We start from the raw sequence: 121,896 nt of genomic DNA, 5'->3' as shown, positions 1-121,896 counted from the left end.
CTAATCTACAATCTCTTTTTTCTTTCAGTCTTCTCATCCGTCTTTTTTCATTGGTTCTTCGCCTCTTCATCCCTGCAGACACCCACAGTCATGAGGATTTATGGCTCTCTTGGCGTCCTATAGATAGAGCTGACCCAGTGGCCAGAGAGGTCCTGAGACATGAAAGCCTGACCTTACTGTGCCCAGCAGGCCTCTGCACACCTGTGGGTCGGCCAGGAGGACACCGGGAATCAATTTCTCTCTCTCTCTGTCCTTCCACTCATTCAATGCCTTCTTCATCTGTAACTTTAATACTCACCTTTGTAGCATCTCCCTAGGTCTACTTGAGGGATTGTCAATTACACGGTGCGTCACACTGTTTTTGTTTTGGACTCTAGGTAACTCCATAAATTGTGCTATCGTCCTTGGCCAATATGAGATTAAATGGAAGATTCATTTAATTTTATTTCACATTTTAGTGCAATTAATTTTTTTATTATTGATATTTTATTTATATAAAATATTATATCTAAATAATACATTTAAAAAATAAACATTTTTATGTCCAAAATATTTTTTATTATATACAACAAATATATGTATAAATTCTTCTACATGTATGCAATTCTCTTTATAGCCTCTTGAGTGTTTGTTTTTTTCCCTTTTTTCTCTCCATGATGGCCCCATGCCTGACCTTTGACCTAGTTTTTCTGCTTGTCTGGTCTGTGTATGTGAATGGGGCTTGCTGAATTATAGTGTGTCATGAGTGACAGCTGGCAAGAACCAATAAACTCCATCCCTGCATTCCTGCAGAAGACCATTAAAGGCCTGTCACATCGCCTTCTCCGTTCAAACAGGGCAGTTGCTGTGTTTTACACTGCTGTTCTAACGCAGCTCTTTGAGAAGGCATGTGACCAGCTCAGAGGTCTGGCTGTTTTATTTGTAAGATCTAAAAACCCTGGTGCTACATGTTCTCTGTGGAATAAGTCCACATTTTTGGCCCCAAATTCTGCTGCTGCTTTTCAAAAGTCACATTTGGGAGGTCTCACGTACTTCCACAATAATTGGAAATGATTTTTTAAAGTAGCCTACCTAATTTTGTCCCGAGAGATTACGTATGCAAAACTGAAGGAAGGTTTTGTCACAACTGGTCAGGCAAGAAAAGAAGAGATGGATCTTGATGCAGCAGTAATACTTTTTTGGTCAAACAAACGAACACACGTTAATGTAAAACCACAGGAGAAAAAGAAACGGCAACAGCTAGTCACAAGCAAAGGCAATACAGGACCGAGGATGGAACAAAACTGAAGGCTTAAATACACAGGCTAAATGATGAACCAAGCAAGACGCAGGTGAACATAATCAATTAATAAATCAGAAACAAAGGACATAATCAGAAACCAAGGAAACCAAGCAAACAGGAAATAAGCACAGGGAGGAGTCTGTATTTTGGCCATTAGTTTTTTGTAATGCAGTGATTAACTTGCTGCAGGACTTTTTAATGTCATGATGCTGCTCATGTGACTTTAAAGCGCATAATAACTGCGCAAGACCTCAAAACATAACAATATAAAACAAAGTCAGTCACCAAGGATAATGTTGCATATTGTTTATATGAAAATGTTGCAACAAACGTTTAACCACTGAAGAAACATTTGAAATTCAGAATAAATAATAATACAAAAAAAAAAAAAAAAACAGACAAACCTCTTTACAAAGAACCAAATGTCTTTAACTACTCGGTTTGTGCCTAAAAACAGTATATGGAATTATCTTCATTTTCTTAGTTGCTGCTCTCTCTTTCTTACTTTTTTTTCACTCTCTCTCCCCATCCATCTTCTTGCCGTAACTGTGAGCCAACCTGTTGTAGCTCTTCCACACCCCCTTAACTTTCCCCTTTAGAGGTATTTGCTTCATTCATTCAGTCTCTCTTTCCCTCACACACCCTTTTGCTCTCTTGGATTCTCACACCCCTCGTCCTGGGACAGTGTATTACAGCGTGTGGAGTCCCATAACCTGTGCTTGGATTGTATTATTACCTGACGGATCTCCAGCGGACTGGGTCTGTTTCCCGTGGACAGCAGTTTTGCATTCGAGAGGAGGATCATGGTGCGGGGGACAGTGGGACAGTGGGAAAGGTGAGAGAGGGTCTCTGTATGAACTTTGCAGCCCAATGCCTCACAATGCAGAAAGCTGTATATCTATCTAGCTCACTGCCAAGTTTCTTTCTCTCGTTTTCTTTTTCTTGCACACTCTGGATGTGGGTCATTCTCTCAGAGTTTCTAAGCCAGTAGTTCTCAACTAGTTTTGCTTCAGGATTTAGACTTTCTTGGACATCAAGTGGCAATCCATCTCAGTAGAATTAATTTTTAATCTAGTTTGATTTGTATCTTCTTTTACCCTGTGTAGTTTGGTGCATGGTTTTTGAGGATGAAGCAATCCCATGCAACCTATGTTGGCATGCGTCTAATTTACCTTCAACAGAATGACTCTAATATGAATTGACTCTAAAATATTGTAGAGTTCGATTGGGTGCATAATGTTTTCTCATCCTTTAAAAGATGAGATCTTTCCCACTCACCACGACCCAATAAAAACAGACCTGCGGCCCATTTTAGGGTCATGACCCTTAAGTTGAGAACCACTGTTCTAAGCTACTGCAATTTTGCATTTTAAAGTTCATTTTCTCAAACATCTACTGATTAGAACTGGTATAATTTGACCCAAGTTCATATTTGTTTAATGCATTTTTTGATTAGGTAATTGTGGAACAAAATCCGAGACTCAATCCACCATGTGCCGTTCCACTCCATTTACCACTGCGTCTGACGGCTTCAATAGCCCTGCTAATGCAACTAAAAAGCCTTGAACAAAATAATAGAGTGTGTCTGTGATGCCTCCAGTCTGATAGCTTATTCCTTCACGCACAGGCTTTTACACGCCCCTCGAAGTTGAACGGCACTCCGGCTTTAGTCGTACGTACTGCCATGAGCCGCATAAACTCACTTCATCACTGCACGTTGGCGGCTTGCCTCTTTCTGACGCTGATAAGCCTCCACAAACAGCGTCCTTTCTGGCTTTTATTGTGAGCAAGCGATTACTGAGAGTATGCGTATGGACATTTGCACTACAACAGATGTTTTGTGAGGACTTTTCTCCCGGTATCTTAAAAACATTCATCGCTGAAGCGTCATTTAAGGATGTTTGGCTCATCTCATGAATGGCCGCTATTGAACTTTGTGCATTCACCATTGGGCTCCATGCAACAATTGCATGGACTGTTTGGATTGGCGTCTCTCCATGTGTGCGCTAGTGCATTTTTGGGCGCTTTTAAGAAATGTAGTTTAAATGTGCGTTTAACTCTTAATTTAGAGCTACACAGATAATCTCCTGTGAAGCGACCGTATGCAGAAACTGCTAACAAACAGCAGGGCTTGTGGAGAGAGCAAGAAGGAGAAATGGGTCGGCTCCTGTACCTTTACAATCCTTTAAAGCGCACAATCCAGCTGCACACTCACCTCTCCGGTCGGCCTGCGCTTGTGAGATTACATTCTCTGACTGTATGCTGTATGCAAGTTGCTGTGCGGCAGACATCCAAAAAAATATAGCTTGAGTCACAGCGGTCGCACCTTCATGTCTGTACGTGGCTCGAATAATCGCTCGTTCAATCAGATTCATTCATAAATCGCACAATCAGACGGCAGTGTCCAAAGTGCAGCAATTCAAAAAGTCTTATCTGCCCCGTCCAGAGAACCAGAGTCCATGTAAAGTCATGTAAACTAACTGTGGTACAGAAGTGCTTGAGGTTACATGCTCGAACAGGACTGAGTTTGAGTGGTGTGTGCAGAGTTCATGGCCACAAAGTTTTTTGATGAAAAATCTGACAGCGTTCCACTGCGTCTGATAGGAAAACTGATTTCTGTGCTAACTTTGTATGCTAAAGGCTGCTTAGAAGTGTCTTTCGTGATAATATAAAGTTTTAGCACTTCTGTATGTAAAAATGCTTTATAGACTCTTGTGCATCCCAGAGAAGTTTGTTAAAGTCAGCGAACCCTTGCAACTGCATTAATTTTGTGGACTGTCAGACTCGTTCCCTGCACATTACAGATGGCAGTTGTGCAGTAAACCATTGCATTTGAATGGCTGTGGTTTCTGCACATCTTGACAGTGCTGTCTGTTGGTTGAACAGAGACTCGGTAGTCGTAAATATTTCCTACTGATGTAACCTGACAAAGCCATAGCGGTTCTGTGCGAGATCATTGATTCCATATGGTATGTAGTTAGTTAGCACAGTATTTGGAATGGCAGTATTTATTTGGAGAGGAAGCTGTTCACCTGTCTGATGCCTCTGGATTTTGTATGCTTTTACAGTTTGGGATTAGACCTGATTTCAAAGGATTTTGCCACAGTTAAAGCTTCTCAGGTATAAGGAGAAATTAGCAATTGCAGAGTGTTGCTCGTCAATTTACTGGTATTTGCGCCATTATTTACCACCCAAAAAAAGAATGTCTTAAACCAGAAGCAAATCTTCTCTGCTCTTGGTCATTATGGAAATGATCCGGCTGCGTCTGGGTTCTTTAATTTACACGCCATCAGTAGATCAAGCGCAGAACTTTCCACTCTCATCTGCGCTTTTTTGAAATTGCTCTCTCATGCTAATTTGCCCTGTTTAGTAAATCTGGCCCTATGTCACTATATCATAAATTTCACAATCACAAAAAATAAAGTTGCAATCGAAGTGACGTGAAGGCCAAGTAGGGTAACCCATACTCGGAATTTGTCCTCTGCATTTAACTCATCCAAGTTAGTGCACACACATTAGGAGTAGTGAAAACACACACACTGTAAACCGTGGACACACACAAACCCAGAGCAGTGGGCAGCCATTTTTGCTGTGGCGCCCAGGGAGCGATTGGGGGTTAGATGCCTTGCTCATGGGCATCTCAGTCGTTTTCTGCCAGTACTGAGAATCAAACTCGCGAGCTTCGGGTTACAAGTCCAACTCTCTAACCATTAGTCCACAACTGCCCCAAATTGTGACATAGTCACATTGTACGATATTAAGTCACAGTCACAAGAAATTAAGTCACAATTGTGATATTTACAGTAAATTCACAATCACAAGAAATAGTTGCAATTATGACATATAAAGTCACATTGTGAGATATTAAGTCACCTTTATGACAGTGACACTGTGAGATATTAAATAACAATTATGACATTGACCTGCATGGTTTAAGATATGTCAGTGCAAGTTGCTTTCAGTTAAAACAGCTCAAACATGCATTTTAGTCTGGGACTATAGGCTTAAGCCTTGTCTGTGAAACCGGGGATTAAGATACATAGGTAAAAACCTAATTTTACTTTCAGATAAGTGAGGATTTTAGTGATAATGGAGAAGTTACATCAATGAATTGGTGTCCTTGAGGGGAAACTCATCCACCTTCTTAAAAAATCTCGAACCTTCTGTCCTAAAGGCAGATTGTACTGTATTTTCACTGCAGTTCTCACCTTACTCTCTAGACCACACACAGACATAAGAAATAATGAGCAGTCTTGGTGTCTTTCACAAAGGTCAAGTTTGTTGTGACACTTTGACCTCAATGTCAACTGCCATGTGTGACGTAACTGTGTCAATTCACTGTCTTTGTACTCTTGGGAACAATGATGTGTTAAGATGCATGAAGATGCATGAATATATAAAAAATAACAAGTTTGATTAATGCTGTTGCCTATATACTTAAGGTTATTCATATCACAGTCCACAGTTCACAGAGATAACACATAGAAGGTCTTGTCATAATCTACACATGTAGACATGTGTTTTTTGATGAGAAACCTGCTAAAAAGTCCAACTAATCAAATTTACCAGGAAAACTTAGCTGGTAAAGCTGGCCGAACAAGGAAGTCTTGCTAGTTAAGCTAGTTCACTAGCATCCCATGTTGAAGACCAGAATCCAAAACACTATAAATGATGATGGGCAGCTGGTGTTTGTCATTATTTGCTTGTTCCAAACCAGTTTGACTTTCTTTCTTGAATATAGAACACAAAAAATATGTTTTCTTTTCCATACATCGTTCGTTGAATAATGACTATGGAAGTGGCCTAAAATGACAAAAAAGCACTATAAAAGCATGATGGTTCCTACGACATACATATGCATGTGTTATAATATAGTTTTCTGAAGACATACAACAGCTTTTTTTTAAGGAACAGAGTGCAATACTGTTTAAAAGTTTGGGGTCAATGTTTTTGCACAACGTCTCACTGCATTTATCAGAAATACAGTAAATATTGTAAAATATTATTGCAATTTAAAACAACTATTGTCTATTTTAAAATATTTTAAAATGCAATCTATTCCTGTGATGATAAAGCTGAATGTTCAGAATCTTCAGGGTCACATGATCCTTCAGAAATGTGCCTAATATGCTGATTTGCTGCTCAAGAAACATTTCTTATTATTATTATCAATGTTAAAAACAGTTGTGCTGCTTAATATTTTTGTGTAAACTTTTCAGGATTCTCTGATAGAAAGTTCAAAAGAACACCTCTTTTTGCGATAGAAATATTTTGTAACATTATAATTTACCGTCACTTTTGATCAATTGTGTCATGTTGCATGTTTTTGGGACCTTCCATTATATGGAAGAACAACATGTACATTTTGATACAATTATCATTCTTTTACTGTACAGATTATTGTATTACTATTTTATTATTGTCCTCTGTTGAATTTAATCCTGAGACGAATAAGCTTAAAAGAATAGCATTGTGCAGTATACCTCAGTTCTTTAACCTTAAACAATTCTCTTTTATTTGAATAATACCTGTCTCCATCTGAGAGCTATTCATTTCTTAACCGGCGCTCAGCGGGCCTGCACAGCCATATCTGACAGGATAAATGTGCCGGATTATACAGGCGATTTTCAGCGAAGATTCAGCGATTACATTGACTCTGCTAACAGAATAGATCAAAATGATTATTCTGAATGTGTGTATATGCATATGTATGACGATACCGATCTCTCTCTTCCTCTGTCTTACAGATAAAAGGGAGAGAGCATAGCAGCTAAATAAATTGGAGAACAACCCCGTCTCAGGACATCAGTCCAAGGAAGAGGATCTGTCGGCAGAGAGATAAGAGGGGGAGGACAGGGAACGAAAGAGAAAGTCAGAGGACGAGAGAGAGAGAGAATGGGATATTGCGGCATATGGATCTTCCTCTTGTCCCTGTCTCTCTCCCATCAAAACGCCACTGCAGAGGCTGAAGGTAGACTGCTGACTCATACTTTATCCAGTCCCCAGTGAACTGCCAATATCACGCCCTTCAATCAATCACACTCTGAAAAAGGTTGCAGGCAAGGTACAAAATGAACATTTGCCAAGCATTAAATCAGGGTTCCTCAAACTCGGTCCTGGAGGGCCATTGTCCTGCAGAGTTTAGCTCCAACCCTGATCAAACACACCTACCTGTGAGTTTCTAGTGATCCTGAAGACCTTGATTAGCTTGCTCAGGTGTTTTTTGATCAGGGTTGGAGCTAAACTCTGCAGGGCAGTGGCCCTCCAGGACCGAGTTTGAGGAACCCTGCATTAAATGCTAAAAAAAAAAAAAAAAAAAAAAAATTTAGGTGAGTAACTAAAATTGAGTGCCTTTCAGAATACGCAAGAATGACATCCAACCCTTTGCGTTTGGATGTGAACGATTCGAATTAAGTCAGGGGTGTCCGTTCCTGCTCCTGGAGGGCCACTGTCCTGCAAAGATTAGCCCCAACCCAAATTAAACATCTGAACCAGCTAATCAAGGTCTTACTAGGCATACTAGAAACTTCCAGGCAGATGTGTTGAGGCAAGTTGAAGCTAAACTCTGTAGGACAAAAAGAAAGAAAACTTCCAAAAGAATGAAAGAAACATTAGACTTCCAATGTTTTTAATTCACTTCATGATTTGACTAGCATCAAAACAAAAGTTTTGTGCATACATTGCGATTTCTTTTACTTTCGCACTCTACAATTTCATATCAAATATTTTTAAAACAATATATAAGTTGATATGTATAGATGCTAGTTAATAAGTTGCAAATGCATAACTATCTGTTACGTTATAAAAGCGAGACAGTAGAAAGTAAAAAAAGTTAACACAATTAATTTAATCTAATTAATTAATTAATACTTTTACATTTTTTATTTATAAGTTGAACAATTAATCAGTTAGTCTACTTAAATGTTGGTGCTTTTTGCCTAATCATTTTTTTATTTATTTTTTATTTTATCAGTCGAAAAATGAATCAGTTACTTCAATGTTGGTGCTTTTTGCCTATTTTTTATTTATTTATTTGTATTAGTTGAATAATTAATCAGTTACTTCAATGTTGGTGTTTTTTGGCCTAATTTATTTATTTATTTAATTATATGTGATTTAATTTTCACTCTTTTTTCAATTTACTTATCTTATTGTTTTCTATAAGACAAAATAATCGAGATATTAAAGAAACACGCATCTATCTTGCTGGTTAGATAGGTACAAATTTCCTGTTGTATGAGATTCTTTTGCAATAGTGTTTCAGGGAAGTTTACTTTGAATCATTACCATGTGTATCAGTTCACCTGAAGAGGCTGTACAGGTGGAGTTTTTTCCACACGTGTCCTGCTGAGTCAGCCGGTTCTGCTGCAGCACATATGCAGACCTCCTGCAGCTTGATACCTCTGGTTTGAGCCTTTTAAGATAAATCATTGTACCCCTCTCTGATTTCCATCAGCTCAGAACTGTCTACAAAAATCAGTGTGTGTGTGTGTTTCTGTTTCACCTTGAGCTGTGTGTGTGAGAGAGCGGGAAAGAGCAAGAATGTGAAACATATTGAATTCACGCAGGATGGTTTTAGAGGAGTCTGTCAGGACCAATTACTGACTGAGGCACTAATGCCCTGAAACACTGTAATTTTCCACACCTCTTCAAAATGGCTGTTTGCAGTGACAGACACTTGACTATGAAATGGAAAGAATGTGCTTTCTGAGGTCACGTCCTTGTACTTTTTCACCATCTCTTCCTGCTTTATGTCGAAACCCTGTTAAATGTAAAAGAAAATGCAACTTACCCAGTAATCAACCCTTATATCTGTAAATACAAAGGTAGTCACTTCTCACTGCCTTCAGGTCCTTGTTGTCATGTTAATAGCCTGTCAGTCTGTTACAGTTGCTTTGAAAGTAAGCAAATGTTTGCTTAATAACCTTATTTTTTTACTGACTTTACTGACACAGCACTGAATGCAGCTCTTTTATGTTGTATCGTGTTAAACTACATCATCTTCACAGGCTGATGATTTTAATCTAGCAGCAGATGATTTTAGTGTAATCCTCTTTGCACACAACTGCACAGTCTGCAAGCTGCAGCTGAGATGTATCTGGAGATCTAGAAAGTAAGACTGGAGAGATCTGTTTAAGCGCTGTATGCGATGAAGAGTCTCTCCTGACACGTGGCAGTGCTGTATTGTGGCTCTTTTGAGGGTTGCAGGTATTACTGTGAATGCTATGCTAAATAATGATGGAGTGAACTCTGAATCAATCACTGAATTAATCAGTGAACAAACAAATTAATTGTATTATATAAAACGTTAAATGGCGTATTCATGGCAGAACGTGATTTCACCAAGTGCAACATGTTTCTGGATTAACATCTACGTTGATCCTGGAACAACATTTCAATCAACCAATCAGATTTGAGGGACGAGTTTACAGTTTATGTCAAGTTTTGGCTTACAACAAGGGTTAGGTTCTTCTACATCAGTGTTATTCACCTATCATTTCCCTCTGATTTTAGGAATAAATTATGGGTAGGGTTAGGTTTAGGGGTGGGGATAGGCTAAGACAACATTTTCAGACAGGAATGTGGTTCCAGGGTCAACAAAATATGTTGGCCCAGAAACGCGTCTAACTTGGCAAAATCATGTGCCGTATACTGAAAGTTTTCACCTGGATCAAGATAGAACATCTGCCAAATTCACATTTTTGTTACTGTCCTCGTCTCTTCCTCTGGTTGAATGCCTCTGGACCATGAGCACTGACTGGACCGCTAAAGTTAACTTTTGATAAACTTCCCTATTGCACGAAAGCATTTTTCTCGCTTAGAATGCTGTATGTGAGTGATAAATCAGTACAGCCTGCAGTGTTTGTTCCCTTTTGATATGGGTGGCACAGATTTTCCCAACTCTGTGCAGCAACTTTTCTGGAAATGAGACTTTTTATGTAGTTCCTGCCAGATGGTCAATAACGCCATGGCGTTTAATGCATATACTATTGTTTCCAGAGCTCTATTGTGTTTTGATTTTATAATAGCGTCTGTCATCTTGTGGTTGTTTTGGGCGGAGAACATTTTGAGGGCATTCTTATGTGAGCTAGTTAGAGCCTTTGCAAAGCCTGGGATGTACTTGTCTCCTTCGGTTTTTGTTGTATTTCAGGTGTTGGTGTGTAAACCTATCTTCTCTGATCTCTGAGATCTGGATGTACATTGTCCGCTACTATTAAGTCTAATCTAGTACTAATTAGCCTCGTCTTTAGAGAGTTGTCAGACTTGACATCTGCAGTCCACTTAGGGCCAGCCGTGACAAGTGTCACAATGATTGTGCAATCACCTCACAAGCAAGGCCACATTTTGCACCGATCAAAGACAGAAATAAATCATTATTTGGATCTATTTTCAGAATGCACACTACTGGAAAAGAAGCTCAGAACACATCCTGAAAATGTAGGTCATAAACCATAACACAAGCATTGGATGACTGGACTTTAGGCTACTTATATTCTGATCAGGTCTAATTCTGTGTCTGTAGTAGCTGTTCCTGTTTAATGTGGTTTCTAAAGTGCAAATCACTAGGCATAAATTAAATGGCTCTGAAAATCTGTTGGGTTTTTTTCCTGGGACTACACTGCCATCTCATGGTGAATGCGCACTTTGTGGCTGGGTGTGAACAAGAAAGCCTTGACAAGAGTGAGGTTGGACCCTTCAATTATTATGGTTCAAAACTGAACTGATGTTAAGCCAGTTATACATGTGATACAAAACTGCAATATAGTAAAACTGCAGTTCAATTCAGAGAAATTATAATGTTGATAGAATCAAATACTGTTTGCTTTAAATATTATTTAATTATACTTATCAATTTAACTTTCATTTGGAGGAGGAACACTTCATTTTCCAGATTGCTCCAATTTACCTTAAATTCCAAACAAAGCCAAAGAACATTCGACTTGCAAAACGACAAAGCTTTTTGTTGGACTTTACCTTTGTTGTGTTTGTGATCTTCTATGAATTGAAATCTTGCTGTCGGTTCGATCCAATTCCTCTAAATTGTGCCCAACTTTTTTAATATGAACTCTTAGCCATCTTTTAGAACATTTTCACTTATAAAAACAGTCTCGGCCATGGTAAAAGAGGAACATTTGTCAAAAATCAATCTCCCTTGTTCCTTTTCAGTATGCCGTACAGCCATGCCTGCAGATATTGTGTTCCTGGTGGATGATTCCTGGTCAGTGGGTCCGACCAGCTTCCAGCAGATCAAAGAGTTCATAGCGGACATCATCCGAGCCTTCCAGGGAAGTGTGGTTGGACAGGAAGGCGTTCGCTTTGGAGTGACTGTCTATTCAGACTTGCCTAGGTCCGTATGCATATTGTGTGCTGCATGTGTGAATGCTCGACCTTGTATCTTAGTAAGCACGAATAAACACTTGAATGTGTCCTTGTTCAGGATGCGTATAGCTGTGACGGATTATTCGACTCTGGAGGAAGTGCTCAGAGCCGTGGAGGAGTTGTCGTATGAGGGAGGCAGCAGCCGCACCGGCCTGGCATTGGAATTCCTCGTAGAGTCAGTGTTCAGTCCTTCTATCATCAGAGACAACTCCCCGAAGGTGAGATAACCCATCTGTGAGATAAAAAAAGACCAACTTTACACTGCAAAGGTGGCACAGAAGCTGCATCTAAAGCGCTACATATATATACAAAAGACAAGTTCACACACAACCAAAGCCACGTTGGAGCCACAATGGAGATTTTAAAATGGCTTTTATGCTGTATTGTATTGCTGTATTCACAATTGAAGATTCAAAACTGCTGCATGGTATGATACAATCACAGCCAATCAAAATATTTGATGTTTATTGTACAGTTAGGAGGATCAGGATTATGGACCAATGACATTTCAAAGTGGGTGGGGCTACACTCTTAAAAGTAAAGGATCCAAAAAAAATATTATTATGTTTTTGCAGTGATGATGCCATAGAAGAACCATTTTTTGGTTCCCCAAAAAACGTTCACTGAACAGTTAGTTAAAGAACCATTTTTTCATTTTAAAAATCTAAAGAACCTTTTGTGCAATGGAATGGTTTCATGGATGGTAAAGTCACCATGAAATCAAAATGGACTATTCTTCTTTATTATGGTATATTGCAGTATTTATTATAAATGATTTATCCTTGCACATCCTGATTTTTCGGTGTATGACATCAAAGTACCGCGAAAGCAATTCAAAAGCACACTGAGCTGCCTGGACAAAGTCAAGCTCTACATTTTTTCTTGTTTGAAAAGCCGTTTCACTCAGATATAAGCTACACCAAAATAGGAAAGAAAAGACAATCGCAACTTCCATTTAATCCCGACTTTAACGTTTCTTCATGGATCTATAGATTCCAATAAAGCACATTTATTTTTAAGAGTATGGCTACCCAGCATAAAGGCACATAAATGGAAACCAATCAAACGACAATGTCACGTTCGTACTCACAGCTTGCATTGTTTGGCATTTTATGGCACCTCATTTGGTTAGGACACAGTCTAAATACAGAATACTGAACCGTAATCATATCTGAAATGTAAAATTTCCAAATGAAACATCCTGTCACATACACACAGAACAACCTTATAATTATATCTCAAAGAGCTGCACCTGCAGTCACTTCATTGATTCTGTCAGGACATCACGTCCTGCGCTGCAGTGCACACACTCTGCTCCGCAGTGTCCCACCCATCCTAATTTAGGGCTTGATTAGGATTCCAAACTGCACATAGATGCTGGTCTTGCTGTGGAGCACCTGGTGTGAGGAAACGAGCAGGCATTTAAAATGAACTGCAGAGATTTACCCCTTTTTAAAGCTCTCTTTAACATACTGTAATGGCATACTGTAAGGTGCATAAAGATGAACCCAGACTCAGCTCGGCCAATGCGGTGAACTTTAGGTGACCCAGGAGATGCTTCTTTTTCAGAATACTCATTTGTGAGTCAGTGTAAGCGACTTTGCAAGTTTGGATCTGCTGCGGTTGGGGAATTATGTATGCAATGAGATGATAATTCATGCTGTGTGCTTTCAAGGGCATCAGTATCAGCGTGATACTCTTAATGGCAGATTGAGTCCTTTAATACAAATTCACACTTTTGGGTGGATTTCATGAAAGCTGTTAAGACAGTTCTCATTTTTGTTTCTTATCACTGTAATGTGAAAGATAAATATATATTTCAGTTGTAAAGTACATAACCTTTATGAGGATTTAAATAAAAAACGGATTATATAACATTGTTTTTCTGTAATGTGGTATTACGGTAATGAGAATTCTTGTTGAAATAATGGGAATAGTAAAAGTACATGATGACTCAATACAGTAATGAAAATTGGAGTGTTAACAATGCTTATTTGTCCTAAAAAATGTCACAATGCAAAATAATAATAATAATTAAAATAGTCCTAAATGTAGGCTGCATTTTCTTTCCTGGTAGCACTTTATTTTACAGTCCTGTTTTACATCTAAGTCCTATATTTACTATAATAACTAGTTACTAACACTAAACCTAACCTCAACCCATATAATTACCTAAGTCCATATAATTACCTATATTACTCATTACTTTCTCATGTAAGTACACTGTAAATGCACATACTGTAAAATAAAGTGCTATCTTTTTTCTTCGTGGTTGAATATAAGTAGGACCTTTCTCGATAGTCTTTGTGAGATTTACTCTTTAATATATTTTTGTACATCTTTGAAATTTAATGCCTGTGGCATGTCTAAGGGGGATCTACAAGTATGACCCAGTTTTATTACTTTGTGTGGTGACTGGCTTTATATTTCTGATGTTAGAAGAAGTCTCACAATAGACATGTATTTCACTCTAAAAATGACATGGAAGAAAGGAAAACTGTTTTTCCATAAATGTTTGCATTGTGGCATCATTTTAATTACAATTAAGCACATTTTTGAGGTTCTTCAGGTTTTGTGAAATTCACCCTTTTGCATGTTGGGATATAAAGCATCACATTATGTTTCTTTCTGGCATCAGATTGCTGTTCTGATCACTAATGGCCAATCGGATGATCCAGTGGACGGTCCAGCTAGAGCTGTTACAGACAGTGGAATTTCACTGTTTGCTGTGGGTGAGTTTTCAGACTTGTTGTCAAAAGTGTTTGTGTGTGCTTGCTTGTGTGTGTGGTTGTGCGTGCTTGTGTGTGTGTGCACACTCCTTTATGTTTTGACGTGTGACTCAGAGTAACTGTAGTGGAGTGATTTACACTGAATGGTAGTATTGGTGAACGTGCCAAGACATAAAACGTGTATGTTTGTGTGTGTCAGCCTTGTTTCCTTGACTTTCTGACGCTCTTTCTGTTTTGATGCCCAGAGTGCTGAAATAATTATGGCTCATTACCCGGTGGCCAGCTAATTGCTGTAATTTTTCATCAAGCTCATTCCTCCTTGCTCCCCTTCCACACACACACACACACACACACACACGCACACCGTGTCCTGCCTTTCTAATCAGTTTTCCCAGAGAGATCAGGCCGTTTGACACATGTACAGCAATGCGACATGGCGTGACGTTCTCCCATCATCACTCTACAGCTGATAACACTGCAGACAGGTCTGAGACATGAGGGTCACTCATGTACACACACACACACACACACACACACACACACACACACACACACACACACACACACACACACACACACACACACACACACACACACACACACACACACACACACACACACACACACACCTGTTAAGAATTGGCTGCACCCTACAGGCCTCCATGATATAATTTTTTTTTTAAATAAAGTCACTGGAGCTGTGGTATAGTGACAAGTGAATAGCCTTGGTGATCATATAGGTGATTAAGGTTCGAGTTTGGACTGCAACGTGCCCTGTTCCCATAATCTGTAAGAAATGAAGTAGATCTGTGTTGAAGCTAATCTGTGCCTGGGCGATGTGTGTTGTGTGTTCTTCAGGAGTGAGGAACGCCGATCAGTCTGAGCTGAAGAAGGTCGTTACAGAACCCCATGAGGAACATCTAATGCTCAGCCCAGATTTCTCCTTCCTCGAGCACCTGCTGCCCAAACTCTCCCGCCGCATCTGCTTCACTGCTTCAGAACCTCCCCGACCTGTTAAACAAAAGCCACCTGGTAAAATGACCATGAGTTTTGCTAATGGAACTTGAGGCTTATCTTTTTTGTATTTATTGCATTTCAAGCTTGTCTAGTTGGCCCGCTTGTTAAACTCTGCCCTCCTTGATTACTGTTGCTTGTGTAGACAAGGTTTATATATTATACATTTAGATATAATACATGGGAGATTTAAATGAACACTTTCATTTAAAAACTCATTAATTATGTAGGTTTTGATTTGGTTTTTAATTTTACTTGGCCTGTGATATATTTATTTAAAAAAGAAAACCGTTAAATTACACACAAAATGGCCAAATTACAATTAATTTCACAAATGACAATTATGGAGTTAAGTTCAGTTTTCAAGTCAGTTCAATGTTGATTCAATTCAGTTCATTAAAAGTGTCTGCAATGTTATCTCAGTTCATTAAAAGTGTCTGCAATGTTAGTATCTCAGTTCATTAAAAGTGTCTGCAATGTTAGTATCATTATCCAGCTCAATTCCTTTCAAATTTTGTTCTCATCCAATAGTGTCAGTGCAGTTAAATCGATAATATAACTATATATTAATTGTCTTATTAACCCCTTTCTTTTAATAGTGATTAAACGTGACAACATTAATGTAACAGTTGAACACTTTCATTATGATACTGTGATATAGTTTAGCTGCCATTGCTCTTATTTATGACCTAAATGTAAATATAAATAAACATTAATTTTAGTGACAACATTCTATATTATATTACTAATGTCCTAGCACTAACACAGGACTTCTTATTGATTTCATATGTGTTTGTTTGGGAATGCTAGCTTGATCGATAGATTGAACCTCTCAAGATTTATCATAAAGATATCTACCTCAAAATAAAGATCTTAAAAAGAAAAAAAACACACCCGGTCCTCTCTCTTGTGTCATTTACGAATACTTTCCATATCTACACAAACAGACAGATCTTTCGTATTAGTAAAGAGCAAAAGTTCAGTTGCTATGTAGAACTGGTCAGCAACATTAGGAAGGCTAGGCTCAGCGAAGAGCTAATTCATGTTTATCCTGTGTGCTGTTCTGTCTGCTGTAGTGGTGGAGAGGATAGTAGGACCTAAAGATCTGCAAGTGAGTGAGCTGAGTTACAGCTCTCTGCAGCTGACCTGGAGTCAGGCCACAGGAGACGTTACCGGCTACAGGCTGCTCATCACCCCTGTGTCTCCAAAGGGCCATCTGCTCCCAGCACAGCAGAGACAGGTGAGACACGCTCACCTGTCCATATGCACACCCCATGCAGCACAGCAGATGGAAGGCTGCGTGCACATGGACAACTTTTGTTTAAGTGGCAATGTTGATTATGTATTTGTGTGTGTATGGTTTGTTCAGAATATATTATTTTCTTTTTCTCCGTCACAGATTGATCTGAAGGGAGATATTAGTAGCACTCCAGTAACCGGGTTGAGTCCTAAGACTGAGTACTCTCTCACTGTATACGCCATCTACCCCGGACGCATTGGAGAATCTGCCACTATTATCACAGAAACCAGTGCGTGTCAAACTGTATACACTCTTAGAAGAAAAGGTTCTATATATAACCTTAAATGATTCTGGGTCATTGTGATTTTGCAAAGTATCAGAGGGAAATGATAGGTGAATAGCACTGATGTAGAAGCACCTAACCCTGGTTGTAAACCTAAACTGTAAACTTGTTCCTCAAATCTGATTGGTTGATTGGAATGTTGTTCCAGGATCAACAAAGATGTTAATCCAGAAACATGTTGCACTTGGTGAAATCACGTTCACCAAGGGTTCTTTCAAGTGCTTCATACATTGAACCTTTTTAGGCATTTTTCATGAATTTAGGTCATTAATCACTAGAAAAAAATGAATAACCCATTAGACATGAGAGTATTTTGCAGTTATTTTACAATTTAAAACATTTCTCCTAGAACCTCAGTGTACACCAAAAATGTCTCTAAACATGATAAATCTAGGCTACTTTAAAAGGGCATGCATATATATTTAGAGGAATGATCTTTCTTATTTTTTTGTACGCAAACTTTCCCATCGTCTGAATGCAATATCCCAGCAAGCATACGTACGCTTTCTTTTCAGCTGTTGTGCCACCGGTTGCGAACTTCCGTGTGATTGAAGAAGGACTTTTCTTTTTACGCCTGGGATGGACGCCTCCGCTTGGAAAAGTGGATGGATATAAAATCTATGTTCCAAGAAGTGGGTAACCAGCAGACTTTCACAGACCGAATATGAGAAACTTACTGATGTTGTTTTAAAATATTCCCACATTTATTCTCATATATCTTTTCCTCCTCAGCGGACAGACCCGGGCTTATTTATGAGCAGATGCTGACGGGCGACGCCTCCTCTCACGTGATTGACACCTTAGAAGAGGATAAAGATTACAAGGTCAACATCTATGCCATCTACCCAGAGGGCACCAGTGAGCCTGTATCTATCACCGGGAAAACTTGTTAGTCTATTTCCTCTTTCTTTCTTCCCTTCATATTTTCACCTCACCTCACGCATAAGTCTGCTCTTCCAAAATGATAAGTCTGTCGTCATGATGGTATCAGAATCCATGATACATTCACAGTGTTGCTTTTAAAGTGGTGCATGCAAACAAACATTTCCTCTATTTCAGTCCTCCTGTGTATAGGCTATACATAGGGAGGACTCTGTAAAATATAGTGTAGCTATATATATACTTTATTATTATAGAACTATGAATAATAATTAAAGTGACCATTTTATATGAAATTGTTTGGCTTGGAATTGTTGTGTGTTGCTGGTTTAACCACTAGATGGCAGTTTAACACATTTCTTCATGAAAAATCCTGCAGTAAATACTTTATGATTCTTGTCATGCATTATCATCCCACTCAAAACGCCGTGCACTTCTCATTCTCTGGATGTTGCAGTGAAACTGGTCCCAGTTGATCAACTGCTGGTGCAGAACGCCACTACAGACACAGTTCAGGCCCGCTGGTCGTCTGTCAGAGGTGCCACAGGGTACAGACTCACCTGGTCATCATCAGGTAACAAGTACTGAGCTGCTTTGATAATAAATGCAGCCTGTTTTAAAACATAAATATAAATGCAAATCTCTGCTTGCCTATTTCCGTAGAGGGACACATAGAAAATGTGAACCTAGGAGACAACTTTAATTTCTACATGGTGCAGGGCCTGCATGCTGGCACGGAGTACACCATCACTATCAACCCTATCTTTGTGGACATTGAAGGGCCTGTTACCTCTGCCAAAGCCAAGACATGTGAGTGCTGCACGTGCACTTTAAGGGGCCGTTCACACAGGACGCATGCATGCTTTGAAAGACAGATAGACGGAGCCAACATTAAGATGTTATTAAACTTGACACAGTGTCTTAAAAATAGAAAGAAAAGAACATACAATGCTGATAATAAATCATCCCAAATAGCAAACATATTTTTAGTTTTGCTAACGTTCCCATTAAGTAAATGTTTTTTATAAATGTTCTCTAAACATTTAAACATATGTATTTTTAAAGTCCTCCTGTAGTCAATAATTATATCCCCTAAAACTCATCTTTGATCACTAAAATGGCATGTTTAAAAGTTTTTTTGTTTTTTTTTGTGGACAGCTTTGAATGTAGGCTAACTACATGCTTGCTGCTTTTAGTATAAGCGTAACCATGAATATGCAAATGAGCCCCTCCTCCACTCACTAATACAGGTTCATCTATCCATGTATCAGAATGATAATCCATTTTATGTATCACTCTCTACAATGTCGGACACATAACGGTAATTAATATGATTAACCTTTTGCTTGACTAAGTTATCAAACAGCTAATAATGTGTTGCTAATGTTACAAAAACCATGTTCCCGTTCACAATTTCAGAGTCAGACAGCTGCCTCCTGAAAATCAGTATCCTTAGAAAAGCTTAGAATGTCAGTGGAGAAAAGCATATAGTTCATCATAACATCATAATAGGCCTATGCATCATATCCATAATTCACCTGCTATATTGCTAAACGTACCCGATTTTTCATATCAACAGAAAAATGTACCAAGATAACCAGGCTTCTCTTGAGACTCCCCTGCTTCGCTTTTGATATGACTTATGAATTTGCACATGGTTTGTCTTAAAGTATATTAAAAACACCACATAGAGATATAAAACATTAAAAGCTTGATTTTGGTCATGTGAACATTAAGGAAACATTCCAATTTTTCAATTTGCAATCATTTGGGGAATGTTACTTTTGAATGGATTAAAAACAGTTAGAAAAACCGTCCAACTAAAATGTTTCAAAAATAAAATGTCCCTCGAGTAGTAAACGAGTAGTTTGCACATCAATAAAGACCAGAGAACATTACTGGAAGAATGTTTGGGCATAATTTTGAGAGAACCTTGTTAAAATGTTAGCCAAAGTTCCAAGAATGTTCCCTGTTAGCTGGGATACAATGTAGGAAGATTATGATGCTCTCTCGCTCTCTCTCTCTCTCTCTCGCTCTCTCTCTCTCTCTCTCTCTCTCACTCTCTCTCTCTCTCTCACTCTCACTCTCTCTCTCTCTCTCTCTCTCTCTCTCTCTCTCTCTCTCTCTCTCTCTCTCTCTCTCTCTCTCTCTCTCTCTCTCTCTCTCTCTCTCTCTCTCTCTCTCTCTCTCTCTCTCTCTCTCTCTCTCAGTGGAAAGCAGTGCAGTACAGACCCTGAGAGCATCTGCGGTGAGCACTAGCAGCGCAGTTACCTTGTGGAATGCTGTACCTGGTGCCACAGGCTACAGACTGGCCTGGGGTCCTACTGCAGGTACCTCAAAAAGTGCCTGTGCTGTTGTCCTAGGATCTCATTGTCCTGAACTTGGCCATTCTCCACTTTCCAATTTCACTTTGTAGTCTGTTTCTCTTTTTTGTCACTACTTTTCTTTTCTTTCATTTCCTCTCCCTTCTCTCTCTCTCTCTCTGTCTCTCTCTGATTTATAGTCTCTTTTTCATGGAAGCGACAGGTTGGTGACAACATGAGGTGTCGCTGTGCCGCCTCATGACTCATGCCGTCAACTTTATCTGTGTGTTTAGGAGAATTTGTGTGTGTATGTGTGTGTTCGGGGCTCTGTGTGGAAAAAATGAATTGATGTCACCTCTGAGCACCTCCAAAAGAAGAGTCTTTGAAAGTGACACCTTTCTGTCACTGTGATGGGCTGCAGGCCCCTGCTTTAAAAGAGCGACCTGGAAGAACATTCTGAGGAAGAAGTGCTCTGTGACTCATACCACACGCTCTGACACATACATATAGATGAGTCTGAGGATGAGTTTATGGAGAAAAGGGAGAGAAACGAAGGGCGAGAGAGGCTAAATTAGGTGTTCGATGTTTAGTATTTAAAAAAAAGAACATTAGTGCTGTCAAATCGATTAATTGCGACCAATCGCTTCTAACATCAAATTTTGTTTACATAATATATGTGTGTGTATATATATATTATATTTATATATATTGTGTGTGTGTGTGTGTGTGTATATAAGGTATGTGTGTATATGTGCGTGTGATTAATCGTTTTGACAGCACTAATATATATATATATATATATATATACTCATCCATTTATATGAATGCATTATTTTATGCGTGTTGTAAGAATTTTTATTCCTGTATCATCAGAAAATGTATATACTGTATAATATGCAAGTACATATACATATTTTACATGTATATTCATATATATGTACATACCTCTTTTATCCGTTTATATATGTATTTATGTGTGTTTATGTGAAGAGTTCACAGGGAGAGATCGGCCCAGACAGCTGGCTCTGAATGGCAGCACTACTGAGTATGTTTTGAAGAATCTGGTCCATGACACCGAGTATGTGCTCTCTCTTTACGTGCTCTTTGGTTCTCTGGTTGGCCCGGGCATCACCGCTACATTCAGAACCTGTGAGTGACCTGAAACTTTCTCCTGTTTTCTTGATAAACACATTCTGACAGTTAGCAGTGACTTCAGCTGCTTATTGGTCGAGTTATGTCATGCTTTCTGCTCCCCAGCACCCCTCGGATACGTGTCAAATTTTAAAGTAACGTCATACACCAGCTCGTCCATCGATGTGGAATGGAGTCCTATTGTAGGGGCCACAGAGTACAAACTCACCTGGAGTTCGGGTAAAAACTGTTCATCTACAAAATCAAAATCACTGGCAAATGTGTCCACTCTGTTTCAATGAGGCCCATACAATTATAATTCCTTATTTTGATTTGTGTTGTGCATGTGTGTGTGCTTTTGCTCCCAGAATTTGTGCGTTCTCAGAGTCGTTTTCTTGACCGCAGCGTTTTACAGCACAGCATCACTGGTCTTCAGCCACACACGCTTTATTCTGTCAGCATTCACGCTCTCTACAGCAACACAGAAGGGCCAGAAATCACCCTCTCGCAGCAAACAGGTACTTTTTACAACAATAAACTCATTTTATAAAAGTTAAGTTTGTGATTACCACAAAAATTAGTAGCAATTTGTCAAATTTTAAAAAAGCAAACATTTAGCTCACAGTGAAGCATTTACAATGGGGTAAAATTTTAAAATACTGTTTCAATAATATAGACATTAGACTAAACAATATGTGTGAACAGTCAATTACTAACCTTTTATGTATAAAGTGATATCTGATTTTACATCTTTGTTGCCATTACAATGTAACTCCATAAACCCTAAATCGTAAATTAAATCTAGATTTAAAATGAAAACCTTCACATTTCTGCTTTTAAATCCTCCAAAAATTGGCCCCATTCACTGCCATTGTAAGTGCCTCACTGTAACTTTGATTTTTGCTTCTCTCTCTCTTTTTTTTAATAATATTTCTAAAAAATGTATTTTAAGAAAACAGAACGGTTTTATGTGGTAATTGGTAGGAAATTAGCTTACTTACCTACTTACTTTCCTACTTAAACTGTAGGAAAGCTGTACCAACAGTTCTTGATCTATTTGGTTTGGTTTGACTGCTCAGTTTGGCTCTGTGTCTCTTTAAATGACAACTGGTTGACAGTCATTTATCAGAGCCATGAGAAGAAAACTCTGCTCTGTTAATTAAACACTTCAGACAGTCAGGGTTCGGGGATATGGAGATGTTCCGCCCATTGTTCCAGTGGGATTGTGGGATATCAGGAGATTGATTGACAGCTCCTGTGTTTGAGCCCCCATCTTTAGGACAACAGCTATATATAGAGCAGTATTTTGTACTTCAGTACTGAAGCTCTCTGTGTGTGTGTGCGCGTGTGTGTTTGAGTATGTGTGTGCGCGTGTGTGCGTGTTTGCATGTGTGTGTGTGTGTGTGTGTGCGTGCTTCCGTGTGTGCGTGCGTGTGTATGTGTGTGCGTGTGTATGTGTGTTTCACTGCTGTCAGCCTCACTGTTATCAGCACATCTTCACAGTTCACAGTAAAACGGCTACAGTACACTTAAAACAACGCAAAAACAAATATAAAAATGTATAAGTATTTATTTCACCTGTTTTTACTTAAATGTGTCTTACATGTTGGACTATAATCCTTCAAGGGGCTTCTAGATTTAATATCTTAAAAATATTAAATAGAAAATTAATATATTTGAATGAATTTCACATGTGAATGAATTATAATTGAATAATTTTTAAATAATACATATATTTCATTGACTTTTATCAAACCTGGTCTCACTAATAGTTGTGCCATATTGTTTTGCAGCTTCTTTAACTGACTCTGAGCTGATTGAGACAGTTCGGGAGGTAAAAGTTGTGGACATTGGCGCCAGCTCTTTTAAACTGGCCTGGAAGAAAACGCCAGGGGTCACTGGGTACAAGATCACCTGGAGCCCCTTTCATGGTGGGCACCGGCAGTCGTCATTACACTCTATTATCATTGCATTTCATTATAATCCATCCATCATCTTCACTGTTCTGTGTATTTTCTCTTAGGTGGAGAGAAGAAGAGTGAGGTTGTATCTTCTTCTGCCACGTCCTTCACCATCACTGATCTGCCTGCAAGTTCTGCCTACAAAATCCAGGTTTCTGCAGTGGTCAAAAGCAAAGAGGGAAGCCCAGTAATGGTGACCGCCCGCACCTGTGAGTCTGCTTGTGTTCATGTAAATGTAAAACAGTAAGCATGCAAATGTAAGTATTTTGAAGAAGAATTGCTGTTGTGTTACAGTGGATCTGCCCAAAGTGACTGGATTTAGTGCTCTGAACACCACCGACAACAGCACTGTACTGAACTGGACCAGAGTGACCGGAGCGTCAGGATACCTGCTGTCCTGGAGACACATATCAGGTCAGAAACAGAAGCATCCAGACTGCATCCACATTTACTCAAAAATCCCAAATGTGCACACAGAAATATTTCTGTAGAAATGAAGGATATCTATGAACATGCAAACACATGACGTCACGGGAGAGTGAAATATTTGTATAGATAGTATATATGGAATAGGCCTACTGTATATTGGTATTTAAATTAAATTTGTTAAAATCCATGTTAAAAATTGTGCACATTGGCTGATAATCGGATGACAATTATAGATTATTTAAATATCATATATTTTATTATATAATATATATAGAGGTGATTAACCTAGCTGAAACCTGGCTCTAGGTTCTACCACTGCTCAGATGTTTTAGAACAAGGAGAATGACCGTTTATTTGTTAATGAGTGTTGCTAAATGGCAGGGCAAAACTAATTTCAGATAAGCTCTTGTAATAAGAGTTCCTCCCACAAAAGCCATTTTGTCTCATATGAGACATAAAAAAGAAGAGAATAGACAGCGTAGATAATGTCATGATGAGATCTGTGATTCATTCCTGTTATGGCGATGACGTCAACGAAGCCTTCTAATGAGGGTGTCCTCTACTTGAACATGAAGGTTATGAGGGGTTTAAAGGTGGCTTTTATTCTTAAGCTTTTGACTCTTACAAGACTGTCATCTTCTTTGAGAATGCTTACATTTTTATGTTTTCTTGAACATTCTTGAAGTGTTTAAACTGGTATAAAAGATTTATGACGTATCTCAAGTATTTTGAGTCATTTATTTGATCATTTTGCAGACAATAGCCTCTCCCAGATGTTCCAGTTTTTAGTGTCCTACTCCTGTTTAGTCACATTGATGGTGACATTATTCTGTCCTAATGCAAATGCCTCTCTTTATGTTCTGTGTAGAGGTGGACTTCTCCTCTGATCTGCTGAGCTCTGGCTTCACCTCCTATAAGATCCGAGATCTCCAATACGGCAGAACCTACATCTTTTCCATCAGACCACTTTATGGGGAAGTGGAGGGTCCAGTCACAACCATCACTAAAAGGATCTGTAAGGCCTTATCTCTGCAAATATCATCAGCATTTTACATTTTTAAATGCTAATCACTTATATCGTAAGGAATGATCGATGTGTTAGACACATCTGGCGTACATTATGTTCTCTGTTCATGTCATTATGTAGTATCACAACTCATTATTTAGGAAAGTGTATGTATTTTTAAAACACACTACCGTTCGAAAGTTTGAGGTCAGTACGTTTTTTAAAATTAGTAATTTAATGTGTTTATCAAATGTGACAGTAAAGACATTTATAATACAGCAAATGATTTCAATGTCAAATAAATGCTGTTCTTCTGAACTTTCTATTCATCAAAGAATCCTGAAAAAAAAAATCACGATTTCCACAAAAATATTAATCAGCACAACTGTTTTCAACATTGATAATAATAAGAAATGTTTCTTGAGCACCAAATCAGCATATTAGAATGATTTCTGAAGGATAATGCAACACGGAAGTAATGACTGCTGAAAATTCAGCTTTGCCATCACAGAAATAAATTACGTTTTAAATGATGTAAAATAGAAAACAGTTTAAATGGTAATAATATTAATGTTTTACTGTACTTTTGATCAAATAATTGCAGCCTCTATGAGACTTCTTTTACAAACATTTAAAAATCTGGTAACTCTTTACTACCACATGTCAACTGATTTTAACCCTACCGGTCTACGTACGAGTCCCAACGGCCCAAGGACGGAATGGACCTTTTATTTTTTGATGGACTAGCTAGAGTTAGTTAGTTGACATGTACTGTAGGTGCAACATTACTTCAACAGAATGTGTTAAATGGACCATCAAAATAAAGTGAAACCAAAAATCTTACCGACTGCAAACTTTTGAATGGTCGTGTATACTAAAAGTAAACACTGGTTTATTTGAGCTCAGGACTTTGTTTATGCTCATCTTACAGTGGGAGCTCCTTATCTCATTCCTGTCCAGAGCTCCACGCCGGCCTCTGTCTCCGCTAACACCAAGAACAACGACATGCACCTCCACACCACAACCAGAAACACTCGCACCCCAGTGGTCAAAGCCCCCAGCACACCCACTACCACTCAGAGACTCGCTGTGAGGCCTCAGATCACAATCGGTCAAACGGCCTCAGCACTGACCAGAATTACTACAGTAAATGACCAAACCACCCTGTCTGTCGAGACGCCCCCACCTGGACCAGGTCATTCAAATTAAATGTTGTTTCAATCAGGTTTAAATCAATATTTTGCACTTAAAATGTATAAAATTCTGCTGAAGGTATGTTTTAAAGGGGGATTTAAGGGATTAGATTTTTTTTTATGCACCCAAAACAATCATTGTTTAGTTACTCGTGACCTTTTACCACCCTCTCAGTGACCCTTAGAATAAAACAGGCTTTTTTTGCTTTTCCTTTTTATACTTGTAAATGTCCCTTTTGCATGTGAAATTTTAAACAAGAACCCTTTCTAACAGGCAGCTTTAAATATACTGCTCAGTTTGCTGAAATATACCACAAAAATAGACTATTAATCGTTGTTTTCCCATGTTTTGAAGCTTATAAGAAGTGCAAGATGTGCACAAATAAGCGACAGGTGCTATAAGATTTTTTCTTCTTCCTGTTCCTTTTTTTTTCATTCATGCACGTTATGAATGAATGAATGAATAAACATTTATGTATGACTTATGACTTATACATACTTATGACTTATAGTACCTGCCCCCCCCCCCCAATCATTTATTGTGATTGTGTTTCACTTATTGTGATTACCCAAAAAAAAAAACTTATTATTTGATGTTTCAGTCATTAAAAAATTAAAGGGCCGGTTCACACAAAAATACAAATTCTGTCATCCTTTACTCATCCTCATGTTGTACCTGTAAGACTAAAGATATTTTGAAAAATGTTTGAAGAATGATCGTTTCGGCCATTGACTTCCATTGTATGGACAAAAACACAGAAGAAAGAAAGTCATACAGGTTGGGAACATGAGAGTGAGGAAATTATGACAGAATTGTTTTTGGGTGAACAATCCTTATAACTGAATCTCCAAAAGCAGAAATTTTACTACACTGTCTAATACACTGTAAACAATGCGTGAATGTGTTAATGCCTTTTGTGCATCTGTCTGTTAGTGTGTGGCAGGGTGAAAGCAGATATTGTGTTTCTGGTCGATGAATCCTGGAGCATTGGTACTAATAACTTTGGCAAACTGAAGGATTTCCTGTTCAGAACCGTCACCTACTTCCCCACTATAGGACCTAAAGGAACACAGGTAGGACATGCTAATGCTCTAGCATTTATTAAATTAAGAACTTTACACCTCATTCGGTATCATTCTGTTTCTTAGTCACTGAATCAATAGTCTCAATCATTTGCTCTGATCAAACATCTAATGCTTTATGTGTGGAGTGAACCATCTCATTAACTTGCCTTAGATAGCAGTAGTTCACTACAGTGATCAGCCCAGGATCGAGTTCAACTTTAACTCTCACAAAGACCGCAGCTCCGTTTTGAGAGCACTCCGAGAAGTCCACTATGGAGGAGGGAACACAAAAACAGGTTTATATGCACATTTAAAGTTCAAAAATTGTTGATGACATAGGGTGCAATCTGATCTGAAATTTGACGATTGTGAATGTGTGTGTGTAGGTCGTGGGATCAGCTATGTCCTTAGGGAGATGTTTCAGGAGTCTCTTGGTATGAGACAGGAAGTCCCTCACCTTTTAGTGTTGCTGACAGATGGAAGAGCTCAGGATGATGTAGAGCCACCGTCCAGAATAGCGCGTGCTCTGGGTGAGTAATATAAACTGCAATACAGGAATAGCCAAACATCAATTTATGACTAAATATACAGTGGTGTGAATAATTTATTACCCCCATGCTAAAGTTGCCTAAAAAGAGGAATAAAAAATCATCTTTTGGAAATTGATCTTAATGCCTTAATTAGAAAAATGAGGAAAAATCCAACCTTTAAGGACACCAATTTTCTTTGTGTATGAATAATGTATCATAAATAAATAAATGTTCTTCCTTAAAATACAGGGTGCATAAGTCAGGCCCCCCCTATGTTAAATTCCCATAGAGTCAGGCATATTTTTATTTTTAAAGGCCAGTTATTTCATGGATCCAGGATAATATGCATCCTGATAAAGTTCCCTTGGCCTTTGGAATTAAAATAGACCCACATAATCACATTCCCTTCACCATACCTTATTCATACACAAAGAAAATTGGTGTCCTTAAAGGTTGGATTTTTCCTCATTTTTCTAATTAAGGCATTAAGATCAATTTCCAAAAGATGATTTTTTATTCCTCTTTTTAGGCAACTTTAGCATGGGGGTAATAACTTATTCACACCACTGTACACTATCGTTCAAAATTTTGGGGTCAGTAATTAAAAAAAAAATGTTTTTGAAAGAATTCTCTTTTGCTAACCAAGGCTGCATGTATTTGATAAGAAATACAATGAACAGTAATATTGTGAAATATTATTACCATTTAAAAATAACTGTTTTCTATTTAAATCTATTTTTTTATGTAATTTATTTCTGTGATGACAAAGCTGTATTTTTAGCATCATTACCCCAGTCTTCAGTGTCACGTAATCATTTAGAAATCATTCTAATATGATGATTTGGTGTTCAAGAAACATTTCTTGCTACTCTTATTGTTGAAAACAGTTGTGCTGCTTAATATTTCTGTGAAAACCATGATACTTTTTTTCAGGATTCTTTGATGAGTAGAAATTTCAAAAGAGCGTTTATTTGAAGTAGATATTTTGTTGTATTTTTGTATAGATTTTTTCTTAATGATTTTTATTGTCAATTTTGATCAATGTAATGTGTCCCTGTAAAAAACAAATCGCACTGATCCTAAACTTTTGAATGGTAGCATAAGTATTATTTACTACTTAATACTTTATGACACTTTAGTATTCTTTAGTAGTAGTAAGGCCGAACTTTTTCTCAGTTTTTGGTATATTTGTGTTTTAGGTGTCAGTGTTTTGGCCATCGGCATCGCTCACGCAGATATTGAGGAGCTGAGGAAAATCGCCTCCCCCACCACTTACAAGAACATCTTCTTCGCCAGTGATTTTGACGATCTTCCCTCCATCGAGAGAGAGTTTATCAGCAGCATCTGTAGCGAGGCCTTACTATCAGAGTTCAAACAACAGGACGAGGTGGGTCGTGCAGATCAGTGTGGAGTAATGGGTAATAATTTCACTATACATACTGCAAAAGTCAAAATTGTATATGTCTTTGTCGTAGTCTGCTCAACTGGACACACCTACAGATGACCCAGAAGCTCTCGCTAAACCAGAAGGGCCCAGCAGCTGTCCGCTTAGCTGCAAGGTAAACGCTTCCTCTACATCCTCATTACAGCTGTCACACCATGTCTTATATGAAACCTCATTCCCAGTTTGTTGTTGTTCACAGGGTCAGAAAGGAGAGAAGGTAAGCGGCTACTGTGTTACTGTGTGCGTTTCGAACATAGAATTATAACTGATGACATGATAATATCTAATTTCTCCGCTACAGGGCGATGGATTTGGTCATGGCGGCTTGGTATGTTCGACAGTTTCAGCTCTTTCCTTCTTTCTTTCTCTCTAATCTCAATGGCTCACTTCATAATTCTGTTTGAACTCTGACAGACAGTCTTTCTCACTTTGTTAGAGGCCTTTACTAATGTAACATCAGTATTGTTATTGCTCATACTTAGAAATAGGGGTTTGAACAAACCCTCAACCCTAAAGGCCTGTTCAAACCAAGAATGATAACTATTAACTAAGTATTTAACTTATTTAGCTTATTGAGGTGTGCTATAACTTTTCTTAGCAATAAGACTAGTGATATTTGGCTGACATATGATCAATTGGACTAAAACTTCCCATAGACTTACATTGAAAGAGTCATTTTTAGGGACCAAAGTATCACAGAGACTTACAGTGGGCCCTTTTGACTTATATTAGGCTTAAAAGTTTAGAGCTTAAACTTAGTTTTTCATCTAATATTTATATTTTGTTTTATTTCAGCTATTTTAATTAACAAGAATAGTCTTAGTTTTAGTTAACGATAACAACACTGTTTTTGCACACACAATTTCTTCAGAAAATATAAAAATTGAGTGTCTTGCAGTGTATTTTTTTTTTTTTTTAAGTGTGTTTCTGGTAACACTTTAGTTTAGGGTCCAACTCTCACTATTAACTAGTCGCTTATTAGCATGCATATTGCTAGGATATTAGCTGTTTATTAGTACTTATAAAGCACATATTAATGACTTATTCAATTTCTGCGTGACCATATTCCACATCCCTTAATCCTACCCAATACCTAAACTTAACAACTACCTTATTAACTATTAATAAGCAGTAATTAGGAGTTTATTGAGGCAAAGTTGTAGCTAATAGTGAGAATTGGACCCTAATCTGTGACCGTGTTTCTTTTTCAAATATTTTTCTGTGGACATAGCGACTCAAGCAAGGCCCGGATCATTATGACTCATTCTCTCTAAAGGTCAAAGGGGAGAAGGGTGAGCGGGTGAGTACATCCAACATCCGAAGAATGCCGTTCCACAGCACAAACTTAAATAAACCTAAATAAAACACCCCAGTCCTCTTTGTAATTACACACTTATGTTTATGTTAATTACTGGAGCATTTATTATTTAAACCGAGCCGTTCTGGTAATGATGAGATTGTTTTTGTGGCTCGGTTGTTGTTTTAGTAGATTAAAGGATTAAATCTAATTAATAATATCACAGATCTTTCTCAATGCGGGGTGCTATTCATACTTTCATTTTTTTCTCTTTCTGTTATCTCTTTGAGAAGGCGACACATGAAAGTGCTTGTCATATCAAAGCGACTCTTTGGAATAACAAATGAAATGTGACAGGTCTTGCTAACAAGATCAGCATTGTTGTAGATATTTCCTTATTTATTTTTGTGATATGTATCCATGTGAATGCGTGGATTTTATATTGCTCTATATTTGATTTCAAAGCAATAAATGCACTGAAGATGTTCTGATGTTCTATTTGAGCAGCATCAAACAATTTCTGTATTTGTGTATGTTTTGTTTTGTTTGTTTGTTATTTTTATCTGTATTATTCCCAATCCACACCCATTTATCAGGGTCTTCCCGGAACGGATGGCATCCCAGGGTTACCAGGACGACCAGGTAGAACCGGACCCCCTGGTTCTCCTGGACAAAGGGTAATGGATGAATTAAAATGCAAGCATCAGTCTAGTACTGCAAAATATGTAATGAATGTATCTTATTGAGAAGATTTTGTTAATTAAATGTGTAAATGTGCCTAAACAATCTCATAATCTGATTAAGGGATCACCTGGAGTTCCTGGTGACATGGTGAGTGTCTCATTAAATCTCACAATATAAAAACAGTGTAGGTTCTGGTGGTATTTAAATCGGTATATTCTGGAAATTGTAGTTAGTTCGCTCATTTAAAGCATGTACGCAATGTCCTACATATGTATATCTTAGTAGGAGCATTGGGAAAGGTGCAATTATGTTAGAGTGATTCACAGAGGGAGAAATGAGGAATGATTATGACTAGTCAGTATAGAGTATTTTCCCCTATTTTCTTTAAAGTTTCACCCTTTTTTATTACATGCCTCATGTTTTAGACAAGTTGATTATTCTCTGTGTGTTTGTGACAGCGATTGTGTCTGTGCGATCACTCTTTTTTCCACAATCTTAGGGGCCTCTTGGTAATACTGGACCTAAAGGGCAGAGAGGAGAGAGAGTAAGTTTAGACATTGATAATAATTTCATAATGTTGGTTTTAACAAATAAATTAATCCTATTTAAATCAAGTTTACTTATATTAACTTTATCTTTTCACGTAGGGTGAGCCAGGCTATGTGATGGGAGGTATGGAGGTTATTCCAGGGCGTAAAGGAGAACCTGGATCTTCGGTAAGTGATAGTATCATACTAAATAGCTGTGTTTAACTAGTTTGCATAAAATGAAATAGATTTTTTCAAGGTTTTCATCTTTTCTTTCTCTTGATTAAAAGGGCCCCCCAGGTGCTCCAGGGGTCCCAGGGGTATCAGGTCCTCCAGGACTCCCTGCTCAGCCTGGGCCTCCGGGGTCTCCTGGACTCTCTGTTAAGGTTAGTATGAAATATTTTGAGGATGCACACATGAAGTAGTCTATATTATAATCGGTAACACTTTATTTCGATAGTCCACTTTAGACATTCTGCTAACTTTGCACTACATGTCAGCTAACTCTCATTATGAATAGACTGTCCAATATCTGCTAACATTTTATTTTGATGCTTCGCCAACAGACATTCCACTGAATAAGTAACTTTGCAACAACATGTCAATTGTCAACGTATTCTACTTACCCAAACCCTAACACCTAACCCTGATCTGAATACAGTATATATAATAATATCATAGTCTATATTATAATCTCAAGTTAGTTGTGTTTAGTGTGGCTTTTTAAGTTACAACTTAAGGCTATACACAAGGTTACATGCAATATGAGTGGTAATGACCTTATTAAGCATATAAAATGGCTCGAAAGGAGTTTCAGTGTTTGTTTGTTTGTTTTTTACTTCCTCTTAGGGCGAGACTGGAGAATCTGGTCCTAAAGTAAGACATCCACTGCACAGGCAACATTTTACCATAAAATATACATGCAAAATACAATGTGTGATTATAACGCTTCTCACACTCTCTAGGGTCCACGTGGAAAACCAGGTGCCAAAGGAGAAAAAGGGGAACATGGGAATAATGTTAGTGCATGCTCTCTTAAAGCTACACTGTGTATTATTATTATTATTATTATCAGATTTTAAAATACTTTCTCCTATATTAATATGCAAGAACTAGGTCTATAAGTAAACGATTTAATAGGTTGATTGAAATAATGAAACAAGTCATTTAATTTGATCTTGTGGATGTGTCTGTCTAGGGTCTAGCGGGTTTACCAGGGCCAGTAGGAGTGGATGGACTTCCAGGAATTCCTGGTCAGAAAGGGGAGAAGGTGGGTGAGAATAAGGGGTAAAAATATCTCAAACAGCTTCACGTGTCATTTTGTCTTTTCAGCAGTGATGTAAAAGCTATTTTAAGCAATGGCTTCCTACAGCTTGCACAGGATAGTTGAAATGCATAAATTAAATCTCTCTGCTCATCTGCCTACTATCGTTTTGGAAGTCTCATTGTTCGGAGTGCTGTAAAAAATTGCCCTTCCTCTCTGTCAGAACTGCGCAAAGCTAAAATTAGTGCAGCTGGTTGTTTGATTGAATTTCTTTTGTGTTAATCATAAAGGGAGAGGAAGGTATCGGAATTCAAGGTGTCCAAGGTCCTACTGGGCCAGCTGGAGAGAAGGTACATGTTTCTGATATACACAAACCACATTTATTATTTTTTTAACTTATGTATGTTCTGCTGTCAACAAATCTTAAGAGTAATTAATGGTAATCATTTTTCAGGGTAATACAGGACTACAAGGCCCAAAGGTAAGCATGTTGGATGTAAAATCAATGGAGAGTGACAGATGATTGTCTCTTGCAGTGTGTAATTTGTAGTTTCCATATTCATCCAAAGGGCGAAGTAGGAATCCAAGGAGTCCAGGGAATCGCAGGCCCTCGGGTTTGTCAGACTATACACAACCATTTCACCATCAAAGTGTTTTATCTGTCAATTCATGCTGTTAAATCACATCTGTCTTCCACAGTGAATCAGCATGAATCTTTTAACCTTAGATGCAATCTTGTTTAATACATGTTAAGTGCTTCATAATGACGGAGGTGTTTCACTGTTGTTGTGTTTTTAGGGGAAAAAGGGTCTTAAAGGAGATCAAGGAGACAAGGTATTAATTTTCTCAGGCACATAACCGATTAGCTTTTCCACCATGATTAAATCTATCACGTCAAGTCAGTGCTTTTGTCTAGTGCCGCTGCTGCTCTGTATTTCATTTAATCATACATTTTCAACATGTTCAAAATAAGGGAATGTGAACTTTTAAAAAAAATCAAATGCACAAAACATCATAATGAGAACATATATTGTTCATGAAAAGATGCAGAATTCTCTGGATTATGATTGGCTAATTCTGTCATTCTTTGGTCAAATACTTTTGTATTATGATGCTTCAGTGTATATTTTACTGTTTGGCAACCTTGACAATCTACTACACTATGATAGTTTACAATCTCTTGTATCACTCCTCTGGCTCTTTCCTCTCACATAATAGAATATTTTCATCTCAAATCAATGTCATTCCAATAGATTTGTTTATTTGGTAAACAATCATGTTATAAGTTGCATAATGTATAGTCAGCTGGTCATAAAACCTGACCACCCTCTCATATGTATTTTGCAATAACCATCTGATTTTAGATTCATTTTTTGACACCTGACATTTGTTTTCAACTACATAAACTACAAATGTTAAATCCTTCAATGTAATCAACAACTGCATTTATTTGACAGGGCGAACGTGGGGAAATCGGGCCAATCGGGCCTCCAGGAATTGCAGTAAGTTCATCAATTTTACCTCTTCACATCCCTGAAAAATATAAATGGCAACTTCAGGAAAAGGTCAGATGTGTGATGAACCAGTTAATGGATTTAAATCACTTCCCTGCACTTGAACGTTTTAAAAAAGATTTGTTAAAAAGTTAAATCCTTATTTGTTTGTTCGCTCTTCAAACTTTTCCACTCTGTATGGTACTGTTGAAGTTCTATTAAAAGCAAGAATGAGCTGTAGATCTCTGGGGAAATTAAAGGAGTCGATTAAGAAATAGGAAAACCGCCTCCTAGCCAGTGATGGACTCCAAAATCCACGTCAAAGCTCCAGATCCACATTATCGACCTGATTAAAAAAGGAAACACCTGGATGGAATCTCCACCTAATAATGAGATAATTACATGTGCGAAACATTAAGAACTACTATATTATTATATTCTTCACATGCAACCTTGTCACTGTGTTCATCTCTGGCAATTCAGACTTTCAGTTACTTTCAAATTAAACTTAGGCAGTCATTATAAAACCTAAGCCCTCAGAGAGGAGATCAAGGAAACATTTCTAACAATTCGACTCCTCATTATCGCTCGGTTCTCTCAGAAACAGTCCGGCATGATAAAACGTTTGGTTTGGAGCTCTACCGCAGCTCACAGAGAACCAATACTCCTCTCAAAGCACCTGAGGTCATTCATATTTGCTGAATACTAATTTCATAATTCTTGCAATGATTAGAGGGAAAGCTTACTTTTTCTTTTTTAAACTTTAGGGCTTCCCTGGAGCTGCTGGACGAAAGGGTGATGAGGTGAATCTAAACTCTTTTCTTCATTTAATCAAATTTAATACTTCTACATTACACTGCCCAAACTATGTGGACATCCCCTTCTAAATAGCAGTTTTACAAACACCCTACATGATAATCAAATATACAGCAATGTAGTCAATGGCTTTCAATTTTTCACAATCTTCATAGGATGCCATCATTTAATTGTCCCTGTAATCTGTGTAAGATTGTGTCCACAAGTGAAAGTGGCTTCTTCTCACATTAAGTGTCTGTAGTGAATTAATACATGTAAATCTATGACATCAGCACTTATAGAAGTGTAGAGTTAAACTGTGTGTGATTTATATTTCTGTGCTTGATTTACAGGGGCAGCGCGGTGCTCCCGGTGACCCAGCTAAAGGGGTACAAATGATGCCTTGGCTTAGTGTCTCATCCAACGCATTGTGTTTTTACTTAAAAATACACTATTGCTAATATTTCCCCTCACATTTCACAGATACTTGGTCCTCCAGGGAAAAAGGGTGCCAGGGTAAGATAATCAAAAATCAGTTTCAAATATATATATATAAAAATGTGAACAATTGTCTACTCCAAACCTGGTCATCTTTGGGTCCCACAAACAGATGCTGTTTTGTTGTTGTCGTTTTATTGTTTTGTTTTTTGAGCTCATGACTCAAGTCAGAGATTTATTTCCCTTTGGGTTCCCTTCATCTCCATTGATGAAAACAAGCAGTGCATCCAGCTTAAACACGGTTAATTAGTGCCGTGAGCATCGATATGAATCCAAGAGCTCCTCCAGGTCTGCGTGTCAATGAACAAACAAAGCAAAAAAGGACAGTATTACAAACTAATAATGTTTTGATGCAAGCCCCCAAACACTCCAGGGGTCAAATCTGTGATTTGCGCATTTCATTAAAGGTTTTTAGGTGACAACCCAGATTGGCCAGTCGGTGATGTTTGTTGGTTGGTTACATGTTGTTTGAAATGGTCAATAGTAGAGAGATTTAAGCTATGTTATTTTTTTCTCCCTGAACTGGATATAAAGGGGGATGTCGGACAAGTTGGACCACTAGGACCACAAGGAATGAAAGGAGATCAGGGTGATAAAGGTGAAAAGGTAGGTGTTGGTTTGTTGTTTTGGATGTGAAAGAACAATTTATTGCATTTATTGATTAGCTGCCAATCTGAATGTACTGATTTATTGTCTTCTGGGTTTTTAAAGGGCAATCCTGGATTTGGAATCCCCGGTCAGCCTGGTCCCAAGGGAGATAGTGGAGAAAGAGTGAGTGTTTATGAGACTTAGAGTAAAAAAAAAACAAATCAGTAAAAATAGTAATATTGTGAAATATTATTACAATTCAAAACAGCTGTATTCTATTTTAATGTATTTCAAATGTAATTTATTCCTGTGATGTCAAAGCCTAATTTTCAGCATCATTACTTCGGTCTTCAGTGTCACATGATCCTTCAGAAATCATTCTAATATGCTGATTTGTTGCACAAGAAACATTTATTTTATTATATTATTATTTTTCTTTATTATTTAAAAAATTGTGCTGCTTAATATTTTTTTCAGGATTCTTTGATGAATATTAAGTTCAAAAGAATAGCATTTTCTGAAATTGACCTCTTCTGTAATATTTATGTCTTTACTGTAATTTCTGATCAATTTAATGCATCCTTGCTTAATAAAAGTATTAATAAATAATCTTTCAGAAAGAACAATCTTACTGACACCAAACTTTTGAACGGTAGTATAGATAATGACATCATCAGCCCACAGGAAGTCACATGATTTATTAACATCCACTATAAGGAAACTTTATTTTCCAATTCTCAGTGTTTTGTATGAAAATAACATTTAATCTTTGTCAAGATGGCTTGTTTTTCCCCCCACATCAATCACATCTTTTGTGTCTTCTAAAACGTATATATATATATATATATATATATATATATATATATATATATATATATATATATATTGACAGATATGTTTTAGAAGACACAAAAGATAAAAAATAAAATAAAAAAACATCAAACAATATTTAGACTGTTCTGTCTCACTTCTTTTTTTATGCACAGGGTAATGTTGGATTATCAGGGAAACCAGGGCCAAAAGTAAGTTTGTTATGCTCTTGATTTTAATACCTGTGAAATTCTGTCAGACTACAAAAGTGATTGTGAATCATTGGCAAAGTGAAGGCATAAAATATTACATGAAACAGATCAATCACATGAACACTTCCTTTGGTTGTGTCCAGGGCAATGATGGGTTCAAAGGAGAGAAAGGGGAGGTGGGTGCAGGCAACCCTGGTTCTCCAGGACTAAGAGGTAAAGATGTAAGTAAATCGAGAGCCCAGAGTGACTAATACAAGAAGTATGTGAGTGTGTATTTGCGAGCACGTGTGTACGTGCGCTTTGCATCATTGCGTTAAGGATATTAGAGATTTTGAAGGGGTCATTTTGTCATAAAATCCCCATTGTTCGCTTTTTAATTAATGCTTCGTTCATTCATATTTAATTAAATGTTCTGCTTTCATGGATTTCAGGGTGTGCCAGGACCGAAAGGGGAGGTGGGATCAAGGGTGAGACTACACAACAAGCAGCACAGAAACCCACACCTTCACACACTATCATGTTTTTCTAGTATGGTGGAGACTTTCCACTCACTTCTATTGTTTTTATTCTGAGCTAATGATATTTTATGTCCCCTAAATCACACATTAGCCTTTTTGCATGTTTATTAAGCTGTTTGTGTCTTTACAGTGTAGATGTTTATTTATTGTTTATTGTTATGTTAATTAACTTTTTTTTGTCACAGGGAGAGTCTGGTTCACCAGGAGAGCCCGGAGAGAGAGGTGTCAAGGTATTGTCTCTTCTAAACCCCTAAATCAAAAAGATTTCTCATACATTCTTGTTCTAATGTCTCTCTTTGTTCAAATCAGATATTCTGTATTGGCCCGTTTGTAATAATTTCACCCTCCCCATATAAAATGTACACCTCTCTATGGATAACACTAGTTGCTTTTGTTGCTCAAAACATTAAGCCTGCCACTCAAACTTCTCCTCATCTCCAATGTCAGGGCCCTCTCGGTCTTCCAGGACGACCCGGTGACCCTGGGGGAAAAGGCGAGCCTGGAAAATTAGGGTTACCAGTAAGCAGCTTCCTTTATTTTACAATTTGTATTCAATCATTGAACAAATGCTCTTGTGAAGCACTTTCAGAGTGCCACTGAATTATGAACCATACTAGCACAGAATAGTCAATACTATGAATGTCCATATTTTTCAGGGTCCAGAAGGACACAAAGGAGAGAGAGGCGAGCCGGTACGTGCTATTAAAAAGCACAAGAATAATTTTATTTTGTATACGTGTTGTATACGCATTGGCTGGTCATGCTCTGTGCTCGCATAACAGAATCTCAGTTTTTCTTGTCATGCTGGGGCTCTCCAGTGATAAATTAAAGAGCAGGAGTCTCCATATTAATATTGTATTCTCTGCAGGGGCTGCCGGGACCACCGGGACATACTCAAGTGAGTTTTACTGTCCTTACTGGGTATTACAATCAAGCTATTTAACATAAATACATATTAATGTGATCATGTTGTTTTCGGTTGGTTGATTTAAAATACATGGTTGTTACACATTTCAAAAGCTGTCAAGATAGTATTGTTTTTTTTGTTGTGTCCTTAGAAGCACCGCTTGAGGTGTTAGGTCACTTTTTTGTCATTTATTTGATTGCCCATTATTCATTGTTATCTTTGTTAATACAAATTGTCAGTGACTTCAGTTTCTCATAATTCTTCTTCCCTAGTTTACCACATCAGACAACACCATTCTCACCAGGGCCATTAAGGTAAAGTAAGACATTTAGAAATTCATACAAATTTACATATACACAACAACAATCTAGGAACCTTCAGTCAATTGTGAGTGTTTGTATTTGGTGTCTTTAAAGGGTGAACCCGGTGAGCCGGGACTCCCAGGACTTCAAGGGGAGATAGGACGTCCTGGACCACCTGTAAGTGACGTTTTCACATCCTATATTATTAAAATCAAAATGATATAGGTTACATTTTTCTTTTATTCTGTTTTAGGGTCCTGAAGGTAAACCAGGACCTCCAGGGAATTCATTGGTTAGTCACTACAGTCATAAATAAACTTCATTTCTGCATACTTTTTGCATTTTGTCAGTTTTTCAGATGGCATGTCTTTTAATTATTGGAGGATGAAAGACTTAAAAACGCATCATTTAATGAAGCTCAATTTTCTTTCTCTTCTAGTTTGGATCTAGTACAGGAAGGGATGGCCTGGATGGTCTATCAGGAAAGCCTGGATCTAAGGTTCGACTACTTCCTGTTTCAATATTTCTGAAATATAGTGACGGCTAATCATTCTCTTTCGTATGTACTGTTGTAATTATTTTCAGTTATAAGTAACCATGTGGTTGTGTATGCGCAGGGTGAACCAGGACAAAAAGGGGACCCAGGACCAGTGAGTAGGCCTAATAACAATTAGTTTGTGATCATGTATCATGTGATTCATATTTTACATTTCAGTGTCATTAACTGAATTGCAGGGTGTGCGACAGGTGTACAGTATTAAAGTGCGTCAAAATACACAATGTCTGCTAATGAGTCTGTATAGGACCCTTTTAATGTGTCATTTTGCTGAATGAAAATGGAGAATTTAGCTTAAATAGTCCAATCTGTCACATATATGCACTTTGGAGAACAGATTATTATAATAATTATAGTTAGTGCTGTTCTGTGTGTGCGTGTGTGTGCGTGTGTGTGTGCGTGTGTGTGCGTGCGTGTGTGTGTGTGTGTGTGCATGTGTGTGATCCAAATCACCCCAAAAGGATTCAGTAAAAAAAAATATATATATTTATTAAACAGAAAGGAGAGAAAGGAGATGGGCGTGCTGGGATTACTGGTATGCCTGGTTTACCTGGAACTCCTGTGAGTATATAGTAGTAACATTTACAGCAGATATAAGCCATAATATCTCTATAATAAAGCTATTAATTTCCTTTCTTTTCTTATGTTCTGTACTTTCCTCTTTCAGGGCAAACCTGGTGTTGATGGGAAACGTGGAGTAGCCGGAAAAGATGTACGTTTTATATATTGTTGTAGCTCTTAATGCTTTTGGTAAAAACCTTTATTTTTATAAAACTAAACCATTTGTTTTTTCCAGGGAGAACAAGGTTCAAAGGGTGATGAAGGAACAAAGGTGGGGAAACAGACTGATATGAACTTTTCCATGGTTCCATTATCCCATTAAACCCTATTTAAGTTTACATTTATTTGGCTAACATCATTTTTTATTTGAATGCATAGGGTGAAAAAGGTGAACCTGGTGCAAATGTAAGATATCCAAAATCAACCGTTTTAAGCAAACTGTGGTATAATTAAATGGTTTGTTTAAATCTATTATATGTTAGGTATTTTTGACATTTTAACTGCTTTAGGGAAATGAAGGCCAAAAAGGAGAGCAAGGATCTCCAGGCTTGCCAGGTCCTCCCATTGTTCTCCAAGAGGTAAAAGTTTGTTTTGTTTAAGCTTAGACAACATTGTATTTGCAGCCATTTCTGTTGCTAAATTATATTAATTTTTTTTTCACAGGGTATGTCTATTGAGGACATAAAAAAAGCATTTCCCATACCAATGGGTCCCCCTGGTGCGGCGGTGAGTGTCTCACATTGATAGCCTTGTGAATACCTCTGCTTTACCAAATAATCAACACATATATCAAAACATGTGACTGCAGACCATTGAGACATTTGGATGCAAAGACTATTAGGCTTTTATGTTTTTGAAAATCATGAGTTTGAGGTACTTTTTTAGCCCTTATGTGTGTTTCTGTGTGTAGGGTCCTCCTGGGATGAAGGTAAAGTATAAATTGACAAAAATCCTTGAAGAAATGAAAATATTCTGAGGCGATATCTAATTTTTCTCTTTTGGTTGGCAGGGAGAGAAAGGAGAGATGGGTTTGAAAGGAGAGCAGGTACCAAACCTTCTACATCTCATTGATTGCATTGAAGTTATCCTTTAATGTCTATGTTGCAGAAGGTATGATAGTGGGCACTGTATTATTTAACAGGGTGATGCTGGCCCACCTGGGAGAGCTGTTGAAATGAAGGTCTTCTCAATGCCTATACATAATTAACCTCATTACAAAAACTGATCTTACGTGGTGTAAACATATTGTTTTGTTCTATTTCAGGACATTGAAGGATTGTTTGATTCATATGGTATTAAAGTAAGTGTGCTGTATTTAAACAGTTTGATTTTAACCCTGCAGGAATGTTGAAAGCACAGTGTTTGATTTTCTTACATAAATGGACTTCATTACTAATTTAAAAACATATTTAAAAATGAGGGTTCTTTTTAGGCATGATGCCTGGAAATATTTAAATATTTGTAGCTAGATTGAGTGACTGTCTATTTTTACTGATATCAAAATACTAAATGTTAAAAATTTAAATGACACTACATTTGTGCAATAGGCGTTTTACTAACTAATAACAAAATCTAATATAATTAGCCCTTAGATTAACCTTTACTTCAGTTTTGATCAAATATTAAGCTTTAATATTAAAATTAATATGTAAGATTTACTATTTCATATTGATATTAAGCTTTTGCTTTAATATTTAATATTACTACTGAAAACATGCTTTATAAACAAAATATAAATAATTGTAAAACATTATGAATATGATAACTGCAATATTCTCAATGGAAGCTGCATTCATTACATCCATAACATATAAATAATTTAAATAATTTTTTTGTTTTGAAAATCAAGTTACTCATTAACAAATGTGAATAGGCCAGAAAGGATTTTAAGCTTTTAACTGGTTTATAAAAGTCACTCCTACATTATTAACCATTATATTGTCATCTTATGCATTATGTATTTATATGAATTCTGACTATTTTGACTTGCATAACACTACAATACCACAGTACCACATTTGCAATAAATAAAAACACACTTCCCAGCTGTCGCTGCTGAAGGCCTTGATTGACAGGCTGCTTCAGGATGGAATGGAGGAGCTTCTTCATGAGATCAGCACCAGCAGAAGAGTGAAAGGAGACAGACAGGAGCCTGACTCCAACGTCATCACCGAATACACCGTGAGTAGCCTCCTAAACATACAAAACATCTCAGGAAAACAAATTACTACTGTATAACAATGATAAACACTGTGAATTCTAGTCAGATTTACCATGCATACCTACCATCAGCAATAGTGTTATGGCTATATTAAGCTTATTGAATAATGAGAGCGCACTCTAATCCACAGAGCTCAGTAAAGTACAGTCACCCACAAGAGATATTACCTGATACGGATTTGATTGAGGAAGAGTCTGACCTTGAAGAGGGGCAGATACCTGAACCCAGTCCTGTAAGCAAACATTTGTTCCTCTGTCAGTATTTACAGCACTGTTATTCATAATCCATTTCTAACCTAACATCAACACTTTGTTTTTGTTTTCTTCAGATTTAGGCCTATACTTGATTGATTTGCTCTGATGTAATGTTGCTTTTTCAAGGAGTAATATGATATTGTCCCCCTCATATGCTGATTTAGTTCAAGATAATTGAATCATTTAAACATTTAATGAAAGCAGTACTTTTGTTGTTGTTGTTGTTGTTTTTAATGTGGCTTGTGTTGTCTTTTAAGGAGCCTGCGGCTGAAACAGAGGTTGGCCCTACCCTTTGGACCATCTCTACTATTCACAAAAAGACTGACCTCAGTAAAATAAAGGACAAGTTTGTAGATGTCGAAGAAAAGAAACTCTTGAAAACCAACTTCAGTGATGTAACACCTTTAAAATTTCTCCAAACCAACACTTCCTCTGAGAGGGTATGTTCAGCAGTGATATTAAATGTAGTTTATTATACTGAAGCTGAGTGTGTTGTTATTTTTAGACAAGATGCACTCCATCTAAAGGATAATGTCAAACACACACCTCAGAACTTAAGCATTTATACATTTTAAATCAATCAGAGCTCATCAATTAAATTTAAATTTGCTGTATTTAGAATGTTAAAATGATTGGATTTTGATTTGTAATGTCTTTTTTTCTGATTTACTTTAACATAATACCATTGAATGGCTACTTTTAAAACAAGTTTCGATCATTAAATCGATCCTTTTTTTTTTTTTGACAGCTGAGTTCTGGGAAGGTAGAGGTAAGTATGGAGACAGTTTTCCACAGCCATGAGGACACAGGGAAAAAATCATCTGGAGAAAAGAAGAAAGGCAGAGAGAGGGGGAAGGTAAAGTGAGCTCAATGTGTTATAAATGAGTTTCAGTAACAGTTCTGTGTTGTACTTATTGTAAATTGGCAGGACATCACTTAATAAAAGTCAAATTAGCCATAAACATGTTTTGGCTATTAACCCTGTAATGCCTGACATGTGAAATAATTAGGCAAAATCTAATAATAATAATAATTAATTAATTAGAAATAATTAGAGAAAATCTAAACAAAAAGTCTTTTGTGTCAAAGTGTTTTTGGTTGAGTATCATATTTGATGCATCAGGCTTTCATGGCTCATATTTGTGTATCAACTATGATACACAGGAGGCTTTATAGGGTTAAACAGACAAATATCTTTATACTGGAAAATTTGAATCTGTGCAGTAATAGTAAAAGCCTAACCAGACATAACTAGAACTAAACATTACAATTAAATATAATAAAAAATCATGGCTGCTAACCTCCTAAGTGTCTCTAAATATTTCTGATGATTGTTATTTAAAGCCTTCTTATGAATTATGATGCTTCTCAACTGCTAAACTCTCAACCAGGGCAAAGGAAATAAAGGACGGCAAAAACGGCAAAGGAAACGTTTGGTAAATGTTTCATCATCGCATCTAACCTGACATGCACACATCATTCACATCTAAAGAAGCTTAACAGTGCTAAATAATGTCTTTTTTTCTATTACGTTGAACTTTATTTTTGTGATTACTTAAAATGTTCTGATATGCTAGAGATATTATAGACTTGTCTAAATATGACTAAATATTTCATTAAACAAGCATAAACCCTAAATAAATTTTAAACATACTCTTAAATCGAACATTAAATGCACCTGTGGTTTGGCCATAATCGTAATGCATTAATAATTTAACAAATATGCTACAAATTTCACTAATCACAGTATTACTATTTTAACTAAAAGAATAATTCACCCAAAAACGAAAATATGGCTTTAATGGAATTAAATTTCTCCATAAAGCATGATTACCAATATTGATATTTAGTTTAGTCTGTAATGTGTAAAACTAGCCTCCTAATATGTAAATGTGTTACTAATCTATTCTCTCTCAGTTTTGTTTGTTAGTTTGTTTGTTCATTAGCATCAAAACAAACCTATTTAGCTGATCATGTTCTATATTCATCATTAGAAGGCAGAAATCATTTCTCTATGTATGTTCAATTACAGGAAGACCAAGACAACATGGAAGAGGAGGTTGAGGAAGCATCATATGATGATGAGGAATACAGTCTTGAATACGAGGTAATTCTAGTCTATACAGTCACTATAGTATAGTGAATACGAGGGAAGTCTATAAAGTAGGCTTTATAGGGTTAAACAGACAAATGTATGATCACATGATTATACAGTATGATGTGAAATCTAATGTAAGACAGGCAAATACACTGATGTGATTCAAATCACATCAGATTTGATCTATAATTTGTCTGTTAGTATTCACACATGCATAATTAGCTGAATGGAACCTGACATATCAGCCTACACTAATACGTTTACCTCATATCTCCCTCACCCACACCCACACTGGAGAGTCCAATCACAACGTTCACATCGCAATTTAAAAGACTTTAATATATTACTCCCACTCCCCAACCTAAATAAGAAACCGTAATCACAACATTTCTAATTAATGTTGATTAATTATTCTCATAATCTCTCAGCTTTCAGTTTATGTCTTGAAACAAATGGTTTACACACTGTAGGCGTTTTTCATGAACTTTTCACATTGATTTGTAAATGTTTTGTGTGTATCATGATAGGACGAGCTGCCCACAAAAGAGCCTTTTCCCTCTCGAGAGGAGGAGGAGGTAAGCGTTATCAAAACCAAATCAAATAAAATATAACACAATATACTCATAAATTTACAACTGAAAGCACTATTGCAGACACAGTCACAATTTAGATACATGCATGTTACAGTGCCATCCTTTTTCCTCAATACTATACGGTTGTATGATATGCATCGAGCTAAAGTTTTTTCAGCTGGAACCTGTTTTTTCCTCAGCTAAAATTCTCAGCAACAACATCTTTATACACACAAGAAAATGAGGTAAGAGTAACTGCTTAACCTTTCTTTTTAATACTATTAATCATTTAAAATGTTAATGGTTGCATAGGAGCAGGGCATTTTATGATGTTCCAAAAAAAATTACAAATGCACACAGGGTGAGACAGAAACATCTTCTCGGATTACACAGTCTCCAAAGGAGATCAGACTGGTAAGAATATACACTACCTTTCAAAAGATGTATTATGTTTCTGAAAGAAGTCTCTAATGCTCGCCATGGCTGCATTTATTTGATGCAAATAAAATACAGAAAATTGCAATATTGTGAAATATTATTACCATTTAAAATAACTGATGCAATTTAATATATTTTAAATATAATTTATTCGACAGCAAAGCTGAATTTTCAGCATCATTACTCCAGTCTTCAGTGTCACATGATCCTTCAGAAATCATTCTAATATGCTGATTTGCTGCTCAAGAAACATTTCTTATTATTATCAATGTTGAAAACAGTTGTGCTGATTAATATTTGTGGAAACTGGAAAACATTTTGAACAGTTCTGAATGCATATTTTAAATAGACACCTTTTTAGGATCATTTTAATCTACTGTAATTTAATTTATATAATTCCCTTATGACAAACATGCACCATCATTTGTCCCCTTTGCACAGTATGGCTTGCGACAAGTATGGTTGATAGAAAAATGTCCTCTCAATTTGTTTCAGACGGCTCACACAACTCCAGCGAGTCCCCTGCTTTCATCAAGAGTAACAGAGCAGGTACTTGTTCGCATTTCAGCAGCTTAATGTATATGATATACACATTAACTTATTTTTTTGTGTTTCACAGAAGCCACCTGAAACCACATTATTATCAGTGATAAATACAACACAAACTGCAGAGGAGGTAAACGTTTGTCTGTGATTTTGCTCTGTTTTATTCCACAGCTCAGTCTTGCATGTGGCTTTTGTTTGAAGCATGAACTAACTACAGCTTTGGGAATCTTTCCTCTAGAATGTTTGTTGGACACTTTAGCTTGCAACTGATGAATACATTTGAGTTTAGCATGCGCTTTTAATTAGCATGCATATTGTAAAATGCCTCTTTATGTTTTGCATGACAAAATCAATGAATTTCACCAGTGCAAACAATATTTTGCGTAAGTTCATATGCATTTTAAACAGGCAACTTTAATGTATAAGTATAAAGTGTGAGTTTCAAGAACATAAAAATGTATATATAACGAAATATCATGAAGTAACACACTGACATCCAAGCATGATTCCTCTGGTTTGTGTACTTGCAGAATGAAACATTAAACACGCTTCATAGTCGCTTTTACAGATTAGCTACAGGTTTTCTTTAATATATTTATTTTCTTAACACAGGAGCTCCCCTAAAATCTGTAAGAGAGACATTCAAGTGTGTAGAAACTGTGAAGGGTAAAAGAGGGGGAGGATCTCACTGGCCGGCATTACTTTGGGAGAGCCTCCTGTCCCGTCGCACAATGATGATGTCATTCATCCATGCCGCCTCCACCGCGTCTAGCGTTCAGTACGCTGCAGTGCCTTTGATAGATTGAGAAGAACCACCAGCACTCTCTGAAGAGATACCAGTCCAGTATAAACAACTTTACTGAACAAACACAAGCTAAATCATTCATATAATTCATATAAATATGAACACACAAAACGCTGTCTTAAAGTTGTTTTAATAACTTGCTTAGAGTTTCAAATCATTTGTCCTGTCAGCTCATGCAACATCGATTTGTTCATCAGTTCCTTATTTATTGATAAGACTGAAAAAGGATTGTATTTTGTTTGTTTGCATATTTACTTTTTTCATTTGCGGTAACATGATGTGCTACCTATTTTCACTGGTGAAATTCAAAGACATATTGCTTTTCTTTTTGTATTTAATCTGTTTGTGCATGTCTGTCAGTAAATGTGTTCTTCCTAAACCAGTCTTAACCTGTTTCTGAGTCTTTATTGTGTGTTATGTGTGTCTTTAATTCTTTTCACAATCATGAAAAATGTTTGCTTCATAACATTTTTAAATAAAGAGGTCCACTATATTGGTACCACATCAGTTATTGGCATTGTTTATATTCTACATGTCATTGTGCATGCTAATTTCCCCTATTTTTAATTTTAGATTTCCTTTGCCGTCATCTAAGTTAATCTTTTAAAACTCTATTAATTTAATAACACTGTTAAATGTCATTTCCAAGAGCATATACGTTTTTTCATACACTCAGAAAAAAGGTACAAAAGCTGTCAGTGGGTTGACACCCTTTCGAAAGCTACACCTTTGTACCTTTTTTACACCTAAAGGGTACATATTAGTACTTTAAAGGTACATATTAGTACCTAAAGTGTACTTATTAATGCACAAATTGTATATATTTTTTCTGAAAGTGTACAATACATTATAATGTTATGGTGCCTAAATACACATGTAGCGTTTAAAACAATTGATTTAGTAAGTAAATATGGTAAAATAGTGGAGTAAATGTACATGAGTAAGAGAAAGATGTTTATAAGACTGTTTGGGTGTAAACAGGGGTACTTGTCCCACAATAGTGGCCTGGAAGGGGCAAGATCTAAAGTGAAGAGGAGCGCCCCCTCGCCTGAGTACATGGTAAAACAACTTGTTCATAACAGTCCGGCTAATGTTTTGTTATAGAATTTCAATTTGTACATAGAATAAGCATCCTAATGAAGCACAAATCAAGTGTGTCATCTGTAGGCATACATGCCTGGAACGCCAGGAGGACAAAACCGTTACAGACAAGGACATAAGGTGATGTGCTTCTGATTTGATAAGCTCAGTATGGAGAGCTGCAGATGTGATTGCATGATGTAATGGAGGGAAATGGAGGGAAGAAAGTAAAATTGTGTTATCTCATCTTCTTTTAGCGTTCCACCTCAGGAGCAGGAGGCAAAAAGAAGCTAAATGTGATTGTGTTTAATCTACCTAAAAGAAATGTGGGAATTCATAGAAGATAGAAAAGACCGTAGTATTACAAAAAACTCAGAAATGCCATGCAAGTAGTTTTTCTTAGATTTGTAATCAAACTTTAAGAAGATTCTTAACCCTTTAAGTGTCACCCCCCTTTTTTTGAATATACATGAAAATGCACATTTCAAACTTAAATGGTTGTAATTTAAAAATGCTTTGGAATATAGACGTAAGATTAGTCTTGTTTTAAAGAATGTAACACGGTTTTTACAATGTAAAAAATTTAATTATTCATATTTTATAGAAAATATATATTTTCAAAACCTTGGCGACTCTAAAACTGCAAAAAAAATCAAAGCCAAAAATCTGAACAAGTTGTGTTTGAAAATTTAGGTTGATATCTCAAAAAATGAGCTTTTAGTAAGATTTTGTTTGGGCGCAGTACCAAACTTTTTCACTAGATGACAACCAGACTCCATTACTGCCCATATAAGGGCGCCTCCATTTCCATATGTGTTTTGAGTGATTTGAACCATTATTTCCACAATTTTCATACAATTTATGAAGTAGACATCCTATTCAGAAGTAATATGAGAAGTTTGGCAGATTTTGATATGAATTCAACCTCTAAGAAACACATAAAAAGAACACGCATGTACGTTTTAGCTTCCTGCCACAAATGGTGAATCTATCATTTTTTTCTTTATATTTAAAAACAAATTCAGACCTTTTTTTCTAAAATAATTGAATTGATGCTATCTTTTGAACTCTTGGCATGAAAACAAACTGAGGTTTCTACCCTTCTTTCATGATTTTTCATGTTCATCACTATTTCAAAATAAAGGTCTAAACACGCCTTAGGAGTATGAAAATATTTTTGTTGCAAATTGATAAATTACGGCTCCTCTGTAATTTATTTTGAAAATCAATCACCAAATATGGAAACTAGAGATTGTAAGCTTTCAAATGATATATAGTTTGTCAAGATTAGTTTAGGTTTAGTATAGGATATTACTGTTTTAAAAATGTAATGGATTTGGGCCCACCGGTGGGCCGGTGACACTTAAGGGGTTAAATTAAAAAATAATTTAAATAGAGGCACAAACTCATCTCGGCATCACAAGACTACAAGTCAAAATTATTACCACATTAATTATTGTAGTTATTTGAACTGTTAGACACATAAAAGACTGTTAGTATTTTAATAGAAAACTGTGTTGAGATGCATTATATGTTCCTGAAAGTTGTTAAAATTTTGGAATAAGTAAATCAAAAAATACTGTGATCAAATCAATGTTTGATTATTTACTTATAATTTTATAGTGCAAAAAAAAAGGGAATCTAATAGCATGATATAAAGCTCTCACATTTTATTTCTCTGTCACTTTTGTAGAAAAGGAAGCAAGAAAACAAAGACACTGAGCCTGTTGCAGAGATGTACAAGGAAAGAGGGAGGGAAGAAGAGGGCGAGAGAGAAGACGAAGTCTATCTTAAGAACAAGGAAAGAATGATTGAAGAGGAAACTGAGTCACAGTGGGACATGGAGGAAGAGGATGGTGCGACTGAGACCAAAGAATACAGTTCAGGTGATGGTGATAAGGAGACAGGCAGCGAGGAGATAGAGGAAGAATTTGAGCTAGAGAGGGAGAGAGAAAGACAGGAGATGGAAAAAGAAAGGATGGAGCTGGAACGAGAAAGGGCAGAAGAACTTGAAAGGGAGAGAGAGCTAGAGAGGGAGACAGAGCTAGAGAGGGAGACAGAGATGGAGCAAGAGGAAAATGAGGAGAGAGAGAGACAGTTACAGAGACAAAGAATGGAATGGGAGAGACAAAGAGAAAAGATGGAGAGAGAGAGGATGGGAGAGACAAACGGAGAGGAAGACATGGGGCCCCGTATTTCCCACTGTGATTATCTGAAGGTAAGAATGTGCTTTAAAATTAGTTTTCAACAAAAATACAAATATTCCACATATCCACAACATATATGTAATAAAGAATAAAATATATATTACCTTTGAGCCCATGGAAAACATTATGTAATTATAAAATATATGTTTGTTTAAATTTAGATAATAAGGACAGACATTTGGACCCTAATTTATTTACTGTAATATGGTGTATGTGCGTTTTTCCTCGAATGAACAGGGACCTCCAGGTGAAAATGGGAAACCAGGCCCTAAGGTCAGGCAAGCTTTTTCACTCTAAGTCAGAACGATCTGTTCTTAGTAATAAGCATGACAGTCCCGTCCTGATAAATAGTGTAATTTGAGCAATGTTCTCGTTGGCTCTTATTACTGAATAAGCTCTGTGTGTTCCCAAACCAAAGTCTGTTAGATAATCATCCCTGCTTCCTGATTGGTCTGCACCCCACCCACACATATGACATCCCCGCCCCCTCATTCACAATGTTGAAATGATTACTGTCAATCAAACCTGGTGGGTGGAATTTCAGTAGTCCCCTTCCGCTTGCTTTGATGCCCCCAGAGCTTTATTCTTACTCCTGCGAGCCTGAAATGGATTTAATTAGTCTTTGTTAATATTGTAGAGCTGGTGGAGAACTTTCGAGCTCTTTGTTGTTTGCCCTGTAAAAATTGTGGTTGTGAGTGGCTGATCATTTGTGAATTTGCGCAGGGGGAGATTGGAGAAAAAGGCCAGAAGGTACACTCATTTTCAGCTTGTTGTCAATAACTGTTTATCCCATAATTCTTTAGCCTCCTACTATTTGTTTATGTGTTCTGTTTCAGGGAGAACCTGGAACTGGTCACCGTGGGCCAATTGGTCAGGCCGGTCCACCAGGACAAAAGGTGTGTCCTTTATCAATACTGTGAAATTAACTGCCATTCCCAGTTGGGCTGTTTAATGGTTGACATACAGGAGAGAATACCAACATAAACCCAAACGCAGCTAAAAATGGACGTCTTGTTGCTGATGTTGTGTTATGTGCTTAGGGTGAGCCTGGCGAACCAGGACCGACTGGAGCACAGGGCATTCAGGGTATCCGTGGCAATCCTGGCATCCCTGGGTCACCAGGTCAAAGAGGTCAGCCAGGTGACCCTGGAGAGCCAGGTAAAAAGGTAATGATCAACCCATTCTATATGTTAAATAATGTTGATTTAATAACATTTTGCTATTTGAAAGCGAAAAATTAACTAATGAATGAAGTTTTTTTTATATTTTTTTTATTTATGTTTTTACAGGGTGATAGAGGGAGACGAGGAAAGAATGGGTCATCTGGCACTCCAGGTGCAATTGGTCCTCTTGGACAGCAGGTACCACTGCTGCATTTACTCTGTATTTCAATACATTTACTCTGGATTTTAATTTATAGAGTGAAAAGTGAAGGGCTAGAATGAACTGAGAACTTGCTGGTCTTTCTACAGGGTCCTCCTGGCCTCTCTGGGGTTAAAGGTGAAAAGGTAAGTCATTGCATGTTATGTTGATGCTCAACATGAACAGGTTAGGTTGAAATACCCCACAAACAGACATAAACATATACATTTATGAATAGTTTTATCTGCTATCACCAGGGAGACACTATCCCAGGGGAACCAGGTGACAGGGGAATTTCCGGGCTCCCAGGTCGCCGGGTAATATTATAATAAATGTTCCTTCAGATAGATGTAATGTTGTAATGTAATGTAGGTGTAATGTTTATTCTGTAATAGAATATTAGTTTATCGTCATTATGGAAGTAAACAAATGATAAATTATAAAATCTAGTGGTGAAAACAGTTGCATGTTTGTTTTTTCTCTGCGTACTCTAAATGTTTATTAATAACTTCTTATTATTACAAGGGAGCCAAAGGCACTATCGGTGTTAGAGGGCCTCCAGGTCTCATGGTGAGTCGTGTGTCATTCTGTAGAATATTTTTTAAGCAGATTAAATGCAGACCCATTTCAAGTGTATGGGCAGACCCGTTTGTTCGTTCGTTCGTTCATTCATTCATTCATTCATTCATTCATTCATTCATTCATTCATTCATTCATTCATCCATCCATGTACATCAGAGATAGTTGGCAGCCTATCACAAGGAACTTCCTCTGCTTTATATTTATTGATTTGTTGACTGATCTGTATTGGAATTTGTGAATAACATGTTCCATATTTTAGTGATAAAGAATCTCTCCTTATCAACCTCACATGTTTGTAGGGCATGACAACAACAGCCCCGAGTGTCATGTTTATCAAAGCTAAACCAAAATCACACTCTCACATCTCTGTTTCTTTGCATCTTCTCTCACTGTCATGGGAAAAATAACACTTCTCACCAATATCTCGTTGTAGTCCTGTCCTCTCTTCAACTGTACTATCTGAAAAAATGCCCCAAAATAAATATTTTGATACACAATACATGGCAAAGCTTGAAATGATCGAAGTGCCGCAGCTGTCTGTACAATGTGTTAAGTTCTTGTGACCTTTCTCTTTAATTAAGGGTCCCAAAGGCCTGACTGGTGTGAAAGGAGAAAAGGTGAGTTTCCATTTTTAACCCATCTTGGTTTAAATTCTAAGTTTACAACATTGAATCAAGGCTGTTACCATGTCTTGAACATTGGGGGTGACCAAAGTTTTTTGTTTGGGGGGGTGAACGCAAAACGTTTCTTGTCTCGTCACATTCATTTATGAATTACACGATTCATGTAAACTATAACATATTTTTATTCAGCGAGCACACAGTCTGCTCCGGTCCAAAAGACACGATAGCACTGAGCAGATCACATGTAGGCTACGAATCGGCGTATACCAGAAAACATATTGGACCCGTTTGAATTTTACACAGAATGCTATATTTTAAAGCGATATTGAGTAGATTAGGAGGAAACTGCGGCTTTGCCGAACTCAACGGCTCTGGCCGAGCTGTGATATAAACTAAACTCTATTGGCTGTTTTTAAAAAAGGGACGGAGCTGTTTGATATGTCCCGCCCTGTCTTCCTGTTTCAGTGGAAATTACGTCAGCACATTGAATAATGCTGTGCGTTTCAAGGCACTTCAGTGGGCCTTTAAAACTAAAGTGTTGCGTTGGAATTCGCACTTGTTTTCTGTGAACAGCAAGGCCCGCCTCCTTTGATTTGAATGGCCAACTCAGTCATTTTGACATTGACGATCACCGTTCAAACAAAGTACAATATAATGGACTGCAGCAGAGCAGCATCAAGAATATTCTATTCCAATTCTAACTATTGGGGAGGACTTGTCCCCCTCAATGTCTATGGTGGTTATGGCCAAGCATTGAAGGGCTTTAAATGTTAATAGCCAAGCCAACTCTGCCAGGGTCATTCTCTGTAGCTCAAAGATTTATAGGCAGCTTTGACAGCACTACTGTGCTCACAGAGCCTCTCTTCTCTCTGTATTGACTTGCCAGTGCCTTCTCTTCAACTCTTTCTCTGCTCAAGCCAATCTTTGTATGTTTGAAACTGCTGTGAACAGCACTTTCTTCTCACAGACATACACACTCACTCCAACGTCACAATCTGCGTCAGTTGTGAATAAAACCGGATTTATTTACTTCAGCGTATGACAGGTTCAAATTTACAACAGTGTTTGTAGAAACCTTTAACAGTCCATATGACGTACCATTTTAAACTCAATTGTTTAGAATATAAACCAGACAAAATTAACAAAGACAAAACTTTTTGACTGACAGGGTGACAAAGGTGTGACTGGTCACAGAGGAGACAAGGTAAGGACAGCATATAAGCATACCTGGATGGCGTTTATTTAGATTTATTTACCAACTACCTTATTGTTTTCCTGTTTTTGTAGGGTAGCCCTCTCTCCACGCCAGGACCCAGAGGATATAAGGGTCTAAAAGGAGAGACGGTAAGATTTCTGTATTTATGTATAAGTTCACTAATGTTTCCTACAAAGGATACTTGAATCATAATTGACTGTGCAAACACTTCACAACACTTGTGAGCCATTTGATTTTTTTTTTCTTCAATAAGAAACATGAACTAACAATGAATAATACTTTACTACAGAATTTATTTATCTTAGCTTATGTTTAACTCAACATTTAAGACATTTTTTAAAGTCAATATATGTATCTGTTAATACTATGCACAGTGAACTAACATGAACATTAACATTTTATTAATTAACAAAGGTTAATCAAATCTGTACAAATGTATTGTTCATTGTTAGTTTATGTTCATTAGCTAATGTTAAAAAATTAGACTTTAATGTAAACTGTTACCTTTTTGAAGTAGAAAGGACAAATACAGGTCAATGTATATGTACGTAATATGTACGTCAACGTCAGTATGTCTGAATTTTACATGGCAGGGTGAACGTGGGCTTCCAGGATTTGACGGAGATAAAGGAGAGAAGGGTGAAGATGGTCCACCTGGTGCGAAGGTATTTTACACACCGTACTGAGTGAAATATACATTACTTTTCAATGATTTCTGAAGGATCATGTGACTGGAGTAATAGCTGCTGAAAAATTCAGCTTTGCCATCAGAGGAATAAATTACATTTTAAAATATATTAAAATAGGAAACGGTTATTTTTAAATTGTAATATTTCACAGTATTACTGTTTTACTGTATTAAAATAAGTGAATCCTTGGGGAGCATAAGACTTCTTTTAAAAACATTACAAATCATAGAAATCCTAAACTTCTGAACAGTAATGGATGATACCTGTAGAGATTCATGTGGACCATATAAAGTGAATTTCCAATGCTTGTTTGATATAATTTCAGGGACTGAAGGGTGAGGCTGGTACCAAAGGAGGCATGGGGACTTTTGGCGCACGTGGTCCAGTAGGACAAAAGGTCAGAATATAGTGAAAGTTTTTGCACTATATTGCTATATAAAACTGCATTTTTAGTATGGGTTATATTGTTTTGTTAAATGTTTCTGTGGAAAGTAAACATTTTTCCTTAGGGAGATCCAGGGGAGTCCGGCGCCAATGGAGAAAAGGTAGTACGAGTGGTTGTGGTTGTGGTTGTTTCATAAACCAAGTTTGAGATGTTTGCTTTTAAGGATTATACTTCTATAAAACATACTGATTGGCTGAGATTTGTTACAGGGCCGAAATGGAGAACATGGATTGGATGGTGAAAAAGGTGATAAGGGAGACATGGGCCTGCAGGGCAAAAAGGGGGATCAGGTGAGAATATGAACCATCTGAATAAAATATTAATTATGAAGAAAATCCTCAGAGTAACAGAGAGGGAGAACACTGTGCCTTAACCTTTCTTACTAACTACATTATTTAGAGAGGGATGATTCAATATTTAAGTAGGTAGTCCTTTTAGTTTGTTGTTTAAAAGATCACACACTTTATTAAGGGATATAGACTGCAAGCACAATGCTTTTTGTGTTCAGGGTGAGACAGGTGAGCCTGGTTTACCTGGAGATACAGGAATTAAAGGAGAGAAGGTAAGAAGTGTCAATCTGAACTTATTGATTTAGTTTTTGTGTTCTCACCTGTCTGTAACCGTTGTTCTCCTGCAGGGCTTCAGAGGTTTCCCTGGTCGAATAGGGAACCCAGGACTGGATGGAGAACAGGTGTTTTTGTCTACATTTCATCTTAAATAAAAAACTGGATTAAATAAACCACTAATAACATTTCTTTTGACTGTAAAACACAGGGTGATTCTGGGGACCCTGGCAGGCATGGCATTCCAGGTCTAAACGGTATCCCGGGACGAAAGGTGAGTTACTACACAAACAGATATCATCATCATGTAAAGTTAAGTATAAGATTTATTGTTTTTGTTAATGCTTAGGGTGAAAAGGGTGATAGTGGATTGAATGGTCTTGATGGAGCTCCTGGACAGAAAGGAGAGAAGGTATACAGACACTGTAAAAATTACAGCACCACTGTTAATTGAAATAATAATAATTATAATTATAATAATTTTATCTTTTTATTAAAGGAATAGTACACCCACCCCCCCAAAAAAAAAAATTCTGTCGCCATTTACTCATCTTCACATCTTTCTAAAACTGTTTGACTGGAACACAAATAGAGATGTTTTAAATATTTTTTCATATAATGAAAGCATATTGCAATCAAGAGCTGTCAAGCTTCAAAACAGACTAAAAAGCACCATAAATGTATCTTACAATTAGACCATATGACTCATGCGCTATATTCAAAGCCTTCTGAGGTGATATGATAAATTTGTGTGAGGAACGAAATGTATGTTATTATTTAACTAAACTAAAAAAAGCTCATTCAAAATGTTAATTAGAAATAATAGTCTATAAATAGTACTAAAATAACACTGCTATCATGTCACGATCAGTTACTAGACATACAAAAACCATCATTGTGTCAAATTTTAATATGAGCAATCTTTTTCTCTGTCCTTTTAGCCAAAGCCAATATGTTCATTTTCAAATTTTCATTTATTTACCCCATTCTCCTGCAGGGAACAACTGGTTTCCCAGGTTTCTCAGGTTTTAAGGGATCTGCTGGTACACCAGGAACTAATGGGGCTTCAGGTCGGCCTGGTCCAGTTGGACCCAAAGGGGAAGTGGGGCCGAAGGTACGACCAAAAACAATAATATAGCTGAATTCATTATGTGTGTGATTCATCAGACCTTACAGACAGATGGATAAATAGTCAAACCATTGTAATTATGGTCATCTTCATACCTCACTCAATCTCATGTGGAGGAACCGTGTAGGAGGACAAGTCCCTAATTAACTCACAAGAAGGAGAGGATGAGAGAGATAGATGGGGGGGGGGGGGGGGGGGGGGGCGTAGGAGCTATTTCTGCTGGGATGAAGATTTGAGCTATCAAACCAAACACTGCACTAAGGCCGCCTTTAGCCACAATTAAGCATCTCTTGATGTTGATAGGAATGGAGAGGGTTCGGCAAGCTGCTCTCACGGACAGAGTCTCTTTGGTAAAGGTGAAATGTACTTCAGCAGACTTGGTTAAAACATGAGGATGCTGTGAGTTAGATAAAGGTTGCTGAATCGGTCAAGGTTTCTCAATAGTTTTATATTTGACAAGTTTCAACAGTAATAGGGAAACCCTACCGTTATGAGGACAAAATGTCCCCACAAAGATGGAAATATCCGAAATCCTTAATTGTCCTACCTTGTGTTGGTAGTTGCAGTGTGTTGTTGTTGTTGTTGTTAATATGAATAATAATCATATGGCTATTAATAATAATTATAAAATACTATTACCGTTTTATCCCTAAACTCTAACTGTATAAATAAATTAATGTTCATTCATAATACATTAACTAATGTAAATTTGTAAATGTAACAAAATATTTATATTATTTATAAGAACAAGAACAACAAAAATAATAATTATTATGTTATTATTATTATTATGATTATATAAATATATATTTTATAACACTTTTCGCTCAAAGCAACATAAGTACATCAAACAGGATCAAAGCAATAAAACAGTACAATATGACATACACATCGAAAACCCATATAATTTCCAAAACAGTTTAGTCGAGCACATAGTTCATAATAAAAATATGCATCTGCATGTGTCTGACCCAACATCACTGTAAAAAGTGATCAGTTAACTTAACTTAAAAAAGTGAGGAAACCTGTTGCCTTAAAATTAAGTAAAATTAAGTAATGTGAATTCCACATAACTTGTTTTTTTATTTTTTTTTATTTAAAAAGACTTTAATGTTCACCAAAATTAACAAATACTGTGGATGTACCTGTGACAGTCCTGTAGTAATGTTTATGAATTACACATTATTGTAAAGTGCTACTCCTGGTGTTTTTCCGTTTTTTTTACTCATAGACTAATGTCAGTTGAAAATAAAGTAGGAAATCCATTGGTTTGGTTATGTGTAGCATTAAGCTCAAAGATTGGTCCAGGGTTAGTGGCTGTTTTGTGCTGACGTGAGGCTTTTATGTATTTATGTTTTACTGTATTACTGTATCGTTTCAGGGAGAGAAGGGGAGGAGAGGCAGAGGAAAAGCCTGTCAACGGGGACCCCCTGGAATTCCTGGCCTCACAGGCCTGGATGTAATGAGGAATCTGCACACAAATAACTGTATCCTCCACTCTATTAGGACTTTGTCCATTCACAAACATGTTCAGTCTAAAGTTATGTATATCTTCTATGCAGGGGGAGGTGGGAAGCTTGGGCATGAAAGGAGAAAAAGGGGAGCCAGGACTCAGTGTATGTTGACAACGCCTTTGATATATTTATCATTATGGATTACAGATACTTTTTCTGTATGATAAGAAACTTATTAAAATTGTCCTTTTGTTCAGGTGGAGGAAGTGAAGGATCTAGTGTCAAAGGAGGTGGTTGAGAAGTGTGGTGAGTATGTGTGTATGCTCATTTGTATTCTTAAACACACAGTGGATCTTAGTGGGGACTTCATGTTAAACTGTGAGGATATAGACATGAAAATGGTTTTCTTGGTATTTTTGTCTTGTTTTCCATTACAGATATCTAACAACTTTTAAATCAAGATACATTTAGGCTATTCGAGAAGGAAAATTACTTAAGATTTTAAGTTAATGCTTGTAAAAGATCTGTCAGTGACCAACCAAAAAAACAAAAGCATAAAGCATAAACTCACTTAATATCATTTTTCAGAAAACAGGACTTAAATATCTTAAGTCATTTTGCTTCTCAAGTAAATGCATCTCAGTTTAAGAATGTTAAGATGTTTGTCCAGGAAACAAGACAAAAATACTGAGTAAGAAAATCATTTATGCATTTAAGCAAATCATTAGTGCATACAATATTAATGTATCAGATCACCTCTAATGTATACATCAACGTGTTTCTAGATGTTTTTGTCCACTGGAAATGTTTTGAAATTATGTTTTTTAAGTATTTTATCGGCTATACAATTACCGCCACGATATAGAACAGTACAACCCGCTGAGTAGACTTGTCTATTCATGTTTAATTAAATATGCCGTCTACCCACATTAAAATCTATTCAGTTGTGCAATGTCCATTCAAGTGAAATTGATCTGAATAACAGAGCTTCGTTAACACATTTATTTGTTGGTGCTTAGGAGTGTGTGATTTTGTGTATTTGTGTGAGTTTGTGTCTCTCAGTATATGTGTTTGGAAGCCCCTGTTGTGGAGACCTCTGGACCCCATGGGTTCCACCATCTGTTGTGTTCTAGTGGGCTCTCGTACTGAAGAAAAACTATGAAGAACTCCATGTTCAGAAGTCATTCATTAATGTGAAAACCAAATTAACAAAAAACTGGAACTGTTTCAGAATTTTATTGAAGTAATGACTTCTCTGGTTTAAAAAAAAAAGATTGAATTACTTTCCATTTGTGTGAAATTAAATTAATTAATGATGTTGATGCCTAATGAAAGTTGCACAAAGCATGGTCACTTTCTTAACCAAAGGAAAGGAAATACTCCTGATGGTGAACACCAATGATCCAGATGATGGGAGTATCCTAAGAGAAGACAGAAGAGCGGATTCTGCCTCTCGGTTCTTGCTCACCCACCCCAAAGTGTGGGATGAAGAGGTGGAGGACGAGACCACTACAGTTCGTCCTGCTGTTTCAGAGTCTGAGCCAACATTAGCATATGGCAACATTACAAGTAGGTATATTCCTGCTTTGAACCAATATGTTAGAACATGGCTTCTCTCTTATGATATCATGCCTATATTTTGTCCTTGGGCCTGGAAGCGTTTGGATGGGGGAACTAATTACTCATATTCAGAATATATAATTCATATTATATAATCAGTTTTATATTTGAGTGTTGATTAACTGTAAATTTTGGTCTTCTGCAGTGTCTTATGAACATTAGTCCAGGAAGCCAATCCTAATGAGCTGGTGTTGAGATCGGGCATCTTTGTAGATGTGTTCATTCATCCATAAACACCATTTAGTTCTTCTTTACCAGAAGGAAAACAGGAAATGGTTACAGGGTATAGATATATGGAAGTCATACACAAAAGTTCTGCATGGTCTACTTCTTTGTTTATTTTAAGCAACTAAGTCACACAGTACAAAATCTGCATTGGACCAACCATATATTAATTGCTTGAGGTGACCTTCAATGATCAAAATAAGAACTAATATACAGACTTCTTTATTGTTTTATCAGTGTTTGCGCATTCCAGACTGTCAATCTGTCCATTAGTGGTAGAGATTTTTAGTGGCTCTTTCTTCAAAAGTGTCTATTTCTATGAGTGAGTCATTGAATCATTAATTCAACTGATTCGTTCAAAAACAATGTTTCATTCATGACCTACATTTATTTATAGTAAATACTAAATAGTCATGTAATATCGGAAAAATGAGGGTGATTTATTTTACAATGTTATCCTAATGATTTACAGATGTTGTCCCATAATACACAAATCTATGTGATTATATTTGTGTAATGACTCTGCATACATGGTGTTAACTGAAAAATGTGGATATAATAAAAGCTTTTCTGTTGCACTCAGGAGCCAGTACTGAGAGAGATGGAGAGCAGAGAGAAAAGAGACGTGCACTCAAACTCCACTCAGGTGTGTGTAGAGTAAAAGAGGAGAACATCGTCCTCTGCTGACTGCTGCTCCAAGTGCTTTCAACCAATTAATACATCTAAAAAAACAGCTTACATAAGCAATATAGTCTGATTTCCTGCACAAATTAAACCTGGTCCTCGAATTAAAAGGATTTGCAGTGGTAATGTTGGGTTTATATCCAGGATAGTAGTCCGAAGAAGTACACATTAATGGTCCTGGCACCAAAAGTGCAAGGCATTGCACATAGCCAAGATTATTTTATCCGTCTTTTTTCTATCACATCCACAGTGCAATATGAGACACAGGGAGCAGAAACAGACATATAAGACAATAATTAATCCAATGATAAAAGTAACACTCAAATCATCTCTCCACAAGTGTATATTTGCGTGTTTACAATTGCATATATGTGAGAGAGAAGATAGAACATTTGACAGAGAAATACAAGATGACACATTTATAAAAAGTGGAACTATTTTTAGATTAACCATTTATTGCTTCGTGTATCCTTGCAGTGATATATAGACAGCTTAGATCCATGATTTCGTATTATATTAAAATATATAAAAATAAATAAAAAAATAGCATAAATAAAATTGTTGTTTCATGATATTCATAGTTTAATACATTTCATTTCAAACATTTATTTATTTTTATTTTTTTCATAATTTTAATTTTCAAATATTTTCATTAAAACAGTGTGAATGCATTATTTATTTAATTGAAACTGATTATGTAATGCTACCTCCACTGAATGCAGACCCGGACGCTGATATGTGCCTTGAACCCATGTCTGAGGGCCACTGCACTGAATACGTCCTGCTCTGGTACTACTACGCCATCTCAGGGAAATGCCGTCCTTTTGTGTACGGTGGCTGCGGAGGAAATAGAAACCGCTTCAGCTCCAAACAGGATTGTCAGAGTAAATGCATTCTGGGAAGGAAAGGTAAAGAGGCAATCGGGACTCAAACCTCAGGTTCCAATGATTATAGATGATTATTTGAAAGACGTGCGATTTTTGTCAGAAGTAATTTAGCATAATTTTTAGTGAACTTTTCTTGTCCCCTTTTCCTGTTTTACAGATTCTGGATCCTGAGGAAGAACATTTAGCTATTTTTATCTCACAAAAAAATACTAGTTTTGTACATTTTTGTCATCCCATATGTATATTAGTTTATCACAGCTGTATATGTTAGAGAAAAAAAAGTGTTCATAACTTGTTTAATCTACATCATGTTTGCGTTTCTATAGCCTCACACATTGTTGCACTGTTATAGTGATACATGCTTACCTACGAATGTCTTACCAATATACCACGTTCTTATTTAAAACCTAGTTTGATGTTTATTAACGGAGGTCATGATTCTAAGAGTAAATGCACTATTAATATAATCAACTGTGTTTATGACCTGTTTACCATAAGGTTCTCCATTTTGCACTAATGGTTCTGTTTGTAAAATGTTCTTACTCTGACTGCTTTTAAAATGTTATGCGAGACAATAAAACAATGAACTGTATATATTTTTGAATGAGCTATATAGTCGTAGGGGTTCACTGTAGGTGGGTGGGTGTGTGCGTGAGAACATTTTTACATCGTGACCTCTGATTTTGGACAGTGTTCTCTGAGCTTGGCCCTGTGTTGTGTATAAATGCTGCCATATTGGCTTTTCTTCAGCAATGTTTGTCGAGTCGTGTCTGGACGGTGTCTCCTGGGGGCAGGCAGAGAAAGTGTGTGCGCATTTGAAGCAAATGGACTAGCTGCATTTGTGGGTGGCTTACACGGTATTTGTACATTTGTGCATGTATTTGTATGTTTCCTTCCTCATTATTTTTACCCCTCCATATCTTTTTCACGTCTTTAAAGCTTTACCTTCCGCTGACATTGACTCTGTTCTGTCTTGTATAATCTCCCAACTAAGCTGCTCCCTGTTCCATCCCTAGGTTTCTAGCTTTTTACATATGTCCCAGTAGCAGGGGGGCGTGTAGCAGGCTGTAGTCCAATTTAGAGCACATTGAGAAGACTGTGGTACAAGTCAGAAGACAGGACGCCCTTTACAGTGTGTCTAAGGGGATCCCTGAGTGAACTTCATTGAGCACGCTAGCACAGATGCCCTTTACACCTGCTTTAAAATGTAGTTTTTAAGGTTTAATGAGCTTCCTTTAACTTCATGTGGAATAAAAGTATTATCATCCAGTCCAATGCACAATGTTTACAGCGTTTAAATGTAATCATTAATGAAGCTTCCAAACTTTAGAGCCCTTGATAGCAAAGCAATCAATCTTTAAAGGGAGGTGGGAAGAAAACGAATTAAACTAATGAGCATGAACTGCACAGCAATTAACTCACAGGGACGTCTAAAAAGGAACACAAACATGTTATAGTTATTGACCCTGACAACTAAGGAAACAATAAAACAGACCCAGAAATTCCTGTTTTATAAATGGCTCAATACACATGCAGAGTAAGTAAATTACTGCGCTATCCATGGTGCTGAATGCCTTTAGATGAGTTGGTGTGCCATCTTAATTATAAGCCTTATAACCACTTTATTCCAAAGTTTTAAGGATAATTATGTCCAGCCAGTCATGACATTGAGTGGTAGGTTATTTTATTTTGCATAATGACAAATGAATTGTAAATTAAAAAATTTAAAAAACTGTTGCACATCGCAATGAACTGAAAGAAAAAAATAAATAAAAAACTTTGTAGCTAAATATATTAGTTAACCACAGTTAAGTAAAAAAAGCTTAGTGCTAACCCTTTTTCCTAAAAATCGTATGTTTTCGCACAAATCGCATCGTACGCATTCATGGCAAAAATCGCCACTTCGTAAAACATTTTTCTCATGACATCGTTAATCTAATAAACTAAAATAGTCAATCAAATAAAGTTCTTAAAGTAAAAGTAAAGTAAATAATTCACCTGTAAATAAATGAAAAATTATGTTATTAATTATAAATTATAATGTATAAATTCGTCGAATCATTTATGTTTATGCTTAAATATAATTAAATATTAGTTTGTTTAAAAATAAAAATAAACTATTGCATGTCACGTGTTGAGTTGGCTCACATAATTTATGTTTCGCGCTTCAGAACTTTCGTCAAGTTCTGAATTCTTCCAAATTCTTCCATAGTTCAAATGATTAAAAATGCTGCTTTCAAAGGATGCATTCCAAGGTAGGAAGGCATGAAGGCATGTCCGAATCCAAAGTTAGCTTCACTTCTTGTATCCTGAAATACCTTCATCGCTGCGTCCAAAATCGAATACGTCCCTACTAGGCTATATAGTATGTGAAAAACAGTACGCCAATAGAGTAGTAGGTATGTCCAAATACTAGTATTCGAAAAACAGTAGGCAAAAAGTCCCTGGATGACCTACTACTTCCGGCGGGATTCTGAAGTGCGCATTCGATGGACACATTACTATCCCATGAGGCCATGGGAGAGGATTTATGAATGGAGGTGAAGCAACACAGCTAGGTCACATACAACATGGCGGATGTAGTACGTCCAGATTACATTCATACAACACACATTCATACTATAAAGAAATAACTTTTTTAAACGGTGGCGAAGTAAGTTCAAATTTAAATATAGTACCAACTGAGACAGTACGCGATTTCAGACACACTGCATCTGACGATTTTTGAAGGCAACATATATGTATCCAATCCGCCGCTGCCTTTGATATCCCACAATCCTGTGGTTTCCATTCTGTGACAGTTGAGGTAAAAATAAAGATGGCATCAGAAAGCCTACAAAGTCATTACCTGATAAAGCAGAGAGGCAACAAATCAGCTGCCTAAGTTTTCGGATGCAGCCATTGTGAGCACCAATGCACCCTGGTTTTCACGTTGCATTATGGGACTTTAGGGAGCGAACGTTTCAGTGCACTAGTATGACTTTGCGATTGAGACAGCCCTTCAAATGGCCGACTCCCTGATCAGTGTCCTGACTACTGAAGTAGAGAGCAGATTGAGACGCACCCATAATCTGATTTTTTTGTTGTTGTTGCTATAATTAGCCTACAGGATGTCTGTACATATCTCGTCGCGTTTATCAAATATTAAGCACACACGGTCGGTTATCTGTTTTATATGGTGACGGTAAAAGCGCCTTTGGTGCACAACCGCCTCATTTTACTGGGAGGGTCCCAATAAATGACGTTATTGCTGGCGTACGACTGCAGCGTAAATGGGCTAAATGAATGCACATCCAATGGGCAAACAGTCCAAACGGATATTATCAGCAGCCAGGGAGATATCAAACCCACAAAATCACTCTTATTTAAGTTGACGTTGAGTTGTTGACTTGCTTACCTTTTTAATAACACTTTGGATTTACGATCCAAAAGTTCTGCTTGACAAACAGTGCTTCACTTCAGAAGACTCTTCTCATCCAAACAGTGCAGGTAAGTACTTTTGCAGTCCTGTGTGAGATTCAAGGGAATCGTTCATTTAAAAGGGACAAAATTCTTCCATAATTTACCCAAAGGTTGTTCCAAACCTGTATGACTTTCTGGAACACAAAATATTAAAGGGTGACAGCTTCAGTCTTCAGTGCATCTTTTTATTCAATGACAATTAATGGTGACGAGCTGTCATTCTGTCCAGCGACAGCTTTTGTTCCACAGAAGAAAGAAGTTCATACCGGTTTGGAACAAGATGAGGGTGAGTAAATAATGACAGTTTTTTGTTGAACTGTTCCTATAGGCGCAATGCCATGTGACACTTTTTATGCAAAGTTTCTTTCTGGAAGTTTTAAATAATCAGTACGCAAGAAATGTAAATCCAAATGCAATCTGATAGTGCCTCATATTCTCACGCACCTCCGTTCAACAGGGCAAAACGATGTGGTTCGCGCGGACCCTCCTCGCTCTAGCACTTCTTTGCGCACCGGTTTCCAGCCTCTGCTTACCAACGTACAACCCAGAGTCCAACTTTCTTTGCAACAACGAGATGTTCTCCGACGCGAATGATAACGGGAAACCGTCGAATTCCCTGCTCGACAGTGTAAACCTCCTATACAAACCAGCGCACGCGCTTTCCTCTGAGGAGCCGCGCGAGAGGAGGACTGTGCCCGCGTCCAAATACAGATACTTGAGCCAGACGCAGCTCAGGAGTAAACTGTACCGCAACAGTGCGAAGAGCGACCGACGCAACCAGGTCACTCTTTCCCTCGACGTGCCCACCAACATTATGAACATCCTCTTCAACATTGCCAAAGCCAAAAACCTGCGCGCAAAGGCGGATGACAACGCGCGCCTGCTGGCGCAGATTGGAAAGAGGAAATGAACTCTTATTCCTGACTTTAACATTTGTTTTTGTAACCAACTGAGGCATGTTATATCTAATTTAATATTGTAATAAAAGTTTTTTTCTTTCAGTTGCATAAAAAATAGCAATACTGAAAATTAATGGAATTTATTAGCAGGTGATATAAATGTCTTTTAAAGGGTTTTGAATTATTAGCCTACCCACTACACTTGTTAGACTGGTCACTCTTCTTATGTACAGTAAGTGTTTAAAATTGGCTTACTATAGCAGTGAGACTCGTATGACATTTGTAATCAAAACAACTGTTTGGTAGGTCAAATTATGCTCAAGCTTAAAAGAGACATGTTTGGAGTATCATATTCCGTCTCAGAGGGAAGTACGACATATTTTGCCAATCCTCTTTCACACAATTTATCTGTACAAATCAATGAAAGGTGAACTGATTGTTATTGAAAATAGCGCTCTATAGGAAGATAGGCTACATATAAAGTGGGTTGATAAAACCGACAGTGGAATATTTTTGTACTGAAAATAATAATTATTTTTTTCGTTAAATAAAAAAATAAATGCAAATGAAAACAAAGCGTCCACTGGAAGCGTATTATTTCGATGGGGATTTTCTCTGTTACGCATCTTTCATTAGTCTGTTTTCACAGGTTTAATTCAGGCCCAAAGTTATTGATCCAGGGACACGCAGAAAACATATAGATAATCAATAAAGTCAGTTTATGATAGGCTAATATAAGGCTAATACCGATGGCCAGGTTATTTGTTGTTTTTACAAAAAACAAAACAAAAAACAAACAAAAAAAACTATACATAAAGCAAAGTCAATGTAGATGTTTTTAAGTCAAGGTCAATGAAAATAAAATAATAATAGAAACTTGATACACTTAGCTACTGTAGCACATTTATTTTTAAATCATCGCACCACATTCACAACTTTTTTTAACATCATTCCAAACTCAACACAATAAGCTGTTACAGGCCAACAGTTTTGAATTAAAAATATCAATTTGATCACTTTTGTAAGATTTAAGTCTACATTTAGGTGAAGACAAAATTTTGAGATTCATTTTCCAAAGTCTGGTCTCAGAACAAATGATAAAGGTTAATATTATATTAAAAAAATATAAATATTTAAAATATGACAATATATTACAAATACACATTATAATTCACAAACACAGTCTTTTAATGGTGTGTAAATTACATATAAATGATAAATGATATGTGTGTGTGTGTGTGTGTGTGTGTGTGTGTGTGTGTGTATACACTCACACATATATATCATTTATCATTTATATTTATAAGCTATATATATATATATGCACACACACACACACACACACACACACACACACACACACACACACACACACACACACACACACACACACACACACACACACACACACACACACACACACACACACACACACACACACACACACACACACACACACACACACACACACACACACACACACACACACACACACACACACACACACACACACACACACACACACACACACACACACACACACACACACACACACACACACACACATATATCAGTTATCATTTATATTTATATTTATATTTAATTTAGGCTATACACACCATTAAAAGACTATGTGTTTGTGAATTATAATATGTATTTGTAACATATTGTCATATTTTAAATGTATATATATAAATGTACATATTTATATTTATTTTATATGTATTTTATATATATATATTTATCTGGAACGTACGAAGAAAACCAACCTCTTCATCGTCATCTCGACTTTTAAGCATAGACCTTTATTTTGAAGTGTGAACTCAGTGGGCTCCATCTCCGCCAGCTCACAATACACGTCACTCTGGTTGACGTGGAGGAAAAGAGCGTGAATGACTGTCTGATCATCTCGTTTACTGCTCTTAAACATTCAGCAAAATGATCAAGAAATTCGACAAGAAGGACGAGGAGTCTGGTAAGAGCATTATTAATTTAATGCTGACACATGATAAAATCTTTATCATATGAGAAACAGCTTATTTCAGTGGCCGAAATTATGTCGGTTGTTTTGCTAAGGAAGAGCGTCTCTGCAGGCCACAGCACATCTGCAGCTGAAAAAAAAAAAATTACACTTGTTTATCACTAACGATTTATGTACATGTTTCAGTTGTATGCTTAATTTGAGTGGTCGATTAACTAGTATCAGCAGCTAAGTTATTTTTGCTGTATCCTACAGTATGAGTTGAATTAATCTTTATTGAGTAAGCTAATGTGCTAGCACAGTAGCCTTTATTTAAATTATATATTCATTTTGCAAGCTTGTAAACGAAAGAGATCTAACATTTGCTTCGTGGTTTTTCACCATAAGCTTTGTATTCCGTATGTTAAAAGGGAATTTCTGATTGAAGTTGATTAAAGGGCTGCAAAGGGGCTACAAATAGATGCTATTCTCTCTTGTCTTTTATTTATAGGGCACTATCATCTTTTGACAGTTCAGATTCAGAAGATCCAAATCTTTGGTTTTGGTTTACTAAATGGTTAATAATTGTTTTAATAAATATAACTAATATTGCTGTTTTGCAGTGGCCAAGAGCCACATATACAGTAGATGCTATTCGTTCTCTCATCACTTATTCTATGAGCACTTTTCTTGAAGAAATGGCATTATATGATTCATAACTTAAAGGTTATTACCTTAACTTAAACTATTACCTAATATTGTATCTGAATGAAGGCACAGACCTTTAGTTGATTGACAGATGTTCTTATGCATTTAGGAAGTGGCTCAAACCCCTTTCAGCATCTGGAGAAAAGCGCTGTACTACAGGAGGTGAGTTTGATGCATTTGAATCTTAAAATGATCTGAACTTCTCTTTAGCACTGTACATGTGTGTGTGTGTGTGTGTGTGTGTGTGTTTATACACTCACACATATATATCATTATACATTGCATGTTTGTTTCAAAGGCTCGGATATTCAACGAGACACCCATCAATCCGAGAAGATGTCTGCACATCCTGACGAAGATCATCTACCTGCTCAACCAGGTATGTGATTATATCTTACTTTTTCAGTAGTTTTACACTACTGCAACTCTCTTTCTCTATGGACTGATTCATCTCTACTCCTTCATTTTTCAGGGTGAGCACTTTGGAACCACAGAAGCCACTGAAGCTTTCTTTGCCATGACTAGGCTGTTCCAGTCTAATGATGTAAGACACTTTATTTACAGCCCTTTTTATTGGTTTTAACTAGTGTGTTACTAGACAGCCATCATTTTTTTAAAGGCTAAACATATAATGGAAGCCAGTACATACATGTTGCATTATGTAATCATATAATAAATGTCAGTAAATATAATTTTAATATCATTAATGACAGCAATAACATTATAATTTATTTTATTTTATTATTATTTTTTTACACAAAATGAACAAAATGTTATTATGTTTTTGAACTTGACAAAAGGGGGTGCTTAACACTTTTGTTAATCAGCCAAGCAGACAGACAAATCTGTGCATCACTACCATGTTATTGTTAAATAAAACTATTTAAAAACATTTTGTTAATTGAAATAAAGTAATAAAACAAAATTAAATATTAGATGAAAACTTAAACAAAATGTCAATTAGAATTAGCCTTGTCAACTAATTGAAATAACTTTGTTGAAGTAAATAAAAACTAAAAATTAACTTCAACTAAAACTTTCAATAAAAGATTAACCCTAAATAGGAATGGTAAAGAAGAATGGTAAATTCCGGTATAATTGAGTATGTTTTAGTAACTTACAATAGAAATATACTCAAGTATAGTTTTTATACATTTAATAGTATAAATATACCCTAAACATACTAATGTCTGCTGGCCTGATATACGATGGTAATAATCTGTACAATATTGTGAGCAAAGAAGCAAAGAACAAAATGACTAAAAACTAAAGTTAAAATCAAAACTGGAAAAATAACACAAAATAAATAAATCAAAAATATGAATAAAAACTATAATAGTAATAATATAAATTTTCTCTGATAAATACTTATTTTAGTTATTGAGTTGCAGCAATTAATAATTTATTGCAAATAATGTGCTGTGGAAATTTATTTTGCTTTTGCCTCATGTTTTAGCAAACCCTGAGAAGAATGTGTTACCTGACCATTAAGGAGATGGCCAACATCTCAGAGGATGTGATCATAGTTACAAGCAGGTGAGCAGTTCATTTTGCCATAGCAGTGTATTTCTACATCAGCGAAACCTCTTCCTCAACTTACGGGTTATAAGTTTTAAATAGTGTTTCTTGAGTAAAAAAAACGCTGTACTTATTTAAAGAAACCTATATACTTTTTATAATATGTGTAGTAGTGTGTAAACATTGTTATTTAATGAGGAATGGAAATCTTTGCACATGTCGCCGATATTACCTGAAAAACGCTGATTAATGTTTTTTGTGTGTCTCAGCTTGACAAAGGACATGACTGGTAAAGAGGATGTTTACAGAGGCCCGGCAATCAGAGCTCTCTGCAGGATCACTGATGTGAGTCTCAACTGTTTGAAAACTCATTTGCCTCTGTGTAACAGACTTTATTTTCTATCAGTGAGAAATAAACTACAATGGCACTGATGTAAATGATCCTTTCAATTGTGCTTCTTCCATCTTGTCCACTAGACCACCATGCTGCAGGCTATTGAACGATACATGAAACAGGCCATCGTGGACAAAGTGCCCAGCGTGTCCAGCTCTGCTCTCGTCTCCTCACTGGTAAGATCACAACCTAGAGCCCAGTGTTATTTTAGTATTATTTATGCACAATTATAGTATTTGTTAATATTTTAAAATGGCGCTAAACTGAATAGTATTAGCCAATCACTAGTCTGTTTTCACCTTACTGTTTATTACACTTAGTCCTGGATAATGTAGCTATCCTGTTTGTTTCTGTATTTGTTTTACAGCACATGGTGAAGATGAGTTTTGATGTGGTAAAACGCTGGGTCAATGAAGCTCAGGAGGCGGCTTCAAGTGATAACATCATGGTGCAGGTTAGTGAGATGTTTGCATCCATTGTCTAATGAGTTGGGGGCCTGTCTCTCTTTAATAAATTGGGATCTCTCTGCACAGTACCATGCTCTGGGTCTTCTGTACCACTTGAGGAAGAATGACCGTCTGGCTGTGACCAAGATGCTCAACAAATTCACCAAATCTGGCCTCAAGTCTCCATTTGCTTACTGCATGATGATTCGCATTGCTAGTAAGCTGCTGGAGGAGACGGATGGAGGGTATGTGTGTTGCACATTAGCTTTTTTTTAAAGGCTCTTTTAGGCGTTATTAACATCATGCAGTTGCTAATAATGTAACCTTAATAGGTTCATATTTGCTAACAGCTTGCGCCAGAGCAAACCCTCTTTTGGTATAATAAAATGACTGTCAGGATTGACTAAAGACACGCATTGAAAAATTAGTTCTGAAAAGGCGTGGACAGGGTTATTATTGCGTCTGACCTTATATTGCATATGCTTTTGTAGGAGTTTCCCTTTCAGACGCAAAATTTATAGGAGGAGAGTATTTAAATAAATCATGCAAGGGGATTTATTAAGGTTTGCGCTTGTCAATTTACCGGTATTTGCGCCATTATTTACCGCCCAAAAAAAGCACGTCTTAAACCAGACGCCAATTTGCGCTGCTCTTGGTAGATTCCGTTGATCATTATGGAAATGATCCGGCTCTGACCGATCTCACGTAGAACTTTCCACTCCCATCGGTGCTTTTTTGGAATTGTGTTCTCACGCTAATTTGCCTTGTTTAGTAAACCCGGCCCTTAGTCTGTCTACATATGTTGTTTTAACAGGCACGATAGTCCTCTGTTTGACTTCATTGAGAGCTGCTTGAGGAATAAACATGAGATGGTGGTTTATGAAGCGGCCTCCGCCATCGTCCACATGCCCAACTGTACCGCTCGTGAGCTGGCTCCTGCTGTGTCCGGTTAGTCTTGTGCATTTTACATCTTGCTGCTACCTTTTTGCTTTCTAACCAGCGCACAAGACAGATGACACTAGATGTTCAAATCATTTTGTTTCTCTCTCTCTCTCTTTCTTTCCATAGTTCTCCAGCTGTTTTGCAGCTCTCCCAAAGCAGCCCTGCGATATGCAGCTGTACGGACCCTTAATAAGGTTAGTTTTTCCTGTCTGTTTGAATAGGATTTCATCTGTAAACCATTGCATTATCAACAACTACCACATGGAGACACCAAATTACACATTTTAATGTTCAAAGACAGTTTGATATCACCCTTTTATCACAGAAATTGTGCACAAATTTGCTCTTTTTGACACTAGTGTTATTTTAGTATCAATGAAATACCAATATATTTCATTAAAGATTTGAATTAGATTTTTATTTTATATTTACATGTCTTACATGTTTTATTTTAGTTTGTTAAACTAAACTAAAATTAGGACATGTAGCCATGCCAAGTTTTTTTATATCTTATTTTATTTCAAATAACAAATGTTTTTGAACAACAAATGTTCTAACAGGTGGCAATGAAGCATCCGTCAGCAGTGACCGCATGCAACCTGGACCTGGAGAACCTGATCACCGACTCCAACCGCAGCATCGCCACCCTGGCCATCACCACCCTGCTGAAGACTGGCAGCGAGAGCAGCGTGGACCGTCTCATGAAACAGATCTCCTCCTTCGTCTCCGAGATCTCGGATGAGTTCAAGGTGACTTCATCACAGAGACAGCGAAATAGAGAGCAAACATATGTTTTAGATGCATATTTGGGAGTTTAATATTTTAATAACTTGCACACATTGTACCTTTTAAATAATTGGTCTATGTAATAATGTTCCAGTAAACAATGTGTTTTCATAACTAAATGGTGTGTTTGTTTTCCAGGTGGTTGTGGTCCAGGCCATCAGTGCTCTGTGCCAGAAGTATCCCAGAAAACACAGCGTGATGATGAACTTCCTTTCAAACATGCTTAGAGATGATGTAAGTTCATTCAAGAACATTTGTTCTTCTGTTGTTAAGATGGAGTCTTGTAATCTCTCTTAGTCTTTGTTTTTCTTGTGCCAAACCACACGACCAGATTTATACTGATATTCTTAATATCTGTTTTACTTTGTATCTGTATTTTCCTTAATCAGCACCAACAGTTTTGAACATAGATCTTGCTGTAAAAAAATATTTTTATATTAGAAGCTTCAGATTTAATTTCTTTTCTTTTGCAGGGTGGCTTTGATTACAAGAGAGCCATCGTGGACTGTATCATCAGCATCATAGAGGAAAACCCAGAGAGTAAGGAGACAGGTCTGGCTCACCTGTGTGAGTTTATCGAGGACTGTGAGCACACCGTCCTGGCCACTAAGATCCTCCACCTGCTGGGGAAAGAGGGGCCACGTACCCCCACCCCCTCCAAATACATCCGTTTCATCTTCAACCGTGTGGTGCTAGAGAGTGAGGCGGTGCGGGCAGGTGAGTAATCTCGTATGACCTTTGACCTGTGCGTTAACCTCCTTGCAATGAGCTTATAAAACCTGCTCGTGCCACCTTGAGATCTCAGGATGTGTGTGTTTGCGATGCAGTAGTACAGGTTTTTTTGTTTGAGCGACACACGTGTCCAAATAATTAACTGCTGTCCGACTGCAAGTTGGAGTAAGTTTAAGCATGCCGGATAATCTGTAATTAATCAGCTTTAGAGACTGAGCTTTAGGACATTTAAGCATTCTTCTGCTCTGACTCTCCTCTCACGTTTTTGTTCAAAGCTGCGGTCAGTGCGCTGGCCAAGTTTGGGGCTCAAAATGATGACCTGCTGCCAAGCGTCTTGGTCCTGATGCAGAGGTAGGCCTTCACTGGCAGAAAGTGTGTGTGTGTGGGGGGAGTGGGTGGTTTATATTGGTAATTTGAGTATTGGAGTTAGGAAATGACCAAATAAATGTGTGTTGAGAAATCAGTGCAGATGTTTGTTAAACTAAAAAGAGAACATCCGCATTTTGATTGGATTAAAAAGAAGCGATGCAAAACAGAAAATAAAACAATATTTTACCTAAAAAAAGAAACTCGTCATTGGATTAAAAATGATTTAAATGCGACATTTTTTTACTCATTTATTTTTGCTCATTAAAGTCCCACTCCGATCATATTTTGAGCTATTTGTAAACATTCCCAGTGGTCTTTAAATTATGATTATGCCATTTTTAGCCAAACTCACAAAACCTGTGCCGTTTTCTGGGACTTTGCTTCAGCAGAGCGGCAGTAGCTCATTAGCAATTCGCCTCTGCGTTGTGGGCGGAGCCGTTGGCACGGAGATGACCCTCCCCCTCCCCGTTGCTGAGAGCTCTGTCTCTCCCGCTAGCTTACACCCCCAACCTGTCATTACCGGTGCAACAAAAATTGAGAGCAATATTGGAGCTATCCAGCCGTACAGTGCGTTTTCGTTTTAAAACGCATAACTTTTGCAACGATTATGCGCTCCTGCCGTCCACATTACTGACCCTCGGCCTCGAAAACGGAGACTGACCCCTTCAGTCGAGTCCGATGCAAGACACGCAAGTGACGCAACCCATAGCAACGAGTCATGGCAACGACAGCTCAAACCGACAGAAACATACAAGTAAACGTGAATTTTGTCACATTGTCATGTTAATTATAATCAAATGCATTTTGTTTTATTGAAAACAATATTATCATTGATATTTGTTTGAGAGGGGCACTTTCGATTAATTTTAACAAGCTTGTGGCCTCGCCCAGTGGAGTTACTACGTCACAACTCCAGTCTATTTTAAACGGCATTTTAGCGTCTGCTACTGATTCACAGCCATTTGAATGTAGAAATACTCAGAAATACAACTTTGAGCTTATTTTTCTCAAGATTTTTTTTATTTTTTTTTTTTATTTTTTTATTTCGGTTTGGTCATTTACAAATCATTCAATCAATCATTCGAAACATAAACACAATAGATGACCAGGTGCAGGCAGAAGCTAAAGCTTATTGTGCCTGCCCTTAACTTTAGAATCATAAATGCAACACATTAGTGACAACATCTGATCATAAAATTAACATTAACACATTGGTGGACCATTGTCCACACCAGAAGCAAGCCTATTTAATTAATATTCATTCTATTGAATATTTTTCCAATGTTATCCTCTTATAAATATTTTTAAACTGAAAAATAGACGTGGCTTGTTTTAACTCATTACAGCAATTATTCCATAATTTAACTCCTTTATTTGATAAACAATGTTCTCTTAATGTAGAATATACTTGTGGTTGATTAAATATACATAGTCCTCTGAGATTATATTTACTTTCTCGCTGGGTAAATAATAATTGTAAACATTTAGGCATTTTATTATGTTTGACTTGGTAAATAAACTTTACCGTGTACAAATCAACTAAATCATAAAACTTCAAAATTTTTGATTGATGAAACAGTAAATTACTTGGTGAATTGTAAGGTGCATAATTAATTAATCTGATAACCTTCTTTTGTAATAAGGAAATTGGATTAGTTCTAGTTTTGTATGTATTTCCCCATATTTCAATACCATACGTTAAGTATGGTGTGACAAGTGAACTATAAAGTAAATGTAATGCATTTTTGTTCAAAATACATTGCAACTTATACAAAATTGCAATCGTTTTTGATACTTTCTTCTGAACGTTTAAAATATGCGGTTTCCATGTCATTTTACAATCAATAATTACTCCAAGAAATTTTATATGATTTACTCTTTCTAATTCATTTTCATTAATAGTAATCCTGATCTCATTATTTATCTCTTTATTACTAAATACCATAAATTTCGTTTTATTTAAATTTAGTGACAATTTATTCAAATCAAACCAATTCTTAAATTTATATAATTCTTTCTCTACCACCGACACAAGCTCTGTAAGATTTGGGCCAGAACAATAAATTGTTGTATCATCCGCGAAAAGAATAAAATTAAAAATATCCGACACTTTACAAATATCATTTATATATAACAAAAATAACTTAGGGCCCAAAACGGAGCCTTGCGGAACGCCACAATTAATTCTCTCAAAGCATGATGCAACTCCATTTAAATTAACATATTGAAAACGGTCTGTTAAATAATTTTCTAACCAAGAATATACATTTCCCCTAAATCCATATTTTTCCAGTTTATATAATAATATTCTGTGATCGATGGTATCAAAAGCTTTCTGTAAATCTAAAAAAACTCCGATTGTATGTAATTTTTTATCTACTGATTGTGATATATTTTCTACCATTTTAACAACTGCCATTGTTGTTGACCTATGAGCTCTGAAACCAAACTGATATTCATTCATGATATTGTTCACTTCAACATAGCTATCTAATCTTTTAACAAATAATTTCTCTAATATTTTTGAAAATTGTGACAACAGAGAAATAGGTCGATAATTACAAAACAAATGTTTGTCGCCACCTTTATACAATGGGAGAACTTTTGATATTTTCATTTGAGTTGGGAATATACCAGTTTTAAAAGATTGATTGCAAATATATGTAAATGGATAAATAACATTTTCAATAATATTTTTAACCATAAACATATCAAACCCATCATTATCAATTGACTTTTTATTCTTGCAGTCTTTCACTATTTTCAATATTTCATCTTTATTAGTTGGGTTTAAAAATAATGAATTTGGACTTTCATATGTAACCCCAATTTCCATTCCATTGTTTGGAATGGGTACAATTTTCTTTGCTAAATTATTGCCTATATTTACAAAATAATCATTAAACTCTTTAACTATTTCCTCTGTGCAACGTATCGTATAGTTGTCTTTATTAAAGTAATTAACACTATCCGTATTGCTGTGTTTTTTATGTATTAAATCATTAAGTACCTTCCATGTTCCCTGAATGTTTTGTCTATGTTGTGCCAACAATTTTGTGTAATAATCTTTCTTACTATTTCTAATTATATTAACTAGTTTATTCTTATATGTTTTATATTTGCTTTCAGCATCTTGAGTTCTTGAATGTATAAATTTCCTGTATAATAAATTTTTCTTCTTGCAGGACTTTATAATTCCTTTAGTAAACCATGGTTTCTGCATATTACATTTATATGTTATCGTTTTAAATGGGCAACCCGGTTTTTGGGATATGTCATCTAACATAAGAAAAATGCCACAAGAACATGTTAACACCTAGAAAAACATTATTTTCATCGGAGTGGGTCTTTAAAGGGTTACTTCACCCAAAATTTCATTACTCACCCTCTTGTCGTTTCAAACCCGCAAGACTTTCATTCATATTCGGAACACAGATTAAGATCTTTTTGATGAAATCCGAGAGCTTTCTGTCCCTCCATTGACAGCTACGCAACTGAAAAGTTCATAAAGAGATCATATAAACATTGAGCAGCGAACATAAACCGAAGCTCAACCGAACCTGCTTGACTCGCGAGAACAAACCTCTTGCTGAAGCTCAAACGAGCTGCGTAACAGACGAGAATGAACCCCATTGGTTCTTGCACGTCAAGTGAACATGCTTGAGCTTCCTTTTACCACAACTGATGTGCGAGTTGATGAACGTTTAAATGTGAATAAAAGCCTAAATTAAATCTGTTCATCATATATAGTGATTGTGTCTCTTCAGAAAAAAATTGGACTAAACCACTCAATTCATATGGATTAGTTTTAAGATCTCTTTTTGAAGCGTCAAAGTGTAAGTTGTGTAGCTGGTTTGGAATGACATGTAATTAATGACAGAATTAAACATTTTGGGTGAACTATCCATTGCTGACCTTTTCATAATTTTTTTTAAAATCATTTTTCCATATGTTTGTCTACTAAAATAAGAGTATTTTTATCATAATGTTGCTTATCGCCCATCCATACCGAAATGCGTTAATATGCAATTTGCTAAAGCGTGTGTGTGTGTCTGATAGGTGTATGATGGACAGTGATGATGAGGTGAGAGACAGAGCCACATTCTACATGAATGTCCTTCAGCAGAAGCAGAAGGCCTTGAATGCCGCATACATCTTCAATGGTGAGGGTTTGTGTTGCAGTGGTAGTTTTGTGTGGGTTTCCATTGTTCTGCATAGTTAAGATTCTTATTGTGTATCTGATATGCTGAATATGAGTGATAAACGTTTGTGGTTGTGGTGTGAATTTTATTTATTCTGCATTAAAGTTGTCATGGTTGAATAATGGTCGTTGAACCGTTTGTTCGCAGGTCTGTCCGTATCTGTTCCTGGACTGGAGAAATCCCTCCACCAGTACACACTAGAGCCCTCTGAGAAACCATTTGACATGAAGACCGTTCCCTTGGCTACCGCACCGATCACCGAACAGAAAACAGGTGTGAATAGATTTCAACACTACTTATGAACCAGAGTCCAATAACTGGACTATTACTCAATATAATCCATAATTACGTATGCTCATAAAGAAAAAAAAAATAGTTTACTGTATACCATTGTTTGGCATCTGATTTGGATGCTAATCTTCCTATGTCTTTAACCTTTTTTCGGCTAAATTGCAAAGCTTTCTCAAATTGCACAAGTTCACTTTATTTTTCTCCTTCATGCCAGAAATCGCACCCGTTGCAACAAGCAAACTACCTGAAAAGCTTGCACCTTCACGCCAAGACATTTACCAAGGTAAGACGATTAGCTAATCAGCAAAGCAATGTGAGCGGCACCGTTAAACTAGAGTTTGAAGCAAACTGTGCCACATTTTTCCTCCCTTATTTATTTTCTCTCAGATCAACTTGCAGCCATCCCAGAATTCAAGGGCCTGGGTCCCCTGTTCAAGTCATCAGAGCCGGTTCAGTTAACAGAAGCAGAGACGGAATATGTAGTGCGCTGCATCAAACACACTTTTGCAAATCACATGATATTCCAGTTCGACTGCACCAACACGCTGAACGACCAGCTGCTGCAGCGGGTTATGGTCCAGATGGAGCCGTCAGAGGCTTACGAGGTACTACATTACGTACCTGCACCTAACCTCCCCTACAGCCAGCCTGGCTCCTGCTACAGTCTGGTCCGGTTACCGGAGGATGACCCCACAGCAGGTATGTCACACAGAATGTATTTTTGCTTTCCACTTTGCGGTTGTTTTTTCTATGTAACACACATCTTTTTCAGCGGCTTGCACATGAAAACAGCATTCTAAAACTGTAGTGCTCAAGTTGAAAGAAGTTCAACCTTTCTACACTTAGCTCTTTTTTTCATTTTGCTACCCCTCGTCTCACATTTTTAAACGCATTCTGTGTGAATGGTTCATTACAGACTAAACTGCTTGCTTAGATGTATTTAAAGTACTTACGAAATTTGACATGTTTTTAATTGTTTGCATTTGTCTTAGTCTCTTGCACGTTCAGCTGTACAATGAAATATCTAGTCCGGGATTGTGATCCCAACACGGGAGAGCCTGATGATGACGGTTATGATGATGAATATGTGGTATGTGAATTTTCAAAATCAATTCATGGTATAAAAAAAAACCAGGCAGATTATCAGCGATCATTCCTCACTCAATCTCGCATTTTCATCCTAGCTGGAAGATTTAGAGGTAACAGTCGCTGACCACATACAGAAGGTGTTAAAGCCGAACTTCGGCGCAGCGTGGGAGGAGATCGGAGACGAGTTTGAGAAGGAAGAGACGTTTGCTTTGGCCACAGTCAGAACTCTAGATGGTCAGTTTGATTAAAATCCACTTTAATATCCTAATGACCATGTATAAGAATGTAAAATAAATGTATGTTTGATAAGAGTTTTGTGGCTGTAGAAATAATCCTCTCTTGATTTGTATTTATCGTCACAGAGGCGGTAAATAACATCATCAGCTTCTTGGGCATGCAGCCTTGTGAACGCTCAGACAAAGTTCCTGAAAACAAGAACTCCCATGTTCTGGTCTTAGCAGGTTTGTACTGATTTCATCAATCCAGTTTTTTTAGTTCTGTGAGTTTCAGGTCTTGAAATGTGTATAAGATATTAATTTTCTCTATTTCTAACCTGACTGATGATTAATGATCGTGTTTCTGAAGGTGTGTTTAGGGGAGGTCATGACGTGTTGGTGAGGGCACGTCTGGCGCTGGCTGATGGGGTCACTATGCAGGTGACTGTAAGGAGCACAGACGAGAGTGTGGTCGACGTCATCCTGGCGTCTGTCGGATAAACGAGCGATGTGAGTGACCTGGTCACATGCCAATCAATCTGGGTCAATGTCCTTTTATATGCATCTATATAGTAGCTCTGTGTTTCACACAACCATCTTTGTGGCTTAACATGAATCCTCTATAACATCCTGTTCCTGAATTTGATCTGTTCTGAGATTTCAAAAATATTGTGCCACTTAAATTAATGTGGAAGAGATCTAATCATTGTTGTTTCTCTGGTATTTGAGCTGTTTTGACCTTGTGTCATGGCTCAGGGGAAATTGTCCTTTAAAACAAACCTATCATTTATCAATAATAAAAAGTATGGAAGAGTACAAGACTTGTTTTTTTCCTACACAAAACATGACAATTCATACAAAGACTTTTTTATTTGAATAAAATCATTTATGCTTTGAACACAAATGTATTTACAAGTAATGGCATATTGTATTTCAGCAAACTCTTATTGACAATTGTAAAGATTATTTGGTGCAATACTTTGTTTCATGCATTTAGAAACGTGACTGGCATACTTTACGGTTTGTTAATAAATGTGTTGGAATATTTTCTAACAACATCTTCATAGGAGCAATATTCCACTCATTTCAGAATGATCACATCACTCTCTTGCTCAGAATGAGTTGATAAAGCTAAGGTAGGCATTAATGAAGCCTGTGGGATCCTCCAGCTGTGGATAATGACTCACATGCTCATCTAGAACCGATACTGTGGATCTTTGAACTAGTTTCCTGTAGATGAGGAATAGAGAGGGTAAAAGTGATTATAAAACATTTCTATGTTATAGTGCCCACTTTTCTAAAGAGACAGCTTGATCTGTCTTTTCTGTTTGTCACAGCATAGCAGTTTTATCTTGGCTTATATGCTAAGTTCCCACTTGAAGTCTTTACCAATAATAAAGAACTAACCCTCTACATTCACCAATAGTGTTTCCGGAGGCACACCAACAGTACACATTTTAAACTTCCTAATTATACACACCTGATTCAACTCATCAGCTAGTTAGTAGATATTCCAAGACCTGAAATGGATGGATCAGGTAAAGGGGGACATAGAAAATGTGTACTGTTGGTTGGGAGACACTGGTGTGGTAGGTAATTAATGTGCTTTCAACTTAAAGGATTAAGGTTCAGTCGAGAGCAAATGCATTAGTAACCTTTTGAATGTCATATTTTGAAATTATATAAAGAAGAAAATGTTCTTTCACAATTACAAGTGCTAAAAATATTTATTCTTTTGTACATGAAAGTCTTGGTTTGAATCCCATAATTTCTTTTTTCAAAACGGACAATAATTAGTCCAATCTCAGTGGTTCAAAAGATAAAGCTCTGTGTTTTTATACCCAGAATCCTGAGTTTAAATCCCACATTTTTTTAAGGCTATAAAACAGATTCAGATTCAGTGGCTCAGGTTCTGTTTTAATCTTGGAGTCCTGAGTTCAAATCCCACAGTTACTTACATTAAAATAATATAATTCATTATATACAACAACCCCCCACCCAAAATGCCACAATCATTGTGAAAGACATGATGGCTCAATGGCAAAACACACATTAGTTGCAGTTAAGGCTGTGATAGAGGCTTGGGTTCAAATCCCACCTCAATGAGGTACAGCAAATGTTTTAAAAATAGTTTTCATCCAAATGAAATTCGGACCTTTCATCCAAGTGGTGAATTCTGGTCCATTCACCACCCTGGATTTGAACCAAGGACTCATTGGGAAAAGTTTTTGTGCCATGAGCTCTAACCATGTTTTTCACAAAAGTTAAGGGAGAAAAAAAACCTATGCATGTTAAAAAAAAAAGTCTAGACATATTTCTCATTTAGTAATTATACAAATCATAATTTAGTTAGTTTAAATAGAGATAATAAATATAAACTGACATATATACTCACTGGTAGAGCAGGATAAACTGGGGATGTGGATTAACTGGATCTAGGGGTCCATAAATCATGTGCACTACAAAGTAAATTTTTTATAAATCAGCGATATTTACAAAGAAACACGTTCATAATTTTGTACGGCCACATTAAACAGCCTGAAGTGATTTATCAACTAATCTTCCAAAGCACAAAACTATTTCTAACTCTTAATAGAAATAAGAACCAACTCTCCCATCCTATAGTATGAGTGTTAAAATGCTTATCCTGCTACATTGCATGTATAATATATTGTAATATTACACATTTAAAGCTCCAGTCCGTAACTTTTTTAAGTTAAAAATAATCCAAAATAATTATATTAAAAAAAAACTTATTCTGCCAGTGGTCAAAACTATCTGCTTGCCATAGCTAGATTCAAAACGGTTAGCTTGTTATAATGATTTTAATTCCAGTGGTACTGGTGGGTTTCCGCGGGAAATTCGAGCATGTCTTTGCGTCATGACGTCACACCCGTACACATAAAGAAGGAGTTTCGGCTAGCCGGCTATACTGCGCGTGACGAGATGTTTAGATGTATAGGCTTTTCTCGCAGCACTTTACATAATTAAACTTATGGCATCCAGAAAGATCCAAACAACAATCATCAGTGTCAACTGGAGATTCAGCAGTTATAAAACCCAAAAGACTTCGTACTTCGGATTTAAGGTGGCTAGAGAAAGAGAAAGAAACCGTCTTATGCGAACACAAGGATTTAAACATCGGCGGGGCTTTTGAAAAGTGCGTGAACTCCGTGTTTTGAAGGGGTTCAAAACGGAAGAAGAGACGGCCTTTTTCTGCTGAACAAGTAAGACATTTCAATAGTTCAATCGTGTAACAGTACGTTTTCTTAATTCACACAGTTATGGAGTTTCCTTTGTTGTGCCTTTCTCGTTTTGCTATTATGGAGAATATGAATTCTGAACTACGCAGGTAGCTGCTAACCATAAAACACATTAAATTTAACATTAGTCACGCAATGCTGATGTTGTTAACATGAACAATTTGAGAACAAAGTAGGCTATAATTTGCACGGTTGCTGTAAATCGCGTTGATTAAATCTAACGAAGCTTATCATGTCGAATGCTTTTTCCCCCTTAGTTGGTCAGAACAAAAATGGATTTTACTTACTTGTTCAGAAGGTATTTTCTTATGAAAATTCTTATGTTGGTCAAACTTTCAAAAAGTGAATCTGTGATTCTGTATGACAGTATCCACACAGCGCGGTGACTGACAGCAGCACTCGCCTCAAAGCACTGTGTTCATCCGCGCTGTTTCATGCCGATTTACAACCCACGTAAAGATGATAATTCCGCGAATCACTGCAGTTACAGATTTCGAACAGAGAGATGGCGACAAAGAGGAAAAGATACGGACTGCAGCTTTAACTGCATTTAACTACGTGAATGTTCACTTAATATATGCTGACACCTCAAACGCATATTGCCTGGGGTGCAGACGGGCTAAGCAGCTTCTGCAGTGCTTTTCAATGGATTAAACTACTTAGCCTCAATAGCACTGCCCACAGTGAATCACTTCAGTCTGGTAGCATGACAGCTACTCCAGCACTTTATACCACTGAATGAATGGTGTGTGTACTCACATGGTGTTGAAGACGAGGTTAGAGCCCCCACCCATCTCTCTCTGTGTTTCATCCTCTGGTTAATGTACTGCAGGACACTGGGCGAGACACAACAAAGGATTGTTTGCGACGGTTGTCATTACAAGCAAAGCACTGCAGATGCAACACATGGAAAAGCTTGGACACCTGTCCATGACTAGATTTCCATCGTTAAAGCGAATGCCTGTCCACATGTCCCAGAACTCTGCTTCTGTTGGCTGGGTGTACGGTCCAAACACATCCCTTATTCTGTAGGGTGAATACATATAATATTAGCAGTTGAAGGTGTTAGGCCACAACCTATAAACAATGATTTATGACTGTGTAAAGTACAACAAATAGTTTGAACTGTGTACTAGAAAGCATAAAGCTATACACCACACCCCTTCCAGACGCTCCACTCACCCTCTAGAGAAAAGCTGGTAGTTTACTAGGCGAGTGAGTACAGGTGAAATGAAGCCGGAGTCCTTCAGCACCTGTAGATGACAAAAGATTAGAAAAATGCACTTCTCTCAGTTCACAAATGAAAACAAATGTGTATTTTAAAGTGTCACACTCACTTTCTGAAGGAATCTTGGATAATGAGTCTCAGGGAATATACCTTTAAAGATTGAAAACAAAAAAGAAAACATTTTCAGTTTTTTCATAATGTTAAGGATCTCTAATCCGACTTTTGTTATCTGAAAGAATATATATATATATATATATATATAATTTTCATGAAGAATGAATACAAATTTAATGTACCTCCATTTGAGAGGCAGAGGCTGTTTATGGTGACGTGTCCACTCCTGTTATGGTCACTCCTGTGTGTTTAACTGCATGTGAGAACCAGCCAGATCATATTGACAGGAACATTAAGCTGAACTATGACAAGAGAGCTTGAAGGATCCTTCCAGCTCACCTGAACAGTAACTCGAGAGCTACAGTGTCTCCATAGTCATGTGACAGGAGGTTAATCCTCTGCTCTGAAAGCCCCAAATGAGCGATCAGGGCCTCCACCACACTGGCCTGCTCGAAGATGGAGTAACGGTGTGGTCGCTGGAGTGTCATCATGAGGTGGGACGTTTGTGTGATAGAAATAATGATTCAAATTATGAATAATAAAAGACCGTAGTTGTAGTGACTGCATGTCTTTCATCTCACCGGTTTGTCCGAAAAACCAAAGCCCAGGAAGTCGAGGGCGACGACTCTATTAAAGCGTTGAGTGAGAGAATCCCAGATCTACAAAACGACAACGAGATTCAAGAAACATCAAGAGCAAATGCTGCACAATGAACACCAAGTGCAAAGCAGAAGCAAAGTATCAAGTCACTGTTAGTGAATTGCTTCCAAGTTGCATTAAATTGAGTTTACAGTAGCTTTTCTGAAACGTTGATGCAGTTTTACACTGGCAAATGACTTTAAAATGGCTCTGTGCTTATACCTTATACCAGTCATAGCTAGAAGTAGGAAAACCATGAAGCAGCAGGAGGACATCAGAGCTTCCCACAACACCAACTGACTCTATTAACAAACAGAATACAATTACAATAAGACTACAACATCAACAGAGTATATCTCGTGTATATGTATAGCGTGTAAACAAAGCTTGTGTAACCTTTGTAAAAGATGTTATTTCCTCTGAATGTGAAGAAGTGTCCGGAAGCGCGCCAGGTGTTGAGCGCAGGTGAGAGCTGTGGAGGAGGGATGTGCAGATACACCGCGAGCAGAGGAATGCACAACAGACTCACGTGAAGCCACCACTCCCTGCTCACGCGACGGCCCGGCCCGCACTCACTTTCGTTCTGCTGCAGAGAGACAGGGTACGTTTTTATTTTACTGTACTTTATTTTGTGATGTATATTGCAGTTGTCTTTGTATTAAGATTCCTTGGACCTTGTATTAGAAGTAGAGGCAGATAGACAGACATAGGGGAGCGCGTCAAAGCAGCGTCACAATACGGATTTAAATGAACTGACAATGCAGCCTTTATTTGACGATTCAATTCAAACTTTAAGCTAAATAAGAACTGCCCAATAATTCGTGCTAGTTACTTACAGGTGAGTCTTGTGACATTCTCGATCCCTGCACTTTATCGCAGTGTGTGTCGGCTGTTTTTGCAGGTGGGCTGAAATATGTGCTGTTGAGTGACATTAAGAGTCTGTCACTGAGCTGTCATCTGCGGAATCCGTACTTGCATGGCCTTAAAACGGTCTGTCGCGACTGTTATCAAGCGTCATGTTGCCAAGGATCCAAAGGTCTCAGGCTGAAAGTAGAGCTCGCTTACGCCCCTCGTGGAGCGGATGGCAAACGGTTACTCAAACGAAAATTCCTTTTAAATTAAATGTTGGACAAAAATAAGTGATCACTAGCTCCCTCCTTTGGTCGATAAGTGTATCACAGTAATAATAATATTAAATAATAATATTAAATCTATATAGCTATATATATATATATATATATATATATATATATATATATATATATATATAGCTATATACTATGATATTAATATAAACTATGATATTAATCGGTTCTTGACCAAGAGATCAACATGGAATCTACCAGGTAATTGTCTCACTGTCAGATCAGTTCTTAACTGATGGGGTAAGACAGATATATATACTATTCATATATTCTAGCTTAATCTAGAACTGATTGCTGATAGAAAACATTTAAATTGTGTCATGGTCTGCATAATGGTAACTTCAACAGGAATGGGCACATTTAACAGTTCTCCCTTGTGGACATTATATCGATCTACAGTATCAATGAGAACACTAATCGCACACTGTTATCTAATTGTCCTAGTATTTTTTTTTTTAAACCTGCAGGCCTCTAATTATCACATCTAATGTGTGCTGAGTATGGAAAAAATGGTCCTCAGATTATGCCAAATATTCATTTTTATTTTTAACCATACACAGTACTTGACAGGATTAAAGAGGCATAAGCTGAATCACCGTACACACAAACACACACACACACACACACATGCTCTGGGCGATGTTCTGCTGGCAAGCCCTGAGTCCGGCCATTCATGTGGACATAAATGTATTGCACCCGGGTTCCAAATTCCCCAGTGGGATGTGCTGAACCAACAAGTTCAATCCATGGCAACACCTTCAGGGGTCTTGTAGAGTCCATGCCTCGGTGGGTCAGCATTGTTTTGGCAGCATTCAGAGGACCAACAGCATATTAGGCAGCTGGTGGTCATTATGTTTTGGCTCATCAATCGCTTATTGGCTAAAACATAGACGTCTACACAAATATCATGTCAAACGCACCACCAGCCTATAGATAGAAAATATGTAATTAAATTGACCTTAGTCAGGGTAGACGTCATATTGAATGTAACTCTTTATTATTGCATGCACTCTTTAAAGGTCCTAGATTACATATAATTTTTAAAACTCAAACATTGTTTGTCTACTAAAATGGTTTTGGAAAGAACATTGGCATGTTGTTTAGCTACAGTGCAATCCATTGAACACGCGTGTATCCCTCACAGCATTATATTCTGTCAAAAAGTATAAACATGTTGCAACCCTGACTAAGGTCTATAAGCTTTATTACAAACACAACAACATAAAACCACTGTTTAATTGTGAACTACATAAAGATCACTTTAAATTAAAAGAAATTAAAATCCATATTTTATTAGTTTTTCTATTGTATGAATTTCAGTTCAACACATTGGACATTTTAATCTGTCTTACCCCAGATGAGAGCTGATATGAGTCAATTAACTCGTAGATTCTAAGTTTATCTGCTGGTTAAGATCCTTACAATATCAGAGTTTTTTTTAAAAAATATCAGAGATACTAACTAATTTAGGGTATTTTTTTGACAAAGATGAAACACCAGAATAACCCACCCAATTTCAAAACCAAGTGTTTTATGATGATTTGTTTTTTTGTTTTGTTTTTTCATTAATTTGCCTATATTTAGGCAATTTGGTAACCAGGCAATTGACGGTAGCCATTGACTTCCATAGTTGGCTATTTTTTTCCTACTATGGTTCAAGCCAATGGCTACCGTCAACTGTTTGATAACCAACATTCTTTAAAATATCTTCTTTTGTGTTCAACAGAAGAAAGAAAGACTTATAGGTTTGGAACAACATAAGGATGAGTAAATGATGACAATTCATTTAGTTTATAATAAAAGCGGCTTGAATCTTCAGTTTGAGGCTTATTCATTTCACTTTTTGTGTGAAAAGGCCTTTATGTTTGTCAAAAATAAAACTCTTATTTTCATGTTATAACCCTCTGGGGTCCTTCATTTCAGAGTCACACTCAGGACCTTCGGGTCCAAATGGGCCGGAAGGGTGGGATTAATATTTATTAAAAAAAAATCATCTTTTTTTTTTTTTTACTTGTTTTTTATAATATTTTTTCTTTTCTTTTTTGGTGTTTTGAGATAATTTCAAAAATAAAAATGATTTATAATTAATATTAATGCAATAATTATGACCCATTTTTTCCCCATTGAATATAATAGAAATTTAAAAAAAAAAAAAAAAAAATATTTTTTATTTTTTTTAAAGCTGTATTTCATTTTAGAGTCAAGCCTAGGCCTCATGAAAGCAATTTTTGAAATGAGATGGATGCCATCTGGTGGACAAACTGAGCATTTTAAAAATTCAAAACCCATATGTAATCTGAATTTATTAGTGTGTATGTGTATAAAAGTGTGTTTGTGTGTGTGTGTGTGTGCGCGGATGTATCTGTTTTGCACTCTTGATGTTTTATAGATTCACCCCTTCACTGTTGTGTGCTTTTTTTCTGGATCGTGGCTGATTTGTAGTTTGTACGCACAAAATAACTCTGTATTTTCACATTTTTGCCAATTTCCCATTCATTTCCTATGCGGGTCCATTTGGACCCGAAGGTCCTGAGTGTGACTATTTTTTTTACAACCACTTAGACTATTCAAATCCTGTCCCCAATTTCTTGGGGTGTTCATATGCCAAGTACCAACAAAGTCACCAAATTTCGGACCATTCCGATAAAGCAATGATTTAAAAAAAATATATATTTAAATGCTTCGGGTCCATTTGGGCCGAAGGACCCCAGAGGGATAAGCAAGCACAGTCCAGGAGAGAAAAAGTAACGTGACTCATTACTTTCCATAAAACTAAGTAACGCAATTAGAATATTGCGTTACTAAAAAGTAAACTAAAAAGTAACTAAAAAGTAAACACATTTAAAAGTAACTTTCCCAAACACTGGTTAGCTTGGCGGAAACTGTGCAGTTTTCCATCCTCTCCACTAGGTGACGTAAGCGGGCTTCAGGTTAAGTCTGACAGGATTCTTGACAACATTGACAACACGTCGCTTGTTGCAACAACACGTGCAAACTGTTTTGAGTACATATCCTGCAGATGACTAGCCTGGCTCCGCCCTCCTACGCACTTCCGCTCAATTTTATTTTCCTTCAGTACTACGTCTGGGATTGTGCTGTAGACTTTGGTTTCCAGAAATAATTTTTTTACCGGTCCAATCAGCGAACAGAGGGAGTGGCTGAGAACGATGACGTTGATGTAGCGCGTCAGTTTGAGTTGGAGTTCAGTAATGGCAGCGGAGAAAGACGTGAGAAAATCTATTCGGTCCGTTGTTGCAAAACTGCCGAATATCCAGAAGTTAAAGCCCGAGCAAGATCAATGTTTGCTAAGTGTTGTTGGTGGCCATGATTCGGGAAAAGTTTAATTTTCCAGCTCACTCCGCTAGTGGTGAATGAGTTAGCTAAGGCGAACGATAGGATGCAAAGCCGATAGTTGTTGTCGTCTCTTCTTGTTGCACTAATGGAGGACCAAGTGAGGGAGGCAGAAAGGTTAGGAGTTGGTGCTGGGCAGCTCGGCGTGCACGATGATCACTGTAACGTTACAGCATTTGCGGCAGATCCGAAACGACCGCAGCGGCGTATTGTTAATGATTACACCCAGCTTCGACAGTTGATTGAATACATCACTGTCATTAGTGTCAAATATACATTTAGAATTTAGAATTGTTCCTTGAACTCTTAAATTCGATGAACAAAACATGCAGCTCTCGTTGACAGACATCTTATTCTAAACATAATCCTCTGATCATTCGGACTTGTTTTTTTTTATTGCTTAAAACAATACACAAGTAATAACAGAAAACATAATACAAAAACAAACAAAAAATAATAATAAAAACAAAACAAAAATAAAACAGTAGGGGGATAATATAAAATAAACATGAACAAGTTAAGAGAATTACATGACACTGAAAAAAGGAAAATAATTACAAACAGATAATGTTTTTAAGGCTTTTTTTGTTCTCAGACAACTTAATTGAAAAGAGGTATTTTTAAAATTCTTTCACAAATATAAGAAAGAGAGGTTTAGCATTTAGATATTTAGATTTATGAATATGGAATTCGGACTTGTTCTTTCCAGCCGGTTTCGGCGCATGACATACGTCACGACCACACGTTAGCGATTGGCTATGGCAGATCCTGAGTGACGCTGGGCAGATCCAATAGTTTTGAACTTTAACAGAGAACCCGCCTACAAGGAAGTAAACGTTTCTCAATGGAGCGAGGCCAGACTCTCTGTACAAATGAAATGTACGAGAGTCTGGTAGAACCAGGCTAGCAGATGACAGCTCTGTGACAGCATTTATATCACTGAACAGCGCATATTCGAGCCCATAAACTAATAAAACTGATGAACACTGCGATAAAGTGAAAGAATCGAGTGTCACGCGACTCACCTGTAAGTAACTCTAATAATATAGCATTGCTGTTGCATTATGTTTATTCGTGGACACTTCAAGGCATCGTAAACTGAAAGCCACAAACTTTTGATGGGGTCTTTAAATTTAATGACAGGTTTCATGCAGACTCTTCATTTTAGAAAAACTAATGAATCGGTATTTTAGTTGTTGCGTTGATCTGATGTTCACTTTAATGATAAAAAACCTGAATGAAACTTTTCTTTTTATAATTAATGCTGTTTATGGTGACTTAAAACCTGATCTTAACATTACAGGTTAAATAGTGTAAATATTGAACTGAATTTGTTTTGTCCAGTATCCTGTTATAGTGTTGTAGCATAATGTATTAAAGTATTTTAATAGCATCATCAGAACTAAACTAGGATGAAGAGTATACTGAATTATTACAGTATTACTGAGGTTTAATATAATCTGTAATTTGACACTGCACAGCTTTAATATTTCAAGTTTTGTAGTCAATTTACATTTATTAAACATTATTTAGACTAACTTTTAAATTATTTTAGGTATACAAATGGTGCAATATCTTCATGTCTTTTGGGGCAATACATGTGTAAATGAAGATTGTTTGTGGTATTATAAAATGTTATGATACAATATAGAGCGACGTCTTTGTTAATTAATATCAGTATGGAGTAACCTCTTTGCTGATTATGTGTTTGCCCCACAGAATAAGAGATGTGTTTGGACCGTTACACCCAGTGACGTGTGGACAGAGTGACATTCACAGTTTGATGGACATCTGCTCAGACACAGGTAGGCTAATGCTTCTAACATGTCAGTGTGTGTTGTTGGCGTGTAAATGTGTAGTGGTGACCATCATTTTCTTTTTGAAGGGTCACTCCTTTGAAAAGCAAATGATGGTAACCGAAGTAGGTGGGGAAGGGACGGTGAATGAAATTTTTTATAGCCTTTTTTAAAAAAAATTTCAGTTAAAAGCATAACCGCTGCTGGACATCGTGCGGGAGCTCAGGGGGGGACCCCATGATCCCCCACACCTTCTCACTCACACCACTGCATTCATTCATATCGCAGAGATCTGGCTGGAGTCGAACCAGCAACCTCTGAAACCGTGAGGCAGCGCTCTTACCTGTGAGCCACAGATCTCTTGTCTGGACATGTGAAGGAACTTATATTTCACTATTCACCTGTATGTGAGCTGGGATTTTACAATAAACCAGTTAAAGCCAAGCTGCCCAAGTGGGATTTGAACCCAAGCCTTTATCGCAGCCTCTTTCTCAACTGACGTGTGTTTAGCCGCTGCACCATCATGGCTTTCACACTGAGTGCTGGCATTTTGGGGTGTTTTGTTGAATATTAGGAAGGTTTGTTGGATCTAATGCAATTTAATATAATCAATAGTGGGATTTGAACCCAAACCTTTATCACAGCCTCACCCACAGCTGATGTGTTTAGCCACTGCACCATCATGGATCTCACACTGAGTGCTGGCATTTGGGGTGTTTTATTGAGAGATCTGTTTTATATGATTAAAAACTCTTGGCAATTGTGGGATTTGAACCCAAGCTTGCAAGTGGGAAAGAGATGTTTATCCACTGAGCCATACAATATGTGTTTATGTATTAGTGTGTTTTAGGGTCTTTTATGCATTTATTTTCTTTTGTTTTGAACCAGCTTTTCAAAGCTAGCATCAAACTGGACATGTCATGTGATTTCAGGGAACGAGGTTTCTTCACATCATACTGTTTCGAAACATTTGGACATTTTGATGGTTCGCCACTAGGGTTTTTTTTGACCATCTGGTGAACCCATGAACAATTGTTTAATACATGGTTTCTACTGATTGGGTCAGTTTTATATTCAGGTTAAGTTTAATGACAAACACAAGTGTGTATAATGGAAAAATTGAGACTGATAGAGCTAACTGTCTTTCATTGGCCTGATTAGTCAAAAACCTCCTAAAACCACATACTACAAATTTATACAATTATACTGTTTGTACATATACTTCATATTTAATAGTATTTAATTATTTGTAAATTGCATTTAATAAATTACACTTTAATGGAAATATACAGTGTCATCATTGCACATGTTTGGGCTGTTCTCGTTGCATTGACACTATTTTGACCAGCATGTTTCACTTTCCTCAGCTGAAGTATCCCACAGGCTTCATGTGTATCTCAGCTTTATCAACTCATTCACAGCAAGAGTGGGATTATAAATATATATACTTAGAAATGTACTACATCATTTCTGTTTAACTTGCTCCAATGTACACGGATATGGTGATTCGTCTAAACTTGTTATGTTTATAATGGGTTTTAATAATACAAGTATTAGTTTGCTTGGTGTAATAATTAGAGTTACGGCTCACTATCCAGGCGCTCCCCTTCCTTTCACTCCTCAAAATTCCTTCCGTCTCTTTAATCCTGCTGGTGTCATCAATTATTAATGCAGATATACTTCATGTCCACAAGGAGGAGCTGTATATCTGCAAATACCAACACAACAACGACTCGAAATCATTGTTTAATTGTGAACAAAAAGACAAAGATCACGTTAAGTCCAAAGATTCAAAAAGCTTCTTTACTCATAAACAAACCATTCAAGAAGTCTAGTAATGTCTTTTGTTCCTTTATTTGTGTTTCGGCCATATGTGACTGTCAGTTCAACACATCAGACGTTTGATCTGTCTCTTACCCTTCAGTCGAGCTGATCTGAGTCAATTAACTAGTAGATTCCAACTTTATCTGCTGGTCCAGATCCTGACAAAATCACGGATTTACTTTAAAATATGTAAAAAATTAAACATTTCTGTCGTCTCACCAAAGACGGCCAGTTTGAGTTTGGCCTTTCATCTATTAACGCTGTTGATGCACTTATTGGCCACAGGAGGGAGCTGTTGATCAGCTGTCTTGTATTATTTAACGTAATAAATAGGATTTTTTGAGTATGACATTTTTTAAGTAAGCTGGACGCATACGAACTAAAGTCAATGACCCAACCTGAAGTAATTTTCGGTCTGTTGGTGGTAATTATTACACGATTCGTCTGGTAGAAACTGTGCAGTTTGCCATCCGCTCCTCTAGGCGGCGTAAGCGCGCTTCAGGTTCAGCATGACACCTTTGGATTCCTGTCAACAACAACATGACACCTGATGACAGTCGCCACAACACGTTCTGGTAGTTTTAAGGCCATTAAAGTACAAACCCTGCAGATGACAGCTCAGTGACAGACTCGTAATGTCACTTAACAACACATTTTTCAGCCCATCTGCAAAAACAACCGACACACACTGTTATAAAGTGTAGGAATCAAGAATGTCACGCGACTCACCTGTAAGTCTCTTTCCACATGAAGTGCTTTTCTCTTGTAATGTCACTACCACACATTATTTAGCAATCATCATTTGAATTTGATTTAAGTTTGTGTTGATGCATCATTCTCCTATGTGTCAGAGCACTGGTTTAATGTGTTTGCTGGATTATTTTGATGATGCTGCTCTTTCTGTGTCAGACAGACACTCATTCTCTGTTTAAAAGTCTAACTTTAACCCTGCTGTTGCATGATCTTTATCATGTGAATCTAAGGAGGTGATTCCTATAAGGCTTATAAAGTAGAACAATTAGCAGTATAGCTGGTGTTGTGGTGGTGTCACTGTGTAGTTAATAGTCTGCTGGATTCATGTTTAATAATAGAGTTAGTTGGTGTTCTGTGAAGCTCTGATGTTCTTGCTAATTTACACAGTTCAGGTTTTCATTCCACAGCATTTGGTCATGAAGTCTTTTGAATCTTTATCTTTTGTTTTGTAGATCTGGCATTCTCTGACTCAACACTTTAACAGAGTCGTTGCCCCTCGACTTTCTGGGCTTTGGTTTTTCAGACAAACCGGTAAGATGAAAGACTCACAGCCATTCCAAGTAGTCAATACAAAGCTCTGTCTATACAATTTATATTAGTATTCATAATTTAATAAAAGCTGTTCAAATGGCATACACTGAAAGGGTGTTGATTTTTTTTTGGGGGGGGGGGGCATAAATGTGTAAATTAAGATTGTTTGTGCAGTTATAACATGTAACGTTTATATTTACAATATAGAGCGAGCTCTTTGTTGATTATGTGTTTGCCCCACAGAATAAGAGATGTGTTTGGACCGTTACACCCAGTGACGTGTGGACAGACATTCACAGTTTGATGGACATCTGCTCAGACACAGGTAGGCTAATGCTTCTAACATGTCAGTGTGTGTTGTTGGCGTGTAAATGTGTAGGTTACCATCATTTTCTTTTTGAAGGGTCACTCCTTTGAAAAGCAAATGATGGTAACCTAAGTAGGTGGGGAAGGGACGGTGAATGACATTTTTTTTCATAGCCTTTTTAATTTTTTTCAGTTAAAAGCATAACCGCTGCTGGACATCGTGCGGGAGCTCAGGGGGGGACCCCATGATCCCCCACACCTTCTCACTCACACCACAGCATTCATTCATATCGCAGAGATCTGGCTGGAGTCGAACCAGCAACCTCTGAAACCGTGAGGCAGCGCTCTTACCTGTGAGCCACAGATCTCTTGTCTGGACATGTGAAGGAACTTATATTTCACTATTCACCTGTATGTGAGCTGGGATTTTACAATAAACCAGTTAAAGCCAAGCTGCCGAAGTGGGATTTGAACCCAAGCCTTTATCGCAGACTCTTTCTCAACTGACGTGTGTTTAGCCGCTGCACCATCATGGTTCTCACGCTGAGTGCTGGCATTAGGGGTGTTAGGGGGGGTAACAGTATCAGACCCAGGACCAGAGATGATGAAAGAAGACCAGGAGTCGTGAGGTTCAATCAAAGAGTAAAATTTACTGAAGAATAGTTTGCAGTTTAATTGGCAGAGTCAGCGTCAAAGTCTCACGAGGAGGTCGCAAGCTAACTCTACCTTACATGAAAATCGTACACCAGTTATACTGTTTTCAAGGGCATACATTACATAAACATTCACTTCTGATTGGCTCAGAAGACATAAAGCCTAAACAATTACACATAGATAGAAGGGTACGTTGACATCAATCAAGATAGCTGTCATCCAAGTCACGAAGATCCAGTAATGACCTCGGAGGGCCCATCGAAAAGCGTCATGAGACCAGCCACCCCATGTCATGAGACCTGCAACATACTGATAAAACCTTCCATCCTCAGAGAGAAGAAATAACAATTACTTTACTTCTTGAGAAATATATGTATGAAAGAAGTAAAACAAATCATAGAATCATACAGAAATTGACCCCTGCCCATTAATAGGGTCAGCAGAGAAACATGATCATATGATGAGGGTTTTCTTTAAGTTTAACACACTCATTAGTATACATACGGACAAAAAGCCTGTATTTAATGTTCTTGCTCAGGGCCACAGAAGATTAGTCCCAGACATCATAAGACATTCATGAAAGATAGGCCTTCACCCAACATTCAGGAAAGAGGTGCATTCAACAGAAGTATGAATAAAAACTATATGTGAATCATTTATTGCGTATAGGAATGATTATATAACTTGATTAGTGCTTATTATAGTAATAATGTAATCATAAAAAAGGATATACATATAGTTAAATTGAAGAGGCAAGGGATTCTGACCCCAACCCTTCAGTCCCCCGTTTTAGACCGATGTGTGGTCCAATACCGCCACGTCTGGTCTATCAAGTGAGGCCACTACGGAGAGGGGGAGTGGTGACGCATGCTTCCCTGACGGGTCACACTTGTCTCTTCACCTCGTCACGGACATGCTGGATACTAAAAAGTCCAGTCCCCGTTAAGAGGCTCTCCCACCTTCCACTCACATCAGGGCTTCAATGTTGTTTTGATCCAATTTGTCCCTCAGGTGGGTCGTGAGCATCAGCAGTCTCTTTTCCTCCTCAGCAGGATTCAGATTTCTGCATGCAGTCCTGCACAGATAGGAGAAACAAAAACGAACACACAACCAAATACACAAACAGAGGAACATCACCCCCACAAGGGCTCCCACAGCATACAGCACGTAGTGCACAAATCCCATGACTATATCTTCCGATGCTGTCACCAAATCATCCCAAGCTTCTTCCACATATTCTTCTACAGTTTCTGCCATATCTGTGAATATAGCACCAACCGAAAAAGCCAAAACAAAAGCCACCGCAATAGCAGATGGTGCTTCAGAGTCCGACATAAGAGAAGTTCCCTTGGACTTAAACCAGGCAGAATTCAAATACTCATAACCTGCAAATGGATCAGTCGTCTTTACCTGCTCAAGGAAAGCTGTAATGTATTTCTGCTGAGCTTCCTGGGCCTTTACCTGGGGAAAATATTCAGTTTCTTGCTTCAATTCAGTAACACAAAGGGAACCCTCCGCTCCATTACCATCTTGACTCTGATCCACTGGACGCCACGTGGGACCCAAGGGATGCGTCCACCTATGTCTAGCACAGTTCTTGGGAGAAATGTTATACTCGTCATGCAACTGGATCGGACCCAAAAACTGCCGAAATTGTTTTTCCCTATCAAACCACTCATCCCCTATGGCTACATCCTTTCCTGGAATGGTTGATAATTATCCCACAATAACTCCTCATATTTCACTGGTACCAGACGAGTCTTTATTCTAGTATACATCAATTCAATCGTCAATTTAAGCACATGAAGGTGCATCCAGGCAGTCACATTATAAGCCATGGAGGTAGGGCTGTAACATTTCCCTTCTAAATAATCATGCAATTGATCCATTTTAAGAGCCGTTTTATTAGCAAAGCTCCTAACGAGCTCGTACTGATGCAACACGTCATACAAACTAGTCCAAGTGTATCCTGTCTTAACAAAAGAGGAATTACATACTTCCATAGGCACTTCCATCACCTTTACACCTGTGAGTTTTTCCGACATCGTTTTACATTTCTTAACATCACCTGGAGGAAAGGTTTTAACAAACCATTGTTGAATGTTTTCACCTAAACAACGTTCCACCTGTACTGTCTCCTTCCACGGATCATCAAACCTAGTATACTTGGGCCAAGAGAGAGAAAAAGCATTGACAAAAGGCAAACCATTTTTACTGCCATTAAGGTCGAAATTCTTTTTATCAGTCTTATCGATTCGTCCGAATCGATCACAAACAGCACCATAAGACCTGTCTACGTCCCATCGGACCATGTGAACCCTCGTGGGAACTAACACTTTCCATCTCATCGAATCCTTATCCTTCAGGATCTGTTGATACAAGTCTGAACCTGGTTCTTCTCTCACAACAATGTTGCTATGTATGTAACTTTGGACCACATCTTTGACAACCTGATTAGAACCTAATTCAGCTTTAGCTTTGGGCAGGTAATATGACATTATGTGTCGAGGGTCAGGTGCACTAGGATAAAGGGGAAGTTTCACTGGTTTCCCTCCTAAAATCATGTGGGAATCCCCTAATGCTACGGTCTGACGCTTCTTCCGCCCTGCTCTATTCTCATTCTTCATGGGTTTCAACAGATAACTATTAGCCATATTCATCCGTTTGGAGCAGGCAGTGTGGTTTTCATGGGCTATGCTGTCTGGAATCCAACTCATGGAGCTAAAATGCGGTTCATAAACATAAACACCTCCATCTCTCACCCAACGACCTTTTTGCATAATGAGGGTATTACCGGGATAATTTGGGGAGTGACCAAGCCAATAGGTCACTGACTCATTTCCGTCCAACCGATAGCATCTATCGTTTACCTTCTGATACATAGTCGAAATCAAATTTAGACCCTCAGTTGAATTTAGGCATGGGTATTGTACCCAGGATGGACGGTTGTCAGTTTCTTCACAATCCCAATTAGTCGCAAAAGCATGGAATCGACCGGTCCAAATGGAAATCTGTATCCACAGTAGAAATGACAAAGCGATTAGGATTAAACATACAAAAGAGAGCGGGAGTACTAATCTAACAAAAGCCCGTCTCATTTTCCGTCGCTTCTCATTACGCACTTCTTCTTGCAGAATTAGCAGCTTCAATAAGTCGTCTGGCTCAGCCATCTGTAAATGATAAAACAGTAATGCCAGAATTTAGAAAAATCATATACGACAGATATTGAAGAGGTACGATTTATCATGTTATTATGTGGTGGTATTCTGGTTGCAACACCTCTCAAGTGGTTTCACCTGTGACCAATGTCTCCATACTGTACCCAACACACCTCTGTCGAGTAAAACAGATGTATTAGTAGTCAACAGAACTTGGTAAGGTCCATCAAATTTCGGACCCAGAGGAGAGATTATCTCCCTTTGCAACATTACACTGTCACCTATCTCAGGCAACGCAGGCATGTCTTTTTGCTCAGTGTTATCTTTCTCTGCTTGTCGGATACTGACACTAACCCTGGTGTCTTTTAAACAGTTATCCAAAGCCTTCAGATAATTTTGCAGAGCATCTTTCAAAGGCCCTGACGGTCCCTCATGTTGCAGAGGAGCGTCCCAGGGCAGTCGCATGTAGCGACCTGTCATTATCTCAAAGGGACTGATCTGAGTAGTTTTGTTCGGGCTGGCTCTCATACTTAAAAGAATGGTTGGGATAGCAGAGTGCCATCCCTTCCCCCACTCCAACAATCTCTTTCTCAATGAAGTTTTAATCGTCCGATTAGAACGCTCGACAGAACCACTAGACTGAGGACGAAACGGTATGTGGAAGTGTTGTTTCACTCCCATCAATTTCATCACATTCTTCATTACCTTCCCCGTGAAGTGTGTGCCCTGATCTGAGTCAATGTGCAATGGTAAACCCCATCTGGGGAAAACTTCATTCAACAGAATTTTTGCAGTTGCGTCTGCGGTGCAGTTTTTCAGAGGAAACGCCTCCACCCATCTGGAAAACAAATCAACAATCATCAGAATGTATGAAAAGCCTCCACTAGGGGGCAGGGGACCTATGAAATCAATTTGAAGGTGGGTCCATGGCCCCTGAGGTCGAGGGGCATGTCCTAAAGGAATCTTTAGCTTTGCTGGGGAATTCACTTTAAGACATACTAAGCATCTTTTACAAAAGTCATTGCAAGAAGCTCTCAGCTTTGGCCACCACCAGGTTTTTGAAATCATTGCATGTAAATTCTCAGGACCAGCATGTGCCAAACCATGATACAGAGACATTAGTTCAGTTCGAGCAGAAACAGGACAAACAAAACGGTCATTGAATTTCCATAATCCTTCTGTATTTTTCTTTGCACCTAATTTTGTCCATTGCTCTATCTCTTCAGGGTCATCCTCTGAATAAAGTTCAAAAATGTCTCTAGAGGGTTCACTCTCCTGGGGAGCAAAAGCCAGCACACTCACGCATGTCTCAGTCAATTTTGCAGCCTCTCTGGCAGCAGTATCAGCCGCTTGATTCCCTTTGGCCTCTGGAGAACTGTCAGTGGAGTGTCCCGTGATTTTGATAACAGCTCCTGCTGCAGGGAGATCACATGCAGCCATCAATTCTTTTACCTGGTGCTGATGAGAGATGGGGAGACCAGCCGTGGTTAGAAATCCCCTGCGTCTCCAAACCGGGCCGAAGTCATGAACCGTACCGAAGGCATAACGACTGTCCGTGTAGATATTGACGCGTCTCCCTTTGCTGTGCTGTAATGCTCGGGTTAAAGCAACCAGCTCTGCCACTTGAGCCCCTCCCCCTGAAAGAGAACCACAGTCAACAGTTTCACCATGTTCATTTACGACAGCCCAGCCTGTGAATCGTTTCCCCTGTTCATGAAAGCTGGAACCATCCACAAACAAACTCATGGCATCGGAAAGGGGCTCAGACTGGAGTGGGCTTTGGCTGTCTGTGTCAATCAGCCGTGCGCAGTTATGGACAGTTCCTTCGTCTGGAAGCAAGGAGGCAGGGTTTATAGCAGTCTCAATGTCAATTTGTATCTCCACATTTTTACTCAAAAGAGTGGCTTCCCATTTAGCTCTTCTTTGGTTAGAAATAGATCCTAAACGAGTGTTTGTTAGCAGTTTCAAAATCTGGTGTCTGGTGTGCAGAATCACCTTTTGATGTGTCACAATGTTCTCTGTGGTTTTCACTGCCCACTCGGCACAATCACATATCAGCAGACATGGATGTTGTCCTGCCATGGAAACAGGAATAGGAGTAGAATAGTAGCCTACCATTCCATACGAACTTCTTCCTGGAACCTTTTGACCCAGGGCAGCAGAGTAGGATCTGTTTCCCACCCAGGTCCACAGATGGAACGGTCTGGTTGCATCAGCATGTCGCAGTGCTGGGGAGGAAGCAAGAGTTTCTTTGATACTCACAAAAGCCTCCTCCATCTCCTCGGTCCACTCGATCAGATCTGCTCCAGGTTTTCCTCCTTTCAGTGCCTCTGTGAGTGGTTTAGAAAGTTCAGTGTATTCACAGACATACTGGCGGCAGTAATTCAAAAGACCCATTACTTGCCTTAGACCAGTGACAGTATGTGGCTTTGGAAGTTCAATGATAGCTTTAACTCGTTCAGGGGTGATGCGTCTGCCATGCACCCCAACAATCTGTCCAAGATAAGTCACTTCAGGCAAAGCTAGCTGTGCTTTCTTCAAATTCACTTTGAATCCCCCGTTTTGGAGGGCATTCAAAACAGTTTGGACAGCAGTCAAATGTTTGAACTTAGTTGGACTAGCAATCAGTATGTCATCCACATATTGCAGGACAACCGATCCGTCATTTTCAATTTGTTTTCTTACCGGATCGATGAAGGATGCTAGTACCTGATGAAACAAGGTGGGGCTGTTGCAGAAGCCTTGTGGAAGCCGACTCCAGGTCCATTGGCGACCCCTGCTGGTAAAAGCAAATTTCCCTTGGTCCTCCTTGGCTAAGGGACAAGTCCAAAAACCGTTAGAAATATCAAGAGCAGTAAAATAACAATGTTCAGCTCCTATTTCATGAAGGATAGTTGCGGGGTTGGCCACCAGAGGGTGTACTTTCTCAGAAATTGAATTTAAAGAAGTATAGTCAATCGTCAAACGCCAAGATCCGTCCGCTTTTCTGACAGGCCACATTGGAGAATTAGTGGGAGAGGAACATGGAATGATTATTCCCCGCTCACTTAACTCATCCACAACAATGTCAGCTCCTTCCCTAGCTTCATTTTTCAAAGGATATTGTCGTTTGGCTACATGCATAGGACCTGGGATGCTCAGTGGCTGGATCTGTGCAAGACCACAATCATATTTGTCTTTGGCCCATACCTTTGGGAATTTTGAAATTATGAACTTCCACTCAGGACGAGTTTCAGTGAAACCAACAGGTTCAGCCACTGCACATCTCTCATGGTGGGGGCCAGAGTGAGATAAGCGAATTGTTTCATTGCAGCCGAGCACGAGCTTATCTTTTGAAAGCAAAACATCAGCTTCGAGTTCTTTTAGAATGTCAACACCGATAATAGTCCCCACAGTATTCTTCCCCACCCAAAACTCAGTCCAGAACACTTTGTCAGAATCAGAAAGGGTTAGAGGAACAGAAACAGATTTGTGAAACACCTTTTTGCCATTTAGGCCTTCTATATACAAAGTTTCAGAAGTGATCTCAAGATCGAGATCAGTAATCGATACTGTAGCACCCGTGTCAATTAAAGCAATGCATTGCCGGCCTCCTAACAACGCGTTTATGAATGGACGGGTGTCAGCATAATTACTATTACCGGAGGCCGCTGACCCCTAGTCCCCACCTATCAGCTGTTTCAGCTTTGCAAGATCAGCTTGAGACAGAGTGACAGATGGGGAAGCTTCTTTTTTATCATTTGAAGCATTATTTTTGTTACCTCCCTTTTTCCCGTTTCCTTTATTCTTGGGTCTACGGCAATGTTTCGCAATGTGACCTTCCCTTCCACAATTTCTACATTTAGCAACTGACTTGGGACAGGTTCGGGAAGTGTGGCCTAACTCATCACAGTTATAGCATGTCACATCATTGCGGGGAGGGGCCTCCCCTTCAACTGAAACAGCAGCCGCTTTCACAGTGCTCACAGTATCAGCATCGCATGCTTGCATACGGCTCCAGCTCACAGAGCACCAACGGAGCAAATCTGCCCACATTTGGATATCAACAGCACTGTTCATCAACATATCTTTGTATTGCTTATTCAGACCGCCTGTGGCTGATTCGATTACTATAGCAGAATCAAAATCTTCATCATTGTTATTAGCAGCACAGTAGGTCTCATATGCAATACGGAACCGGTCCACATATTCTATCGGGCTTTCACCGGTTCTCTGTTTAATCTGGGTCACACTACTCCACGGAAAAGAACCCCGACCCAGCAATTCTTTCACAGCTGTTTTATAATCAGAATAAGCCACACAAAACTCACCCCAATTTGCAGGGACCCGAGGGAAAAAGTTCACACCCTGGACAGCCCTTAATTTGGAAGAAGGAACTAACCCTTCGACCAGCGACTGGATATCAGCAATGCCTAGATTTTGTTGCCTAGCAACAGCCTCTAGCTTGTCCCATAGACTTTTGTTTGGGTTATACAACTTAAAAGGTTCCAACCCTGCAAGCAAACTGTTTTTCTCAGTGGGTGTGAGTCTGACCCATTGACCATCCTCACATCCTGCACCCATTTCAATATTCAACCCGGCCCAGTTCGTGTGTCGAATCGGGGCGGCGGATGCAGTAACATTAGGTTTAAATGCCTCCATGGGAGTCAGATTAAGATTTTTGACCCCAGAGTTATATTTAGTTTGTTTTGCTTGCACAGAAGGAATCTCTGAACTGTAGGGAGGGGGAGTTGCAACAGCCACATTCAACAGCCCGCGTACCTCAGCGTAGGGCCCACTATTTTGGTTATCAGTCTGTCTGGCAGAGCCTGAAGCGGCAGCCGCCTGAACAGAGTGAGAAGGGAAAGAGGGGGCGGAGGGAGTAGGAACTTCCTCCTTTTTTACAGCCTTTTCTGCCATTTCACACAATGCCTCAAGCCCTTTGCTCAAACTACACAGATCACTGCCTATTTCATTCCCAAGGATTTTAGCCATCCTGTCACGTTGGGCAATTAAACTCTTCCAACCATTAATCATGTTCGGGATTGCCTTTTCAGGGGTTAAGGGAATTCCACCCATTTTACAAATCCATGAATAGGCAAACACGGACAAAAACTTCACTCTGTCAGCCTCTTTCTTTTTTTGCAGCCAGTCAATCTGTTCTGTGACTCCCCAATTAGCATCAAAACCCTGGCTGACCATTTTCTTAATCAGTTCTGCGTATTTTTTTGATTTGAGCGCATCAGAGAAGAGCTGTTTACAGCATGCACTCTCTTCAGCCTCATCACTTGGGTCAGAACAAATTGAGATAACCTTTTTATCTGTCATTGTTGGTCACAGGTGAAACTCACCACAGAGAATGTTCTTAGCAGCAAAAATGTTTTAGCAGCGAATTGAAAAATATGTTTTAAATGACAAGTCTGGACTTCTACACAAAGAAACCACAAAGTATTTTTCACTCACGACTCCCGATCATATATTCTGATCCATGCCAATTTGGGTCATAATTTATTTAAGGGGATCGTTCTTGATGCATCCCTGGCAAACAACCCTGTCTCTGTTACTATATATATATATATATATTTTTTCTAACTAATTTCTCAGTCCCTAACTGCCTAATCCACTAAATTCGGGGATCCCCTTTCTGAGATGGAAGAGATATAGTAGGATCACGGCGCCCTGGACCTTCAATCCAGGGACGTACTCTGCTGGGGTGTTGCTATATCAACAATGCCCAGTGGGGCCCCCACAGAGCACGCTTCGCTTGCGCTGTCTGCTCTTGTTAAATTTTTAAACAATGCTATCAGCGACTTCCTTTTATACTTTAACCTTCAGTATAATTAATCTTCACTCTCCTCATCGGAGTGAAGCTCTTCCGTTCCCCTTCAAATCTCTTCCATTCAGACAGACCTATAGCCTATAATATAATAAATCTTCCTACCTTGTTTGTTGGTTTGCCAGGGGTGTCACCTCAGAATGATTGCCCACGCCTTCTCCACCAAACTGTTAGGGGGGGTAACAGTTTCAGACCCAGGACCAGAGATGATGAAAGAAGACCAGGAGTCGTGATGTTCAATCAAAGAGTAAAATTTACTGAAGAATAGTTTGCAGTTTAATTGGCAGAGTCAGCGTCAAAGTCTCACGAGGAGGTCGCAAGCTAACTCTACCTTACATGAAAATCGTACACCAGTTATACTGTTTTCAAGGGCATACATTACATAAACATTCACTTCTGATTGGCTCAGAAGACATAAAGCCTAAACAATTACACATAGATAGAAGGGTACGTTGACATCAATCAAGATAGCTGTCATCCAAGTCACGAAGATCCAGTAATGACCTCGGAGGGCCCATCGAAAAGCGTCATGAGACCAGCCACCCCATGTCATGAGACCTGCAACATACTGATAAAACCTTCCATCCTCAGAGAGAAGAAATAACAATTACTTTACTTCTTGAGAAATATATGTATGAAAGAAGTAAAACAAATCATAGAATCATACAGAAATTGACCCCTGCCCATTAATAGGGTCAGCAGAGAAACATGATCATATGATGAGGGTTTTCTTTAAGTTTAACACACTCATTAGTATACATACGGACAAAAAGCCTGTATTTAATGTTCTTGCTCAGGGCCACAGAAGATTAGTCCCAGACATCATAAGACATTCATGAAAGATAGGCCTTCACCCAACATTCAGGAAAGAGGTGCATTCAACAGAAGTATGAATAAAAACTATATGTGAATCATTTATTGCGTATAGGAATGATTATATAACTTGATTAGTGCTTATTATAGTAATAATGTAATCATAAAAAAGGATATACATATAGTTAAATTGAAGAGGCAAGGGATTCTGACCCCAACCCTTCAGGGGTGTTTTGTTGAATATTAGGAAGGTTTGTTGGATCTAATGCAATTTGTGGGATTTAATATAAGCAATAGTGGGATTTGAACCCAAGCCTTTAACACAGCCTCACCCACAACTGATGTGTTTAGCCACTGCACCATCATGGGTCTTACACTGAGTGCTGGCATTTGGGGTGTTTTATTGAGAGATCTGTTTTATATGATTAAAAACTCTTTGCAATTGTGGGATTTGAACCCAAGCTTGCAAGTGGGAAAGAGATGTTTATCCACCGAGCCATACAATATGTGTTTATGTATTAGTGTGTTTTAGGGTCTTTTATGCATTTATTTTCTTTTGTTTTGAACCAGCTTTTCAAAGCTAGCATCAAACTGGACATGTCATGTGATTTCAGGAAACGAGGTTTCTTCACATCATACTGTTTCGAAACATTTGGACATTTTGATGGTTCTTGGTTTGATGGAATTTATTAAATTATACAGTTTGTACATACACTTCATATTTAATAGTATTTAATTATTTGTAAATTGCATTTAATAAATTACACTTTAATGGAAATATACAGTGTCATCATTGCACATGTTTGGGCTGTTCTCGTTGCATTGACACTATTTTGACCAGCATGTTTCACTTTCCTCAGCTGAAGTATCCCACAGGCTTCATGTGTATCTCAGCTTTATCAACTCATTCACAGCAAGAGTGGGATTATAAATATATATACTTAGAAATGTACTATATCATTTCTGTTTAACTTGCTCCAATGTACACGGATATGGTGATTCGTCTAAACTTGTTATGTTTATAATGGGTTTTAATAATACAATTATTAGTTTGCTTGGTGTAATAATTAGAGTTACGGCTCTCTATCCAGGCGCTCCCCTTACTTTCATTCCTCAAAATTCCTTCCGTCTCTTTAATCCTGCTGGTGTCATCAATTATTAATGCAGATATACTTCATGTCCACAAGGAGGAGCTGTATATCTGCAAATACCAACACAACAACGACTCGAAATCATTGTTTAATTGTGAACAAAAAGACAAAGATCACGTTAAGTCCAAAGATTCAAAAAGCTTCTTTACTCATAAACAAACCATTCAAGAAGTCTAGTAATGTCTTTTGTTCCTTTATTTGTGTTTCGGCCATATGTGACTGTCAGTTCAACACATCAGACGTTTGATCTGTCTCTTACCCTTCAGTCGAGCTGATCTGAGTCAATTAACTAGTAGATTCCAACTTAGATTCCAGATCCTGACAAAATCACGGATTTACTTTAAAATATGTGAAAATTAAACATTTCTGTCGTCTCACCAAAGACGGCCAGTTTGAGTTTGGCCTTTCATCTATTAACGCTGTTGATGCACTTATTGGCCACAGGAGGGAGCTGGTGATCAGCTGTCTTGTATTATTTAACGTAATAAATAGGATTTTTTGAGTATGACATTTTTTAAGTAAGCTGGACGCATACGAACTAAAGTCAATGACCCAACCTGAAGTAATTTTCGGTCTGTTGGTGGTAATTATTACACGATTCGTCTGGTAGAAACTGTGCAGTTTGCCATCCGCTCCTCTAGGCGGCGTAAGCGCGCTTCAGGTTCAGCATGACACCTTTGGATTCCTGTCAACAACAACATGACACCTGATGACAGTCGCCACAACACGTTCTGGTAGTTTTAAGGCCATTAAAGTACAAACCCTGCAGATGACAGCTCAGTGACAGACTCGTAATGTCACTTAACAACACATTTTTCAGCCCATCTGCAAAAACAACCGACACACACTGTTATAAAGTGCAGGAATCAAGAATGTCACGCGACTCACCTGTAAGTCTCTTTCCACATGAAGTGCTTTTCTCTTGTAATGTCACTACCACACATTATTTAGCAATCATCATTTGAATTTGATTTAAGTTTGTGTTGATGCATCATTCTCCTATGTGTCAGAGCACGGGTTTAATGTGTTTGCTGGATTATTTTGATGATGCTGCTCTTTCTGTGTCAGACAGACACTCATTCTCTGTTTAAAAGTCTAACTTTAACCCTGCTGTTGCATGATCTTTATCATGTGAATCTAAGGAGGTGATTCCTATAAGGCTTATAAAGTAGAACAATTAGCAGTATAGCTGGTGTTGTGGTGGTGTCACTGTGTAGTTAATAGTCTGCTGGATTCATGTTTAATAATAGAGTTAGTTGGTGTTCTGTGAAGCTCTGATGTTCTTGCTAATTTACACAGTTCAGGTTTTCATTCCACAGCATTTGGTCATGAAGTCTTTTGAATCTTTATCTTTTGTTTTGTAGATCTGGCATTCTCTGACTCAACACTTTAACAGAGTCGTTGCCCCTCGACTTTCTGGGCTTTGGTTTTTCAGACAAACCGGTAAGATGAAAGACTCACAGCCATTCCAAGTAGTCAATACAAAGCTCTGTCTATACAATTTATTTTAGTATTCATAATTTAATAAAAGCTGTTCAAATGGCATACACTGAAAGGGTGTTGATTTTTTTTTGGGGGGGGGGGGCATAAATGTGTAAATTAAGATTGTTTGTGCAGTTATAACATGTAACGTTTATATTTACAATATAGAGCGAGCTCTTTGTTGATTATGTGTTTGCCCCACAGAATAAGAGATGTGTTTGGACCGTTACACCCAGTGACGTGTGGACAGACATTCACAGTTTGATGGACATCTGCTCAGACACAGGTAGGCTAATGCTTCTAACATGTCAGTGTGTGTTGTTGGCGTGTAAATGTGTAGGTTACCATCATTTTCTTTTTGAAGGGTCACTCCTTTGAAAAGCAAATGATGGTAACCTAAGTAGGTGGGGAAGGGACGGTGAATGACATTTTTTTTCATAGCCTTTTTAATTTTTTTCAGTTAAAAGCATAACCACTGCTGGACATCGTGCGGGAGCTCAGGGGGGGACCCCATGATCCCCCACACCTTCTCACTCACACCACAGCATTCATTCATATCGCAGAGATCTGGCTGGAGTCGAACCAGCAACCTCTGAAACCGTGAGGCAGCGCTCTTACCTGTGAGCCACAGATCTCTTGTCTGGACATGTGAAGGAACTTATATTTCACTATTCACCTGTATGTGAGCTGGGATTTTACAATAAACCAGTTAAAGCCAAGCTGCCGAAGTGGGATTTGAACCCAAGCCTTTATCGCAGACTCTTTCTCAACTGACGTGTGTTTAGCCGCTGCACCATCATGGTTCTCACGCTGAGTGCTGGCATTAGGGGTGTTTTGTTGAATATTAGGAAGGTTTGTTGGATCTAATGCAATTTGTGGGATTTAATATAAGCGATAGTGGGATTTGAACCCAAGCCTTTAACACAGCCTCACCCACAACTGATGTGTTTAGCCACTGCACCATCATGGGTCTTACACTGAGTGCTGGCATTTGGGGTGTTTTATTGAGAGATCTGTTTTATATGATTAAAAACTCTTTGCAATTGTGGGATTTGAACCCAAGCTTGCAAGTGGGAAAGAGATGTTTATCCACCGAGCCATACAATATGTGTTTATGTATTAGTGTGTTTTAGGGTCTTTTATGCATTTATTTTCTTTTGTTTTGAACCAGCTTTTCAAAGCTAGCATCAAACTGGACATGTCATGTGATTTCAGGAAACGAGGTTTCTTCACATCATACTGTTTCGAAACATTTGGACATTTTGATGGTTCTTGGTTTGATGGAATTTATTAAATTATACAGTTTGTACATACACTTCATATTTAATAGTATTTAATTATTTGTAAATTGCATTTAATAAATTACACTTTAATGGAAATATACAGTGTCATCATTGCACATGTTTGGGCTGTTCTCGTTGCATTGACACTATTTTGACCAGCATGTTTCACTTTCCTCAGCTGAAGTATCCCATAGGCTTCATGTGTATCTCAGCTTTATCAACTCATTCACAGCAAGAGTGGGATTATAAATATATATACTTAGAAATGTACTATATCATTTCTGTTTAACTTGCTCCAATGTACACGGATATGGTGATTCGTCTAAACTTGTTATGTTTATAATGGGTTTTAATAATACAATTATTAGTTTGCTTGGTGTAATAATTAGAGTTACGGCTCTCTATCCAGGCGCTCCCCTTACTTTCATTCCTCAAAATTCCTTCCGTCTCTTTAATCCTGCTGGTGTCATCAATTATTAATGCAGATATACTTCATGTCCACAAGGAGGAGCTGTATATCTGCAAATACCAACACAACAACGACTCGAAATCATTGTTTAATTGTGAACAAAAAGACAAAGATCACGTTAAGTCCAAAGATTCAAAAAGCTTCTTTACTCATAAACAAACCATTCAAGAAGTCTAGTAATGTCTTTTGTTCCTTTATTTGTGTTTCGGCCATATGTGACTGTCAGTTCAACACATCAGACGTTTGATCTGTCTCTTACCCTTCAGTCGAGCTGATCTGAGTCAATTAACTAGTAGATTCCAACTTTATCTGCTGGTCCAGATCCTGACAAAATCACGGATTTACTTTAAAATATGTGAAAATATTAAACATTTCTGTCGTCTCACCAAAGACGGCCAGTTTGAGTTTGGCCTTTCATCTATTAACGCTGTTGATGCACTTATTGGCCACAGGAGGGAGCTGGTGATCAGCTGTCTTGTATTATTTAACGTAATAAATAGGATTTTTTGAGTATGACATTTTTTAAGTAAGCTGGACGCATAAGAACTAAAGTCAATGACCCAACCTGAAGTAATTTTCGGTCTGTTGGTGGTAATTATTACACGATTCGTCTGGTAGAAACTGTGCAGTTTGCCATCCGCTCCTCTAGGCGGCGTAAGCGCGCTTCAGGTTCAGCATGACACCTTTGGATTCCTGTCAACAACAACATGACACCTGATGACAGTCGCCACAACACGTTCTGGTAGTTTTAAGGCCATTAAAGTACAAACCCTGCAGATGACAGCTCAGTGACAGACTCGTAATGTCACTTAACAACACATTTTTCAGCCCATCTGCAAAAACAACCGACACACACTGTTATAAAGTGCAGGAATCAAGAATGTCACGCGACTCACCTGTAAGTCTCTTTCCACATGAAGTGCTTTTCTCTTGTAATGTCACTACCACACATTATTTAGCAATCATCATTTGAATTTGATTTAAGTTTGTGTTGATGCATCATTCTCCTATGTGTCAGAGCACGGGTTTAATGTGTTTGCTGGATTATTTTGATGATGCTGCTCTTTCTGTGTCAGACAGACACTCATTCTCTGTTTAAAAGTCTAACTTTAACCCTGCTGTTGCATGATCTTTATCATGTGAATCTAAGGAGGTGATTCCTATAAGGCTTATAAAGTAGAACAATTAGCAGTATAGCTGGTGTTGTGGTGGTGTCACTGTGTAGTTAATAGTCTGCTGGATTCATGTTTAATAATAGAGTTAGTTGGTGTTCTGTGAAGCTCTGATGTTCTTGCTAATTTACACAGTTCAGGTTTTCATTGCACAGCATTTGGTCATGAAGTCTTTTGAATCTTTATCTTTTGTTTTGTAGATCTGGCATTCTCTGACTCAACACTTTAACAGAGTCGTTGCCCCTAGACTTCCTGGGCTTTGGTTTTTCAGACAAACCGGTAAGATGAAAGACTCACAGCCATTCCAAGTAGTCAATACAAAGCTCTGTCTATACAATTTATTTTAGTATTCATAATTTATTAAAAGCTTTTTAAATGGCATACACTGAAAGGGTGTTGGTTTTATTTTGTGGGGGGGGGGCATAAATGTGTAAATTAAGATTGTTTGTGCAGTTATAACATGTAACGTTTATATTTACAATATAGAGCGAGCTCTTTGTTGATTATGTGTTTGCCCCACAGAATAAGAGATGTGTTTGGACCGTTACACCCAGTGACGTGTGGACAGACATTCACAGTTTGATGGACATCTGCTCAGACACAGGTAGGCTAATGCTTCTAACATGTCAGTGTGTGTTGTTGGCGTGTAAATGTGTAGTGGTGACCATCATTTTCTTTTTAAAGGGTCACTCTTTTGAAAAGCAAATGATGGTAACCTAAGTAGGTGGGGAAGGGACGGTGAGTGAATTTTTTTTTCATAGCCTTTTTAATTTTTTTCAGTTAAAAGCATAACCGCTGCTGGACATCGTGCGGGAGCTCAGGGGGGGACCCCATGATCCCCCACACCTTCTCACTCACACCACAGCATTCATTCATATCGCAGAGATCTGGCTGGAGTCGAACCAGCAACCTCTGAAACCGTGAGGCAGCGCTCTTACCTGTGAGCCACAGATCTCTTGTCTGGACATGTGAAGGAACTTATATTTCACTATTCACCTGTATGTGAGCTGGGATTTTACAATAAACCAGTTAAAGCCAAGCTGCCCAAGTGGGATTTGAACCCAAGCCTTTATCGCAGCCTCTTTCTCAACTGACGTGTGTTTAGCCGCTGCACCATCATGGTTCTCACGCTGAGTGCTGGCATTAGGGGTGTTTTGTTGAATATTAGGAAGGTTTGTTGGATCTAATGCAATTTGTGGGATTTAATATAAGCGATAGTGGGATTTGAACCCAAGCCTTTAACACAGCCTCACCCACAACTGATGTGTTTAGCCACTGCACCATCATGGGTCTCACACTGAGTGCTGGCATTTGGGGTGTTTTATTGAGAGATCTGTTTTATATGATTAAAAACTCTTTGCAATTGTGGGATTTGAACCCAAGCTTGCAAGTGGGAAAGAGATGTTTATCCACCGAGCCATACAATATGTGTTTATGTATTAGTGTGTTTTAGGGTCTTTTATGCATTTATTTTCTTTTGTTTTGAATCAGCTTTTCAAAGCTAGCATCAAACTGGACATGTCATGTGATTTCAGGAAACGAGGTTTCTTCACATCATACTGTTTCGAAACATTTGGACATTTTGATGGTTCTTGGTTTGATGGAATTTATTAAATTATACAGTTTGTACATACACTTCATATTTAATAGTATTTAATGATTTGTACATTGAATTTAATAAATTACACTTTAATGGAAATATACAGTGTCATCATTGCACATGTTTGGGCTGTTCTCGTTGCATTGACACTATTTTGACCAGCATGTTTCACTTTCCTCAGCTGAAGTATCCCACAGGCTTCATGTGTATCTCAGCTTTATCAACTCATTCACAGCAAGAGTGGGATTATAAATATATATACTTAGAAATGTACTACATCATTTCTGTTTAACTTGCTCCAATGTACACGGATATGGTGATTCGTCTAAACTTGTTATGTTTATATTGGGTTTTAATAATACAATTATTAGTTTGCTTGGTGTAATAATTAGAGTTACGGCTCTCTATCCAGGCGCTCCCCTTCCTTTCACTCCTCAAAATTCCTTCCGTCTCTTTAATCCTGCTGGTGTCATCAATTATTAATGCAGATATACTTCATGTCCACAAGGAGGAGCTGTATATCTGCAAATACCAACACAACAACGACTCGAAATCATTGTTTAATTGTGAACAAAAAGACAAAGATCACGTTAAGTCCAAAGATTCAAAAAGCTTCTTTACTCATAAACAAACCATTCAAGAAGTCTAGTAATGTCTTTTGTTCCTTTATTTGTGTTTCGGCCATATGTGACTGTCAGTTCAACACATCAGACGTTTGATCTGTCTCTTACCCTTCAGTCGAGCTGATCTGAGTCAATTAACTAGTAGATTCCAACTTTATCTGCTGGTCCAGATCTTGACAAAATCACGGATTTACTTTAAAATATGTAAAAATTAAACATTTCTGTCGTCTCACCAAAGACGGCCAGTTTGAGTTTGGCCTCTCATCTATTAACGCTGTTGATGCACTTATTGGCCACAGGAGGGAGCTGGTGATCAGCTGTCTTGTATTATTTAACGTAATAAATAGGATTTTTTGAGTATGACATTTTTTAAGTAAGCTGGACGCATACGAACTAAAGTCAATGACCCAACCTGAAGTAATTTTCGGTCTGTTGGTGGTAATTATTACACGATTCGTCTGGTAGAAACTGTGCAGTTTGCCATCCGCTCCTCTAGGCGGCGTAAGCGCGCTTCAGGTTCAGCATGACACCTTTGGATTCCTGTCAACAACAACATGACACCTGATGACAGTCGCCACAACACGTTCTGGTAGTTTTAAGGCCATTAAAGTACAAACCCTGCAGATGACAGCTCAGTGACAGACTCGTAATGTCACTTAACAACACATTTTTCAGCCCATCTGCAAAAACAACCGACACACACTGTTATAAAGTGTAGGAATCAAGAATGTCACGCGACTCACCTGTAAGTCTCTTTCCACATGAAGTGCTTTTCTCTTGTAATGTCACTACCACACATTATTTAGCAATCATCATTTGAATTTGATTTAAGTTTGTGTTGATGCATCATTCTCCTATGTGTCAGAGCACGGGTTTAATGTGTTTGCTGGATTATTTTGATGATGCTGCTCTTTCTGTGTCAGACAGACACTCATTCTCTGTTTAAAAGTCTAACTTTAACCCTGCTGTTGCATGATCTTTATCATGTGAATCTAAGGAGGTGATTCCTATAAGGCTTATAAAGTAGAACAATTAGCAGTATAGCTGGTGTTGTGGTGGTGTCACTGTGTAGTTAATAGTCTGCTGGATTCATGTTTAATAATAGAGTTAGTTGGTGTTCTGTGAAGCTCTGATGTTCTTGCTAATTTACACAGTTCAGGTTTTCATTGCACAGCATTTGGTCATGAAGTCTTTTGAATCTTTATCTTTTGTTTTGTAGATCTGGCATTCTCTGACTCAACACTTTAACAGAGTCGTTGCCCCTAGACTTCCTGGGCTTTGGTTTTTCAGACAAACCGGTAAGATGAAAGACTCACAGCCATTCCAAGTAGTCAATACAAAGCTCTGTCTATACAATTTATTTTAGTATTCATAATTTAATAAAAGCTGTTCAAATGGAATACACTGAAAGGGTGTTGATTTATTTTTTGGGGGGGGGGGGCATAAATGTGTAAATTAAGATTGTTTGTGCAGTTATAACATGTAACGTTTATATTTACAATATAGAGCGAGCTCTTTGTTGATTATGTGTTTGCCCCACAGAATAAGAGATGTGTTTGGACCGTTACACCCAGTGACGTGTGGACAGACATTCACAGTTTGATGGACATCTGCTCAGACACAGGTAGGCTAATGCTTCTAACATGTCAGTGTGTGTTGTTGGTGTGTAAATGTGTAGGTTACCATCATTTTCTTTTTGAAGGGTCACTCCTTTGAAAAGCAAATGATGGTAACCTAAGTAGGTGGGGAAGGGACGGTGAATGACATTTTTTTTCATAGCCTTTTTAATTTTTTTCAGTTAAAAGCATAACCGCTGCTGGACATCGTGCGGGAGCTCAGGGGGGGACCCCATGATCCCCCACACCTTCTCACTCACACCACAGCATTCATTCATATCGCAGAGATCTGGCTGGAGTCGAACCAGCAACCTCTGAAACCGTGAGGCAGCGCTCTTACCTGTGAGCCACAGATCTCTTGTCTGGACATGTGACGGAACTTATATTTCACTATTCACCTGTATGTGAGCTGGGATTTTACAATAAACCAGTTAAAGCCAAGTGGGATTTGAACCCAAGCCTTTATCGCAGACTCTTTCTCAACTGACGTGTGTTTAGCCGCTGCACCATCATGGTTCTCACGCTGAGTGCTGGCATTAGGGGTGTTTTGTTGAATATTAGGAAGGTTTGTTGGATCTAATGCAATTTGTGGGATTTAATATAAGCGATAGTGGGATTTGAACCCAAGCCTTTAACACAGCCTCACCCACAACTGATGTGTTTAGCCACTGCACCATCATGGGTCTCACACTGAGTGCTGGCATTTGGGGTGTTTTATTGAGAGATCTGTTTTATATGATTAAAAACTCTTTGCAATTGTGGGATTTGAACCCAAGCTTGCAAGTGGGAAAGAGATGTTTATCCACTGAGCCATACAATATGTGTTTATGTATTAGTGTGTTTTAGGGTCTTTTATGCATTTATTTTCTTTTGTTTTGAACCAGCTTTTCAAAGCTAGCATCAAACTGGACATGTCATGTGATTTCAGGAAACGAGGTTTCTTCACATCATACTGTTTCGAAACATTTGGACATTTTGATGGTTCTTGGTTTGATGGAATTTATTAAATTATACAGTTTGTACATACACTTCATATTTAATAGTATTTAATGATTTGTAAATTGCATTTAATAAATTACACTTTAATGGAAATATACAGTGTCATCATTGCACATGTTTGGGCTGTTCTCGTTGCATTGACACTATTTTGACCAGCATGTTTCACTTTCCTCAGCTGAAGTATCCCACAGGCTTCATGTGTATCTCAGCTTTATCAACTCATTCACAGCAAGAGTGGGATTATAAATATATATACTTAGAAATGTACTATATCATTTCTGTTTAACTTGCTCCAATGTACACGGATATGGTGATTCGTCTAAACTTGTTATGTTTATAATGGGTTTTAATAATACAATTATTAGTTTGCTTGGTGTAATAATTAGAGTTACGGCTCTCTATCCAGGCGCTCCCCTTACTTTTATTCCTCAAAATTCCTTCCGTCTCTTTAATCCTGCTGGTGTCATCAATTATTAATGCAGATATACTTCATGTCCACAAGGAGGAGCTGTATATCTGCAAATACCAACACAACAACGACTCGAAATCATTGTTTAATTGTGAACAAAAAGACAAAGATCACGTTAAGTCCAAAGATTCAAAAAGCTTCTTTACTCATAAACAAACCATTCAAGAAGTCTAGTAATGTCTTTTGTTCCTTTATTTGTGTTTCGGCCATATGTGACTGTCAGTTCAACACATCAGACGTTTGATCTGTCTCTTACCCTTCAGTCGAGCTGATCTGAGTCAATTAACTAGTAGATTCCAACTTTATCTGCTGGTCCAGATCCTGACAAAATCACGGATTTACTTTAAAATATGTGAAAATTAAACATTTCTGTCGTCTCACCAAAGACGGCCAGTTTGAGTTTGGCCTTTCATCTATTAACGCTGTTGATGCACTTATTGGCCACAGGAGGGAGCTGGTGATCAGCTGTCTTGTATTATTTAACGTAATAAATAGGATTTTTTGAGTATGACATTTTTTAAGTAAGCTGGACGCATAAGAACTAAAGTCAATGACCCAACCTGAAGTAATTTTCGGTCTGTTGGTGGTAATTATTACACGATTCGTCTGGTAGAAACTGTGCAGTTTGCCATCCGCTCCTCTAGGCGGCGTAAGCGCGCTTCAGGTTCAGCATGACACCTTTGGATTCCTGTCAACAACAACATGACACCTGATGACAGTCGCCACAACACGTTCTGGTAGTTTTAAGGCCATTAAAGTACAAACCCTGCAGATGACAGCTCAGTGACAGACTCGTAATGTCACTTAACAACACATTTTTCAGCCCATCTGCAAAAACAACCGACACACACTGTTATAAAGTGTAGGAATCAAGAATGTCACGCGACTCACCTGTAAGTCTCTTTCCACATGAAGTGCTTTTCTCTTGTAATGTCACTACCACACATTATTTAGCAATCATCATTTGAATTTGATTTAAGTTTGTGTTGATGCATCATTCTCCTATGTGTCAGAGCACGGGTTTAATGTGTTTGCTGGATTATTTTGATGATGCTGCTCTTTCTGTGTCAGACAGACACTCATTCTCTGTTTAAAAGTCTAACTTTAACCCTGCTGTTGCATGATCTTTATCATGTGAATCTAAGGAGGTGATTCCTATAAGGCTTATAAAGTAGAACAATTAGCAGTATAGCTGGTGTTGTGGTGGTGTCACTGTGTAGTTAATAGTCTGCTGGATTCATGTTTAATAATAGAGTTAGTTGGTGTTCTGTGAAGCTCTGATGTTCTTGCTAATTTACACAGTTCAGGTTTTCATTCCACAGCATTTGGTCATGAAGTCTTTTGAATCTTTATCTTTTGTTTTGTAGATCTGGGATTCTCTGAGTCAACGCTTTAACAGAGTCGTTGCCCCTCGACTTCCTGGGCTTTGGTTTTTCAGACAGACAAACCGGTAAGATGAAAGACTCACAGCCATTCCAAGTAGTCATTACACTCCTCCAGTGCCACAAATGTAAAGCTCTGTCTATATAATTTATTTTAGTATTCATAATTTAATAAAAGCTGTTTAAATGGCATACACTGAAAAGGTGTTGATTTTTTTGGGGGGCATAAATAAATGTGTAAATTAAGATTGTTTGTGCAGTTATACATGTAACGTTTATATATACAATATAGAGCGAGGTCTTTGCTGATTATGTGTTTGCCCCACAGAATAAGAGATGTGTTTGGACCGTTACACCCAGTGACGTGTGGACAGACATTCACAGTTTGATGGACATCTGCTCAGACACAGGTAGGCTAATGCTTCTAACATGTCAGTGTGTGTTGTTGGCGTGTAAATGTGTAGTGGTGACCATCATTTTCTTTTTAAAGGGTCACTCCTTTGAAAAGCAAATGATGGTAACCGAAGTAGGTGGGGAAGGGACGGTGAATGACATTTTTTTTATAGCCTTTTTTAAAAAAAATTCAGTTAAAAGCATAACCGCTGCTGGACATCGTGCGGGAGCTCAGGGGGGGACCCCATGATCCCCCACACCTTCTCACTCACACCACAGCATTCATTCATATCGCAGAGATCTGGCTGGAGTTGAACCAGCAACCTCTGAAACCGTGAGGCAGCGCTCTTACCTGTGAGCCACAGATCTCTTGTCTGGACATGTGAAGGAACTTATATTTCACTATTCACCTGTATGTGAGCTGGGATTTTACAATAAACCAGTGAAAGCCAAGCTGCCCAAGTGGGATTTGAACCCAAGGCTTTATCGCAGCCTCTTTCTCAACTGACGTGTGTTTAGCCGCTGTACCATCATGGCTTTCACACTGAGTGCTGGCATTAGGGGTGTTTTGTTGAATATTAGGAAGGTTTGTTGGATCTAATGCAATTTAATATAAGCGATAGTGGGATTTGAACCCAAGCCTTTAACACAGCCTCGCCCACAACTGATGTGTTTAGCCACTGCACCATCATGGGTCTCACACTGAGTGCTGGCATTTGGGGTGTTTTATTGAGAGATCTGTTTTAAATGATGAAAAACTCTTGGCAATTGTGGGATTTGAACTCAAGCTTGCATGTGGGAAAGAGATGTTTATCCACCGAGCCATACAATATGTGTTTATGTATTAGTGTGTTTTAGGGTCTTTTATGCATTTCTTTTCTTTTGTTTTGAATCAGCTTTTCAAAGCTAGCATCAAACTGGACATGTCATGTGATTTCAGGAAACGAGGTTTCTTCACATCATACTGTTTCGAAACATTTGGACATTTTGATGGTTCGCCACTAGGGGGTTTGTGACCATCTGGTGAACCCATGAACAATTGTTTAATACATGGTTTCTACTGATCTGGGTCAGTTTTATATTCAGGTTAAGTTTAATGACAAACACAAGTGTGTATAATGGACTTCGCTCGTGAGAAATGAATCGCAGTTTCACTCTTTCACAGCATTTGATTGGCTGTTCGCTACTGATGTCACACTGAAACTCAGGATCAAAGCCTTAGTTGACAGAGAAAGTTGATGATTAGCATCATGGTACCAACAAAGCCTGGTTGGATTGGTTTGGTTTTGTCAACTCAAAACTAATCCTATAACCCGGAGTTTGTTCAACTACCATCATGGTACGGGTCCCTGGACTAAAATGCATGTTTGAGCTGAAAATGTCAGATATGAAAATGTCATATCTTATAATGTCAGCGTCATTATTTTGTCTCAAGGCCTAGTAAACTAAGGCCTAATCCTAGCTTAATCTAAGCCTTTTCTGTGAAACCAGGCCATAATGTCAGTCAACAGTAAATTTTTTCACTCTGTTGTTGTTGTCTTAACTGTAGGTAATAACTTACTGTCTTACAAGCCACAAAACTTAAATATGAATAGCATCATTACAACTAAATATAGATGGTTATATAATTATAATTGCCGATATGTGGATCCTTACTTTTGAGAGGCACCCATCGAGTCAGTAAGTTGAACTGGACAACCGGATCATGCTCGAGTCGTTCAATCGAGTCAGTTAATTGTTCATCACACAAAGCTTATCGTAAGGCTTCTGAAGAATTCTAATAGCCGTATGGACTGCTTTTAGTATGCATTTTTAGTCTTGTATGAGAAAAATCTTGCATTATGCTTATTTAATCTAATGTGTGCTCAACATGAAGGAAAACATGGCCCTCAGGTTACGCTAAATATCAATTTTTATTCTTAAAAACCATACACGATACTCGACAAGTTTAAAATGTAAGTTGAATCACGATATCCATTTACATTGCGCAAGATAAACAGACATGTTCTTTTATTTCCAAACGTTATTTAAAAAAAAAAAAAAAACAGATCCTTAAAACTGATGGATAAACATTCATTCCCATTATAGGAAGACGCTATAGGAAAAAAAAAAGTAATGGATTGTTTTAATATATCTATTCTAAATAGCAAACTCAAGCATTTTTTTTAATTTATCTAATAAACATGAAAAAAAAACCCAAAATATCTTATTAAAAAAAAAAAGTGCAGTTGCAATGACTGAACAAATCTGAATCCCTTTCTCCTGTTTTTCTATCTTTCTTCTCCTTTATTATCCCTTAAATGAACCAACTAATGGAGAGAAGAAACAGTCTGAATTGGAACCCGCTGCCAAAAAAATTAAGTCTACTCCTAAACATTACAAAAAACACAAAACATGTATTTTGACCATAAGTTTCATGCTATTAGCCACCCTGAGTATTATATTACTTGGAGAACCAATCACGACCCTTGTTTAAAGAGTGTCCCACCCCCCATGAATATAATTTATGTAAAATCCCTGTAGGTCTGGTTCAGCAGGTTGAGATGTTCTCATTTCTGCATAAAAATACAATTTATTTATATGGTCTGTATCAAAACGTTCCTTGGGAATCTGAAATAAAGTACCCTGTGCTGTGATACCAGTGTTATACGCATGTTTTTTTGAAAATTCTTCACGTTGATTCCTTTGTTTCCAGTACTTCAGGTCTTAAATATATTCTACAAACAATTGCAGCAATATTTTTTTAACTGACAGCAATCTTTATGGAATATGAAAAAAAAGAAAAAGTACAAACTTTGTCATTTTCATATGACCAACAAACCAAAACACTTGAGGAAATATTTTCTTTCGAAGAAACCAGGAAAAAAAAGAAACAAAATTTGAAAACAATTCACTCTTTTTCCTTCCTTTATTTTTCCTTTTGACCGAGACAACAATTTACTACCTAAAAGACAATCTTAAGTTAAAATTCTTTACTTTTTAAATCATTGCATCCTTTTCGATTCAATTGTCTATAGTTTTATTTTTTCAGCCTGAGTAAACAAACTTATGATACATTGGCAGGGACTTAAATGTCATTGTTGAACTGACTGTGGACCATTTCAAATAAGTTAAATCACAGATGCATTCATTCTTTAAAGGCTGACATGGTGTGGCCTCCACTTCAAAATCACACCGTTAAAAGCGCGAAGACTCCAGCCATTTCACACAATTCAACTTCCAAATGAGAATGAGACATGGAATCTTGGAACTTAAAAAACAAACAAAAAAAAACTAACCACTTTAAGGGGTGAAATAGTAAGTATGAGAGGAGATGAAAGGACAGAGATCCTCGACTACGGCTGCCTCCCATCACCAGTCCAATGAGAAAAAAAAAAAGAAAAAAAAATCACATGGACCTCAATACCTTCTCTGCTATACAAGCCTTAGTGTTTTCTATTTGGCTAGAAGGTTCTATGTATCTACAAATATATAACAAATAAAACTTGCAGGCAAAAATAATTCGGTTTCCATAGAAACACCCTTTTTTCCTGAAAATACAGCAGTATCTGAAATATTTCTCTTATTTCATTTGTCCCCATTTCTCTGCATCAGGAAGCTCTTCCACCAACAAACAGAAGAAAAAAAAAGTATCTACAAACTTTGTAAACAGACCTGTGTCTTCCAAAAAACATAAATAATTCAAAATATTAACAGCCAAATGATGCAGAAATCAGTGTTTGAATAAGCAAAGGGCAAAAAGAACAAATGTACAACACCATCCAGATAAAGAGAAGCGAAAGCTAAGAGCTAAGCTCCCGAGAGATCCTTGGCTCCGCCCCTCTCATCCAATGAGTTCTCCAGGTTTTAGTCTCTGGGGAGACGAGCAGGTGTTGTGCGTCGTACCGAGGGGCAGAGCTGATCAAAGGGACGTCTCTAGGCTGTGCATGGGGCTCCCGGGAGTTGAGGGAGTGGCTGACTTGCTGGGATCCAGGAAGAGGTGGATGCCGCTGTCTACGGCGTTATTGTTCTGATTGGGCGAGGGTGGGGGAGGAGGAGTGGGTGTGGCGTTTCTCTTAGTGGGGGCGTCGTCCTCTGCATCCGTGTCATCGATGAGGGGGATGTGGGGTTCCGAGTCCTCTATCCGGAACTCCGGATGGGTCATGAAGTTGTGGATGGAGCTGCGAGACTCTGGCTTCTCCAGGCCCTCATAGGGCGACAGCGAGCTGCGGAA

The 121,896-nt window shown here is 37.8% G+C and overlaps 5 protein-coding genes and 4 long non-coding RNA genes across 13 annotated transcripts in view; 7 read left to right on the top strand and 2 right to left on the bottom strand.

Moving 5' to 3' along the window:
- Positions 1–1,678: 1,678 nt before the first annotated feature.
- Positions 1,679–63,218, top strand: col7a1l (collagen type VII alpha 1-like). Its single transcript, XM_056235784.1, has 112 exons — positions 1,679–2,117; positions 7,030–7,253; positions 11,450–11,630; positions 11,721–11,880; positions 14,301–14,394; positions 15,250–15,423; positions 16,482–16,645; positions 16,805–16,934; positions 17,504–17,620; positions 17,721–17,876; positions 18,325–18,441; positions 18,531–18,677; positions 20,078–20,197; positions 21,161–21,319; positions 21,428–21,541; positions 21,670–21,819; positions 23,095–23,232; positions 23,325–23,471; positions 23,557–23,676; positions 24,560–24,706; positions 25,629–25,892; positions 26,825–26,964; positions 27,128–27,251; positions 27,342–27,485; positions 28,685–28,872; positions 28,961–29,044; positions 29,129–29,146; positions 29,231–29,257; positions 30,161–30,229; positions 30,823–30,903; positions 31,031–31,057; positions 31,410–31,454; positions 31,558–31,626; positions 31,728–31,823; positions 32,287–32,313; positions 32,403–32,456; positions 32,636–32,707; positions 32,992–33,051; positions 33,156–33,182; positions 33,271–33,315; positions 33,500–33,535; positions 34,159–34,203; positions 34,962–34,997; positions 35,343–35,378; positions 35,473–35,505; positions 36,022–36,093; positions 36,199–36,258; positions 37,062–37,097; positions 37,241–37,318; positions 37,529–37,564; positions 37,801–37,845; positions 38,063–38,134; positions 38,272–38,307; positions 38,484–38,513; positions 38,795–38,836; positions 38,939–39,001; positions 39,078–39,116; positions 39,264–39,323; positions 39,442–39,474; positions 39,879–39,941; positions 40,048–40,092; positions 40,177–40,212; positions 40,320–40,346; positions 40,451–40,519; positions 40,605–40,667; positions 40,852–40,869; positions 40,951–40,986; positions 41,083–41,121; positions 41,206–41,241; positions 41,988–42,122; positions 42,293–42,394; positions 42,674–42,856; positions 43,165–43,272; positions 43,808–43,852; positions 44,449–44,523; positions 45,042–45,089; positions 45,168–45,172; positions 45,265–45,331; positions 45,447–45,500; positions 46,020–46,073; positions 46,144–46,200; positions 47,857–47,934; positions 48,043–48,096; positions 48,213–48,251; positions 49,649–50,173; positions 50,400–50,435; positions 50,886–50,912; positions 50,999–51,058; positions 51,203–51,328; positions 51,452–51,523; positions 51,635–51,670; positions 51,782–51,841; positions 52,050–52,094; positions 52,688–52,723; positions 53,898–53,933; positions 54,017–54,073; positions 54,539–54,610; positions 54,960–55,031; positions 55,144–55,179; positions 55,289–55,369; positions 55,588–55,641; positions 55,717–55,770; positions 55,854–55,916; positions 55,992–56,054; positions 56,640–56,756; positions 58,153–58,230; positions 58,334–58,387; positions 58,483–58,531; positions 59,594–59,794; positions 60,654–60,716; positions 61,477–61,662; positions 61,799–63,218. Exons 2-112 carry the CDS (start codon positions 7,178–7,180, stop codon positions 61,810–61,812), a joined length of 9,069 nt encoding a protein of 3,022 aa, XP_056091759.1. The 5' UTR covers positions 1,679–2,117; positions 7,030–7,177; the 3' UTR covers positions 61,813–63,218.
- Positions 63,219–64,853: 1,635 nt separating this feature from the next.
- On the top strand, positions 64,854–66,195 carry ucn3l (urocortin 3, like). Its single transcript, XM_056235742.1, has 2 exons — positions 64,854–65,130; positions 65,561–66,195. Exon 2 carries the CDS (start codon positions 65,570–65,572, stop codon positions 66,011–66,013), a length of 444 nt encoding a protein of 147 aa, XP_056091717.1. The 5' UTR covers positions 64,854–65,130; positions 65,561–65,569; the 3' UTR covers positions 66,014–66,195.
- Positions 66,196–67,833: 1,638 nt separating this feature from the next.
- copg2 (COPI coat complex subunit gamma 2) lies at positions 67,834–80,473 on the top strand. The gene is made up of 23 exons (XM_056235743.1): positions 67,834–67,977; positions 68,780–68,832; positions 68,969–69,049; positions 69,143–69,214; positions 70,127–70,206; positions 70,458–70,533; positions 70,666–70,758; positions 70,950–71,036; positions 71,116–71,273; positions 71,843–71,976; positions 72,097–72,164; positions 72,531–72,719; positions 72,895–72,990; positions 73,230–73,473; positions 73,764–73,839; positions 77,917–78,020; positions 78,207–78,332; positions 78,565–78,633; positions 78,738–79,049; positions 79,343–79,440; positions 79,535–79,673; positions 79,802–79,900; positions 80,025–80,473. The coding sequence occupies exons 1-23, from the start codon at positions 67,941–67,943 to the stop codon at positions 80,153–80,155; spliced, it is 2,622 nt and encodes an 873-aa protein (XP_056091718.1). The 5' UTR covers positions 67,834–67,940; the 3' UTR covers positions 80,156–80,473.
- Positions 80,474–80,505: 32 nt separating this feature from the next.
- On the bottom strand, positions 80,506–85,960 carry mest (mesoderm specific transcript). Of its 2 annotated transcripts, none has more exons than XM_056235745.1 (12): positions 85,735–85,960; positions 85,295–85,481; positions 85,121–85,200; positions 84,841–84,918; positions 84,599–84,735; positions 84,442–84,500; positions 84,255–84,295; positions 84,100–84,170; positions 83,842–83,943; positions 83,677–83,753; positions 82,050–82,113; positions 80,506–80,884 (listed from the first exon to the last, which is right to left on the bottom strand). In XM_056235745.1, exons 1-12 carry the CDS (start codon positions 85,828–85,830, stop codon positions 80,767–80,769), a joined length of 1,110 nt encoding a protein of 369 aa, XP_056091720.1. In that variant the 5' UTR covers positions 85,831–85,960; the 3' UTR covers positions 80,506–80,766. The 2 variants fall into 2 exon arrangements, with proteins under 2 accessions (XP_056091720.1, XP_056091719.1); XM_056235744.1 differs by having other exon boundaries at positions 85,295–85,484; positions 85,735–85,959.
- Positions 85,961–93,722: 7,762 nt separating this feature from the next.
- Positions 93,723–95,053, top strand: LOC130071140 (uncharacterized). Its single transcript, XR_008803967.1, has 4 exons — positions 93,723–93,745; positions 94,220–94,298; positions 94,542–94,623; positions 94,798–95,053. It is a non-coding gene; the product is annotated as an uncharacterized LOC130071140 (long non-coding RNA).
- An 11,751-nt stretch (positions 95,054–106,804) lies between these two features.
- LOC130071138 (uncharacterized) lies at positions 106,805–108,393 on the top strand. The gene is made up of 4 exons (XR_008803966.1): positions 106,805–107,085; positions 107,560–107,638; positions 107,882–107,963; positions 108,138–108,393. It is a non-coding gene; the product is annotated as an uncharacterized LOC130071138 (long non-coding RNA).
- A 1,436-nt stretch (positions 108,394–109,829) lies between these two features.
- LOC130071129 (uncharacterized) lies at positions 109,830–111,637 on the top strand. The gene is made up of 4 exons (XR_008803963.1): positions 109,830–110,327; positions 110,802–110,880; positions 111,124–111,205; positions 111,382–111,637. It is a non-coding gene; the product is annotated as an uncharacterized LOC130071129 (long non-coding RNA).
- Positions 111,638–113,740: 2,103 nt separating this feature from the next.
- Positions 113,741–115,417, top strand: LOC130071130 (uncharacterized). Its single transcript, XR_008803964.1, has 3 exons — positions 113,741–114,122; positions 114,367–114,448; positions 114,623–115,417. It is a non-coding gene; the product is annotated as an uncharacterized LOC130071130 (long non-coding RNA).
- Positions 115,418–119,577: 4,160 nt separating this feature from the next.
- atp2b1a (ATPase plasma membrane Ca2+ transporting 1a) overlaps positions 119,578–121,896 on the bottom strand; it is a 32,248-nt gene continuing 29,929 nt past the window's right edge. For 3 of the 4 annotated variants that reach the window (XM_056235788.1, XM_056235787.1, XM_056235789.1), the window contains one exon: positions 119,578–121,896. This exon is cut by the window's right edge and continues 18 nt beyond it. In XM_056235788.1, the coding sequence (XP_056091763.1) occupies positions 121,585–121,896 (312 nt within the window). In that variant the 3' untranslated portion in view covers positions 119,578–121,584. The other variant, XM_056235790.1, reaches the window with a different exon arrangement.

This window comes from Rhinichthys klamathensis, unplaced genomic scaffold (genome assembly GCF_029890125.1).
Source record: "Rhinichthys klamathensis goyatoka isolate OS25496 unplaced genomic scaffold, OSU_Roscu_1.1 h1tg000430l_1, whole genome shotgun sequence".
NCBI lineage: Eukaryota > Metazoa > Chordata > Actinopteri > Cypriniformes > Leuciscidae > Rhinichthys > Rhinichthys klamathensis.
Note: the sequence above shows the minus strand (reverse complement) of the source record. Positions and strands in the feature narration are given on the sequence as shown.

Coding starts and splice junctions, on each gene's coding strand:
- copg2 (XM_056235743.1), top strand. CDS start 67,941: ATGATCAAGAAATTCGACAAGAAGGACGAGGAGTCTG. Junction 69,050..69,142: donor TCATCTACCTGCTCAACCAG/GTATGTGATTAT, acceptor TTCATTTTTCAG/GGTGAGCACTTTGGAACCAC. Junction 79,050..79,342: donor GGAGGATGACCCCACAGCAG/GTATGTCACACA, acceptor CATTTGTCTTAG/TCTCTTGCACGTTCAGCTGT.
- col7a1l (XM_056235784.1), top strand. CDS start 7,178: ATGGGATATTGCGGCATATGGATCTTCCTCTTGTCCCTGTCTCTCTCC. Junction 32,457..32,635: donor AAGGGGAACATGGGAATAAT/GTTAGTGCATGC, acceptor GTGTCTGTCTAG/GGTCTAGCGGGTTTACCAGG. Junction 55,917..55,991: donor ACGGTATCCCGGGACGAAAG/GTGAGTTACTAC, acceptor GTTAATGCTTAG/GGTGAAAAGGGTGATAGTGG.
- ucn3l (XM_056235742.1), top strand. CDS start 65,570: ATGTGGTTCGCGCGGACCCTCCTCGCTCTAGCACTTCTTTGCGCACCG.
- mest (XM_056235744.1), bottom strand. CDS start 85,830: ATGTCACTCAACAGCACATATTTCAGCCCACCTGCAAAAACAGCCGAC. Junction 83,944..84,099: donor TACCAGCTTTTCTCTAGAGG/GTGAGTGGAGCG, acceptor TTCACCCTACAG/AATAAGGGATGTGTTTGGAC. Junction 83,754..83,841: donor GGAAATCTAGTCATGGACAG/GTGTCCAAGCTT, acceptor TGTCTCGCCCAG/TGTCCTGCAGTACATTAACC.